This window comes from Somniosus microcephalus, chromosome 1 (assembly GCF_052327205.1).
Source record: "Somniosus microcephalus isolate GS21.2 chromosome 1, FLI_Smic_1.0, whole genome shotgun sequence".
NCBI classification, from domain to species: domain Eukaryota; kingdom Metazoa; phylum Chordata; class Chondrichthyes; order Squaliformes; family Somniosidae; genus Somniosus; species Somniosus microcephalus.
The window spans coordinates 199,128,188-199,272,366 of NC_140987.1; the positions used below are offsets into that span (position 1 = coordinate 199,128,188).

Consider the following 144,179-nt stretch of genomic DNA (forward strand, 5'->3'; position numbering starts at 1 on the left):
CTTGGCTAATGAAGGCAAGTATCCCATATGCCTTTTTAAACACCTTATCTACCTGTCCTGCTGCCTTCAGGGATCTATGTACATGCACACCAAGGTCCCTCTGATCCTCTGTTTTTCCTAGGGTCCTACCATTCATTGTGTATTCCCTTGCCTTATTAGTCCACCCAAAATGCATCACCTCACACTTTTCAGGGTTAAATTCCATTTGCCACTGTTCTGCCCATCTAACCAACCCATCTATATCGTCCTGTAGCCTGAGGCTTCCCTCCTCGCTATTTACCACTCCACCAATTTTCGTGTCATCTACAAACTTACTGAACATACCTCCTACATTCATATCTAAATCATTAATGTACACTACAAACAGCAAAGGACCCAGCACCGATCCCTGCGGTACACCACTAGACACAGGCTTCCAGTCACAAAAACAACCTTCGACCATCACCCTCTGCCTCCTGCCACTAAGCCAATTTTGGATCCAATGTGCCAAATTTCCCTGGATCCCATGGGCTCTTACCTTCTTGACCAGTCTCCCATGCGGGACTTTGTCAAAAACCTTACTGAAGTCAATGTAGACTGCATCAACTGCACTACCCTCATCCACACACCTAGTCACCCCCTCGAAAAATTCAATCAAATTGGTTAGACATGATCTTCCCCTGACAAAGCCATGCTGACTATTCTTGATTAATCCTTGCCTCTCCAAGTGGAGACTAATTCTGTCCCTCAGAATTTTTTCCAATAATTTCCCTACCACTGATGTTAGGCTCACTGGCCTGTAATTCCCTGGTTTATCCCTACTACTCTTCTTGAATAATGGTACTACGTTAGCTGTCCTCCAGTCCTCTGGCACCTCCCCTGTGGCCAGAGAGGTTCTGAAAATTTGTGTCCAAGCCCCTGCAATCTCCTCCCTTGCCTCACATAGTAGCCTGGGATACATCTCGTCTCGGCTCGGGGATTTATCCACTTTTAAGCCCGCTAAAACCGCTAGAAACTCCTCCCTCTCAATACTAATTTGTTCAAGTATATCACAATCCCCCTGCCTGATTTCTATGCCTACGTCGTCCTTCTCCGTAGTGAATACAGATGCAAATTATTCATTTAAAACCTCACCTACATCTTCCGGCTCTACACAAAGATTGCCACTTTGGTCCCTAATGGGCCCTACTCTTTCCCTGGTTATCCTCTTGCCCTTAATATACTTATAAAACACCTTGGGATTTTCCTTTATTTTGCCCGCCAGTTTTTTTTTATGCCCCCTCTTCGCACTCCTAATTTATTTTTTAAGTACCCCCCTGCACTTTCTATACTCCTATGTTTCTATATATGGGGAGAAAGCAGGATTAGGGTACTGAATTTGGATGATCAGCCATGATCTCATTGAATGGCGGGGCAGGCTCGAGGGGCCGAATGGCCTACTCCTGCTCCTATCTTCTATATTTCTATGTTTCTCCTCTAGGGCTTCCACTGTTTTTAGTCCTTTGTATCTGCCAAAAGCCTCCCTTTTTTTCCTAATCTATTCTTGTATATCCCTTGACATCCAGGGTTCCCTGGGATTGTTGGTCCCATTCTTGACCTTTACGGGAACTTGTTGGCATTGTACTCTCTCTATTTCCTTTCTGAAAGACTCCCACTGCTCTGATGTGGATTTTCCTACAAGCATCTGATCCCAGTCCCCCTTGGCCAGATCCTGCCTTATCATATTAAAATCGTCCTTCCCCCAATTTAGCACCTTTATTTCCGGTCCATCTTTGTCCTTTTCCATTGGTTGTCATCTTCCAAAATTCTATAGATTATGGAACAGTTCCTGCAGATTGGAGGGTGGCAAATGTAACCCCACTACTTAAAAAAGGAGGGAGAGAGAAAACAGGGAACAGTTAGCCTAACATCAGTAGTAGTGAAAATGCTAGAGTCTATTATAAAGGATGTGATAACAGGACACTTAGAAAATATCAACGGGATTAGACAAAGTCAACATGGATTTATGAAAGGGAAATCGTGTTTGACAAACCTACTGGAGTTTTTTGAGGATGTAACAGGTAGAATAGACAAGGGAGCACCAGTGGATGTGGTGTATTTGGATTTTCAGAAGGCCTTTGATAAAGTCCCACATAAGAGGTTAGTGTGCAAAATTAAAGCACATGGGATAGGGGGTAATATACTGGCATGGATTGAAAATTGGTTAACAGACAGGAAACAGAGAGTAGGAATAACTGGGTCTTTTTCGGGGTGGCAGGTGATGACTAGTGGGGTACCGCAGGGATCAGTGCTTGGGCCCCAGCTATTCACAATATATATCAATGATTTGGATGAGGGAACCAAATGTAATATTTCCAAGTTTGCTGATGACACAAAACTAAGTGGGATTGTGAGTTGTGAGGAGGATGCAAAGAGGCTTCAAGGCGATTTAGACAAGTTGAGTGAGTGGGCAAATATATGGCAGATGCAGTATAACGTGGATAAATGTGAAGTTATCCACTTCGGTCAGAAAAACAGAAAGGCAGAGTATTATTTAAATGGTGCTAGATTGGGCAATGCTGATGTACAAAGGGACCTGGATGTCCTTGTACGTCAGTCACTGAAAGCAAACATGCAGGTGCAGCAAACAGTTATGAAGGCAAATGGTATGTTGGCCTTCATTGCAAGAGGATTTGAGTACAGGAGCAAGGATGCCTTACTACAGTTGTACAGGGGCTTGGTGAGTCCACACCTGGAGTACTGTGTGCAGTTTTGGTCTCCTTACCTAAGAAAGGATGTACTTGCCATAGAGGGAGTGCAGCGAAGGTTCAACAGACTGATTCCTGGGATGGCAGGACTGTCGTATGAGGAGAGATTAGGTCGACTAGGCCTGTATTCACTAGAGTTTAGAAGAATGAGAGGGGATCTCATTGAAACGTATACAATTCTGACAGGGCTAGACAGACTGGATGCAGGGAGGGTGTTTCCCCTGGCTGGGGGTCTAGAACGAGGGGTCACAGTCTCAGGATACGGCATAGGGCATTTAGTACTGAGATGAGGAGAAATGTTTTCACTCAGAGGGTGGTGAACCTATGGAATTCTCTACCACAGAAGGCTGTGGAGGCCAAGTCACTGAATATATTTAAGAAGGAGATAGATAGATTTCTAGACACAAAAAGCATCAAGGGGTATGGGGAGAGAGCGGGAATATGGTATTGAGATAGAGGATCAGCCATGATCATATTGAATGGCGGAGCAGGCTCGAAGGGCAGAATGGCCTACTCCTGCTCCTATTTTTTTATGTTTCTATGTTTCTAATCCAGGTCTGAACTCTAAGTACTGTTAGACTGGAGTAAAAATTTACACGTCTTATACATGTGATCACTGTCAAATCAAGGTCAACTGTGATCACTTAAACTCATGGTGGTAGAGCCTGAATTAACCATGACATACAATCAGCACAAGATCAAAGTCAGCCATGGTCACTACAAACCATAGTTTATTGAATAGAAGAGTACTCAGATTTTAGCATGTGCTTATAATATACTCAACCCTCTTTTCCCTCTTAAACCATTAGGAACTCATATCACTCCCTAAAGTATTGCACTGCTTGGAAAAAGCTATATGATGGAGTTCATTGCAAGAACTGCTCAATCATTTACGCAGGTAGAGGCTTTAGAAAACTCTCTTTAGTATTTAAAAGTTCAGAATGGTAATACTGAAAAATGAGTCATTCAGACATTTTTAAACAAGTACAAGGACCTCTGTGTTTTGTCCTTGATAACTACAATGTCCTCTCCCCTTCCATCCAATAAGGCCTGGTCCCAAAATGCCAGCTCCGTTTATATTTTTATCACCAGCCTGCGAACTGGCAATTAAACTGTCTCACTTGACATAGTAAAGAAAATATTTGAAATGTATGATATAGTCTTTTTGGACATCAAATAAACACTGTTAATGCAATCATCATGAAGAATAGAGTAAATCTAGATTTCTCTATCAAATAAATGTTCTTGACAACCACCACAAGTCAGCAAGCATCATGCATGTAGCAGCCGAATTATGTAGGTGAGGTAATTTGCTTTCAACAGTTGTTACAGTATCATTAATAATCATGAGCACAATAAATAACAACAATGGAATTTATTCCTAAGAGATATACGACTGCAAATTGCAGCAACAAATCACAGAGTGTGTATAGAACAGTCATTACTCTAGTGTGTACAGCACTGATTTAACACCATTCGACTATAGTCTTCTTAGGGTAGTTCACCCTAATTAGCTTTGTGCATACCTTAGGGATCACCAGTATAAGGTTTGACATTGTGAAGTCTGACTCACATAATATAGACAAGTAAAGTATGAGAATATTCATAGACTATCTGTAATTGTGAAAATATAGATTTAAACAGTTACGTTCTTGTTATTAAATAGTTAGGTCCTGGACAATAAAATATGATTAAAATTCCCATTTGTCCATTAATTAGATTTCATATTTTGAGACTAATTTAATAATGTGTATTAAATGTTGGTAATTTAGATCATGAGGATTCTAGAATATAATTACTTTCTACAGGTAATGATCAAGTATTAAGCATTATTTTGCTTCACTTGCAATTAAGTACAATAATGTTCTTAACTGTCCCTTTTCTCCTTGTACTCATCGTCTTTATCAGAATTGGTGTCCATATTATTGATCAGGTAAAATGTTTTGCTGCTTTTCTTCAATCCCTTACCCACTGGAGCTTTATAAGTTTGAATGTAGGAGGAGAGCTGAGAAAAGTAACAGGAGAACCAGGAGGAAGCACCTTGTGAAAGGTTCGCAAGTGACGCATTAAAAAAAAACCTGGGCCTAACATTTCATGAGATTCACCACTGAGTAACCATCTGTTTGTGTGACAGTAGACAGGGAAATTCTCCTCTGCTTGCTCCCAATGAATAATATCATCCCTTTAATATCATCTTTTAAAAAATGTATATATTCAGTAAAATGCATTTTGGATAGTTAATGAAAATGGTGCTGCAAGTTTATACTGTTCCAGTCTCAAATCTTTGTCAAAAGGTAATGTGGAAACATGCCCTTGAAGCATAACATTACATATGATTTATGCTTTAATAATAATTTTACTTCCATGAAGAAAACTGTACTGTGTAGGATGAATTTACTGCCTGATTCCTCATTGTTAAAAAGGCACTTCAGTCAGCCTGTCTGTAATTGTGCTTAATAAACCCGACTGAGTGACAGTGCAGTGGCGTGTCATGACTGTAGGCGAGTGATTTCTGGGCAACAAACAGCCACTATAATCAACAGGAGATATGAGGGGCTAAATTGGACCGTGTAGCACCTGTTTTTTAGGCACTACGTGATCATCTAATGCTCAAAAATGGAGTCTGAGATGTGCGCGGACACTTCCAATGGGAAGTGCGCTGGACGCCATCTTGGTAAAGGGGTTTACGCACGCGCACCTTACGACCACCGGCAGTATGCAGAGCAGGCAGATTATGATGCGAATCAGTGTGCAATGCTGATTTGATGCCACCGCTACCATTTTCAAACAGCACGCTCCAGCCTACACATTGTCTCCAGAGGAGGCCTGCAGTATTCAGCTAAGCGGGTATCATGATTTGTGGTAGTACGCTGCATGCTGCACAACCTCACCATTATGAGGGAACAACCCTTGCCACCACCTACCAGGTGGCAAATTGAGGAGCAGGATGAGGAAGAAGTGTAGGAAGAGGAGGAGGAAGTGCAACAGAAAGTGAAGGAACTGGAAGAGGAAGGGAGGATACACCATAGACAGCACCTTTTTGCCCGGGCTCTGCATGATCAAATTATTCATGAGTGATATCAGTAACCTCAACCACACCTCCTCATTCATCAACGGACCCACACTCCTTACCTTTCCTCTATCACTGACCATCACATTGTTCTCTTTCGGACAACACAAAAATAAATCATTGCATAATGCAAATAAAATTAAACTAATCACCCTTGTGCATACCCTTAGTGATTGTCTTCCGTGTGCCTTTGCCTATCCTAGTGCTCCTATAAGGTGCTTCCCCAGTGGCTGCAGCATGGGTGGTGGAAGGCTTCTGACCTGCAATTGAGAAGACTAGAAATGGCTTTGGAGGGCGACCTCAAGCAGCTCTGGGCCTAGAGGGCTGAACTTCAGACTGCACCATCTCGGCCTGGGCTGCAGCAGTCTGGCCTGGCTGGCTGACAGGCAACAGCAAGGGCACTGGCAGAGTGGCAGTGGTGGGAGCGGGAAGCCTTTCATCCAGAGAGAGGACAACAGGCTTGTGTTGCATGGAACCACTGCCACTCTCCCGGGGCGGTGCCTCAGCAATCCTACTGATCTGTTGGAGAATAAATTGATGGATTGTTATGTTGCCCTGGAAACCACTTTGAACAGTGGTATCCAGAGCCACGATGGCAGCAGTCTGAGCTTCCACTACAGCACTCAGACCTTTGATGGAAGCTGTTTGTGCTGCAATGGACACTGTTGCAATGGAAGCTATGACATTGGCTATCAGATGCTGCATCATGGTGGGTTCCACAGGTGTGCTGATGGAGGTGACCATCCGTTCCATGTTGGAAGGGATGGACTCCAAGCTCTGTGCCAAGTTAGTGCTGGACTCCTCCATGCTCCTTGACATTGAGCGTTGGTTTTCTGGCAGGCTTTCCAAAGCAGCAAGCATTTGGTAATATACACCTTTCAGCCTTCTTCTGTAACCTGGCCCATCAATGTCCTCATATGACTCCTCTGCAGCAGATCTAGTGTGTGACCTCACCCGCTGGTGAGCTGGCACCTATGTTATCCTTTCCCCCAGCTCTGGCTCCTGCACACTTGTGCCCAGTGTCTCACCAGGTGCAGATCCCTCTTCTATCCTAGCCTCTAAAATACGTGCAGTGTCAGTATCTGAGCTGGTAACTGTGAGTGTAAGATCAAGTGATGGTGTTTCTTCATCGTCACTGTCTTCTTCCTCTTCCTCCACTGACTGGGAAGGTTCCAGTTCTTGGGTATCTGAAATGTAAATGGACAAGGATTGGGTTGTGGCGAAGGGAAAGGAAAATGTAAGAAATGTGCATTTACACCATCTGCAGCTTGTGAGTCAGAAGAGATTGTGGGATGAGGGAGAGGTGGGAAGAGAGAAGGAGGATTAGGTATGCATATACCCTCACCATCGATCCCTCCAGCCCCACCAGTGGCCGCAAACTCAGCGATGCCCTTCTCATGATAGCCAGCACTGTCTCCTCCATGGGGGTTAGAACATGCAAGTGGCTTGTCCTCCTCTAGTTCTTTCCTGTTGCCTACTGTTATGCACCACCTTCTCCTGCAAGAAAGAAGGAAGTGTGTTAGTGAATGTCCTGCAAGGTGTTTGTGTGATATGGCTGTCATGGTTAAATAGCTGCCAGTGTGTGTGAGCTGTGAGTTGTGGGTGTGAGGCTTGCACAGTGATAAGTGTATAAGGGTAAGGTAAAACATATGAATTGAAGTGTTGAGTACTGATTGATAGAGATTGTTGGTAGGTGAGTGATGGAGGCGTAATGAATTGAGCAGTGGATGAGGCTATTGGTGCAGTTGGTAGGTTACGCCATTTGAAGATGAACTCACTCACCTTGACAACTCATCACAAGTTCACAAACACACTCATTCAGTAAATAATTGCAGTAGACTGCGATCATTAAGCTTCTTCCTGCACTGCATCCATGTCCTTGGAGCTACACTCCTGGCATTGACCTCCACCGGTACTTCTTCCCACTGCCTCCTGAGCATATGTCTGAAGGGACTCCTGTCCCCCTATGGATAGAGGATGTCTCTCCTTCTCTCCACGCCTTACACCAAGACCTCCAATATATTTTCGGAAAACCTTGGTGCTCACTCTTTTGCATGTTCAGTAATTCCTCAAAGTATCACAGACCAGATTCACTTTTCACAAACTCCACCACTTCTTGCAGCAACAATGCACCTCCCCTTTAAGAGGTGCAGGCTACCTTTAAGTAGCGCTAGCCACTCATGATATTGGCCCCCCACTGATGTGGCAGCCAATGGACAGCACGGGGAGCACTGGCTGCACACAGTAATCATTTAAAACAGCAGGTAGCACAATACAACGTGCTGCCTGCATCACAATGAACGGGCGTGGATTAATCAAACACCGCGATACTCACACATGTTTTTGAGGGTTTTCTAATTTAACCCAGAATGTGGTAAAGAGTTGACCACCAGGTCACTGGTCTCAGTGGTCATCTCTCATACAGACCAGTAATATACAGTGGTCAGAGCATTTGGAAAAAAGTGCTTCCTTTGCACAACATAGATTCATTTTTAATTGTATTTTTTTACCCAGCTCTTTCCGTGTTTAAATTGTTGTGATCATAACAATGCATAGCAAGAATATCATGTCAGCCAATAAGCCTGTCTGGCTTTGAATAGAGTTTTTCTAAATGGGAACTATGACATAAGTGTTATAATATTTATAGTGTATTGTCTCCCAGTAGGTGAGAACGATATAGTTGGATCTTTTTATTTCAGTTTACGATACATCTTGACAGGATCAGTTGTCACAGGTATAATTTATAGAAAAGTAAATGTAGCTTTTGCCTTTTCAAGTTGAAGCTGGCACCTCAAGTGTTGATTGTATCTAATTATATACATGTTCAAAAATTAATTTACTCCTGCAGAAGTAATGACTGCCGAGTGGCTAATGCTGAACATTCAGCACAGCCATACATTGAAAGGTTGTTTGAGTTTTCTTAGCTTGAAGTTGTGAGTAGAGCTGGCTAACACAACCAGAGCCTGGACCTGGGTGAGAGCAGCATCGAGCGCAGCAGAGCTTAAAACCAGCAGCGAGGCAAGGCCCGACCACAGAGCCTGGACCTGGGTGAGAGCAGCATCGAGCGCACAGAGCTTAAAACCAGCAGCAAGGAGCGAGGCCCGACCACAGAGCCTGGACCTGGGTGACAGCAGCATCGAGCGCGGCAGAGCTTAAAACCAGCAGCGAGGCGAGACCCGACCACAGAGCCTGGATCTGGGTGAGAGCAGCATCGAGCGCGGCAGAGCTTAAAACCGGCAGCGAGGCGAGGCCCGACCACAGAGCCTGGACCTGGGTGAGAGCAGCATCGAGCGCACAGAGCTTAAAACCGGCAGCGAGGCAAGGCCCGACCACAGAGCCTGGACCTGGGTGAGAGCAGCATCGAGCGCGGCAGAGCTTAAAACCAGCAGCGAGGCGAAGCCCGACCACAGAGCCTGGACCTGGGTGAGAGCAGCATCGAGCACGGCAGAGCTTAAAACCGGCAGCGAGGAGCGAGGCCCGACCACAGAGCCTGGACCTGGGTGAGAGCAGCATCGAGCGCACAGAGCTTAAAACCGGCAGCGAGGCGAGACCCGACCACAGGGCCTGGACCTGGGTGAGAGCAGCATCGAGCACGGCAGAGCTTAAAACCGGCAGCAAGGAGCGAGGCCCGACCACAGGGCCTGGACCTGGGTGAGAGCAGCATCGAGCACGGCAGAGCTTAAAACCGGCAGCGAGGAGCGAGGCCCGACCACAGAGCCTGGACCTGGGTGAGAGCAGCATCGAGCACGGCAGAGCTTAAAACCGGCAGCGAGGCGAGACCCGACCACAGAGCCTGGACCTGGGTGAGAGCAGCATCGAGCACACAGAGCTTAAAACCGGCAGCGAGGCAAGGCCCGACCACAGAGCCTGGACCTGGGTGAGAGCAGCATCGAGCGCGGCAGAGCTTAAAACCAGCAGCGAGGCGAAGCCCGACCACAGAGCCTGGACCTGGGTGAGAGCAGCATCGAGCACGGCAGAGCTTAAAACCGGCAGCGAGGAGCGAGGCCCGACCACAGAACCTGGACCTGGGTGAGAGCAGCATCGAGCGCACAGAGCTTAAAACCGGCAGCGAGGCGAGACCCGACCACAGGGCCTGGACCTGGGTGAGAGCAGCATCGAGCACGGCAGAGCTTAAAACCGGCAGCAAGGAGCGAGGCCCGACCACAGGGCCTGGACCTGGGTGAGAGCAGCATCGAGCACGGCAGAGCTTAAAACCGGCAGCGAGGAGCGAGGCCCGACCACAGAGCCTGGACCTGGGTGAGAGCAGCATCGAGCACGGCAGAGCTTAAAACCGGCAGCGAGGCGAGACCCGACCACAGAGCCTGGACCTGGGTGAGAGCAGCATCGAGCACACAGAGCTTAAAACCGGCAGCGAGGCAAGGCCCGACCACAGAGCCTGGACCTGGGTGAGAGTAGCATCGAGCGCGGCAGAGCTTAAAACCGGCAGCGAGGAGCGAGGCCCGACCACAGAGCCTGGACCTGGGTGAGAGCAGCATCGAGCATGGCAGAGCTTAAAACCGGCAGCGAGGCGAGAACCGACCACAGAGCCTGGACCTGGGTGAGAGCAGCAGCGAGCGCGGCAGAGCTTAAAACCGGCAGCAAGGAGCGAGGCCCGACCACAGAGCCTGGACCTGGGTGAGAGCAGCATCGAGCGCACAGAGCTTAAAACCGGCAGCGAGGCGAGACCCGACCACAGAGCCTGGACCTGGGTGAGAGCAGCATCGAGCACGGCAGAGCTTAAAACCGGCAGCGAGGTGAGACCCGACCACAGAACCTGGACCTGGGTGAGAGCAGCATCGAGCGCGGCAGAGCTTAAAACCGGCAGCGAGGCGAGACCCGACCAATTCAGCAGAGGGGGACAGAGGTAAAAAGTAATCAAAGTGTGATGTCAGCAGGAAGCAGGTAAGTGATTGGTTGGTGAGTATTTCACTCTTTTTTAAACTTTAACTCCGGCTTATAGTTTCTAAGGTATCTCTGGTGGAACGGGGACTGTTGGTAAACTATTTAACTGTAGTGTAATTAGTGGGATTGATTGATTTAATTTAAACTCAATTAATTAAAAGGTAAATCATGGCAGGACAGCCTGGCCCCGTGATCTGCTCCTCCTGCAATATGTGGGAACTCAGGGACACTTCCTGTGTCCCTGACAACTACGTGTGCAGGAAGTGCACCCAGCTGCAGCTACTGACAGACCGCATTGCGGCGCTGGAGCTGCGATTGGATGCATACTGGAGCGTTCACGATGCTCGGGACATCGTGAAAAGACCAGTCCTAGTGCAAGCAAGCACTCAGTGCGAGTCATCAAAGAGTTCTGTGAGTTTGGGTAAGTGTGAGAGTTCTTTAATTGTTATTTCTCTTTAAATCATTCTTGATAAGATTACTTAAGCAGTTTAAGTAAAGGGGAAAAGTTAAATATTTGGGATTCTGTTGGTTTAAGAAGAGTAAAACAAGGTAACACTGCAGTAGGAGTAAATTGGCACAGCAGGCAGTGGAAACCAGTTTTCTAACCAATCAGCAGGGGTGACTCATTTAGCTGTAAACAAATAAACAGTATAAAAAGACCAGTCCTAGTGCGAGCAAGCACTGAGTGCGAGTCATCAAAGAGTGCTGTGAGTTTGGGTAAGTGTGAGTTCGAGTAAGTGGGGTGTAGGTGCTCTTTTCAAACATTAACTCTGTGGGTTGCAGTTAATAAGGCCTTTCTGGTGCAGAGTGACTGTTGGTAAACCATTTAACTGGTGTAACTAGAGGGATTGATTTAATTTAAATCCAATTAATTAAAGGGGATACTAGCATCTAAAATCGGGCAGAGGGTGTCCATAACTAACAATAAAAAATTTAATTAATTACATAGAATGGAGCAGGTGATGTGCTACTGTTGCGAGATGTGGGAGCTGGTGAATCCCATTGAGGCTCACGATGATTACATCTGTGACAAGTGTCTGCTGCTACAGGAACTCCAGCTCCATGTTGATGAGCTGGAGTCAGATCTTCAGACACTGTGACACATCAGGGAGGGGGAGAAGTACCTGGACTCCGTGTATCAGGAGGTGGTCACACCTATGAAGTTAATTAATTCAGATGTAGCCCATGGTCAGGGACAGGACGGTGTGACTACAAGTGAGGCAGGTACGGGGATCCAGGAGGTAGAGCTGGAGGAGCTGCAGCCCTTGCTCTTGTCCAACAGGTTCGAGGTTCTTATTCCCTGTGGGGACAGGAGCAGGGACTGCAGGGAGGATGAGCAACCTGGCCACAGCACCGTGGAACAGGGGGCCATTCAAGAGGGGGGAGTAAATAGAAATGTTGTAGTGGTAGGGGATAGTATTATTAGGGGGATAGATAGAGTTCTCTGCAGCCGAGAGCGAGAGTCCCGAAGGCTGTGTTGCCTACCCAGTGCCAGGGTTAAGGACATCTCCTCTGGGCTAGAAAGAAACTTGCAGTGGGAGGGGGTGGATCCAGTTGTCGTGGTCCATGTTGGTACAAACGACGTAGATAGGACTAGGAAGCCGGTTCTGTTAAAGGAGTATGAGCAGCTAGGGGTCAAATTAAAAAACAGAACCTCAAGGGTAATAATCTCTGGATTATTACCTGAGCCACGAGCGAATTTGGCTAGGACAAATAAAATTAGAGAGTTAAATGCGTGGCTCAAAGACTGGTGTGGGAGAAATGGGTTTTGCTTCCTGGGACACTGGCACCAGTACTGGGGCAGGAGGGAGCTGTTCCGTTGGGATGGGCTTCACTTGGCCAGTGCTGGGACTAGAGTCCTGGCGGATCATATAACTAGGGCTGTAGAGAGGGCTTTAAACTAACTAGTGGGGGGGGGGAGATTCCTAGAGAGCAAATAATAAAAATGACAACAGAGAAGGTCATAGACTTAGGTAGCAGTGCAGAAATTAAAAACCAGAGCGTGTCAGGAAGGGGCAGAAGGTATGGAGTAAAAGGTAAAGTAATAAAAAGGGCAAAAGCAGGAACTAAGTGTCACAAAACATATTTGAAAGTTCTCTATCTGAATGCACATAGCATTCATAACAAAATAGACGAGTTAATGGCACAAATAACTTGATATGGGTATGATCTTGTGGCCATTACAGAAACATGGCTGCAGGGTGACAAAGCCTGGGAATTAAACATACCAGGTTATTTAATGATCAGGAAGGACAGGCAGGAAGGAAGGGGAGGTGGGGTGGCTATTTTAATAAGGGAAGGAATCACTGTAATACAGAGAAATGATATAGGGTCAAAAGATCAGGATAATGAAACAGTTTGGGTGGAGGTAAGGAATAATAAGGGGAAAAAAACACTACTGGGCGTAGTCTATAGGCCTCCGAACAGTTGCAACTCTGTTGGATGGAGTATCAATCAGGAAATAGTTGAGGCTTGTAATAAGGGAACATCTATAATTATGGGGGACTTTAACTATCATATTAATTCGACAAATCAAATTGGGCAGGGCTGCCTTGAGGATGAGTTCATTGAGTGTACTAGGGATGGGTTTCTTGAGCAGTATGTAACTGAACCGACCAGGGGGCAAGCAACCTTAGATCTGGTCCTGTGTAACGAGACAGGATTAATTAAAAATGTCCTAGTAAAGGATCCCCTTGGAATGAGTGACCATAACATGGTTGAATTCCATATTCAATTAGAGGGTGAGAAGGTTGGATCTCAAACAAGCGTGCAAAGCTTGAATAAAGGAGACTATGAAGGTATGAGAGCGGAATTGAGTAGAGTGGATTGGGAAAATAGATTAAAGGGTAAGACGATACATGATCAGTGGTGTACATTTAAGGAGTTATTTTACAACTTCCAAAAAATATATATTCCACTGAGAAGAAAAGGGTGTAAAAGAAAAGACAGCCATCCGTGGCTAAGTAAAGAAATTAAGGATAGTATTCGACTAAAAACAAGGGCATATAAGGTAGCCAAATCTAGTGGGAGGATAGAGGATTGGGAAAACTTTAAAAGACAGCAAAAAATAACAAAAAGATTGATTCAGAAAGGGAAGATAGATTATGAAAGTAAATTAGCAAAAAATATAAAAACAGATAGTAAGAGTTTTTATATTTATATAAAAAGAAAAAGGGTGGCTAAAGTAAATGTTGGTCCCTTAGAGGATAAGACCGGGAAATTAATGGTGGGAAATATGGAGATGGCAAAAACACTGAATGAATATTTTGTATCAGTCTTTACAGTAGAAGACACTAAGAATATCCCAACACTGGACAAACAGGGGGCTAAAGGGGGGGAGGAGCTAAACACGATCAAAATCACTAAGGAAGTGGTACTCGGTAAAATAATGGGACTCAAGGCGGATAAATCACCTGGACCTGATGGCTTACATCCTAGGGTCTTGAGGGAAGTGGCAGTAGGGATTGTGGATGCATTGGTAATAATTTTCCAAAACTCCCTGGACTCAGCAAAGGTCCCGGCAGACTGGAAAACTGCTAATGTAACACCCTTACTTAAAAAGGGCAGTAGACAGAAGGCTGGAAACTATAGACTGGTTAGCCTAACATCTGTGGTAGGTAAAATTTTGGAGTCCATTATTAAGGAGACAGTAACAGGACATTTGGATAATCATAATTTAATAGGACAAAGTCAGCATGGTTTTATGAAGGGGAAGTCATGTTTGACAAATTTGCTGGAGTTCTTTGAGGAAGTAACATATAGGGTGTATAAAGGGGAACCAGTGGACGTAGTGTATTTAGACTCCAAAAGGCATTTGACAAGGTGCCACACAGAAGATTATTGCTTAAGTTAAAAAATAACGGGATGGGGGTAATATTCTGGCATGGATAGAGGATTGGCTATCTAACAGAAGGCAGAGAGTTGGGATAAATGGTTCATTCTCAGACTGGCAATCAGTAACTAGTGGTGTTCCGCAGGAGTCAGTGCTGGGTCCCCAACTCTTTACAATCTATATTAATGATTTGGAGGAGGGGACCGAGTGTAACTTATCAAAGTTTGCAGATGATACTAAGATGGGAGGGAAAGTAGTGAGTGAGGAGGACATAAAAAACCTGCAAGGGGACATAGACAGGCTAAGTAAGTGGGCAGAGATTTGGCAGATGGAATACAATACTGGAAAGTGTGAGGTTATGCACTTTGGCAGGAAAAATCGTAGAGCAAGTTATTATCTTAATGGCAAGAAACTGGAAAGTACTGAAGTACAAAGGGATCTGGGGGTCCTGGTGCACGAAACTCAAAAGGTTAGTATGCAGGTGCAGCAAGTGATTAAGAAGGCCAATGGAATGTTGGCTTTCATTGCTAGGGGGATAGAATATAAAAATAGGGCGGTATTGCTTCAGTTGTACAAGGTATTGTTGAGACCGCACCTGGAATACTGTATACAGTTTTGGTGTCCATACTTAAGAAAAGACATACTTGCTCTCGAGTCAGTACAAAGAAGGTTCACTCGGTTAATCCCGGGGATGAGGGGATGGACATATGAGGAGAGGTTGAGTAGATTTGGACTCTACTCATTGGAATTCAGAAGAATGAGAGGCGATCTTATTGAAACATATAAGATTGTGAAGGGGTTGGATCGGGTGGATGCGGGGAGGATGTTCCCGATGATGGGTGTAACTAGGACTAGGGGGCATAGTCTTAGAATAAGGGGCTGCTCTTTCAAAACTGAGATGAGGAGGAACTACTTCACTCAGAGGGTGGTAGGTCCATGGAATATGCTGTCCCAAAAAGCTGTAGAAGCTACATCATTACATAAATTTAAAACAGAAATAGACAGTTTCCTAGAAGTAAAGGGAATTAAGGGTTATGGGGAGCGGGCAGGAATTTGGACATGAGACTAGGTTCGGATCGGACATGGCCCTGTGGGTAGCGGAGCAGGCCCAGGGGCCGTGTAGCCTGATCCTGCTTCTATTTTGTGTGTCTAATTCTGTTAGATTCAGGATTTGGTTCTGTGATAGTAGATTGGCGGTTAGGATCAGATCAGCCATGATCTTATTGAATGGCGGAGCAGGCTCGAGGGGCAGTTTGGCCTACTCCTGCTCCTATTTCTTATGTTCTTATGTTCTTATGTTTAGGGAGTTGGACACACCGCAGGTAGAGGTTGGACAGGAAGAAAGGGAACGGGCGACCAGCAGGCAGAGTACTAGGCGCAGGCAGGTAGTGCTGGGGTCCACTGTGGCCATCCCCCTCTCCAACAGATACACCACTTTGAGTACTGTTGGGGGGGATGGCTTACCAGGCGAAGGCAGCAGCAGCCAACTTCCTGGCACCAGGGGTGGCTCTGCTGCACAGAATGGGAAGAAAAAGAGTGGTAGAGCTATAGTAATAGGGGATTCAATTGTAAGGAGAATAGATAGGCATTTCTGCGGCTGCAAACGAGACTCCAGGATGGTGTGTTGCCTCCCTGGTGCAAGGGTCAAGGATGTCTTCGAGCGGCTGCAGAACATCTTGGAAGGGGAGGGTGAACAGCCAGTTGTCGTGGTGCATATAGGCACCAACGATATAGGTAAAAAGCGGGATGAGGTCCTAAATGCGGAATATAGGGAGTTAGGAGGTAAATTAAAAAACAGGACCTCAAAGGTAGTAATCTCAGGATTGCTACCAGTGCCACGTGCTAGTCAGAGTAGAAATAGAAGGATACTTCAGCTGAATACGTGGCTAGAGGAATGGTGCCAGGGGGAGGGATTCAAGTTCCTGGGACATTGGAACCGGTTCTGGGGGAGGTGGGACCAGTTGAAACCGGACGGTCTGCACCTGGGCAGGGCTGGAACCGATGTCCTGGGGGAGTGTTTGCTAGTGCTGTGGGGGAGGGTTTAAACTAAAATGGAAGGGGGTTGGGAACCTAAGCAGGGAGACAGAGGAAAGGGAAACAAGGATAAAAGCAAAAGATAGGAAGGAGAAAAACAAAAGTGGCAGTCAGAGAAATCAACGGTTTAAATCAAACGTGGCCACTGTAAATAATAATTCTAATAGGTCTAAGAGCATTAATAAAAAAAGTCTGACGGCTTTGTGTCTTAATGTGAGGAGCATTTGTAATAAGGCGGATGAATTGGCTGCGCAAATAGAGGTAAACGAATATGATTTGTTTGGGATTACGGAAACATGGCTCAAGGATGGCCAAGACTGGGAACTCAACATCCAGGGGCATTCGATATTCAGGAAAGATAGGCAAAAAGGAAAGGGAGGAGGGGTAGCATTACTGGTTAAAGAAGGGATTAACACAATTGTAATGAAGGATATTAGCTCTGATGATGTGGAATCTGTATGGGTAGAATTGAGAAATACTAAAGGGAAAAAAACATTTGTGGGAGTGGTATATAGACCTCCAAACAGTAAGGCAAAGGTTGGGGATGGCATTAAAAGGGAAATTAAAGATGCGTGCAATAAGGGCACAGCAGTCATCATGGGTGACTTTAATCGACATATAGATTGGGCTAACCAAATTAGTAACAATACTGTGGAGGAGGAATTCTTGGAATGTATACGGGATGGTTTCCTGGACCAAAATGTCGAGGAACCAACCAGAGATCAGGCCATCTTAGACTGGGTATTATGTAGCGAGAAAGCATTAATTAGCAATCTTGTTGTACGAGGCCCCTTGGGTCGGAGCGATCATAATATGATCGAATTCTTCATTAAGATGGAGAATGAAGTAGTTGACTCAGAAACTAGGGTCCTCAATTTAAATAAAGGAAACTACGATGGTCTGAGGAGCGAGTTGGGTAGGATTGATTGGGGAATGGCACTCAAAGGGTTGACGGTGGATAGGCAATGGCAAACATTCAAAGAGCGAATGGATGAACTACAGAAGTTGTTCATTCCAGTTTGGCATAAAAATAAAACAAAAAAGGTGACTCAACCGTGGCTAACAAGGGAAATTAGGGATAGCATAAGATCCAAGGAGAGGACATACAAATTGGCCAGAAAAAGCAATAATCCTGAGGATTGGGAGCAGTTTAGGATTCAACAAAGGAGGACAAAGGGATTAATTAAGAAAGGGAAAATAGAATATGAGAGTAAGCTTTCAGGGAACATAAAAACTGACTGTAAAAGCTTTTATAGATATGTTAAGAGAAAAAGATTGGTGAAGTCAAGCGTAGGTCCCTTGCAGTCAGAATCGGGGGAATTTATAATGGGGAACAAAGAATTGGCAGACCAACTAAATACATATTTTGGTTCTGTCTTCACAAAGGAGGACACAAATAACCTTCCAGAAATACCGGGGAACATAGGGTCTGATGAAAGGGTGGAACAGAAAGAAATCAGTATTTGTAGGGAAATGGTGTTAGGAAAATTGATGGGACTGAAGGCCGATAAATCCCCAGGGCCTGATAATCTACATCCCAGGGTACTTAAGGAAGAGGCCCTAGAAATAGTAGATGCATTGCTGGTTATCTTCCAGAGCTCAATAGACTCTGGAACAGTACCCATGGATTGGAGGGTAGCTAATGTTACCCCATTATTCAAAAAAGGTGGCAGAGAAAAAGCGGGGAATTATAGACCGGTAAGCCTGACATCAGTAGTGGGGAAAATGCTAGAGTCCATTTTAAAAGATGTAATAGCAGAGCAGTTGGAAAGCAGTGACAGGATCGGACAAAGTCAACATGGATTTACAAAAGGTAAATCATGCTTGACTAATCTACTAGAATTTTTGAGGATGTAACTGGTAAAATAGATAAGGGAGAACCAGTGGATGTGGTGTATTTGGACTTTCAGAAGGCTTTCGATAAGGTTCCGCATAAGAGATTAGCGTGCAAAATTAAGGCACATGGGATTGGGGGCAAGGTATTGACTTGGATAGAGAACTGGTTGGCGGACAGAAAGCAAAGAGTTGGAATAAACGGGTCATTTTCCCAGTGGCAGGCACTGACTAGTGGGGTACCGCAAGGATCGGCCCTAGCACCCCAGCTGTTCACAATATATATTAATGATCTGGACGAGGGAATTGGATGTAATATCTCCAAATTTGCAGACGACAGAAAGCTGGGTGGGAGGGTAAGCTGTGAGGAGGATGTCATGAAACTCCAGTATGATTTGGACAGGTTAGGTGATTGGGCAGAAACATGGCAAATGCACTATAATGTGGATAAATGTGAGGTTATCCACTTTGGTGGCAAAAACAGGAAGGCAGATTATTATTTGAATGGTAATAGATTGGGAGAAGGGGAAGTGCAAAGAGACCTGGGTGTTCTTGTGCACCAGTCTGTGAAGGTAAGCATGCAGGTGCAGCAGGCGGTTAAGAAGGCAAATGGTATGTTGGCCTTCATAGCAAGAGGGTTCGAGTACAGGAACAAGGATGTCTTGCTACAGTTGTACAGGGCCTTGGTGAGACCGCACCTTGAGTATTGCGTGCAGTTTTGGTCGCCTTATCTGAGGAAGGACGTTCTTGCCATGGAAGGAGTGCAGCGAAGATTCACCAGGGTGATACCTGGGATGGCAGGAATGACGTATGAGGAGAGATTGTGTCGATTGGTCTTATACTCACTGGAGTTTAGAAGATTGAGAGGGGATCTCATCGAAACCTATAAAATTCTGTCAGGCCTGGACAGACTAGATGCTGGAAGGATGTTCCCGATGGTCGGGGAGTCCAGAACCAGGGGTCATAGTCTAAGGATAAGGGGTAGGACATTTAGGACTGAAATGAGGAGGAATTTCTTCACCCAGAGAGTGGTGAACCTGTGGAATTCTCTGCCACAGAGGGCGGTGGATGCCAGTTCATTAAATATATTCAAGAAAGAGTTGAATATATTTCTTAAGGCTAAAGGGATCAAGGGATATGGGGAGAAGGCAGCAACAGTGTAGTGTATGTGCTTTAAGTCAGAACTACTTTTTACAGCTCCTGTATACTGTAGTACCAGCAGTGACCACACCGGTATATAAGCTGTGCACATGTCTCTGTACCCCAGTCTAGAGATTACCCTCCTCCAGTAAAGACCTGTTATTTGTTTATGTACAGCATCCGTGTAATTATTTATCCACTGAACCACGAATCTAACAGTGGCGACGAGTGTTGATGCGAATCTACCTGCAACATAAAAAAAAAAAAAAAATAGTCGAGTCCAGGAACACGGGCGTCGACGCGAGCAACCGCCCAGCAGTCAGGCAGAGATCCAACTTCGCTGGGGAGGCTGTGGAGAGCCGGGCTTGGTTCCCCAGCCACAACGAGCAGTAAGAGACCGAAGACAGGTCCAGAGCAGACCCTTCCCGAGCAGCGGTGGCTGGAGCCGACCGACAGCAGAGAGAGAGAGCCGCGCAGCGTCGACGGGGTAAGAAAGAGGGTGAAGAGAGCAGGGCGCAGCCGGGGGTTGATCACCGAGTGGCGTCGAGGAAAAATACTGCAAACCGGAGAGAGAGAGGGGAAGAAACAGACGGGTTCTAGACTGAGCGGCGTCGACAAATATCAAGAGAAGAACGCGCAGAGCACAGCCAGGGATCACGGGCTGATCAGGGTCCACGGGGCGAAGCAAGGGGAGACGCCATTGAGCCGCGGAGAAGCAGGGAGAGCGCAGGAGACGCCATTGAGCCGCGGAGAAGCAGGGAGAGTGCGGGAGGCGCCATTTTGAGAAGCCGCAGCGGAGAAGACGGGCGAGCGCGGGAAGGAAGGAAAGCGCGGGGGATGCCATTTTGTGCCAGCGGAGAAGAAGGGGAAGCGCGGGAGGCGCCATTGGTGATAGTTAACGCACAACCAAGGATGCCGAAGAGTGGCAGTATCTCTACATTCGACAATGAAGTCGAAGATTGGGCGACATATGTGAAACGTATTGCGGTGTACTGCAGGGCAAATGAAATGCCAGATCCTATTAAAGCATTGGTTCTGTTAAATTCCATGGGTGCAAAAAATTATGGGCTACGAGCTAATCGCCACAAGTGCGAGTTTTTCCAGAAACAGATCTCGTATTGCGGCCACGTCATCGATGAAGAGGGGTTACATAAGTCCCCTGACAAGATAGAGGCAGTAGTCAAGGCTCCAGCACCGGAAAATGTGTCACAACTGAGGTCGTTCCTCGGGCTGGTAAACTATTACCACAAGTTGTTACCAAATTTGTCTCCGGTATTACACCCGCTGAACACCCTACTGCAAACAGGGGTACCATGGAAGTGGGATGACGAACGTAGACAAGCTTTCCAAAAGTGTAAAGAATTGATCACATCAAAAGAGGTGTTGGCCCATTTCAACCCAGCATTACCAATTCGTTTGGCATGTGATGTATCACCCTACCGCATTGGAGCGGTGCTGTCGCACAAATTCCCAGACGGGTTGGAGAGGCCAGTAGCCTTTGCGTCTCGGTCAGTAACCTCAGCCGAGCGCAACTATGCCCAGATTGACAGGGAGGCCCTCAGCCTAGCATGGGGAGTAAAAAAATTCAACCACTATCTGCATGGACAGAAGTTCACCTTGCTGACTGACCACCAACCACTTGTCTCCATCTTTAATCCTAAGAACGGCGTGCCAGTAATGACTGCACAGCGGTTACAAAGATGGTCCCTGTTTCTAGGGGTGAATCAATATGAAATAGAATATAAAGGCACGAGACAGCATGGGAAAGCTGATGGGCTATCACGCCTGCCACTGCCTACTGTGGAGGAAGCACCAGCAGTGGACCCTTTCGAGATATTTTATTCGTCGATAATTGAACGATTGCCAGTAACAAACGCGGATATAGAGAAGGAGACCCGCAATGATCCGACGCTGTCACGGGTATATGAATTGACGGTGAGGGGATGGCCAACACATGGTGACTCACTGTTGCCAGCATTCTCATCCAGAAGAGAACAGCTGTCAGTATTCCAGGGGACAGTGATGTGTGGATCCAGAGTGGTGATTCCACCCAAGTTAAGGGAGAGAGTGGCAAATGAGCTACATGAAGGTCACCTGGGGGGAGTGAAAATGTAAAGTCTAGCTAGGGCTTATGTGTGGTGGCCGGGAATCGATCAACAAATCGTAGACCTAACTAAGAGCTGCTCAGAATGCCAGAAGGTCCAAAATGCACCACCACATGCCCCTCTACACCCATGGGAGTGGCCCTCCTCTCCATGGCAACGGGTGCACATTGATTTTGCTGGTCCATTCATGGACTCAATGTTCTTAATAGCAGTGGATGCTCATTCAAAGTGGCCTGAGGTGATAAAGATGTCTTCAACCACTACAGAGAAAACGATTGCAGTCCTTCGGACCATATTTGCCAGAAACGGTTTGCCAGAGCAGATCTGCTCTGATAATGGACCACAGTTTGTGTTTGACGAGTTCCACAAATTCATGAAAAGGAATGGGGTAAGGCATTACATATCCGCCCCGTATCATCCAGCCACCAATGGATTGGCTGAGAGGTTAGTACAAACCTTTAAGAAGGCGATAAAGACCATGTGTGATGAGGAAATTCCACTACAGCATAAGATGGACAATTTCTTATTAGCCTACCGAAACGCGACACATGCAGTTACCAACCAGACCCCGGCCATGATGTTCTTTAACTGAAGGTTGAGATCTTGTCTGGACTTGCTCAGACCAAATGTGTGAAGAAATGTTGAGGACAAACAATTCCAGCACATCAACGAGAAGCCGACAAGGAGCTTCAATGTAGGGCAACCAGTCTTGGCCCGTGTGGTAAACCACTGTTGTTAGTATTGTTGTTCACCACTGTTGTTAGTACTGTTGTTCACTGTTAGTACTGTTGTTCACTCTTGCATATTGTTGTACTTGTCTGTGCATGCCTCAGCTGACTCCGCCCCTGGCTCCACCCTCATGGCTGGGTATAAATGTCGCTGCTCGGCAGCCTCCGGCCCTTTTGGATACCAGGCAACCACAAGAGGCATGCTCTGTTCTTTGGTAATAAAAGCCTGTTTATTACTTTCTCAATCTCCAGTCTTTTGTAGCAATTGATAGTGCATCAATTTTATTACCAAAGTTAAATGTTGGCTGCGGATGCTGATCAACCGATGGCACAAAACGCTGAGCAGCAGGCGCTGCTGCGAGCCCTCAGACCAACATGCCTGGACCTAGACCCCCAAGAAGCGGGTTCGTCGACTACATTCGCACAATGGCTGCGTTGCTTTGCGGCGTATCTGGAAGCCTCGACCGTGACTCTCGATGAAAATAAACTGAAAATCCTGGCCTTGAAGGTGAGCCACCAAGTCTATACTTTAATCCAAGATGCGACGACCTACGCGGCGGCTATCGACCTACTGAAAGGGCAGTATGCACGCCCGGTTAGCACGGTCTATGCCAGGCACCTTTTAAGATCTCGCAGACAGCAGCCCGGGGAATCGGTGGAGGCCTTCCCACGGGCACTGCGGGTACTCGGACGCGGCTGCGACTGCAAGGAAGTATCGGCCGCGGCACATGCGGAGGGACTGATACGAGACGCTTTCGTTGCGGGTCTAAGGTCCGACTACTCCCGGCAGAGGCTGCTGGAGAAGGGTAAAATAGACTTGACAAAGGCAGTGTCCCTCGCGCTCTCGCTCGACGCGGCCCACGGAAATATGGACGCTTTCTCCCCTAATCGCCCCGCGCCGTGGACGCCGCAATCTTGGGCCATGGGACCGCCACCTCCGACTGCTGCAGCGATGTCCAAGGCACAAAAATGCTATTTTTGTGGCCAAGCTAAACACCCTAGAGCACGCTGCCCCGCGAAGAATGCTACCTGCTCCGGCTGCGGGAAGAAAGGTCACTACGTTAGCGCCTGCAAAGGGAAGACCGCTAACGCCAGCAGCGCCGCGTGCGAACCGTGGGCGCAGCCATCTTGCCCGCCATCTTGGGCTCCCCCAGCCGCGTGGGGATCGGGACCGTGGGCGCCGCCATTTTGTCTGCCATCTTGGACGCCTCCGACTTCGGTTACGGGGGACCCGGACTCCACCACCGCCTCATCGGACGACCGCATCGACGCGCTTGAACATACGCTGGCTTCCGTGACGCTGAATCAATCTCTCCCGCATCAACTGTCCAGGTCCATGATGGACATTACGGTAAACGGCCGCGCCACTACCTGCCTTTTTGACAGCGGGAGCACGGAGAGTTTTATACACCCCGACACGGTGCGCAGTTACTCTCTCCCGGTCCTGCCGACGCGTCATCGCATCTCTATGGCTTCCAAAGCCCAGTCAGCGGAAGTCGGTGGCTACTGTATGGTGACTCTTTCAGTGCGGGGTACTGAATACAAAAATTTTAAACTTCTGGTCCTGCCCGATCTCTGCGCTGCCGTCCTACTGGGGTTGGATTTTCAGTGCCACCTTAAGAGTGTCACTTTAGCATACGGTGGACCCCTCCCCCCTCTCACGGTCTGCAGCCAGCAGTTTTTAAATCGCCCGCCGCGCGCCATTTGCAGCCTCTCCACCCTTAAAGTCTCTCCCCCCTCCTTGTTCGCTAACCTCACCCGCGACTGTAAGCCCATCGCTACCAAAAGTAGGCGTTACAGTGCCGGGGATAGGGGTTTCATTAAATCCGAGGTAGCGAGACTCCTGAAGGAAGGGATTATCGAGAGCAGCAATAGCCCATGGCGAGCACAAGTGGTGGTGGTGAAGACTGGCGGAAAACAGCGCCTAGTTATTGACTACAGCCAGACGATCATTCGCTACACCCAGTTGGATGCATACCCACTCCCCCGCATATCTGACATGGTCAATCAGATAGCACAATACCAGGTGTTCTCGATGATTGATCTGAAGTCGGCATATCACCAGCTCCCCATCAGGGCTGAGGACCGCCAGTACACAGCTTTTGAAGCTGACGGTCGGCTCTATCACTTTCTCAGAGTTCCCTTCAGCGTCACCAACGGAGTTTCTGTCTTCCAACGGGAGATGGACCGGATGGTTGACCAGAACGCGCTCCAGGCCACTTTCCCATATCTAGACAACGTCACCATCTGCGGCCACGACCAGCAGGACCACGACGTTAATCTAGGGAAATTCCTCCGGACGGCCCAGCGGCTGAATCTCACATACAACAAAGACAAATGTATGTTTCGTACTAAGCGCCTTGCTATTCTTGGCTGCGTAGTGGAGAACGGAGTCATCGGCCCAGACCCCGATAGAATGCGCCCTCTTATGGAGCTCCCCCTCCCCCACTGCCAGAAAGCACTGAAGAGATGCCTGGGGTTTTTCTCTTACTATGCTCAGTGGGTGCCCAACTATGCGGATAAAGCCCGACCCCTCATCAAGTCCGCCTCCTTCCCCCTGACAGCAGGGGCCTGTGCAGCCTTCACTCTCATAAAAAGCGACATTGCGAAGGCCACAATGCACGCTGTGGATGAGTCCCTCCCTTTTCAAGTGGAGAGCGACGCATCCGACTTTGCCCTAGCTGCAACCCTTAACCAGGCGAGGAGACCCGTGGCCTTTTTCTCAAGGACCCTCCAGGGCCCCGAGATTCGACACTCCTCTGTCGAAAAGGAGGCCCAGGCCATTGTGGAAGCCATGCGACATTGGCGGCATTACCTGGCCGGAAAACGATTTACCCTGCTCACTGACCAGCGTTCAGTAGCTTTTACGTTTCATAATAAGCAGTGGGGCAAAATCAAGAATGACAAGATATTAAGGTGGAGAATCGAACTCTCCACCTACAATTACGATATCTTGTACCGGCCCGGGAAACTCAATGAGCCCCCAGATGCCCTATCACGTGGTACGTGCGCCAACGCGCAGGTTGATAGATTACAGACCCTCCACAATGACCTCTGCCACCCGGGGGTCACCAGGTTCTTCCATTTGATCAAATCCCGTAACCTGCCCTACTCCATCGAGGAGGTCAGGAACATGACCAGGAACTGCCAGATCTGTGCCGAGTGCAAGCCGCATTTTTATAGGCCAGACAGAGCGAGCCTGATCAAAGCCACGCGCCCCTTTGAGCGGCTGAGCATCGATTTTAAAGGGCCCCTCCCCTCCTCTGACCGCAATGTGTACTTCCTCAATATAATTGATGAGTACTCCCGTTTCCCGTTTGCCATCCCTTGCTCGGACATGACCAGTACCACGGTCATTAAATGTCTGAATGACCTCTTTGCATTGTTCGGTTTCCCTAGCTATATCCATAGCGACAGGGGCTCATCTTTTATGAGCGACGAACTTCGGCAGTACCTGCTCGCGAGAGGCATTGCTACAAGCAGGACCACCAGCTATAACCCCCGGGGTAACGGCCAGGTGGAAAGGGAGAATGCGACAGTCTGGAAGGCAGTCCTTTTAAACTTAAAATCTAAGGGCCTTCCGACCTCCCGCTGGCAGGAGGTTCTCCCTGCGGCGCTCCATTCCATTCGGTCGCTGCTCTGTACACCCACCAATGCCACTCCTCACGAGAGAATGTTCTCCTTCCCCAGGAAGTCCACGTCGGGGATTTCGCTACCAACATGGCTGACTTCTCCAGGTCCCGTCCTTCTGCGGAAGCACGTGAGGACCCATAAGGCAGATCCCCTGGTCGAGAGGGTGAGCCTCCTCCACGCCAACCCGCAGTATGCTTAGGTGGTGTACCCGGACGGGCGGGAGGACACAGTCTCCATTCGAGACCTCGCACCTGCGGGTGCTCCTGAAACACTCTCTTCACCACCCACCGCTACTCTTGCCTACCCCCAGGACACAGTCCCCGCACGAGACCTCGCACCTTCGGGTGCCTCTGAGAGACCACCATCGCTACCTCCCATTACCCATGCTCTGACCCCTGTAGATGGCATGCAGCAGCCCCAGGGTCTGCCACCTGCTACACCTCCTCTGAACGAGACACCGGGTTCAACGTTGGATGCTGCACCATCACCGCCGCTGCTGCGACGCTCAGGACGGCTTACAAGGCCTCCTGATAGACTTCAGTACACGAATTTTTAGTGCACTTCACCCCGCCGGACTCAATTCTAAACAAGGGGTGAATGTGGTAAACCACTGTTGTTAGTATTGTTGTTCACCACTGTTGTTAGTACTGTTGTTCACTGTTAGTACTGTTGTTCACTCTTGCATATTGTTGTACTTGTCTGTGCATGCCTCAGCTGACTCCGCCCCTGGCTCCACCCTCATGGCTGGGTATAAAGGTCGCTGCTCGGCAGCCTCCGGCCCTTTTGGATACCAGGCAACCACAAGAGGCATGCTCTGTTCTTTGGTAATTAAAGCCTGTTTATTACTTTCTCAATCTCCAGTCTTTTGTAGCAATTGATAGTGCATCAATCCGGGACTATCGAACAGAGAAGTGGCAACGCGGAACGATATGTACAAGGCAGGGGCCATTAATGTACACAGTGGATGTCGGGGAGAACATTGTGAGACACCACGTCGATCAGATCTTAGCATCACAGGAATGCGTCAACCCCATGTCTCGAGTACCTGGGTGTAAGAGCCATAAAAGCTTAAAGAAGCGCCACTACACTGGGGATGAACCCGACATACCGGTAGCATCTACTTCAGACCCAGTAGCAGTAGAACCCGATGAACTACCCGATGAAAGGGGGTCAGAATCGCCTCTGCACCAAGAACAAGAACCTCCGGAAAGGTGCTATCCCGAAAGGGTCAGGAAGCCGCCCCAAAGACTGAATCTATAAATGGACTTTTGTTACTGAATGTACATGTAAAAATGTAATTGTTATTTGAATATTAAGGGGGTATTATTGATCTAAAAAGGGAGGAATTGTAGTGTATGTGCTTTAAGTCAGAACTACTTTTTACAGCTCCTGTATAGTGTAGTACCGGCAGTGACCACACCGGTATATAAGCTGTGCACAAGCCTCTGTACCCCAGTCTAGAGATTACCCTCCTCCAGTAAAGACCTGTTATTTGTTTATGTACAGCATCCGTGTAATTATTTATCCACTGAACCACGGATCTAACAGACAGGGTACTGAATTTGGATGATCAGCCATGATCTCATTGAATGGCAGAGCAGGCTCGAAGGGCCGAATGACCTACTCCTGCTGCTATCTTCTATGTTTCTATGTTTGAGACTGTAATGGATTTTCAACAGTAGAAAGGTGTGCTGTGTATGTAAAGGTGGTCCAACCATTTTGAGGAGCTAGTTGTTTTTAGAATGATTGACAGGTAGTTGATAAATCAGTAGGAGTAAGAACTGATCTAAATTGAAAACCCAATGAGCTGAATTGGACAGTTCAGGCTAAGTTGGATTTGAATTAGTTCACTGGTCCCTTTGTGATTGAAAATTTCCCTCTGTGGACACAAACCACCATTATCTGTATCGTGCCAAATGTTTCCACACCATAAAAGTCAGTGAAATGTCAATGACTTCTTTCTGTGTCCAGAGCCCTGGCAACAAAGATCGTGAAAGATCTTCTGTGACAAAAACAGAAAATGCTGGAAATACACAGCAAGTCAGTTTGTCTCTGTAAAGAAAGAAAAAACTTGCATTTAAATAGCACTTTTCACATCCTCAGAACATCCCAAAGTGCTTCACAGCCAATGAAGTGTATTTGTAATATATGCACACAGCAAGGTCCAATGAACAGCAATGCGATAAATGTTCAGATAATTTGTTTTTAGTGGTGTTGGTTTAATTGATAAATGTTGGTCAGGACATCGGGAGAGCTCCCTACTCTTCTTTCAATAGTGCCATTGGATCCTTTACGGCCACCAAAGAGGACAGACAGTTTAACATCTCATCCAAAAGAGAAAAAAGAAAGGTTAATGTTTAGGGTGCAGACCTTTCTTCAGAACTGAAAGATTAGCAAAACCCTTTGTGAAGTGGAAGAGAAAAAAATTGAGAGGCAGGGGAGGAAAATAGATGACAGATACTCCAATCATTAAGAGGAAGTTATAAGAGAATTTTGAGTGTAATTCACTGGGGATTTGGGGTGCCTAATCCTCAGTAATTTAGGAGGAGAGCTAATGCCTGCTATCACTGTGCTGTTGGTGGACTAATTATCCAGAAGCTTGGATCCTGCATTCGCTCTTTCCTATTGTGGACGTACATTACTATACATTTTCCTATTGATACACTAGAAAGCGTAACTTAAAGGGAAAACTGCCAGAGACCCACTGCCCAATCACAAATGAACCCTTGTGAAAGTGATTCCCTTTTTTAAGCATCGTGTATAGATTTATTCTAGTTTCTTGGGTCAGTATTGATGACTCCCTTTGTGCTGCTGGCGTTGCGAGACAAGCCAATACAAGAGAAGCTCCCAAGTGCAAAATATGGTCATTGTTCTTCAGGTCTTCCTCAGTCAGCACCTATGCACAGCCATATAAAAAGAATGAGAGGACCTGCACTTGCCCTTGACTCGTTCTCATCTGCATGACATGCCATGCAGTCCAGTGGATTGCTACAGCTGGCGTATGCTCACCACATGTACCTTGCAGATCCACACTGAGCAGTATATATAGAGTTGTCAACCAACTAAGTGAGGAGTCAATTAACACCATCCTTCATACGTCAGGAGTTCAAACTGCAATTCATGCCAGGTAGCCAGTAACAAACCAGAGGTGATTATCATCTGATGGTTTAGAGTCTGCAAGCTTATGACGGCTGCATTGCACCCTCAAAATTATCAGCAGTTATTCGCCAGCTGCCTCGAAATCAGCATCGATCATCTGATGATCAGTAGAGGTTGCAGAAGCCATGTGTTTGAGAAGGCTGAAGATAAAAGCAAAAGCTAGAAGTAATCAAAGTAATATTTCAACTTAATTTGTAATATATTTCATATCTCAAGACATAATAGAGGAAAGAAATATAAAATAATTGAAAAAAGTGAAGGCCTAATTTAGCACTTGCATTGAGAAAGTACTTTAATTTGTTTTGACATTCTATTTATTTACAAATGATATTAATCCTTCTTCAAAGCTGTAACATTCTGGTGTGGAATTATTGTAAAGTGTTTAAATTGTTATTTTTTATTCTACATTTGCAGTAGTAGTCTATCATCAGTCCATGCAATGACTGAATAATTAAAATACACTTATACTGCAGGTAAAACTATTTTGAGCTTTGATGAAGAGTCCCACCTAAAACATTAACCAATCTTTCACTTTCAGATGATGACTAACCTGCTGCACATGTTTGCCATTTTCAGCTATTACTTAAAAATTTTCTGACTATTCACTAAGGGCTCGATTTTGCCATTGGTGCGGGCTGGGGGCGTGTCAGCTACTTTTCGTGTTAGCCACCCGACTGCAATTTGATGTGGGAAAAATATGCGATTTTCCCCTAATTGGGCAATTGATTTCCAGTGTGTGGGAATGCCTGGCCCACTTAGTCTTTCCATCCTGAAAGTAGTCTCGTCATCAATGCTGTTAGATTTAAGGCCTGCAAGCAGCCTTGATTCTTCTGGAGACTGCAAAGGCTCTGCAATTTATATGAAGGAGTTGAATTGTAGAAAATGTCAACGATCAAGCAGAAGTGTGCTCCTCGGTTTGATGAGCCCTCCCTCCAAGCTGTGGTGTACAGAGCCAACTGTAATAAGAAGGTGCTGTTCCCTTCCTCAGAGAGAAAAAAGCCACCCCAGCAGACAAAAGCTGTGTGGCTACAAGTGTACAGGTTGTCAACTCCATTTTAATGAGCCGCAGAACCTGGCTGCAATGCAGGAAGAGGTTTCATGACCTTCTCCGCACCGGAAAAGTGAGTATGACTTTCCCATCACCCTCAATCTGATCCCCATCACCTCTCCTCACCAGCACTCTGCTTTGCCAACCTCTTCCTCCACATCCCACTTGACACTTACATCCCTGCATCATTACCCATTCCCCCTCTCTCTCTGGTCACATTCACTTAACTATTCGACCATGCAGCCCTCACACTTCCTATCACTGTGATGACATGACAACAACTACTTACAACACACAGGGACAGTCCTTTGTATCCTTCTAAGCATCTATGCTATGCATTTACTACACTCACTCCTTCCATGGTCCATGGAGGAGCTTAGTCGCAAGGGTATTGAAAACATGGTCATTGTTCAGAATAGAATGATATCTCTTGAGGAGCGATGGTCAGCTATTGGGCAAACAAAGCAGACCTTCATGCAAGTCCTCTGGAGTAGGACTTCCAGTGCAGAAATGGGTCCTCGTGGCCCCCCTGCAGTGCAGCAAGGTGCTGTCAAGCCACTTGCTAGCTCTGAAGTGGGGCTGACCCATGAGAGGGATGTTGGTGGCAGACAACAAGGAAGTGGGGGCTCCTCTCCAAGTGCTCACGCGACCATGCCACAACAAAGCCCTCGGTCAGAGCCCCACCAGAGTCCTCACCCAAATGAGATGGGCGTCTCAGCCCCTGCACAGTCGTAGGAGCAGCAGACTGTTGGCGAGCCCGCACAGGTTCGCCACCCCAGAGGATGCCCGCCAAAGGTGTTGAGACAGGAGCAGCAAGAGAGCGAGCAAGGGGCCTCCACATTTGCTGAAGCCACAGGGGAAGCACCACGTAGGAGCACGCATAAGAGGAAGATAAAGCACAAGTAGTCACAAGGGTAGTCACTTGGGGGCTGTGTTGTTTTGTTTTTGGACCAGCAATCATTGTGATTGTATCATAAAGTGTTTTGATGGCAAACTGTTGAAGTTGTGGCCTGTATCATTTCGCAAATAGGACTTTCACATTGAGGCCTTGCGATTATCAGAATGGTGGTCAGAGTGACAGGATTCTGCAGGTTCTTCTCCATTGCCGATGATCTGGTAAGAAGGAGCGAGACTAAAGTGTTTGATTGTGCAGGCTAAGCAAATCTGGCCAGGATGAGTGCGTCCCTTGCATCCCGGGCAGCAATATGATGGCACTCTGGCGCCTTCTGGCCTGTGCATCTTCAGGTGGGTGACTAGCAGCTTGGCGCTCCTGTTGATGCTTCTGCTGTTGGTGCTGTTGTTCATGGTTGTGCTGCTGCCGCGGCTGGTCTTCATCCGAATCTGATGCCCAGGAGGAAAGGAATTAAATGGTCACCATGCTTCTGGTATATGCCTCAGTTGAGGAAGTGCTTAGTCAAGGTGGGGAGAGGAGTTTCCAAGGAGGTCACACTGGAGATGGGTGTCAGGCTCCAAACTTCCACAACACTGAGTATGCCTACTAAAAGTTCCCCCAAACCTGAAACAACAAAGTTCTGCCACCTGCAAATGATCATCGGTAAAAACTCCTTTGTAATAGTGGAGCTGCAGCTGTGAGTAAGCAATCCACTAGTGAGGCCATCAGGATTACCTGGCGTGTTCCAGAGAAGGCGTGTAGGATGGGGGAAATGTGTTAAAATCGGAAAGACCTCTCAAAATGGGATTATAGAAGCAATTAAGTGATTGTTAAGGGCCTTAAGGGCGTTAAGGGCCTATCCTGCCTCTTGGAGGCAGGATGGAAAGCAGGTCAGAAAACAACGCACTTGGGAAAATTGCTCGGAGGTGGGATGGAGGCGGGAATGGGCCCGCCCGCCAGTTTTGGCGATTTTAACAACTCGCACGCCTCCAAACCCACTTCCTCGGGGCTGGGAAAATCGAGCCCTAAGACTTTGACTAGCCACTTTTTCCTGTCTTTACTCAATGGGGGTGAAATTCGAGAAGGCCCAAGAATGGGCGGTGACACCGTGGGGTAAGATTTCCTCATGCCCGTTCAGAAATCATAGACAACATATTAATTAGGTGCTGCCTGCTGATTTGAATGATTTTAGTGCAAAGCCCAGTGACGAGTGCGCTGCTTCAGGCTGTCCGCACAGCAGGAGGCTCAAACTAGGCAGTCTTCAGCTCTTAAAGCGGAACTGTCTTCTGCATGTAAAAAAAGATGAAAGTGCTTCAGCACTAACACAAATGGCTCAACAGGCCAGGGAAAGGGCACCCAAGGTCTCGCACGCAGCACTCCAGCTTTGTGCAGGGGTTCAACACGGGTAGACAGGTCCTCTACCCACAGAGGGCTAGGAGGCCCTCCAGAAAGAAGGATGTAGGACCAGATCGCTGAGACCGTCACTGCCAGCAGTGTCACCCCAAGACCTATTTCCAGTTCCCAAAGAAGTTTCATGACCTCAGATGTGTGATCAAGGTCAGTGAATGCATCTTCAAAAGTCAACTCCTACCAACTGCAGCATTAGCTTCACACACGGCTCAATGCATGGACCCCCATCACTCATCCACCACCAGCGTACCGGGGCTGCAGTGCGTACCATCTACAAGATGCACTGCAGCAGCTCGCCAAGGCTTCTTCGGCAGCACCTCCCAAACCCGCGACCTCTTCCACCTAGAAGGACAAGGGCAGCAGGCACATGGGAACACCACCACCTCCAAGTTCCCCTCCAAGTCGCACACCATCCCTTAGAAGTATATTGCCGATCCTTCATCACCGCTGGGTCAAAATCCTGGAACTCCCTACCTAACAGCACTGTGGGAGTACCTTCTTCACATGGACTGCAGTGGTTCAAGAAGGCGGCTCACCACCACCTTCTCAAGGGCAACTGGGGATGGGCAATAAATGCTGGCCTTGCCAGCGATGCCCACATCCCATAAAAACAAATACATTTCTAACTTCACCTCACCCTCTTGGAGGAGAAGGCTCTGGCCATTCTTGGCAGGGGCAAGGCTCAGCCCTTGGCCAGTGATGGGCTGAAAGAATACAAGATGCTGGTATACTCATAAGTTATCCTCCTTCTCACATCCCAGTTCCCCATCATCCCACGATACCTTCTGATGTATAAGCTGCGCATGGTGTAAGCATGCACCTCATGCTTTCCCGCCCTCCCCTCACCACAACCCTACCCTTGTGCCTTCCTCATTTCAGACACCCAAGAAATCCAGCCTTCCCCACCAGTGGTTGACCAAGAAGAGGGAGAGGAGAGGAGGAAGAAGAAGAAGAAGAAGAAACACTGTCACTCGATTTCACACTCCCAGCCACCAGCTCCTCGAGGTTGTCCTGCAAGGCCATCTGCAGTGTCCCCCACTGAATGTCAGCAGCCTTCCACCAGCCATGCTGCAGCCACTGGGATAGCACTGCATGACATCAGTAGGATAGGCAAAGGCACATGCAAGACAGTCATTAAGGGAATGCACAAGAATGATTGGTTGATTTTTTGATGTAATATTGGATTCAAATATGGATAAAGTTGCATTGGAAAGTTTGCTTTGTGGTGGCTTTTATTTCAGCATTTTGGCCAAGAGGACACAGTGATGGTCAGTAACAAAGGGAAGGTAAAGTGTGGGACAAATGTTGAAAAGGAAATTGAGGTTGTGTTCATCGGTACTGCAGGTGGATGATTCAATCTCAGGTATTCCGCCAGAAAGGGGCTGTCTGGGTTACCTCCTTTCTTCTGCTTCCTCCTCTTCTGCTTCCTTCTCTTCTGCTTCCTCCTCTTCCCCTTCTTCCTCATCTCTCTGCGAGCAGCTTGTCCCATTTGCTGCCTCTGCTTCATCTCCATGTGATGTTGCATCCCAAAGGGGGACTGCAACTAGAGCCCCCAGGACTGGGAGCAAGTGGTATTCTCAGAGGCCTTCCTTTAACCTCCAAAGCCTTGCAAACATCCAGCAACACTCCCTGCACACTTTTAACAACTTTTTTAAATGTACTGCACCAAGCCACTACTAAAATAAAATATTAAAAAATCTCCAAAAGCTAAAATCGAAACTTACCTGAAAGATGTGTGTCTCCCTTAAGGAGCGCTGACAGCATCTCTGTACAACTGCTGCACGCACATTCTTCTGTGGTGGTTAGGAGAGGGTGGTATAGAGTGCGGCGACATCCAAAATTGCAGTCGTGCATCAATTCAGGCATTGTACGGCGATTGACATCACAATCTGCATATTTACATGGGAGAGGCGAACGCAGGCAATGTCAGCGCTGCCGACCTCTCCAAAATGGCGGCCGCCATGTTCCGTGCCAGAGGTGGGCAGAAGCAAGGTGACCGCCATTCTTTCAAAAAAAATGGACTGAACAGCCGGCGCTACAACATTGAATTTCGCAGCCAATGTCCGTCATCTGTGCTTGAGCAGAGAAAGCAACCTGGAGTGGATGACAGCAGTGCAGCATGTTCTCACAATGTGCCTGAAAGCATTGACATCATTGAAAAGGGATCATATTCCTCCAAGTCATAGATTTTGTTATTGGACTGACCATGGTTTCTATTACATTGTTTATCTTGCCAGCACAAATTTGTACTTTGGTTTTCTGCTGCTTGACGGTTTTTTCCTTTTATTAATTTTAGCTGCACTGGCACTAATAGCAAGGTTAGCAGAGCATTTAAGGGGGGATGTCACAGATCACAGAGTTCAAATCACAGAAACCCCACAGTGCAGATAGAGGCCATTTCGGCCCATCGAGCCTGCACCGACACATATCCCACCCGATCCCCGTAACCCCTACACCAACACATATCCCACCCTATCCCCGTAACCCCACGTATTTAATCCCCCCTAACACTAAGGGTCAATTTATCATAGCCAATCAACCTAACCCGCACATCTTTGGACTGTGGGAGGAAACCGGAGCGCCCGGAGAAAACCCACGCAAACACGGGGAGAATGTGCAAACTCCACACAGACAGTCACCCGAGGCCGGATTCGAACCCGGGTCCCTGGCGCTGTGAGGCAACAGTACTAACCACTATGCCACCGTGTTGGATAATATCAGCCTCAAAGCACCTAAGTTTGTATTTGGAACATATTTTAGTTAGTGCACAGGCATTCATAGAGTCATAGAGTCATAGAGTAATACAGCATGGATAGAGGCCCTTCGGCCCATCGTGTCCGCACCGGCCATCAAGCCCTGCCTAATCTAATCCCATATTCCAGCATTTGGCCCGTAGCCTTGTATGCTATTGCATTTCAAGTGCACATCCAAATGCTTCTTAAATGTTGTGAGGGTTTCTGCCTCCACAACCCTTTCAGGCAGTGAGTTCCAGACTCCAACCACCCTCTGGGTGAAAAAGTTCTTTCTCAAATCCCCTCTAAACCTCCCGCCCTTTACCTTGAATCTATGCCCCCTAGTTATTGACCCCTCTACTAAGGGAAAAAGCTCCTCAGCATCCATCCTATCTATGCCCCTCATAATTTTGTACACCTCAATCATGTCCCCCCTCAGCCTCCTCTGCTCCAAGGAAAACAAACCCAATCTGCCCAGCCTCTCTTCATAGCCGAATCGCTCCAGCCCTGGTAACATCCTGGTGAACCTCCTCTGCACCCTCTCTAACGCGATCACATCCTTCCTGTAGTGTGGCGACCAGAACTGCACACAATATTCCAGCTGTGGCCTAACCAGTGTTTTATACAGCTCCATCATAACCTCCTTGCTCTTATATTCAATGCCTCGGCTAATGAAGGCAAGTATCCCATATGCCTTTTTTACCACCTTATCCACCTGTTCCGCCGCCTTCAGGGATCTGTGTACTTGCACACCCAGATCCCTCTGACCCTCCGTCTTGCCTAGGGTCTTTCCATTCATTGTGTATTCCTTTGCCTTGTTAGTCCCCCCAAAGTGCATCACCTCGCATTTTTCCGGGTTAAATTCCATTTGCCACTGTTCCGCCCATCTGACCAACCCATCTATATCGTCCTGCAGACTGAGGCTACCCTCCTCGCTATTTACCACCCTACCAATTTTTGTATCATCCGCGAACTTACTGATCATACCCTTTACATTCATATCCAAGTCATTAATGTAGACCACAAACAGCAAGGGACCCAGCACCGATCCCTGTGGTACCCCACTGGCCACAGGCTTCCAGTCACAAAAACAACCTTCGACCATCACCCTCTGCCTTCTGCCACTAAGCCAGTTTTGTATCCAATGTGCCAAGGCACCCTGGATTCCATGGGCTCTTACCTTCTTGACCAGTCTCCTGTGCGGGACTTTATCGAAGGCCTTACTGAAATCCATGTATACCACATCCACTGCGTTACCCTCATCCACACACCTAGTCACCCCCTCAAAAAATTCAATCAAATTAGTCAGACATGATCTTCCCTTGACAAAGCCATGTTGACTATCCCTGATTAATCCTTGCCTCTCCAAGTGGAGACAAATTTTGTCCCTCAGGATTTTTTCCAATAATTTTCCTACCACTGATGTTAGGCTCACTGGCCTGTAGTTCCCCAGTTTTTCCCTACTACCCTTCTTGAATAATGGTACTACATTAGCGGTTCTCCAGTCCTCTGGCACATCCCCTGTGGCCAGAGAGGTCCTGAATATATGTGTTAGAGCCCCCGCAATCTCCTCCTTTGCCTCACACAGCAGCCTGGGATACATTTCATCCGGGCCTGGGGATTTATCCATTTTTAGGCCAGCTAAAACCGCCAATACCTCCTCCCTCTTGATGTTAATATGTTCGAGCATATCACAGTCCCCCCGCCCTATTTCTATGTCTACATCATCCTTCTCCATAGTGAAAACAGATGCAAAAAATTCATTTAGAACCCCTCCTACATCTTCCGGCTCCACACACAGATTGCCACTTTTGTCCCTAATGGGCCCTATTTTTTCCCTAGTTACCCTTAATATACTTATAAAACATCTTCAGATTTTCCTTTATTTTGCTCGCCAGTGTTATTTCATGGCCCCTCCTTGATCTCCTAATTTCTTTTTTAAGTATCCCCCTGCACTTTTTGTACTCCTCTAGGGCTTCCTCCGTCTTTAGCCTTTTGTATCTGCCAAAAGCCCTCCTTTTTTTCCTAATCCATTCTCGTATATCCTCTGACATCCAAGGTTCCCTGTGGTTTTTGGAACCACCCTTGACCTTTACGGGAACATGTTGCCATTGTATGATCTCAATCTCCCTTCTGAAAGCCTCCCATTGCTCCGATGCGGATTTTCCTACAAGTAGCTGATCCCAGTCCATTTTGGCCAGATCCTGCCTTATCCTATTAAAATAGTTCAGTTGGATATATCAACTTTATTAAAATCAGGCAGAAGTTGGCATTGTTCTGGCACAGTGCCCAAACATTAATTGAAACAATTTGTGTTACAAAGTGCAGATACATGTCCTTGATTTGACAAGAATCCAATAACTAGGAATTTTATTTTGAGAAACAATTAATTAATGTGTTTATCCCTCTGAAGAACATAATGGGCCCGATTTTTGGCTTGTGTGGGAAATGGTCGGGTTTCCCCGAATGTGGGGTTTCTGACACACAAAAAAATGTGTCAGCCAGCTCCACGCAATTTTCCCTCAAGTGGCCAATTAATTCCCAGCATGTGGGCAGCCTTGCTAATTGTCCAATTCATGTCAGAAAGCCCCACAGTATGATGCCATCATTCGTGGTGCTTTTAAAGTGTCCAGCAAGCTTCTCCACCTCTGCAGGCTTCTCAACCACTCTTGCACAATGGCAGAGGAGCCTGCACCAGCTGCTGCCAGTGGCAGAGGCCGAGCTGTGGCCAAATTCAACGAGACGTCATTGCAGACCTTGCTGGATGGGGTAAGGGCCCACAGGGAGGTCCTCTACCCTCGCTCAGGGAGGAAGAGGCCTCCCAAAGAGTCCACGGCTGCCTGGATGGAGGTGGCAGCAGAGGTAAACTCTCTGGGTGTCACCCGTCGCCCCTGGCTGCAGTGCAGGAAGCGCTTCCATGACCTTCACCGCACAGGGAAAGCAAGTATGAAGTTTTCATCACCCTCAACCTGATCCCCATTGCCTTTCCCGAACAGCACTCAGCTTCAGCAATCTCTTCTTCCACATCCCACTTCACAGTCACATCCATGCACCCTTGCCCATTCCGTTTCTCTCTATGCTCACATTCACATAACTATTCCACCATCCAGTCTTGTAAATAGTTTTAATGCCATCATTTTCCTGTACATAAAAAATCTGGTGCCAGCTGCTGCAGTTACGGTGTCTGTCATTTGGTGAATGGGGATGTCACATAGAGGCCTTAGGATAACTTGCAGATGACTGCAAGCTGGTCAAAGTTGTTGGAAAGTGCAGGCATGGGCCCTGTCCATGGTCAGTTCAGAAGCAGTGAGGCTGCAGTGTTTGATGTACCAGGCTACGCAAATCTGCCCAGGATGAGTACGTTCCTTGCATTCCGCCCAGCAATGTTCTCGCGCACTGGTGCCGCTGGTTGGCGGGCCTCTGCAGGATGCTCGTTTCTGTCCTCCTCCTCCTCCTCCTCAGCATCATCCTCATCTGAGGCGGCTCTGTGAGGAGCCTCTTGGTCCTGCGGAATCGGCAAGCCACGACGCTGTGCCATGTTGTGAAGCACACAGCATACCACAACGATTTTGGAGACCCTGGCTGATGAGTACTGTAGGGCTCCACCTGATCTATCGAGGCATCTGAAGCGCATCTTCAGCAATCCGATGGTTTGCTCGATAATGCATCTGGTGGTAATGTGGCTGGAGTTGTAGCGCTCCTCAGCTTCGCTGGCTGGTCTCCTCAACAGCATCATTAGCCAAGAGCGCAGGGGATATCCCTTGTCTCCAAGTAGCCATCCTTGAAGTTCGTTTGGCGGACTGAATAGCGGAGGCACAGTAGACTGGCGCAGTATGAAGGAGTCATGGCAGCTGCCAAGGAACCTGGCACAAACATGCAAAATCACCTTCTTGTGGTCACACACCAGCTGACCGTTAAGGGAGTGGAAGCCCTTGCGGTTGACAAAAACTCCTGGTTTGCGGTGGGGTGCCCGAAGGGCCACATGTGTGCAGTCAATGACGCCCTGCACCCTTGGAAAGTCTGCCAGCTGAGCGAATCCACGCGCTCGCGCCCTCACACTTGCGCGATCCCTGGTGAAATGAATGTGATTGTGCGCGATGCCAAAGAGGGCATCGGTTACCTGCGTGATGCAAGTGTGTGCGGCAGCCTGGGAGATGCCGCTGATGTCTGCTGCTGATCCCTGGAAGGAGCCCGAGGCATAAAAGTTGAGTGCGGTGGTGACTTTGATGGCCACTGGCAAGTAGTGTGGACCTGTTGCTCTGGGCTCCAGGTCTTGCCGCAGCATTGCGCAGATGTCAGTCACAACCTCTCGCGAAAGTCGGAGCCGCCTCTGGCACTGCTGCTCAGTCATGTTGACCCTGTCTGTACATCCTGTTTGGGGGGTATCTCCTGCGCCGACGGTCTTCCATGTGCTGACCCCTTCTGGCCTGTGCTGCCTCAGGTGGGTGAGCCGCAGCTTGCCGCTCCTGCTGGTGCTGCTGGTATTGCTGATGATGCTGTTGCTGGAGTTGCTCCAGCCTCCTCTGCTGTTGGATATCCTCTCATGCCAGGAAGGGAAGGTACCAAAGGCCTCCCATGCTTCTGGCAGATGCCTCTGTTGAGGAGGCGCTGAGTTAGGGTGGTGAGAGGGGTTTCCCAGGAGCTCACACTGGAGAAGTGTGTGAGGCTCCAACTTTCTACAGCTGTGCCTAAGCCTTCAAAAAGTTCCCCCAAGCCTTCATCAACAAGATCCTGCAGCCTGCAAATGCTGCCTGTTTAAATCTCTTCAGTCCTCATTGACCTGCAGCTGCAAGCAAGCAAGCCAACTGTTTTCATGCCAGGTCTCATCAGCTGGGTTCCCCGCAGGCGTGTTTCATGTGGGGAAAGCCCTAAAATCGTAACGGCCCCTCAAAATCTACTTAAACAAGGTAATAATTGGTGATTTGTGTTCCGGCGGTCAGTCCCGCCAGTGACGGGCGGGACTGAAGCGGGTCACGGAGAAATAGCGGTCCGAAAGTCGGACGGGGCGGGAAATCAGATGGGGGGGGGGCGTTGCAACCCACTTTTTCGGCAATTTTCGGCCCCCGGCCGCCTGAAAAGCCACCCGACGGCTGGCAGAAAATCGGGGCCAATGTCTCATATGTCTCTGCTTTTGTGAAGCGTGTGGTGTACTGCAAAATGTTCCCCCTACACTATGCCTAACACCACAGCAACAAAGGAAAAGATACTTTTAAAAAACATTTTTAACTTGGCTGCTAATTTTGAAATGTTCCCAGCTAGTGATGTAATGTGAGGCATCCAGTTCCTGACAATCTTTTGAGTGGGAGATTGATTCTTACTGGACTAATGGCAGAGATTGCCTCTGACTCTGGCCCTTTGAAAAAATCAGTTTATTAAGTATCTCACCTCTGAAGAAAGTGAAAAAGAAAAAAGAAAAAAAGCAAGTATCCATATCCTCTGTTGGTCTGCTGGTTGAGTCTGTCAGTACAATGACTGTTTAGCAGTGGCTGTGCAGATTTTGGGTGGTCTGTTTAAATGAATTAAAAGCAATTCATTGGCTATGAAGTGTTTTGAGCATACTGAGGATGTGAAAGACACTATATATATGCATGTCTTTTTTTTTGTCCTTTTCATTGGTTTATAAATAGGAAATATAGAAGATCGAGCTTCATAAGAACTTGAATTTTATTTCCAATTGAAGCATTGTGGATCAGAAGTCAATGTAGGTCAGCGAGTCAGTGATGGGTGAACGGGACTTTGTGTGAGTTAAGATACCAGCAGCAGAGTTTTGGATGAGCTCAAGTTTATGTAGGGTGGAAGATGGGAGGCCGGCCAGGAGTGCATTGGAATAGTCCAGTCTAGAGGTCACAAAAGCATGAATGAGAGTTTCAGCAACAGATGAGCTGAGGCTAGGTGGAGTAAGATGACATAACGGAAGTGGAAGTAGGTGTCTTAGTGATGGCGTGGATATGTGGTTGGAAGCTCATCTCGGGTCAACTATGACACCAAGGTTGTGAATGGTCTGGTTCAACCTCAGACAGTTGCCAGGGATGGAGTTAATTGCTAGGGAATGGAGTTTGTGGCGGGGACCGCAGACAATGGATTTGGTCTTCCCAATATCTAGCTGGGGGAAATTTCTGCCCATCCAGTACTGGATGTTGGACAAGCTGTGTGACAAATCAGAGGTAGTGAAGGGTTCGAGAGAGGTGGTGGTGAGCTGGAGCTGGGTGTGTCATCAGCGTACATGTGGAACCTGACCTTGTGTTTTCAGGTGATGTCGCCAAGGGGATGCGTGTAGATGAGAAATAGGAGGGGGCCAAGGATAGATCCTCGGGGGACTCCAGAGGTAACAGTGCGGGAGCGGGAAGGGAAGCTATTGCAGGTGAATTCCAAGCTTTAGTATTCTCAAATAATAGGCTGCAATTTTAAAATATTGTACAGGTATAGAAACATAGGAACTGGAGTAGGCCAGTCAGTCCCTCGAGCCTGTACCAACATTCAGTTAGATTATAGCTGATCTGTACCTCAACTCCATTTACGGGTCTTTATTCCATATCCATTGATACCCTTACCTAACAAAAGTCTATCAATCTCAGTCTTGAAAATTTCAATTGACCCAGCATCCACAGCATTTTGGGTATTTTTCTCTTCATTATAGAGAAAAAACGAGATGTCCATTTGACACTACTTAAAAAAGATCTTCTGTTTACTGCTATATAGTATCTGCCAAAGCATTGGAAGGATTACACATAAACAATAATAGGCTGGAAATAATAACGAATCCCACTGACCCAGCCACCAATTGCCCTCACCCAGCTACCGATCCTCATGATCTGGCTACTGCTACCTCCCAACCCACTTGCTCCACCCTCTTCACTTACCTGAGGGCCGCTGCTGACGTCACAGTGGCTCGACCTTTAACCACGCTTCACTAGTTGAGTTGCCTCTTACAGTCCAAAGCTCCCTCAGTTTTATTAAAATGAAGCCCCAGTCCGAACATCAGTGGTGCCTCAGGCCTCACCATTCAGGCACAGGGTTTGTACCCATTTTTGACCGCGATCGAATATCTCGGCCATTGAATGCCATGATTAGTAAACCATGCAACTACCAGGATGGCAGAAGGCGAATTAGATAGACTTTGGTCTTTTTCATCTGGCAATTTCGTGTTCCTAGATTTTTAATACTTTTATTGGCAGGCAAGAAATGATTATTACTATTTATCTATTGATATAGAAATTATAGGGTTAAGTACCGTTTTCTTGATTTGATGCATTTTTCATGCACAGCCTTCTGACTGTCAGTCTGGGGAATGGAATGATTAAACGGTGTGGCAAATTTTACTCTAAGCTATTTGTATATTCAATATTCAGGAAGGGTATTCAATATTCAGGAAGGACAGGAAAAAAGGAAAAGGAGGTGGGGTAGCATTGCTGGTTAAAGAGGAGATTAACACAATAGTAAGGAAGGATATTAGCTCTGATGATGTGGAATCTGTATGGGCAGAGCTGAGAAATACCATGGGGCAGAAAACGTTAGTGGGAGTTGTATACAGACCCCCAAACTGTAATGCTGAGGTTGGGGATGGCATTAAATGGGAAATTAGAGATGTGTGCAATAAGGGCACAGCAGTTATCATGGGTGACTTTAATCTACATATAGATTGGGCCAACCAAATTAGTAACAATACTGTGGAGGAGGAATTCCTAGAGTGTATACGGGATGGTTTCCTGGACCAATATGTCGAGGAACCAACCAGAGATCAGGCCATCTTAGACTGGGTATTATGTAATGAGAAAGGATTAATTAGCAATCTTGTTGTGCGAGGCCCCTTGGGGAGGAGCGATCATAATATGATAGAATTCTTCATTAAAATGGAGAGTGAATTAGTTGACTCAGTGACTCGGGTCCTAAATTTAAATAAAGGAAACTATGATGGTTTAAGGCACGAGTTGGCTAGGATGGATTGGGGAAAGTTACTTAAAGGGTTGATGGTGGATAGGCAATGGCAAACATTTAAAGATCGCATGGATGAACTACAGTATTTGTTCATCACTGTTTGGCATAAAAAAAGGTGACTCAACCGTGGTTAACAAGAGAAATTAGGGATAGCATAAGATCCAAGAAGAGGACATATAATTTGGCCAGAAAAAGCAGCAAACCTGAGGATTGGGAGCAGTTTAGGATTCAGCAAAGGAGGACAAAGGGATTAATTAAGAGGGGGAAAATAGATTATGAGAGTAAGCTTGCATGGAACATAAAAACTGGCTGTAAAAGCTTCTAAAGATATGTGAAGAGAAAAAAATTGGTGAAGTCAAGCATAGGTCCCTTGCAGTCAGAATCAGGGGAATTTATAATGGGGAACAAAGAAATGGCAGAACAATTAAATACATACTTTAGTTCTGTCTTCACAAAGAAGGACACAAATAACCTCCCAGAGATGTCGGGGAACATAGGGTCTAATGGGAGGGAGGAATTGAATGACATCAGTATTTGTAGGGAAATGGTGTTAGGGAAATTGACGGGATTGAAGGCCGATAAATCCCCAGGGCCTGATAATCTTCTTCCTAGGGTACTTAAGGAAGTGGCCCTAGAAATAGTAAATGCATTGCTGGTCATCTTCCAAAATTCTGTAGACTCTGGAACAGTTACCATGGATTGGAGGATAGCTAATGTAACCCCACTATTTAAAAAAGGTGGTAGGGAGAAAATGGGGAATTATAGACCGGTAAGTCTGACATCAGTAGTGGGGAAAATGCTAGAGTCCATTATAAAAGATGTAATAGCAGAGCACTTGGAAAACAGTGACAGGAGCGGACAAAGTCAACATGGATTTACAAAAGGTAAATCATGCTTGACTAATCTACTGGAATTTTTTGAGGATGTAATTGGTAGAATAGATAAGGGAGAACCAGTGGATGTGGTGTATTTGGACTTTCAGAAGGCTTTCGATAAAGTCCCGCATAAGAGATTAGCGTGCAAAGTTAAAGCACACGGGACTGGGGGTAAGGTACTGCCTTGGATCGAGAACTGGTTGGCAGACAGGAAGCAAAGGGTTGGAATAAACAGGGCTTTTTCTGAGGGGCAGGCAGTGACTAGTGGGGTACCGCAGGGATCGGTGCTAGGTACCCAGCTATTCACAATATATATAAATGATGATCTAGATGAGGGAAGTAGATGTAATTGCTCCAAGTTTGCAAATGCAGTATAATGTGGATAAATGCAAGGTTATCCACTTCGGTGGAAAAACAGGAAGACAGATTATTTTCTGAACTCAATTGATTGGGAAAAGGGGAAATGCAACGAGACCTGGGTGTCCTTGTGCACCAGTCGCTGAAGATAAGCATGCAGGTGCAGTAGGCAGTTAAGAAGGCAAATGGTATGTTGGCCTTCATAGCGAGAGGATTCGAGTACAGGAGCAAGGATGTCTTGCTGCAGTTGTACAGGGCCTTGGTGAGACCACACCTTGAGTATTGTGTGCAGTTTTGTTCACCTTATTTGAGGAAGGATGTTCTTGCCACGGAGAGAGTGCAGTGAAGATTCACCAGACTGATACCTGGGATTGCAGGAATGACTATGAGGAGAGATTGGCTCAATTAGGCTTATATTCGCTAGAGTTTAGAAGAATGAGAAGGGATCTCATTGAAACTTTTAAAATTCTAACAGGACTAGACAGACTAGATGCAGGAAGGATATTCCCGATGGCGGCGAGTCCAGAACCAAGGGTCACAGTCTAAGGATAAGGGGTCAGCCATTTAGGACTGAAATGAGGAGGAATTTCTTCACCCAGAGAGTGGTGAACATGTGGAATTCTCTACCACACAAGGCAGTTGAGGCCAATTCATTAAATATATTCAAGAAGGAGTTAGATATATTTCTTAAGGCTAAAGGGACCAAGGGATATGGGGAGAAAGCAGGGACAGGGTACTGAATTTGGATGATCAGCCATGATCTCATTACAGGAGACTTTGGTTTATCCGGAGGTTGTATTTCCGGAAACTTCTATCTACCGGCAGAAATCAGGAGCCGTTTTGTTAGTTTTTTTTTCTTCTTGTGGCTTTTTTTCAACAGTCAGGCTCTGGAAAGTCTCTCTGAAGCTGTTGCTAAGCTACAGAGATGCTTCCAAAGGTACCGGCCGACTGTTTAGAAGCTGTTGCTAAGCAACAGTGTTTGTTGTCAGATACGGAGATGAAAACCTCCGTATGCTTCAACATTAACGCTGGTATGTCCAGCAGTTTTGATAGATCGGCAATAGTTCGGTCACGTCGGTGCCGGATATCACAAAGTTTCCTGTAAATGGCGGAATAGGCTTGAGGGGCCGAATGGCCTATTCCTGCTCCTATCTTCTAGGTTTCTATGTCTCTGTCTGTAAAATATGTATGTATTATATTTTCTGATTTTTCTTGTGGTGAATTCTTCTGGAAAACTTTATTATTTTCTGTGTAAAGAAAAATGAACTGATCCTGGCAGGATTTGATTTAGTGAAGCAAAATTGGATTGTTTTTAAGTAAAGGATACTTCAATGAAACATATAGGGAACAAACAGTAACACATTTAACAAGAAGTGTTGGAAGAATATTGGCCAGGCAGTCTCCCTTTTACATTACAAGCCTGACTTCTCTGATGATATTGTAATCTGTAATTTAGTTCAATTTTGCACTCAGTCATCGTGACTTTATGAAGCTCTGTCTGTTTTTTGGCAGTCTTGCAATATATGCTTCAGGAATACAGTATGACCATTTTTACTGGTGTAACAAAGAATTGTTTCATCACGAGTCTTGCTTGTGAACATGAAATTCCTATTTGTAAACAAATAGCTTCAATTGCAGGATCTTTGAAGATGTTTAAAAAAAGGCAAACACACTATGATCTTTAAAATAACCATTCTGGGTTTCAGAAGTGCTATTTTCAAGGAAAAACCTGTCTAGGAAGATTGCACTTTTAAAGTCTCTGTAGTGTTGTTATTGTAAAGAGCGCAGTGAACCGAAACTCTCACCAATATCTTTGTTCATTCTTATAACACCTTAGTACGAATAAGGAAATTGGATTTGGACCTGCTTGACCATTTCAGGTGGTGCACCTGCTTGTACTAATAACTTTGTTTTCTTTTGATTGTAGGTGTAAACTGAGCTTTGGAAGTCTAAAATTGAGATATTCAGATATGAACTCATGGTCTAAATACAAATGGTAGAGGCACTTCTAATGCTACATAGCATGGTGGAACTATAATACCGCTGAAGAACATGGGCCAGAACTACTTGTAACAGTTAAGTCTTTTCGCAACACTTTTGTTTTGCCTCCAGTGCAAAAAGGCAGATTCTATCTGCAGAATGGGTGTAATTTTGACTGCGATAGTGTAAAATGGGCACTAATCACTTCACCCACCCGTTATACTTCACGCCTGATTTTCATTGCAATTGATTTCAATGGAAATGAAAATTAGGAGAGGTGCATGACGGGCGGCTGAATCAATATCGCCCATTTTACACTATCACCCAAAGTCCAAATGACCACCAACCAGTCTCCTGTGATTTAAAACCTGCACTCTTTTACATGCTGTGTATTCCATAGTGTGCTTGCGATCAGCAATGACCTTAATTGTGCTATTGATTACACCAGACACCATGCTCTCCTGTCTACTGAAAAGCAAGCATAAAAATACCACATCATCAGGCTATTAACTACTGGGCCACATTTATCTACAAGTTAACTCGTATACAGAAAAGCAGTCAAACAGAGCAAGATACTGAACCAGCACAATACTTAAAAACAATAACATTGGAATCATCCCACAGGAGATTAAAATAAACTTTTTGGAATGAATTTATTTTATCATTTGATAAACAACAGGACTTCAAATTTACATTTTTGTACACTTTTATGAAGCAGTGTTGTACATGAACAAAGTAAACTTCAGTTCATTCACTGAGTTTAGGTGTCTAGCATGAACTAAAGCTGAGCAACCAGGGTTAGGATTCATGCTGCGGGGAATCATTCTTGTTATAACCATTTAATGTTGAAGTAAATAAATGACCTGAGAAGTTGACTGATCTTACACGTTGGAGTAAATTTTCATCTTTAGGATTCCCAGTGCAGAGCTTCATGTGTTGGAATTCATACCGGACATTCAGGTGCACGCCCAATTAGGAGGCTCATGACAAATCATGGATGGAAAATGATAAGCCTATGAATCAGGCACATGCCTGTGTAAGATTCGCAAAATTCAGCAGATCCCCCAAACCAAGAAGATTACCCTAAAGAAGGGATTTTTGGACTGTTAATAAACCATGTCAGAATGGTATAAGAATATTGGGCTTAAGGAAGATTTAAAATCAAAGACTCCAGGATTTTGGTTTTATTTTAAAAGCATGTTTGAGCCTGTGGAAGGAAAAGGGCTGCAACAAAAGAATTGTGATTGGCCTCTGTAAATGGACAGTTTGGGTATTAGCATTAACCAAGCTGTCTGGGGACTATCTAAACTGTCTCAGTCATTTTACATACTGACAATAGACCAACGGAAAAGCAGTTCCTGCCAAAATTACGGAACCATCCAAAATCTTGCATAATGCAAAACATGCCACCAACCAACAAAAGAACCTTGGCCCCCACAGGAAAAGACAACTTTACTGCAATTAAACAGGAGGTTAAACAATCGATGGGACCATCCCAAAACCACTTCACACATTCTTAAAACAACTTAAGATCAATGGGACCGCCCCGAAACCAATTAAACAATTCACACCAATCAATATTAACGAGCCAGCCAAAACTAACAATAAGCCAGAACTGATTTAGCGCGTAGATTAACAGGCCTCAATCAGTATAATTGAAGGCCTGTTTCTCACAGAAAGCAGTTGGAGTTCATTCGAGTTCAGCAGAGGGCAAGAAAGGAGTTCAGTTCATTCGAGTTCAAGTTCGAGTAAGAAGATTCGTCGACCCAGAAGAGATCCACCAACATCGGGATCAAGAAGTCTATCTCGAAGGAGTTCTCCCTCTCGAAGAGGTAATGCACCATCGCGGCAGATCAGGGCCCCACGAAACAAACAACCAAAAATATTACCAGCAACCGGGTAATATTGGGCCACCACGACCAACAAGAAGCCAACTTGGAAGAAACCGAAGATCCGCAAGTTTTCCACTCTACAATCTATCCTGACTTACCCCTGGTTAAGATTTTATCGAAAAGACTCTAAACCCTACTTCTAGCCAAAAGAAATTGGGTACTCACCTGATAGATCCAATACGCACCCTACCGCATCAGCGGACTCGCGAAGACTGACCAGCTACGCAGGTGAAGCCCTCTACCGCATCTGGGGTATGGCAGGCCCCAACTGACACATCTAGAGAACCCCAAAATCGGGAACCTCTACAACTGCCAAAAGAAGTTGTTTTGGTGAGCATTATCCCTGATCCTCTGGAGCCCAACTTAGCTAGTGAAGTGGGATTGGGAGGGGTGAAGTATTCTGTCTATTGTTATTTTCCCTCGTATATTCCGAAGTGTTCCCCCAATTTAGAGTGTTAAGATTATTGTGTTGTGTATTTTCTTTCTCAAATAAAGATCAAAGTTCTTTCACCAAAATTCAGTTGTCTGCTGCAATTTCATCACAACCCCCAAATAAGACCCAGGTCCAGAACCAAGGGAGTGGGAGCGATTCGAGCCGCTCATAAGTCAGAGGTGAAGCTGACCCAAACACCACCCCTTACAGAAATGGTGGCCATGGCAGGACCTTGGCAAAAGGGATGTGATGCAGTAGACACTGTTTTTGAGGAAAGAAATAAGATGGAAGAGAGGATTTCCTCTTATGTGTTTGAGAAGGTGAATATCACCAAGGAATGGGTGACCAGTCTGTTGCACGCTGAGCGTCCCATGGAAGCTGCAGCCAAATGGACTGAGAGCAAGGATCATAAAAGTTCTGTGGAAAAGGCCATCTGGTTGGTCTGCTCCCAGCGACAGGTCCAGCTTTTAGATAAGAGAATTGAGGCACTGACAGAACAGCTGCGGGAATCAGCTCAGCTGTCTCTAGCAAGGGCTCTAGCAGGGAAACGATTATTGGTGAAATTAAACACCCAAAATCAGGAAAGACTACAGATAGTAGAGAAACATAGAAACAAACAGGAATACTTTCGGTACCAAGTCACCGAGGCAAAAGGTAATGAGTTAGTGTTACGAGAGGAGAACGCCCGCCTTACCAGGCAAATAAAAGAACAAGAAGAGAGGTTAAGAGATGTACAGGCAGCTTATAAGGTAGCAAGCACTAGGGGTTTTGAAGCGGGAGATCACGGCCCCTGCCAAAAGCAGATCGATAGTTTAAACCTTGCTCTGTCCAGGGCAAAAAGCATGGTATGCCTAGTGAGCCTGGGTGTGGAAATAGAAGGGGAAACTGTTCAGACGTCACCTGTGGCGCCAGGGAATGACTCGGTTGGGCAGCAGGAAGGACAGGCAATCTGTAAGGAAGACAGGGAAGAGACCACACCACCACCACCTGTGCCGCCGGGTTTTGATTCGGTTTGGCAGCAGGGAGAAGGGGGCAAGCCAATGCAGGAAAGGTCGGAGCCGGGGCCGATGTGCCCGGCTCGGCAGCAAAAGTTTAGCCCGCCCGGCGGTGGTGGGGGTCAGGGACCCTTGAAAGCCAATTCGTGATTCCCCATGGTACCCAAAAGCTTAGGGCTATGGTAAGACACCTGAACAAACTCACCCAAAAGGGAGGCCCCTCGGTCCACTTCATGGAAGTGGACCAGGCAGCAGGCATCAACGAGTGCGATGACTCTGAGATGGCCAAAATGCTCCTGTTCTCTCTGGATGGCAAGCTGTACCAGTCCCTCTCTGCAGAGAGCAAGAAAGGGCAAGGGGGGTACACTGCCATCCGGGAGGAAGTTCTGGAGGCCATGGGTATGAACGATGGTAGTCCTTTCTCCCGGGTGGAGAAGACAACACAGCTAGCAGGGGAGACCCCACAGGCTTTTGCAGACCAACTGTGGCCTGTGTACAGGAGTGCCTGTAATGGAGTTCTCAACCGGGCTCACCTGAACCAGAACGAGCTGGCCCACTGGCTCCGAAGCCTGGTGGCAAACAGCTTGCCGCGGATCAGAGCTAAGGCAGAGCTTTGGTTTGACCCGAAAGACCCCTGGGTCACCGAGGAGACAGTGGTCAGACAACTGACCCTGGCTTACCAGATCGATAGAGGGACAGAAGAGCACCCACCAAAAGGAGAAGTATATGAAATAAAAACTAGCCCCCCACAGCTACCTGGACTACACTTCCTCCCACCCCGCTTCCTGTAAGGACTCTATTCCATTCTCCCAGTTTCTCCGTCTCCCCCGTATCTGCCCCGATGATGCCACCTTCCACACCAGTGCTTCAGACGTGTCTTCCGTTTTCCGCAACCGAGGATTCCCCTCTACCGTGATTGACACTGCCCTCGACCGTGTCAGTACTATCTCCCGCACTTCTGCCCTCACCCCTGCCCCTCCCTCCCGGAACCACGATAGGGTTCCCCTTGTCCTCGCCTTTCACCCCACCAGCCTCCACATTCAACGGATCATCCTCCGGCATTTCCGCTACCTCCAAAGTGATCCCACCGCTAAACGTATCTTCCCCTCCCCTCCCCTTTCAGCATTCCGCAGGGACCGCTACCTCCGAGACACCCTAGTCCACTCCTCTATCACCCCAAACAGCCATTCCCCTTCGCCTGGCACCTTTCCGTGCAAGCGGAGGAGATGTAACACCTGCCCCTATACCTCCCCCCTTCCCACTGTCCAGGGCCCCAAACACCCCTTCCAGGTGAAACAGCGATTTACTTGTACTTCTCGCAATCTAGTATACTGTATTCGCTGCTCACAATGCGGTCTCCTCTACATTGGGGAGACCAAACGAAGATTGGGTGATCGCTTTGCGGAGCACATCCGTTCAGTCCGTAAGGGTGACCCCGAGCTTCCGGTCGCCTGTCATTTTAATTCAACGCTCCATTCCCACTCGGACCTCACCGTCCTTGGCCTCTTGTATTGTTCCATGGAAGCTCAACGTAAACTCGAGGAACAGCACCTCTGTAGTGTATGTGCTTTAAGCCAGAACTACTTTTTACAGCTCCTGTATACTGTAGTACCGGCAGTGACCACACCGGTATATAAGCTGTGCGCATGCCTCTGTACCCCAGTCTAGAGATCACCCTCCTCCAGTAAAGGCCTGTTATTTGTTTATGTACAGCATCCGTGTAATTATTTATCCACTGAACCACGGATCTAACAGTGGCGACGAGTGTTGATGCGAGTCTACCTGCAACACAAAAAAATAAATAAAAATAGTCACGTCCAGGAACACGGGCGTCGACCGCGGGCAAGCGCCCAGCAGTCAGGCAGAGATCCAACTTCACTGGGGAGGCTGTGGAGAGCCGGGCTTGGATCCCCAGCCACAACGAGCAGTAAGAGACCGACGACAGGCCCAGAGCAGACCCTTCCCGAGCAGCGGCAGCTGGAGCCCACCAACGGCGGAGAGAGAGAGCCGGGCAGCATCGACGGGGTAAGAAAGAGGGTGAAGAGAGCAGGGCGCAGCCGGGGGTTGATCACCGAGCAGCATCGAGGAAAAATACTGCAAACCGGAGAGAGAGAGGGTAAGAAACAGTCGGGTTCTAGACTGAGCGGCGTCGACAAATATCAAGAGAAGAACGCGCAGAGCACAGCCAGGGATCACGGGCTGATCAGGGTCCGTGGAGCGAAGCAAGGGGAGACGCCATTGAGCCGCGGAGAAGCAGGGAGAGCGCGGGAGGCGCCATTGAGCCGCGGAGAAGAAGGAAGCGCGCGGGAGACGCCATTTTGCGAAGCCGCAGCAGAGAAGACAGGCGAGCGCGGGAAGGAAGGAAAGTGCGGGAGACGCCATTTTGTGCAAGCGGAGAAGAAGGGGAAGCACGGGAGGCGCCATTGGGCATAGTTAACACACAACCAAGGGTGCCGAAGAGTGGCAGTATCTCTACATTCGAAAATGAAGTCGAAGATTGGGCGACATATGTGGAACATATTGAGGTGTACTGCAGGGCGAATGAAGTGCCAGATGCTAATAAAGCACTGGTTCTGTTAAATTCCATGGGTGCAAAAACTTATGGGTTACTGCAAAATCTAATAACCCCAGAGAAGCCGGTAAACAAGAATTTTGAGAGCATAGTAGAAATCCTACAGGACCACTTAAACCCCACACCGCTGCTGATAGCAGAATGATTTAAGTTCCATAAAGGGAACCAACACAAAGACGAAAGCAATGCTGAGTACCTAACGGAACTGCGCAAGCTATCGAAATACTGCCAGTTTGCAGCGGGACTAGCAGACACGTTAAGGGACAAGTTTGTGTGTGGGCTACAAAGTGAAGGAACCCAGAAACAGCTTCTATCAGAAAAGGACCTTACGCTGGACAAAGCTTTCAGTATGGCAGTATCACACAAAGCAGCCGCAAGGGGCGCTGCAGAGATACAACGGAGACCGCAAGAATATGGCACCAATGAAATGACCTATGGAACAGGGAAGTGCTATCGCTGCGGCAGAACAACACATGACCAGAAAGATTGTTGGTTCAAGGACCAAGTGTGCAGACAGTGTGGGAAAGCAGGACACATAGCAAGAGTCTGCAGGTCTGGGAAGAAAACCAACAGTAAGAAATCTCCAGAGGAGAAGTACAAAAAGGTACACCAGGTGATGGACAGTGTTTCAGACGAACAGAAAAGTGACACAGACTCTGGAAGCAAGGAGCTGGGTTGTCTGAAACTACATAATGTAACCGAAATGGAGGATCGCCAGACTATCTGGGTTACACTCAAGATAGACGGAGTGCAAATGGAAATGGAATTGGACACAGGGTCAGCTCTAACGGTCATAAATCAAAGAGACTACAAGCGGCTATTTTCACACATACCCTTGATAGCTACAGAGATTGTCTTGAAGACGTATACGGGGCAAAAAGTCTACCCCAAAGGAAAAATAAGGGTGAAATACCTAAAATGGATATATATGTATTGCCAAATGGAGGACCACCACTGCTAGGACGTGAATGGATCCGGAAGATACATTTAGATTGGCATTCCATACAGGCACTGAAGGTTGAGGCCAAAAAGGATGACGATGTCACACCTGGACGACTGTCAAAAATGCTAACTGGTGCAAAAGAAGTGTTCCAGGGGGGACTAGGAACACTAAAAGGAATAACAGCAACAATTAAAATAGAGGATAATGCAAGCCCAAAGTTTCTGAAGGCCAGACCAGTGCCTTATGCGATCAGACCAGCGGTTGAAGCAGAGCTGGAAGGGTTGGAACGTTCAGGAGTACTGTCCAAAGTGGACTGGAGTGAGTGGGCTACACCCATCGTTCCTGTAATGAAGAGGTCGTTGAGAAATACGCCTGGGGAACCAAAGAAGGTCCGCATCTGTGGGGATTTTAAGGTGACAGTGAACCCAGTCCTTCACACAGTGCAATATCCGCTTCCACGAATTGAGAATATTTTCGGCTCGCAATCTGGTGGTAAACGCTTCACCAAAATTGATCTAGCCCAGGCGTACTTGTAAATGGAGGTAGAAGAAGCTTCGAAACATTACCTTACGATCAACACCCATAAAGGTCTCTATCAATACAACGGGCTGGTGTTTGGAGTAGCCTCAGCTCCGGCTATCTGGCAAAGGGCGATGGATCAGGTCCTGCAAGGGATTCCAGGGTCCCAGTGTTATTTGGATGACATCTTGATCACGGGCAAAAATGACGGTGATCACCTCGCTAACTTGGAGAAGGTGCTCGCCAGATTAAAGGAATATGGGCTACGAGCTAATCGCCACAAGTGCGAGTTTTTCCAGAAACAGATCTCGTAATGCGGCCACGTCATCGATGAAGAGGGGTTACATAAGACCCCTGACAAGATTGAGGCAGTAGTCAAGGCTCCAGCACCGGAAAATGTGTCACAACTGAGGTTGTTCCTCGGGCTGGTAAATTATTACCACAAGTTCTTACCAAATTTGTCTACGTTATTACACCCGCTGAACACCCTACTGCAAACAGGGGTACCATGGAAGTGGGATGACAAACGTAGACGAGCTTTCCAGAAGTGTAAAGAATTGATCACATCAAAAGAGGTGTTGGCCCATTTCAACCCAGCACTACCAATTCGTTTGGCATGTGATGCATCACCCTACGGCCTTGGAGCGGTGCTCTCGCACAAATTCCCAGACAGGTTGGAGAGGCCAGTAGCCTATGCATCTCGGTCACTAACCTCAGCCGAGCGCAACTACGCCCAGATTGACAGGGAGGCCCTCAGCCTAGTATGGGGAGTAAAAAAATTCAACCATTATCTGCATGGGCAGAAGTTCACCTTGCTGACTGACCACCAACACTTGTCTCCATCTTTAATCCTAGGAAGGGCGTGCCAGTAATGACTGCACAGCTGTTACAAAGATGGTCCCTGTTTCTAGGGGCAAATCAATATGAAATAGAATATAATGGCACGAAACAGCATGGGAACGCTGATGGGCTATCGCGCCTGCCACTGCCTACGGTGGAGGAAGCACCAGCAATGGACCCTATCGAGATATTTTATTCGTCGATAATTGAACGATTGCCAGTAACAAACGCGGATATAGAGAAGGAGACCCGCAATGATCCGACGCTGTCACGGGTATATGAATTGACGGTGAGGGGATGTCCAACACATGGCGACTCACTGTTGCCAGCATTCTCATCCAGAAGAGAACAGCTGTCAGTATGCCAGGGGACAGTGATGTGTGGATCCAGAGTGGTGATTCCACCCAAGTTAAGGGAGAGAGTGCTAAAGGAGCTACATGAAGGTCATCTGGGGGGAGTGAAAATGAAAAGCCTTGCTAGGGCTTATGTGTGGTGGCCGGGAATCGATCAACAAATCGAAGATCTAACTAAGAGCTGCTTAGGATGCCAGAAGGTCCAAAATGCACCACCACATGCCCCTCTACACCCATGGGAGTGGCCCTCCTCTCCATGGCAACGGGTGCACATTGATTTCGCTGGTCCATTCATGGACTCAATGTTCTTAATAGCAGTGGATGCTCATTCAAAGTGGCCTGAGGTGATAAAGATGTCTTCAACCACTACAGAGAATACGATTGCAGTCCTTCGGACCATATTTGCCAGAAACGGTTTGCCAGAGCAGATCTGCTTTGATAATGGACCACGGTTTGTGTCCGACGAGTTCCAAAAATTCATGAAAAGGAATGGGTAAGGCATTACACATCCGCCCCGTATCATCCAGCCACCAATGGATTGGCTGAGAGGTTCGGACAAACCTTTAAGAAGGCGATAAAGGCCATGTGCGACGAGGAAATTCCACTACAGCATAAGATGGACAATTTCTTATTAGCTTACTGAAACGCGACACATGCAGTTACCAACCAGACCCCGGCCATGATGTTCTTTAACTGAAGGTTGAGATCTCGTCTGGACTTGCTCAGACCAAATGTGCGAAGAAATGTTGAGGACAAACAATTCCAGCACATCAACGAGAAGCCGACAAGGAGCTTCAATGTAGGGCAACCAGTCTTGGCCTGTGACTATCGAACAGAGAAGTGGCAACCCGGAACGATATGTACAAGGCAGGGGCCATTAATGTACACAGTGGATGTCGGGGAGAACATTGTGAGACGCCACGTCGATCAGATCTTAGCGTCACAGGAAGGCGTCAGCCCCATGTCTCGAGTACCTGGGGATGAACCCGACATACCGGTAGCATCTACTTCAGACCCAGTAGCAGTGGAACCCGATGAACTACCCGATGAAAAGGGGTCAGAATCGCCTCTGCACCAAGAACAAGAACCTCCGGAAAGGCGCTATCCCGAAAGGGTCAGGAAGCCGCCCCAAAGACTGAATCTATAAATGGACTTTTGTTATTGAATGTGCATGTAAAAATGTAATTGTTATTTGAATATTAAGGGGGTATTATTAATCTAAAAAGGGAGGAATTGTAGTGTATGTGCTTTAAGTCAGAACTACTTTTTACAGCTGCTGTATACTGTAGTACCGGCAGTGACCACACCGGTATATAAGCTGTGCGCATGCCTCTGTACCCCAGTCTAGAGATCACCCTCCTCCAGTAAAGACCTGTTATTTGTTTATGTACAGCATCCGTGTAATTATTTATCCACTGAACCACGGATCTAACAACCTCATCTTTCGATTCGGCACTCTGCAGCCATCCGGACTCAATATTGAGTTCAACAATTTCAGATCATAACCTCGGCCCCTATTTCATTCTTTCTTGTAATTTTTCCACTCCTTTCCCCCCCCCCTTTCCTTTTGTTTCGCTCTCACACCTGGCAGCTATCCCTTGCCCTGCCAGTACACTTTACACCCAATCTCAGCCTATTACCATCTCATCTAGCTTCTAATACCTTTTATTGTCTCTTTTTTACTTCTTTTGTTTCTTTTATTCTTTTGTCCGATCGCAGCCCTGCCTCTGATCTATCTTTTCTTTCCAGTTTTGAAGAAGGGTTCGACCTGAAACGTCAAGTTAAATTTCTCTCCACGGATGTTGCCTGACCTGCTGAGTTTTTCCAGCATTTTCTGTTGTTATTTTGGATTTCCAACATCCGCAGTATTTTGCTATCGTATGAAAGAGTGGCACCAGGAAGGGGGTAACCCTTCCGATACGAAGCGTAACTGCTTCGGGTGCGGGAAGAATGGGCACTGGAGCAGGGACTGTAGGAATCCATGGAAGGATAACATAGGAAAGAACTCCCCAGCTCCTGCCCCAAAAACAGAGACAATGATCTCTCCCCCCGCACTTGATTCAATAGCAGCTGCGATCCGAGTTTTATTAACTGGCCCAGGGAAGGTAGCCACTGCCACTGGTGCTTTAACCCCATCTGCCCCATACAACCCAGACCTATGACTAGAACCAGCACAGCCGGTCGACTTGTGTCCCTTGAATACGATGAGGGGGGCAGGCCCTGTGTTAAGATGGGGGTGGAGACGGTGCAGGGGAGAGATTTGGTGGACACTGCAGCTTCCAGCATGGTGGTCCATTCGGAAGACCCAACCAATTCACCCAGGTCTAACAAGGTCCCATTTAGCCTAATGGGATTCACAGGGAACGAGCAGGCTGGGGAAATGTCCAAACCTTTGGCCATAGATTTAGGATCCCTCCATACCACGTGGGAGAGTAACCAAAAGACCGACGAGGTGGCCAAGCAGGGGGCCAGGGAAGGAGAGTTCTGGGATCCCTGTAGAGCAGGTCCGGTAGCCGCAATCCTGGACAGGGGAGGCACACAGGGGGTAGCTTTAGCCCTGGACTTAAAGCAGGTCCAAGCCCAGGATTCCATCCTTACGGCCGTCCTGGTAAAGAGAGAATGGGGAGTCCATAGAAGGCCCGTTCGGGGCAGCAGACGAGACTTTAAAACAGGTTCACTGGCAGGCTGCTAGTTACATTAACCAGTGTAAACTGTTTAAACCCGAGAAAGTGGAGCGGCCAGCAAGGGTGAACCGCCCTAAAGATAGAGATCCTCAGCCAGCAGCTGTGGTAGACTCACAGGCCGCACCGGTGGGGGCAGTGGCTTGTGTCACTGGAGGGGCCCTCCCACCAATTATTTGGGACACGCCCCCAGTAACCGGAGCCCTAAGGAGGTCTCCTCGCATACCACAGCCTAAACTACCGTGGTCACCTGTGTACCAGTTTAAACGGTCTAGCCCCGAGAGGGCCACAACCCAAAAGGGAATGCCCAAGATAAGGGATCAGCCTAAAAATAGGGATCCCCAGCCGGCCGCCTCCAACGGTGAGGGACTCACAGGAAAGGTAGCTTTGGGCAGAGAGAGAGAGAAGGGTCCACATCCTGCGGCATCAGGCTGCGTGGAACCCACAGGACAGGACAGGGAGCCAACAGCCACACTGAAGGGGGTGTGCTGCAGTACAGGAGGGCACATTCCCCCGATCATCTGGGATTCAGAGAAACTCCCAGTTCGTTTAAGGAGGACTCTCCGGTCCGGTGGCACAGGCCACCTTACGCCCAGGCGTACAAGCTGCCCAGAAGCCACAAAAGACGGAGACCAAACAGGAATTAGCCTGGCCGTCCGGAGGCGGGCGGCGAATGTACATAGCTTGCTGGTAAATTTTTAAGTGTGTTTTACAGTTGGTAGTTTTAGGATTATTATTATTTAATTTAGTTTATGAAAGGTTTAAGTTATCGAAACTCGGTAACTGTGTCAAGCCAGAGAACCTTCTCGGGACATGGCCATCTGTTTTGTGTGTCCCTACAGAGAGGAAATCGGCATGAGGAGGGTGCTGCTCCTGCTTGTCCTGGTGGGGGGGAGTATCAGTGAGTGGGGAGACGTGGAGGACTCCCACATCTATGGGTGCTCGGGAAAGAGAGCACCAATCGTTACTGCTGAGGGTGGCGAACCGGGTGTGGAGGAGCTCGCCATCTACTTCCATGAGGGAAGGTGGCCAGGGTGGCTGGGGTCTAACTCGACAATATACTCCAACCAGACTGGGTACACTTATGGGGAGGTCTCCATCCCGTGCCCCAGGGTACAGGTCATTGCTACAAGGGTCAGTGTCACTGAGGGGAAACGTGTGTGTCTTACATGTAAGGGACAGATTCCCCTGGATAGGTGGTGGTGGCTCAGAAAGCTGAGCAGGGACATAGGGGACCGTACAGTCGACTGGGAACGACACCCACCGTACGATCACAGGGACCCAAGGGGGAGTGAGTGTGTGTTGGGATAAGTGGTGGAAGTCAGAACAGGGAGTTTACATTTGTATGTGGGGGTGAGAGAAAGTCTGCCTCACAAGCATATCCATCATCTTCCACAGACAATGGCAAGATGCCGGGGAGGGGATGGGGTGGGATTCTAGCCTGCATGCGTGCGCAATCCCACACTCCCCAATCCCAGTCAACGCCACCGAACTCATAGCACGCCCCTGAAGGCCCCTGCCCACGACCACGACATCACGGACCATAGTACAGAGGTGTCCTACCACCACCAAGGGACCAGGGAATGAGTTAGTCCTAGTGCCAACCGACAAGTTGCTGTACCAGGGGGTACACTATGCAGTGGCCTCAGTGATCCTGAACCTGACCGAGGTACACTTACCTGAATGGTGCCCTAAGGAGGCAGAACAGCTATACCAGGCCCTGCTGAAAGAAATGTTTAGGAAGTTTTATGAATTCAACTTTGCCAACGTAGACAAAGCGAAACTGTACACACTACACCCTGGACATACTATGGGCACGGGGAGACAAAGAAGGAGAACCTGGAATGATATTTTCACTGCCTATAATACAGGATCCTCAATAATAAATAGCCTGGATGATATAGAGTTACAAGCACAGAAAAATGGTTTAAAGACCCAATTACGGAAAATCCTAACAGAGGAGAACACAGTGGTAGGCTCAGAGCTACATGAGGACCAAACTATGATGGTCCATTTAAAGGAGATCATTGCTGAGCTGGCGAGACATGCCAAAACATTAAATGCACTCATACGGGAGGACAGGAATGCTTCGGATCAGGCTGCACAGAATGAGGTGTGCGTGCTATACGGGGCATGGTTGCTGGGCAAGGGCCGCAGCAACCTGGAGGATTTAAAACAGGGTTTAGTCCCCTCCTGGATTAGCAACAAGCACCTCGCAGCCCTCCACCCATTTAGTAATTCGCTGAGCCCGCGTCAGCTCCGCCTAGCCTCTGAAGCCTACCCTGTCCCAGTGGACTGTGGACATTCCAACCATACTATCATGGGGATAGTAGTGAGGATGCTGGTCATGGGTGGGACAGCCCAACCCGCGGCGATATACAGGGTGGAGAACATTGGGATCATTCAAGGGGGTGCACACGTCCGTTTCGCAGCGGTCCCACCTTATGTCATAAAGTGGGAGCACGCTATGACAGGTACAGACCTCTCTGGGTGCTGGAGCCGGGGTGCACCCATAATACTGTGTCCCCAGCACTTGACCGCCTATTCTAGACCACAGTGCGGGTTTAAAGCTGCTGGCGCACAACCTGTGAACTGTACCATGGAGGTAATGGCACAAGACCCTGTTCCCCCACAGGTAGCATTCATAGGAGGTGGCACATATTGTGTCACCACAAGTGCGGCCCACTACCAGCATGGACAGCACATCTGGTGTCCAGTGAGTGACAGCAGTTTCTGCTTTAAACCTGAGGCAGAAGTTCAAGTGGCCCAGGAATTGATTGTCCCCATTCCTGAACCCTCCACTGTTCACCTCACTGTAACTGAAAACATCACCAACCTGCAAAACTATGTCGCACATTTCGGCTATGAAATTCCCCCTCTATCCGAACATCTTACCACCCTATTAAAAGCGGTTGTTATATCACAAAAGCATTTCTACACATTTTAGTGGTCTGCCAGCTCGGTATAGTTTTCTACTTACTGTGCACAAAGTGCAAGGGGAGGGACAGAATGCTCCGATCTCAACATGAGAGAGCATGGGACCAGCATCAAAATAAAGTCTATGACCAAGTATAAAATCAAACTTAACCGTTATTAAAAATAAAGTTTTTGTGACTACGCGTTGTTATTTTGTTTTTTTCTATGTGTGTGCTATATTTTTCCAAGTGGTGCAGGGGTGTTGGACCCCTTCCGTGCTTGGATGTGAATATAACCAAATTTTCGTACCTTGTATATATTTTGAACGCTACACCAAAAAGGGGAATGTATGTGTTTTTGGGTTTTAGATAGATAAAAACAGGGGAAGGTTGACTCTCAGGGTTCAGAAATTTTGCTCACCCAGTGTGATACTCTAGTGAATAGAGTATCACAGGAGGGACTGTAAGATTCACAAAATTCAGCAGATCCCCCAAACCAAGAAGATTACCCTAAAGAAGGGATTTTTGGACTGTTAATAAACCATGTCAGAATGGACTTAAGGGAGGTTTAAAATCAAAGACCCCAGGATTTTGGTTTTATTTTAAAAGCATGTTCGAGCCTGTGGAAGGAAAAGGGCTGCAACAAAAGAATTGTGGTTGGCCTCTGTAAATGGACAGTTTTGGGTATTGGCATTAACAAGCTGTCTGGGGACTATCTAGACTGTCTCAGTCATTTTACATACTGACAATAGACCAATGGAAAAGCAGTTCCCACCAAAATTACAGAACCATCCAAAACCTTGCATAATGCAAAACATGCCACCAACTAACAAAAGAACCTTGGCCCCCACAGGAAAAGACAACTTTACTGCAATTAAACAGGAGGTTAAACAATCGATGGGACCATCCCGAAACCACTTCACACATTCTTAAAACAACTTAAGATCAATGGGACCATCCTGAAACCAATTAAACAATTCACACCAATCAATATTAACGAGCCCGCCAAAACTAACAATAAGCCAGAACTGACTTAGCGCATAGATAAGCAGGCCTCAATCAGTATAATTGAAGGCCTGTTTCTCACAGAAAGCAGTTGGAGTTCAGTCGAGTTCAGCAGAGGGCTAGAAAACAGTTCAGTTGGTTCGAATTCAAGTTCGAGTAAGAAGATTCGTCGACCCAGAAGAGATCCATCAACATCAGGATCAAGAAGTCTATCTCAAAGCAGTTCTCCCTCTCGAAGAGGTAATGCACCATCGCGGCAGACCAGGGCCCCACGAAACAAACAACCAAAAATATTACCAGCAACTGGGTAATATTGGGCCACCGCGACCAACAAGAAGCCAACTTGGAAGAAACCGAAGATCCGCAAGTTTTCCACTCTACAATCTATCCTGACTTACCCCTGGATAAGATTTTATCGAAAAGACTCTAAACCCTACTTCTAACCAAAAGAAATTGGGTACTCACCTGATAGATCCAATATGCACCCTACCGCATCAGCGGACTCGCGAAGGCTGACCAGCTACGCAGGTGAAGTCCTCTACCACGTCTGGGGTACAGCAGGCCCCAACCGACACATCTAGAGAACCCCAAAATCGCGAACATCCACAACTGTCAAAAGAAGTTGTTTTGGTGAGCATTATCCCTGATCCTCTGGAGCCCAACTTAGCTAGTGAAGTGGGATTGGGAGGGGTGAAGTATTCTGTCTATTGTTATTTTCCCTCGTATATTCCGAAGTGTTCCCCCAATTTAGAGTGTTAAGATTATTGTGTTGTGTATTTTCTTTCTCAAATAAAGATCAAAGTTCTTTCACCAAAATTCAGTTGTCTGCTGCAATTTCATCACAACCCCCAAATAAGTCCCAGGTCTAGAACCAAGGGAGTGGGAGCGATTCAAACTGCTCATGAGTCAGAGGTGAAGCTGATCCAAACACCACCCCTACCACCTGCACTCCTGATATGTGCTCCCAGTACACAAGCCTTTGCGCTGGGAATGATAAAGATGAAAGTTTAGACCCTTGTGAGTTGTTAATTTTGGGTAACTGCCATGTCCCACATATATTCCCCATGGAAAAAGGTTCACACTTTGTGGTGATTATTCTTTATGTTCAGTAAGAAGTATTGTGATTGGTTGTTTGTTTCCTGCCTTGGGATATATGCTGTAATCTCATTGGTAGTTGATGTCATGTGATTTGTGGTGGCCATCTTAAATTCAGTTCTTTCCAGCCTTTAGTTGGGACTGGGTGTTGAAAGATGTACTACAGGATTTTTAAGTTAATAAAGCCTAGATTAGAAAGGCAAATCTATTCTTCATTTCAATTTATTAACTTAGTGTCAGAATGGAGCGATATCTTCAACCAGAACGATTCAATGCTGACCCTAATTCTGCAGGAGTGGATGATAAATGGAAACACTGGTATTGTACATTTAAAAACTTTTTGGGCGTGTTGGATCAAGAGTCTCTAAATAAGCTGAATATGCTGATCAACTACATTGCTCCGGATGTGTATAAGTATATTTTGGACTGTAAAACTTACGAAGTGGCTATTCCTACATTGGAAAAGATTTTTGTTAAACCAAAGAATGAGGTATTTGCACGTCACCTTCTATCTGCCCGTAGGCAGCAGGTGGGAGAATCTTTGGATACTTATTTACAAGCACTTCGGTGCCTTAGTGTTAACTGTAATTATAAGGCTGTGACGGCTGAAGAATATAAGGAAGAATCGGTACAGGATGCTTTTATTAATGGACTACTGTCTAGGTCAATTCGTCAGCGGTTGTTAGAAAATAAGACTTTGGATCTTAAGAGTGCTTTTGAGCAAGCTTCTACATTGGATGTGGCTCAGAGAAGTTCGGATTCTTATGCTCTTTTTAATCGGCCTGTGACTGTGGTTTTGGCAGTTCCGGATGAAAAGGAATTATGTGGACTTAATAGGAGTGGTTTACTAGATTCTGAAACAGTTTCTACTTCAGCGGCTGTTGCCTCTAGGATTCAGAAGTGTTATTTTTGTGGGAACGTCCGGCACCCTCGTCTGAAGTGTCCTGCTCAGGAGGCTGTGTGTAGTAAATGCGGCAAGAGAGGTCATTACGCATGTGTGTGTAAATCATCAGGTTCAATTACCTCCTCTGTGACTATTCAGCCTTTAGATAGGGCGTTTATTGCATCAATTTCTGCTGCATTTGCTTATGGCCTAAACAAAGCTATAGTTACGGCCCAAGTTAATGGGTTGGAAGTGAAGGCCCTTATAGATACGGGCAGTACCGAGAGTTTTATAAGTCTTCAGTTTGCAAAGGAGAAGCATTTGAAAATTTCGCCTGTTTCCTATCAGGTGTGTATGGCTCAGACGACTCTCACTTCACAAGTAGCTGGTTGTTGCCTTGTGAAATTGATTCTTCTAGATAATACGTATACTGATATACGCCTATCTGTTTTGCCTAATCTCTGTGCGGATATTTTGATTGGATCATGATGTGCTTCAGTTACACGAGTCTCTCAGTCTCTCATTTGGAGGGACTAAGCCACCTTTATCTATTTGTGGATTAACCTCTTTATCCATTTCTCCATTATCACTTTTTTCCAATTTGATGCCGGATTGTAAGCCAATTGCTACCAAGTCAAGAAGGTATAGCAATCAGGATAGAGAATTTATTAATTCTGAAGTTCAACGTCTCTTATTGGAAGGAATCATTGAACCTAGTTGTTCGCCTTGGCGGGCACAGGTAGTTGTCACGACTAACGAGAGACATAAGAAACGAATGGTGATAGACTATTCCCAAACTATTAATAGGTATACTCAGTTAGATGCGTACCCTTTGCCTAAGATTGATGAGCTTATCAATAAAGTATCTCAGTATAAGGTTTTTAGCACTATTGACCTAAAGAGTGCTTATCATCAGATTCCTATTGTTAAGAAGGATCAACCATATACGGCCTTTGAGGCTGGTGGAAAGCTGTATCAGTTTTGCCGAATACCATTTGGTGTTACTAATGGTGTTGCTTGTTTTCAACGGGCAATGGATGCTTTTATAAGTGATAACTCTCTCTCTGACACCTTTTCATACTTAGATGACATCACGGTGTGTGGCAAATCAAGGGTGGAGCATGATTCTAATTTAGAAAGATTCCTTCAAGCTGCGGAAAAAGTTGGTTTAACTTTCAATAAAGAGAAGTGTACCTTTTCGACCACTGAGGTAAATCTACTGGGGTACATTATCTCGGGAAACAAGATTAAACCAGACCCAGAACGTCTGCGACCATTGATTGATTTACCTTGTCCTACTAATTCTAAGGCTTTGCAACGAGTTGTTCGACTGTTTTCTTACTATTCTAATTGGATTGCAAATTTTTCACAGAAGACCCAGCCTCTTATTTGGGTTACAACATATCCTCTATCATGGGAGGCCAGGACGTGTTTTGATAATTTTAAAAAGGGTATCCTTGGAGCAGTTGTGCATTCTATTGATGAGCAGGTTCCTTTTGTGATTGAGACGGACGCTTCTGATTTTGCAATTGGGGCTACTCTGAACCAAAATGGAAGACCTGTGGCCTTTTTCTCACGTACCTTGAACAATAGTGAAAAAAGGCATTCTTCAATAGAGAAAGAGGCGTATGCAATAGTAGAAGCACTGCGTAAATGGAGACATTATTTATCGGGGCGACATTTTACGTTGGTAACTGATCAAAAGTCTGTGTCCTTTATGTTTGATGTCAAACATTTTGGAAAGATTAAGAATGATAAAATAATGAGGTGGAGGATTGAGTTGGCATGTTACCATTTTGATATAGTTTATCGTCCGGGGAAGGATAATGTTGCTGCTGATGCGCTGTCGAGGGCTTATTGTTCTGTGATTCACGGAGATACACTTATTAATCTTCACAATGCCTTATGCCATCCTGGGGTTACGAGGATGATACACTTCGTACGCAGTAAGAATTTGCCCTTTTCAGTTGAAGATGTCAAGCGGATGACTTCATCATGTCCTATCTGTGCTCGGTGTAAACCGAATTTCTTTAAGCCTCAACGAGCTCATCTTATAAAGGCTACTTCTCCTTTTGAAAGTTTGAGCATCGATTTTAAGGGGCCTCTTCCTTCAACTACTTAAAACCAATATATATTTACTGTTGTGGATGAGTTTTCAAGGTTCCCTTTTGCTTTTCCTTGCGCAGATGTATCAGCTGCTACAGTTATCAAATGTCTGACTCAACTTTTTGTCATCTTTGGGATGCCTGCGTATATCCATTCGGATCAGGGAAGTTCTTTTATGTCTTCCCAGTTGAAGAAATACCTTCAGAGTCGGGGAATTTCTACTAGCAGAACTACCCCGTATAATCCTCAGGGTAATGGACAGTGCGAACGATACAATGGGGTGATCTGGAAGGCAGTTATGTTGGCTTTGACATCCCGGAACCTTAAGAATACACAGTGGGAAATGGTACTGCCTGATGCCCTGCATTCCATTAGATCATTGCTTTCAACGGCTACTAATGTGACCCCCCATGAAAGGCTCTTTAACTATCCGTGGAGATCTACTACGGGATATTCGGTACCTTCATGGCTTACTATGCAGGGACCTGTGCTGCTTCGACGTCATGTTAGATTGTCAAAATATGATCCTTTAGTGGAGGAGGTGGAGCTGTTGGAGGCAAATTCCCAATATGCTCATATTCGATTCCAAGATGGGAAAGAAAGTACCGTTTCAATTAAAGACTTGGCTCCTTGTGGTGGCCAGCCCTCTTCTGAGGATATTAACAATAGTCATGATTCAGATAATGTGGATGCTGTTACAGATACTACGAATATTTCCAATCCGACTGCAGATAATTATACTTCTATTAGTCAGCCCTCGATGGATGTTCATGACCGTCCCAGTTTACCTCCTGATGGGACTTCTAATCCGGAAACCATTGAAAATCGGGATATGGATAGCCTTCCTGCAGAAGATACTTCTGTGTCTCCTGGTGTGGGATGGCAAGGAATTTCACCAAGGTTAAGAAGGTCGACACGAACAAGATATCCGGTCGACCGATTGAAAATGGACTTTTAAATTGATAGTAATGTTTTAAAATTGTTGAAATATTATATTATATTGTTTTAGTTGAGAGATACTTAATACTTATGTGCAATGTTACTATTTGTTGTTGCTCATTTAGTATTGTGTCATGTTGAATAGTTTTATTTTGTCTGTGCATAGTTTTAGTTGTAAATAATTAATTATAAATTGTAAAGGTTATTTAGGTTGGAGTATATTTTAAAAAGAGGGGTGAATGTGGTGATTATTCTTTATGTTCAGTAAGACGTATTGTGATTGGTTGTTTGTTTCCTGCCTTGGGATATATGCTGTAATCTCATTGGTAGTTGATGTCATGTGATTTGTGGTGGCCATCTTAAATTCAGTTCTTTCCAGCCTTTAGTTGGGACTGGGTGTTGAAAGATGTGCTACAGGATTTTTAAGTTAATAAAGCCTAGATTAGAAAGGCAAACCTATTCTTCATTTCACACTTATAATGGGTTTTCCTAATGTTTTAGCTTTCAGAGAGAATAAGGTCAACTGTGCCACAGTCTGTCAATTCACATGATAACAATACAATTAAGCTGTTCCAGCACTATACAACTTTTGATAGACTCAATGAAGGGAAGTCTATTTAGGACACATATTTCTACTGACTGTGCTGATTGGTCTTGCCAGTTACATGTATTAGTTATCACTGCCGCAGAAAGATAGGGTTCCCCCAGATATATAACTGGTTGCAGACATGCTTAAATTATTTACCCTTACCATCTAAAATCATATAAAATAAAATACAGAAATCTCCTATTTTGCCACACTTCTGCCATTCAGAATTGTATTTGCGGCAGAATTACTCTCCCCTACCTCCCTACCCCCCTCCAATAGACTACTGGGGAATAGATACATACATTAGGAGCACAGAAATTCTGCACACCTATCCAGAGTTTTCCCCGGTGCAGTTCTAATAACTCAACATCCCACTTATTGTCAAGAACCTGTCTAGTTCCATCTTGAAACAGATAATTGCAGGAAGTTTGGGCTGCTGCTCGCACACAGATAAGTGATGGCCTCAGGGGCGGGGGATCTTGGGTCTTGAGGAATTGTGTGTCTCAGGGGGAATCGTGAGGCTCAGGAAGGATCAGGGGTCTCGGGGTGGGATCATGGGTCTCGGGGTGGGATCAGGTCTCAGGGTAATCGCGGGTCTTATGGGGGAGATCGAGAGGGTGGTTTATAGGTAAGTAACTTACCTTTTTTCTGCAGGCAATCTGTAGGGTTACTTTTGCTGAGTGCAGCCAGCGATGGACCTCGCTGCCTCAGGGCAAACCAATGTTACAGCGGGGACCTCAAGCCGACATTAGGCCCCTTATTTGCATATGCAAAAGACCTAATGCCTGCTTCAGGCATGGGTAAAGGACACCTGTTGTTTGTCCTTATCTAATATGGCGGGTGGTGCACATCCGGTCAGAAGTATGTGTGTGTTTCCTGCCCACCATTATGGGGACGTAGGAGACTGCATAGCACCTGAGAAATGGGCGCTGTGCAACCCAATTTCTAACACATTATTTTTCTTGTTCCAACATTCATGTCGGTAATCTGTTCCTCATACTTAGCACCACTTAACTAAAAAAGTTCTTCCTCCATTTCGTATTTCTTTTGTTGTCTTTCATTATTAAATAAGACCCTTGCGCTTAAATTCTTTACATGGCAGAAAATCTTACCTTGGATCCAATCCTTTCAGAGGTTTAAACACTTCTATCATATCCCTTTTTAGTTTTCTCTTTTTAAGAAGGAAAAGACCCAGTGTGGTTAATGTTTCCTCACACGTCATTTCCTTAAGTACTGGGATCAACAATGTATCACCTCTGCCTGCTCGTCTAGCTTCGCTGTGATGTTGTCCTAAATCCCAGGGATAGGGTCATTTAAATATTGGGGCAGGCACCCATACCATGCTAATGTGGCACCTACTGTAGTCCTGGTGAGATTTCAGAGCAGCATCTAGCCACTCCATGGAGAGGGGGCTGCAGACCTGTCTGGCTGAAGATTAACCTGGATCCATTGGCCTTTTTCTGATGTTTCCTCAGGGATGGGCCCCATATTTGAATGGAAATCGATCTCACTGAGATCGAATGCCATTTGAATATGGTATTGTAGGCCCAACATATGACCCTTGAAGGCAAGCATGGCTGCTTCATGCAGGTGTACTTATCACTGGCTATAAAAGAAATGTACTGACGGGATTTCCAGACACCCAACAGACATGTCCACAAAGGTGATGTTGGGATGGAGTGGGGTGAGTGGAAGAATCACCCACCCCCTCCCGCGCCCCCCACCTCACTCTGTTGGAAAGGCTTTCTGGAGCAATTAAGTGGTAGAAACCCAGTGGAATCAGGATCAGCCCCAATTTCATTCCTGACTGCTCCAAGCTCGCTGAATTTCCATCCTGCTTATTAATCCCCAATTTTGCTGTCTCTAGTTGCATGTGTAAATTGTGTAAACTCTTGACAACATAGTGGATGACCAGTGGCTGCCAGAAATTATCATCATGTAGAGCCATAGTTAAGTGAGTGAAGCAAGCATTTAGGGGCATATTTTCCAATCAGCAAAGTTCAGGTCCGAATGTGCTCATACTATGTTCCTTTGTGCAATATTTTTAGGCAGTCTTTGAACCATTGAACCCCTTGTGCAAGGCAAAGAAATTCAGGGTTTTTCCCCCCAATAATTTTCCTATACAATGGAGGCTGGGAAAGTGAAAGCAAAATGTAATGATCAAACAAAAAGCAAAGAAAAACTTCAAATGCTGGAAATCTGAAAGAAAAACAGAAATTGCTGAAAATGCTCAGCAGTCAGTCAACATTTATGGGGAGAACAGAGGAATTGACGTTTCAGGCTACATCCCTTCCTCATGGAAACATGAAAGATGTTTTGTGGTACGAGGAAGCAGACAGAGATCACAGCCAGTGTGCTTGAGCAAAGCAACCCTTCCCAGCACTCTCCCGACTTTTGCCAAGTGCCACAACAGCTACTCATACCCAGGACGATGTACATATTCCGCTTGAGTAGGTTGGACCATGGTTCACAGGTGACGGGGAGGAAGTGATGGGGGCAAATGAAGAGCAGGCAGCTGCTGCCTAGAGGACCAGTGTGGTTTCTGTCTCTGCTGCAGGGCCTAGGGATTCTCACTCTGCGGTGTAGTGTATGTACCCGTCTATCTTTAAGGGAACTATTGAATGTAACCGTTCACCTTTAAGGGAACTACTTTAGGTGTGGCACTATTTGTTTGGCTTCTGTATACTGTAATACCGATAGTGACCACACCAGTATATAAGTGTTGTGCCAGGAGTTATTGGGCAGATTCGCCCGGACCTTCGAATAGTAAAGACCTGTTTTGTTTGTTACTTCTGAAGTCTGTGTATTTATTAACTGCACAACCCACAGACTTTACAGTGGCGACGAGTCCGATCGTACCCTGTGGCAAGATTACCAAAAGCAACGAAGAGCGTCGAAGAGAGACAACCGCCCTCGTCGTGCTACCAAAAGAAAACACGAGGCTGCAACAACAGAAAGCAGGAAGACTAACAACAAAAGCTGTATCAGCAACAGGCACTGACTACCCTTCTGCCACGGTGCGGAGTGAGCCGACCAGCAAGAAACAAGGCGGCCGAAGAGACTGTGAGTAGGGGAAGGGGTAGAAGTATCCGGAGGATAAGGGCAGAGCACTCGACCTCGGTCGAGGGGGAGCTGTGCCGGCCAAAAGTCGGGTCCAACGGCGTCGGGTGACAGCCGGACCGCGATCGGCGGGAACAATCCGGGCAGCGACCGCAGCCATGAAGCGCTGAGCCTGCGAGTAGGCGCGGGAAGAGAAACCCAGCCGCAGCCGGGGAGGGAAACACCGGTCTGCGAGAGGGCTGGGGAGGCGAACGGGAACCGTGCGGGTGAGAGCCGGGTACGGAGAGAGAGACTGCAAGGAGCCAGTCCAGCGGCTGAGCTGTTCTCCACCAACGGGGTACTCAGAGCCGGCAAAACCGAACGTGCGGGAGTGGGTGAGAGACACAGCCGAAAACGGGGTGAGAGACTGCGCGAGAGCCAGTCCAGCGGCTGAACTGTTCTCCACCAACGGGGTACCCAGGGCCGGTAGCACCGAACGTGCGGGTGAGAGAGCGACAGAGCCGGGTACGGAGAGAGAGACTGCGCGAGAGCCAGTCCAGTGGCTGAACTGTCCTCCGTTAACGGGCTGTACCCAGCGCCGGTTGGGCCGTGCGGGCGGGAGGAACAGACATAGCCGAGTAAGGGGAGCTGTGCGGAAGCCAGCCAGCGGCTGAACCTGTCCACTGTGGGGGAAGCGTACCCCTTCCACCGGGAAGAAACGCGGGAAGCCGCCATTAGGCGGAGAAGACGCCAGAAGCGGGAAACCGCCATTGAAGTGGGCAGGGCGAGAAAGGAAGAGCGGGAAACCGCCATTTTCGCGGGAAAACCGCCATCTTGATTGACATACCGCCATTGAAGTGGGCGGGGAGAGAAGGAAAGAGCGGGAAACCGCCGATTTCGTGGGAAAACCGCCATCTTAGAAACAAACAAATAAATAAGAATACTTAAAGAAATACTGGTGCTGCTCCCAAGGGAAGAAAAATGCCTAAGCGAGGGAATATTAACGACTTTAATTCGGAAATAGAAGACTGGGCCACGTACGTGGAATGCATAGAGATCTATTGCGAAGCCAACAAAATAGAGGAAGACGACAAGGCGATAACATTGCTAAACTCGATGGGGGCAAAAACATACGGGCTCTTGAAGCATCTAATAGCACCAAATAAACCAGCGGATCAGACCTTCGAAGAGATTGTGGCTGTGCTGAAGGACCATTTGAACCCCACACTGCTGATGCTGGCTGAACGATTCAAATTCTACGCAAGAACGCAGAAGAAAGACGAAAGCAATGCGGAATACTTGGTCGAACTGTGTAGGCTAGCGAAATACTGCCAGTTCGGAGGGAATCTGACAGAAGCGCTGCGGGACAAGTTCGTATGCGGATTGTCCAAAGAAGGGACGCAGAAGCGACTACTGGAAGAGAACGACCTCACACTGGACAGGGCTGTCCTTATAGCTGCATCGCATGAAGCCGCAGCGAAAGGAACGGCGGAAATGCAACTAAAGGCGGCGGCACTCGGGGTGGACCAAATTACTTCAAGCACAACAAAATGCTACCGTTGTGGGAAGACCACGCATGACCAGAATCAATGCTGGTTTAAGAACCAAGAGTGTAGGAAATGTGGCAAACTGGGTCACATCGCGAAGGTATGCCGGTCCGGGAAAAAGACCAATAATCAAAGGAAGCCACCACAAGAAAAGTACAACAAGGTACACAAGGTGGCTGAGAAGAGTTCAGACAAACAGAATTCAGACTCAGACCCAAACAACCAGGAGCTGGGTAGGCTGAGAATCCACAATGTGGGTAAAGAAACGGATCTACAGGCCATCTGGGTCATACTAAAAATAGCTGGAGTCCAAGTAAGAATGGAGCTGGACACTGGATCAGCTCTATCAGTCATCAACCGAAGGGACTACCACCGGCTATTCTCTCACACACCTTTAAGAAATACCAAGTTCGTATTACAGACATACACGGGGCATAACGTATACCCCGTGGGGAAAATAAGAGTCAAGGTGAGAGATAGGGGTAAAGAACACCCAAGAATGAACTTGTACGTATTACCTGAGGGAGGACCACCACTTCTAGGATGGGAGTGGATTAAGAAAATAGACATGGAATGGCATTACCTAAAAGCCATAATGAGGGAGGACTCGGTGCAAGCTATTAGCTCAGATTCTGAAATGGATGATGATAAGACCAAGTCAAATATGGAAGACAAGGCTAAAAGGGACTTGCCGACGATGGGAAACAAAACGAAGACATGCAGAAGGACTTATGGTACCAAGAAGAATAAAGCTGCAGAGCAGAACTCCAGGTTGACAGAGAATTCTGAGCCTGTTCAAGCAAAGGATTCATCCATGATGGAAGAACACCGAGCTCGGATGCAAACTTATGTCAAAGTACGACAACAATTAGAACAGTTGAGTGACCGTCTCGTACAAGAGATGAAAAATATGGAAAGGTTCTGGGACACCGAATGGGAGAACCTGGAAAGACTACAGAGACAGCTAGCTCAAGCAGAGAGCGACCATAGAGCCATCGTGGTCAAATACCAATCACATTCCCCTGATGCTGTTCAGGAACTAGAATATTTACAGAATGAACCAAAGGAAGAGGAATCTTCAGGGAGCCAGGATTTTATTCCAGTTCTTCTCTACGACTCCTTACAAGCAGAGTGTGAGAAGTTGAAAGAACAGTATGAACAGGCCCAGGCTACAATTCTGGAGGGGGTTAACTCGGCAGCCTCCGAAAAGCTAGTTTCAGTAGAAGCATATGAACAACTAAAGGTTGAACATGAGCAAGAAGTCCAAAGGCTGCAGGAAATTCTTGATGAGCTCAAGGCCAAGACAGACTCATTGGTAGGAGATCCATCCATAGATGAGAAATTAGAGGTGAAAATCATGGCAGAGCATGAAAGACAGGATGTCCAAGAACTTATAAAAACATTGAAGGACACCCAAGACAAATATGAGGCAGAAATGACCGAGGTTCAACAACTTGAAGAACAGATTCAACTGGGAATCCTTTCAGTGGAAGAACAGGACACTGTAAGAATGGTCCCTGAACATGAACTAGAGAGCATCAGGGCGCAACTTTTCCGAGCGCTGAAAGCCAAAGTTCAAGAGGAACGTAAGGTGGAAGTATTGGAGAAAGAGGTGGAGGAAATGGAGAAGACTCTGATCCACCGTGTTCCCAGGGAAGAGTTAACGGTCAGCCAACTCCTTCATATGCTGAAGGACAAGACTCTGCAAGGGGAACAATCTGAACACGAGCTTCAATCTTCAGGGGGAACGAGTTCGGAGCTCTCAAAAGTCACGGAGATAGCTGAGGTGGCAACACAAATTTTACAAGGATGCCAAAAGTACGTTGAATCATGTCAAGGTGAACAGAAGAATGTGGAAACCGTTACTTCAGTAGAAGGGTTAAATAGCCTGATAATGCAATTACCGATGGAAAGGAAGGTATTGAACTCACAAATGAGGTCCGTCGTGAAGGAATGGCAGATAACCCAGGAAGAGCGGGATGAATATGAATGCATGAAGAAGGCTTTTCAAGAAAGATGTTTAGGGAAGGAACCACCGTCAGCTAACGTCCAGACGGGTGAGGAGGAAGAAGAAGTCTCTCTCGCTGGCCTAACTCAGGACGAACCCGAATATTACCATGACCTGTTGAGTGACACTGAATATTACGAGGATGTGGTCTGCCCAGCTTGTGATGAAAACTCTCAAAGTGCTGAAATCCGGAGGAAGCACTTAAGGTCTAAGGAACATAGAGAGTTGGTGGCGCTACAGCTGGCAGCCGAGAAAGGAGCTCCGAGAGTTTCAAAAAGGCAGAAAAGAAAAAGAAGAAGCAGAAGATAATAACTGTCTAAAATATTAGCACTTCTACCATTCCAGGCGGGACATTACGAAAGGAGCTGAATTAGTTGAAAAACTGGAAAATGTCAAGACAGCCAGTTGGTTGTAAAAGTCCACACTGCTGGTTCAACAGGACGAAGGTTCAAGCTGTTACATCAAGAAAAAGGCTATGGAGGAGTCACGCTAGCCAGGTAATCCGGCTACACCAAAGAAATGTTGTTCGGAACGAGTCAAGATCAGAGACTGAATCTATGAACTGTTTCCGCAGAGACTGAACCTGTGAACTGTTTCCACCGAGATTATATTTGTAAATTGTTTTATATGACATTGACTCCACCGAGATTATATCTGTAATTTGTTTTATAGGAAGTTGAAGATATGTATGTTTAACGGGGACTCTGTAAGTAATAAGCTAAAAAGGGAGGATTGTATTGTATGTACCCGTCTATCTTTAAGGGAACTATTGAATGTAACCGTTCACCTTTAAGGGAACTACTTTAGGTGTGGCACTATTTGTTTGGCTTCTGTATACTGTAATACCGATAGTGACCACACCAGTATATAAGTGTTGTGCCAGGAGTTATTGGGCAGATTCGCCCGGACCTTCGAATAGTAAAGACCTGTTTTGTTTGTTCCTTCTGAAGTCTGTGTATTTATTAACTGCACAACCCACAGACTTTACATGCGGGACTTGCTTTTAAATGGAGATTGCTATTTGAGAAGGATCAGCTACACAAGTCACTTGACTGGATGGGAAATACCCCGCAGTACTTTGCAAAGTCTGTCTTGCAGTATGGAGGAGTCCACTAGCCAGATCGATGTAGTTATGGGTGAACAGTTGTCTACACTGTAGTCTTCCATGAAACAGATGGCAACTTCAGGGACCTCTACGCAGAGCCTTCAGTAGCACCTGGGAGTATCTCTCACAGAATCACAGAAACCCCATAGTGCAGATAGAAGCCATTTCGGCCCATCGAGCCTGCACCGACACATATCCCACCCGATCCCCGTAACCCCTACACCAACACATATCCCACCCTATCCCCGTAACCCCACGTATTTAATCCCCCTAACACTAAGGGTCAATTTATCATAGCCAATCATCCTAACCCACACATCTTTGGACTGTGGGAGGAAACCGGAGCACCCGGAGGAAACCCACGCAAACACGGGGAGAATGTGCAAACTCCACACAGACAGTCACCCGAGGCTGGATTCGAACCCGGGTCCCTGGTGCTGTATGTTCAGACTGCTGTTAAAGAGGACTTTAGCTCAAAGCTTAAAAAAAAGTCTCTCTTGTCTGGCTTGAACGTGCTGAATGATTAGGTTGAGAGAATTTTGAGGCAAGGATTCAGTCGCAGATCTATGGACACTCTGAGGGAATGTCCAGCAGTAGTGGTACGGCTGGAATAGCCACAAATGAGAATGTTGTTTTCCAGGATAATGCTACATCCAGTCTATCAGCATCCCTGTGAGAGTGATGATAGATGTGCCCAAAAGTTGGCAGAATCAGCTAGCCACAGCAACAGTGGCTGTAGCAGCAGCTGCCGGACCATCTGATGAACCAGCACAAGGAGATACAGGATCACTTGATTCCCAACTGATTATCACTGAAACCCTGTAGCCAGCCAGCATGCTTACTCCATCCACAGGAAAGTCATTTAGAAGGATCCAGAGGTTCAAGGTTATATGATGCACACAATTGGCCCAGAAATTAAGGTCGGGGGCTTCCCGCGGGTGCAAGCCCCCAACCTGCACTTACCTACCGCGCCGGCCGTTGAGCTGTGGGCCCGCGTGGGATTCCGATCCTGGGCCTCCTCCAACTGCCGGCGCACAGTGCTTGTGTATCCCAGGGGCTCAGTTAGTTCGATGCATCCCCTGGGATCACGTGGGCCATGGAGAGTCAATGGTAGCAGGGAATGCTTCATTCATAAGTTTGACAGGAAGACCTTGCGCCTGCTTTTTAAAAGTGTAACTCCTGGAGACTTACCCTCCCGGAGAAACCTGCAAAAAAAACGTAAGTTCGATGTGCACGCGCTGCCTCTCCTGCGCATGCATTCCACCTCTCAACCCCTTCTTTCAGGGGAACGGAAGTGCCGGTTTCCCGCGCATGTGCAGTGCATGCACAAAACCGGCACTTCCATTGGGCTTACGGGTGAGTACCCCATGCGTACTCACGCGTTGGGACCCGAATTTCTGGGCCAATACTAAGGGGAAGCTGGGTGTGAAAATGCCCACATTTCTCACACATCATACAAAGTAAGGTAATAAATTAATTGCACTATATTTGGATTTTGTCCATAGATTTTGTTTCTGCTTGTTTAGAATAAGGTAGAACAACAAAGGATGGTGGCTGATGAAGTGCGGATCAGTGTTTTTGAAAGTGCTTTGGGCTGTTTTGTTATATATATGTAGACAGGAGAGTTCTTTAATGGGGCAGCTCAGGCATTTAATTGACGGTATCTTGGATGAGTGCCTGGTGCACCAGTTTCCTGGCTATATTGATGCTTCAGGAACTACATCCTTATGATCAGTGTCTGCTTCCTGATCTGGCCTTGATCCAGATTGCTCTCCCCCTGTTGCATGTTGAGACTCTTTTTACATAGCAAAGTTATGCAGCATAGAGCAGACAATGATAATCTTGCAGAACGTAATGGTAGTGGGGGGATGTCCATGACTCTGAAGCACTGCTTCCAAATATCAATGGTATCTTCAATAATGATCAGCCTCATTGTATCTGCATTCTGTTTCTGTCCATGGTTGCTCCAGGGGCGTCAATAGCCAGGAGTAAATTGGATAGCTGTAGTGTCTGAGAAGTCATCCTTCCAGTAAACTTGGGATAGATGATTGATGTAACTTGAAAGCATCATGAATGCTCCAGCGGAAGCGAACATTGATCTGCATAATACCTTACTGGTATTCACCGACCTTAACATCATAGAATAATAGAATATTACAGCACAGAAACAGGTCGTTTGGCCCATCAGGTCAATGCTGGTGTTTTTCTCCACATAAGCCACCTGGTCTAATCCCACGGTACTGCTCATTCTCCATCACCTTTAATATTCCTCTATTCAAGCAATTATTTAATTCTCTTTCAAGAGTACTTATAGATTCTGCTTTGTTGCAAAAAATGCCACATTCTAACCATCTTTTTTTTCCTACTTCTACACATTGATAAAATGGGACCACTTTCTGCTAATTGAAGCCATTGCATTATGGTTAAGGGCTCTATGGTTACATGGGTGGCATCCACCACATTCAGTACTTTACAAAAGCCAGCAGTCTGTTGGAATTGGACTACCCTGGCATGTTGCTTTTGCTAGTCATAGGAAAGGAGATGAGGGTTTGGCTCTCCCAAATAAAACATCAGCCACCTGTTTGTTGTACCTAACAAACAGAAAATTGGCTGATACTTCCGATGTTCCCTGTGCTAGCTGGAAGGAGCCAGAGGCATAACAAGTGAGGACTTTGGTCACCTTGACAACCGGAGATGCTGCCATCGCTCTGGTTCTGGTTGTCTGCAGGTCTTCCTGAAGCAATTGGCACAGCGCTGTAACTGTGCCCTGTGAGACAGTGCTCTTCAGTCATTGCCAGGTAGCTGTGTCTGGGTCGGATACTGGCAGATCTAGTATACCATTGGTGCCATCTGCCCCTGCTTGTACTCCTTAAAGACAGGATCAAATCTAGTGACAGCAGACCACTGATAGCAATCCCGTGCAATAAACTTTCTTTCAGCACAAATTCTGTGAAATTTCAGCAATTCCCTTCTGAATCCCAACAGGCGAGAAGAAGTGCATCACATGTGAAGAATGGAATTTTGTGGGCGCCACTTTAACAAGTAATATGCCTAGAAATAATGAGCACAACAAGGCTCATTACAGTTTAGGTGCAACAACAATTTCAGGACGTCATGAATTGTGGAAAACAACTGATGCACCATGTTGCTGGCCAGTGTCAGTGCAAACCTTCATGCTGACAGCAATTTTTTTAAATCATTCACGGGATGTGGGTCGCAAAGCCAGCATTTATTGCCCAGCCTATCCAAACTTTTCTCATAGCTAAGATTCTCCATTCCTGGCAACATCCTTGTAAATCTCCTCTGTACCCTCTCTAGTGTAATCACATTGTTCCTGTAATGTGGTGACCAGAGCTGTATGCAGTACTCTAGCTGTGGCCTAGCACAGTTCAAGCATAACCTCCCAGGCTTATATTCTATGCCTCGGCTAATAAAGGAAAGTATCCCGTATGCCTTCTTAACCACCTTATCTACCTGTCCTGCTACCTTCAGGGATCTGTGGACATGCACTCCAAGGTCTCTCTGTTCCTCTACTCTTCTCAGTATTCTACCATTTATTGTGTATTCCCTTGCCTTATTAGACCTCCCCAAATGCATTACCTCACACTTCTCTGGATTAAATTCCATTTGCCTCTTTTCTGCCCACCTAACCAGTCCATTGATATCCTCCTGCAGTCTACAGCTTTCTTCCTCACAATAGAATCATAGAATGGTCACAGCACAGAAGGAGGCCATTCGGCTTGTCGAGCCCGTGCCGGCTCTCTGCAAGAGCACTTCAGCTAGTCCCACTCTCCTGCCCTTTCCCTGTAGCCCTACAATTTTTTTTCCATCAGGTACTTAACCAATTCCCTTTTGAAAGCCATGATTGTGTCTGCCTCCACCACCCTTTCAGGCAGTACATTCCAGATCCTAACCACGCATTACATGAAAGAGTTTTTCCTCATGTCGCCTTTGGTTCTTTTGCCAATCACCTTAAATCTGTGTTCTCCGCCAGTGGGAACAGTTTCTCTCTATCTGCTCTGTCTAGACTCATCATGATTTTGAACACCTCTTTCAAATCTTCTCTCAACTTTCTCTGCTCTAAGGAGAACAACCCCAGCTTCTCTAGTCTATCCATGTAACTGAAGTCCCTCATGCATGGAATCATTCTCGTAAATCTTTTCTGCACACACTCTAAGGCCTTCACCTCATTCCTAACATACTGTGCTCAGAATTGGAAACAATACTCCAGTTGAGGCCGAAACAGTGATTTATATATTCATAACTTCCTTGCCTTTATATAGGGCCCTGGTGAGACCACACCTGGAGCATTGTGTACAGTTTTGGTCTCCTTACCTAAGGAAGGATATACTTGCCATAGAGGGAGTGCAACAAAGGTTCACCAGACTGGTTCCTGGGATGGGGGGATTGTCCTATGAGGAGACATTGAGTAGACTAGGCCTATATTCTCTAGAGTTTAGAAGAATGAGAGGTGATCTAATTGAAACATACAAAATTCTTACAGGGCTTGACAGGGTAGATGCAAGGAGGATGTTTCCCCTGGCTAGGGAGTCTAGAACCAGGGGTCACAGTCTCAGAGTAAGGGTCAGCTATTTAGGACTGAGATGAGGAGAAATCTCTTCACTCAGAGGGTGGTGAATCTTTGGAATTCTCTACCCCAGAGGGCTGTGGAGGCTCAGTCGTTGAGTATATTCAAGACAGAGTTTGATAGATTTTTGAATATTAAGGGTATCAAGGGATATGGGAATAGTGCAGGAAAGTGGAGATGAGGTAGAAGATCAGCCATGATCTTATTGAATGGCGGAGCAGGCTCGAAGGGCCAAATGGCCTACTATTTCTTATGTTCTTATGTACTCTATGGGCTGGATATTAATTCAGGGGCGGGCTGGGGTCGTGTAATCTGCATTTCATGTTATCCACCCGAATCTAAATCGATGTGGGAGATTGATGCGATTTTAACTTAATTGGCCAATTGAGTTCCAACGTGTGGGAACCCATGGCAAATGAGTTTTTCCAGTCTGAAAGTCACCTCCGATGATGTCATCATTGCTGCTGCATTTAAGGTCTGCAACAAGCCTTGCTTCTTCTGCAGACTGCCAACCTTTTGGCCTTTCATGCTATAGGGACCTGGAGGCAGAATGGCTAGTGAAAGACCTGGGTCTGCTCCAAGATTTGATGACGTTGCCCTGCAGGCTTTAGTTGAGGGAGCAAGAGCTCATAAAAAGGTGCTCTTCCCTTCTTCTGGGAGGAAGAAGCCTCCCCAGCAGACCAAGGCTGTGTAGCTGCAAGTGGCAGAGGAGGTCAACTCATTATCAGTAACCTGCAGAACGTGGATTCAGTGCAGGAAGAGATTTCATGACCTTCTGCGCACTGGAAAAGTGAGTATGAATTTCTCATCACTCTCAATCTGATCCCCATTGCCTTTCCTCACCAGCACTCAGCTTTAGCAATCTCTCCCTCCACATCCCACTTGACACTGACATCCATGCACCCTTACCCATTCCCTCTCTCTATGGTCACATTCACCTAACTATTCAACTATGCAGCCCTCACACTCCCTATCACTGTGGTGCTATGAAAACAACTGACAACACACAGGGAGGGCCCTTGGTCTTGCAACCTCACTCCATCTTTTTCTCCTTCTAAGTATCTATGTTATGGAATCTCTACACTCACTCCTTCATTCTCACTCAACCTCCACTTGTCTCCCTCATTGCAGGAAAAGAGAGCTCACAATAAGCGAGAAAGAACGAGGACAGGAGGAGGCCCATCCTCTGTAGCCCACCTCACCCCCTGGGAGGAGGCGGTCCTGGAGATCATAGGAGTGGAGGAAGATGCCCAAGTGGGGGACGGACAGATGGGTGCATCACAGCAAGCTGGTGACAGAATAGTTTTCCATCTCTCTCATTGATATTGCATGAGTCACTGATAATGATTCAGAAGCTCTAACAGATGGACTAATGATCATCTGCTATATGGAATGTGCATGTAACCTTGGCATCACATCTCTGACTCTTTCCTTTACTCCCCCACAGGACCATCACAAGCACCCATCCCCACTAGCCAGGAGGAACAGCATGAGCCTCAATACTCCTCAGAGGAAGCTGCAACCACTGAGGGCGCAGCGTCAGCAGAATTCAGCGCACCCAGCACCAGCGCAGTCGCTCACACCTCGGTGGGACCTTCGGGACATCGAGTAGTGTTGTCACCTGGTGTATCACAGCTCACAAGTGAGCATCAGCAGATTGTGGAGACAGGGACAGCAATGGAGAGTCCTAGTCGGAGGGCGCAGGACTCTGCCAGCTCGGCTCAGCTGCATATCGACCCTCTGCCTCTGGGTCCATCCATAAGATCAGCGGTACTGGAACTCCAGGAACAGATGCAGGAGTCTCTGGCAGGTTTTGTCTCCAGGGTTGCTGCGAGTGTGGAGCAAATGGAGGAGTCCATAGCGAACATGAGCAGAGCCTTTGTGGAGTCATTGGCGCATGAACGCATCACCATGGAAAGGATGGCAACCTCCATGGAGGTGGTAAGTCGCCAGAGTGCAGGAAACATGGTGAGTGTTCAGAATAGAATGACATCTCTGGAGGAGCGATGGTCATCTATTGAACAGAAAAACCAGACCTTCATGGAAGTCCTTCTGAATAGGACTGCCAGTGCAGATATGGGTCCCCATGGCCCCCCTGATGTGCAGCAAGGTGCTCTCAAGCCACTTGCAAGCGCTGAGGGGGACCGGAGAGGGAAGTTGATGGCAGACATAAAGGAAGTGGGGGCTCCTCTCCAAGTGCTCACACTTCCATGCCACTGCAGAGCCCGCGGTCAGAGCCCCACCAGAGTGCACACCCAACTGAGATCGGCGTCTCAACCCCTGCACAGCCGCAGGAGCAGCAGACTGTTGCCAAGCCCTCACAGGTTCGCCACCCCAGAGGACGCCCGCCAAAGGTGTCGAGACAGGAGCAGCAGGAAAGTGAGCAAGGGGCCTCCACATCTGCGGTAGCCACAGGGGAAGCACCACGTAGGAGCACGCGTAAGAGAAAGATACTGCATAAATCGTCACAAGGGTAGTCACTTGGGTGAAATTTGATGTTTTCTGTGAAAAAGCCATCAGATGAATAATGTAAATAAAAAATCTGATGGCTACTGCTGTAGTTGTGGCGTGTGTCATTTCACGAATGGGACTTTCACATTGAGGGCTTAGGGTTACTTGCAATTGTCAGTATGGTGGTCAAATTGCTAGGAATCCACTGGTCCTTGGCCATTGTCGATGCTCAGGTAAGAAGCTGCGAGGCAAAAGTTCTTGATTGGCTAGGCTAAGCAAATCTGGCCAAGATGAATGCATTCCTTGCATCCCGGGCAACAATGTGGTTGCGCGCTGGCAACTTCTGGCCTGTGCAGCTTCAGGTGGGTGAGCAGCAGTTTGGCGCTCCTACTGTTGCTGCTGCTGTTGGTGTTGCTGCTGTTCCTGGTTCTGCTGTAGCCACGGCTGGTTTTCGTCCTCATCTGATGTCCAGGAGGAAAGGAAATAAATGGTTCCCATGCTTCTGGTATATGCCTCAATTGAGGAAGCGTTCAGTGAAGTTGGCGAGAGGGGTTTCCCAGAAGGTCACACTGGAGATGGGTGTCAGGCTCCAAACTTCCGCAGCTGTGGTTATGCCTTCTAAAGGTTCCCCCAGACCTGAGACTACAAAGTCCTGCCACCTGTAAATGATGGCTGATCCAATCTCCTCTTTAATGGTTGACCTGCTGCTGATAGTCAGCAATCCAATTGTGCTCCCGTCTGGTTTCACCGTTGTGTTTCAGAACAGGCGTGTTTCACGTGGGAAAAGGGTTAAAATCGCAAAGGTCTTTCAAAATGGCATTATAGAGGCCATTTAGTGCTTGTTAAGGGCCTTAACGGCCTATCCCGCCTCTTGGCGGCAGGACGGAGATGGGACCATTAGACACAGAATCACAGAATCACAGAAACCCCACAGTGCAGATAGAGGCCATTTCGGCCCATCGAGCCTGCACCGACACATATCCCACCCGATCCCCATAACCCCTACACCAACACATATCCCACCCTATCCCCGTAACCCCACATATTTAATCCCCCTAACACTAAGGGTCAATTTATCATAGCCAATCAACCTAACCCGCACATCTTTGGACTGTGGGAGGAAACCGGAGCACCCGGAGGAAACCCACGCAAACACGGGGAGAATGTGCAAATTATTTTAAATTGCTTGGAGGCGGGATGGAGGCGGGGTTGCCAGTTTTTGCAATTTTAATCCCCCCCTCCAATCCCGCCTCCACGGCCCAATGAAAATCCTGCCCTATGCCTCTTTTTATGAAGCCCAGGATCCCGTATGCTTTTTCAGCCACGTTCTCAACTTGTCACTTTCCCTGGGATTCTATGGGCTTTTACTTTTCTGACCAGTCTGCCATGCCATGCTAAAATCCATGTAGGCTACATGAAACGCCCTACCCTCATTGACCCTCCTTGTTACCTCCTCCAAAATGTCAATCAAGTTAGTCAGACACGACCTTCCCTTAACAAATGCATGCTGACTTTCCTTGATTAATCCGTGCCTTTCTAAATGATGATTAATACAGTTCCTTAGAATTTTTCCACCACCAAGGTTAGGCTAACTGGCCTGTAATTACTCTGTCTATCCCTTTCTCTCTTCTTAAACAATGATACACCATTATCAGTCCTCCAATCCTCCGGTACCACATCTGTAGCCAGAGTGGATTGGAAAATGATGGTCAGCACCTCCACTATTTCCTCCCTTGCTTCTTAACAGCCTGGGATACATTTCATCCAGGCCTGATGATTTATCTACTTTCAAAGATGCTAAGCCACTTAATATTTCCTCTCTCGCTATGCTTATCTCATCTAATATGTCATACTCCTCCTCCTTAACTACCATTTCTGCATTGTTCCCCTCTATTGTGAAGACATAAAGTATTCATTAAGAACCATACCCACATCTTCCACCTCCAGTCAAAATCAGGGGAATTCATAATGGGGAAAAAAGAAATGGCAGACCAATTAAATACATACTTTCGTTCTGTCTTCACAAAGGAGGACACAAATAACCTCCCAGAGATGTCGGGGAACATAGGGTCTAATGAGAGGGAGGAACTGAATGAAATCAGCATTTGTGGGGAAATGTTGTTAGGGAAGTTGAAGGGATTGTAGGCCAATAAATCCCCAGGGGCTGATAATCTACTTCCTAGGATACTTAAGGAAGTGGCCCTAGAAATAGTAGATGCATTGCTGGTCATCTTCCAAAATTCTATAGACACTGAAACAGTTCCCATGGATTGGAGGGTAGCTAATGTTACCCCACTATTCAAAAAAGGTGGTAGAGAGAAAACGCGGAATTATGGACCGGTAAGCCTGACATCGGTAGTGGGGAAAATGCTAGAGTCCATTATAAAAGATGTAATAGCACAGCACTTGGAAAACAGTGACAGGATTGGACAAAGTCAACATGGATTTAAAAAAGGTAAATCATGCTTGACTAATCTACTGGAATTTTTTGAGGATGTAACTGGTAGAATAGTTAAGGGAGAACCAGTGGATGTGGTGTATTTGGACTTTCTGAAGGCTGTCGATAAGGTCCCGCATAAGAGATTAGCATGTAAAGTTAAAGCACAAGGAATTGGGGGCAAGGTATTGACTTGGATAGAGAACTGGTTGGCAGACAGGAAGCAAAGAGTTGGACTAAACGGGTCTTTTTCCAAGTGGCAGGCAGTGACTAGTTGGGTACCGCAGGGATTGGTGCTACGACCCCAACTATTCACAATATATATTAATGATTTAGATGAGGGAACTAGATGTAATATCGCCAAGTTTGCAGATGACACAAAGCTGGGTGGGCGTGTGTGCTGTGAGGAGGATTTGGATTTGATTTGGACTGGTTGGGTGATTGGGCAGATGCATGGCAGATGCAGTATAATGTGAATAAATGCGAGGTTATCCAGTTTGGTGGCAAAAACAGGAAGGCAGATTATTATCTGAACGGCAATAGATTGGGAGAAGGGGAAGTGCAACGAGACCTGGGTGTCCTTGTGCACCAGTCGCTGAAGGTGCAGCAGGCTGTTAAGAAGGCAAATGGTATGTTGGCCTTCATAGCGAGAAGATTCGAGTACAGGAACAAGGATGTCTTGCTGCAGTTGTACAGGGCCTTGGTGAGACCACACCTTGAGTATTGTGTGCAGTTTTGGTCGCCTTATCAGAGGAAGGATGTTCTTGCCATGGAGGGAGTGCAGTGAAGATTCACCAGACTGATTCCTGGGATGGCAGGAATGACATATGAGGAGCGATTGGGTTGATTGGACTTATACTCGCTGGAGTTTAGAAGAATGAGAATGGGTCTGATTGAACCTTATAAAATTCTAACAGGACTAGACAGACTAGATGCAGGAAGGATGTTCCCGATGGCAGGGGAGTCCAGAACCATGGGTGACAGTCTATAGATAAAATGAGGAGGAATTTCTTCACCCAGAGAGTGGTGAACCTATGGAAATCTTTACCACAGACGGCAGTTGAGGCCAGTTCATTAAATATATTCAAGAAGGAGTTAGATATATTTCTTAAGGCTAAAGGGATCAAGGGATATGGGGAGAAGGCAGGGACAGGGTACTGAGTTTGGATGATCAGCCATGATCTGATTGAATGGCGGAGCAGGCTCGAGGGGCCGAATGGCCTACTCCTGCTCCTATCTTCTATGTTTCTATGTTTCACACACAGGTTACCTTTTTGGTATCTAATAGACCCTACTCATTCCTTTGTTATCCTCTTGCTCTTTATGTATTTAGAAAAGATCTTTGGGTTTTCCTTGATTTTACTTGCCAATATTTTTTCATGCCCTCTCTTTGCTTTCCTAATTTCCTTTTTAATTTCCCCCCTGCACTTTCTATACTCCTCTACGCTTTCTGTAGTGTTGAGCTCTCGGTATCTAACAAAAGCTTCCCTTTTTTTTTATCCTACCCTGTATGCTCCTCGACATCCAGGGGCCTCTAGATTTGGGAGTCCCACCCTTTTTCTTTGTGGGAACATATTTGCTCTAAACCCTTACCATCTCCTCCTTGAGTGTTTCCCACCGCTCTGACGACACTGATTTACTTTCAAGTAGCTGGTTCCAGTCCACTTTTGCTAAATTGCATCTCAGCTTAGTAAAATTGGCCTTGCCCCAATTGAGAATTTTTACTCCTGGTCTATCTTTGTCCTTTTACATAAATATACTAAATCTAACTGAATTATGAGCAGTACCACCAAAATGTTCCCCCACTGACACCCCTTCTACCTGCCCAGCTTCATTCCTAAAACTACATCCAGAACCATCCCCTCTCTTGTTGGGCTTGCTATGTACTGGCTAAAAAAGCGCTCCTGAATGCAATTTAAGAATTCTGCACTGTCTATACCTTTTACATTGATTCTATCCCAGTTAATATTAGGGTAGTTGAAATCCCCTAATATTATTGCCCTATTTTTTTGCACTCCTCAGAAATGTGCCTACATATTTGCTCTTCTATCTCCCTCTGACTATTTGGGGGTCTATGTTACACTCCCAGCAGTGTGATTGCCCATTTTTTTATTCTTCAGTTCAACCCATATGGCCTCATTTGATGATCCTTCTAACATATCATCCCTCCTCACAGCTGTAATTATTTCCTTAACCAATATTGTGACCCCCTCCTTTTTTATTCCCCTCTCTATCTCGTCTGAAAACCCTGTAACCTGGAGCGTTGAGCTGCCATTCCTGCCCTTCTTTCAGCCATGTTTCAGTAATAGCTATGATATCATACTTCCACGTGCCTATCGGTGCCCTCAGCTCATCTGCCTTATTCACTAGACTCCTTGCATTGAAGTATATACCATTAAGAACTGCCAAACCCCTTTGTTGTCTATTTTCTAGCCTTTGTTGTCTGTTTTCTGGCCTTTGTTTCCTCTGCCTTCCAAACTCACTGACTAATTTTCTGCCTTCCATTTCCAGCTTTACTGCTCTCCCTTCTGAATCTATGCTCAGGTTCCCATCCCCCTGCCAAGCTATTTTAAACCCTCCCCAAAAGCACTAGCAACCCCCCCCCCCCAGCAAAGATATTGGCCCAGAAACTCAGGTCGGAGGCTTCCTGAAAGTGCAAGCCTCCGACCTGCACTTACCTAGCGCGCCGGCCATTGTGCTGTGGGCCCGCATGGGATTCCGATCCTGGGCCTGCTCCAACTGCCGGCACGCAGTGCTTGCGTATCCCAGGGGCGCAATTAGTTCAAAGCGTCCCCTGGGATCACGTGGGCCATTGAGAGCCAATGGTAGCAGGGAATCTGTATTCATAGATTTGACAGGAAGACCTGTCAAATCTATGAATACAATTCAGCCCCAAAACATCACTAAAACTTCAAATATTTTTTTTTTAATCACATTTTTAAATTAACTATAAATTACATAAAATAACTATTTTAAACAATAATTAAAATTTAAAAAAATGAATTACAGTTTTTAATGGGGCTAAAAATAAACTTACCTTTCTTTAAAGTATTTAAAAATAATAAACCAGTGGAAAAAATGTTTTAATTTAACTTAATTCACCACTTACCTTGTTAAAAGCAGGCCTTGCGACTACTTTTTACAAGCATAGCTCCTGGAGACTTACCCCCCTGGAGAAACCTGCAAAAAAAAAACGGAAGTTCCAGGCGTAGGCACTGCCTCTCCGGCGCACGCGTTCGACCTGTGAACCCCTTCCTTTAAGGGAATGGAAGTTCCGGTTTCCCGCGCATGCGCAGTGCATGCACAAAACTGGCACTTTCATTGGGCCTACACGTGAGTACCCAGCGCGTACTCACCTGTGGGGACCCGAATTTCTGGCCCATTGGTCCCAGCCCTGTTGAGGTGCAACCCATCTGGCTTGTACAGGTTCCACCTCCCCAGAACCGGTCCCAATGCCTCAGAATCTAAAGTCCTCCCTCCTGTACCATTTTTCCAGCCACGCGTTCATCTGCTCTACTGTTTTATTTCTGTACTCACTGGCGCATGGCACCGGCGGTAATCCAGAGATTACTGCCTTTGAGGTCCCTGCTCATTATTTTTTTTCCTAGCTCCCTAAAATCTGCCTACAGGACCTTATCCCTCTTTCTGCCTTTGTCGTTGGTACCAATATGGACCACAACCTCTGGCTGTTCACCCTTCCCCCTCAGAATGTCCTGCAGCTGCTCTGTAACATCCTTGACCCAGGCACCAGGGAGGTATCATACCATCCAGGAGTCATGGCTGTGGCTGCAGAAATGCCTGTCTGCCCTCCTAACTGTCTCTATTGTTTTCTGACCTTCCTTCTTCCCCCCTGTATAGCTGAGCCACTCGTGGTGTCATGGACTTGGCTCTGGCTGTACTACCCAGAGGAACCATTGCCCTCACCAGTATTCAGAGCTGAATACCAGTTAGAGAGCAAGATGCACTCAGGGGTCTCCTGCACTAACTGCCTGGTCCTCCTTGTCTGGTGGTCACCCATTCCCTCTCTGCCTGCAAACTCTTAAGCTGTGGGGTTACCACCTCCTGAAGCATGCTATCCATGTAGCTCTCAGTCTCGCAGATGCGCTTCAGTGACGCCAGCTATTGCTCAAGCTCCAAAACCCAGAGCTCGAGCTTCTCCAGCTGATGACACTTCCTGCAGATGTGGTTGTCCAGGACACAAGAAGCATCCTGGACTTCCCACATGGTATAGGATGTGCATCCGATGGGACTGAGGTGCCCTGCCCTGCCACTATTTATTAGGCTACTAACTAAACTTCTTTTTTAACCCATTGCCCTAACTTAGAGAGAAAAATAACAAAATAATTTACTCAAGTTTAACAAGAACCACTGAGATACTAAACACAAAGGGGGAGAAATTCGGTATTGCCCCGGTTGAGATGCAATTATCGTGCCGGGTGCAAAGTTTAACACCTGGCGCCAAATATCGCCTCCGACTGCAAACTTGGCTTCTATTGCCCCTGGAGATGATTGGAGCACTAAATCAGGCGCTACACACCTCTATTAAGGTGCTAACGCCAAGAAGTGAGGCGCTACCTCAGAGCGCTGGCAAAGCTCAGGTCATGTCAGTCAGCAATGGAACACAGACACAATGGCGCCGGCCAGTTCTTAAAGGGGAGGGTCGATCCTGCTCTCCATCCACACCCTGCTCATTGCAGCCTTGAATCTCGGCCTGGAGAGACCTGTACATCAAATCTGCTGGAAAGAACAATGGAGAGGTCCAGGGAAAGAGCTAAGAGTGCAGCCCCCACAGTCTCTTCTAAATCGATGCAAGGAAGGTCAAATCAAAATGAACCTGCAAAGTGCTGCTTAGAAACCCAAATCTCCTTCACACAGCGTTGAATCTCTCTAGAAGTCTCTCTCTCTCTCTCTCTCTCTCTCTCTCAGAATGCGTGGTGCAAAAAATGTCGCCGACAAAAAAGGCAGGAAGCGGTCGCCTTTAAATAATGCTCCCCGAGTCCCTTCCTGACTGCAAAACGCTCCCCTCCACCTGTTGTTGCTAGCAGCAGGCAATAAGGCAGGGGGCGCCACTCAATATCTGGTCCGGGGCGCTACCGGGGCGTTGCACGCTCGACTGACGTCACGATCTGTGGGCGCAGGAGATCGTGGCGGTAGTGTTTAGTGCCGCCACAAAATGTCTGGTCAATCTCGCGAGCGGCGCAAACATCACCGGGCGCTAGTTGCTTTGCGCCCCATTAGTGCCCTCTTAGGGTGTTAACGGGAGGTGCAAAGCAACCAATTTTTTCCCCCAAAGAACCTAAATATTAGATATCACGATACTTAACTTAGAGTCGATAGGTTCTGTGGTGGTTCCACTCCTCCTTTTAAGTTAGACATGAGAAACCGCCTTCCTCCTCTCCACCGAATTCCTACTATCAACAAATTCTTCCACTCTGCGATCCACTCCAATTGCGATTCACCCAGCTCTGTCTCCAAGCTCTGTGCTCAAGCTCTGTGCTTTTGCAAACTAGTGCCTAAAATGTATGCGGCAGATGAATCTGTTCCTGTGCTTGGGTGCAATGGGTCACCTGCGATCAGAGAATAGATAAAATTGAGTAAGAAGGACTGCACACCCATAAGGGAACCTGCCTGATTTTCCATCCTTACAAGCATGCAATCCTCCCCTGCCCATTTTTTCTCTATTTTTTGCACACAGGTGATCCACTGCAGCCAGGCACAGGAATAGAAAAATCTTCCCCTGATGATTCTTCTGGATCTGTGTATTCTTTTGACTTTTGCTGTGATGTGGTCATTACATCGACTCCCATTTCCACCCAGGCAGGTTCGTTAGTCATCAATGCTTGCTGTTTTCTGTAGCTCTATTTTTTTTATGAGTTAGGGTTGGCAGCTCTAAACACAACCCCCAGCCCAATGGCCCAGGAGACTACTCTTTATCTGACAATAGCAAAATACTGCAGATGCTGGAAATCCAAAATAACAACAGAAAATGCTGGAAAAACTCAGCAGGCCAGGCAACATCCGTGGAGAGAAATTAGAATCGACATTTCGGGTCTCACCCTTTTTCAAAACTGGAAAGGAAATGAAATAGATCGAAAGGCAGGACTGGGGAGGGAACAAAAGAAGTGAAGAGACATTAAGAGGTATTCAAAATGAGACGAGATGGTGATAGGGCTAGTAAAGAGACAAAAGACGGCTCAGATTAGGTGTGAAATGTACTGGCAGAATGAGAGACAGCTGCCATGTAAAAAAAAGAGGGGGGCGGGGAGGGAAAACCCAAAACAAAGGGGTGGTAAAAAAATTAAGTAAAAATGTGATAGGGGCCGAGGTTATGATCTGAAATTGTTGAACTCAATATTGAGTCCGGAAGGCTGCAAAGTGCCTAATCGGAAGATGAGGTGCTGTTCCTCGAGTTTACGTTGAGCTTCTGTGGAACAATGCAAGAGGCCAAGGACGGTGAGGTCCGAGTGGGAATGGAGCGGTGAATTAAAATGACAGGCGACCGGAAGCTCGGGGTCACCCTTATGGACTGAACGGAGGTATTCCGCAAAGCGGTCACCCAATCTGCGTTTGGTCTCCCCAGTGTAGAGGAGACCGCATCGTGAACAGCGAATACAGTATACTAGATTGCAAGAAGTACAAGTAAATCGCTGTTATACCTGGAAGGGGTGTTTGGGGCCCTGGACAGTGGGAAGGGGGGAGGTATAGGGGCAGAAGTTACATCTCCTGCGCTTGCACGGGAAGGTGCCAGGCGAAGGGGAAGGGGTGCCGGGGGTGATAGAGGAGTGGACTAGGGTGTCTCGGAGGGAGTGGTCCCTACGGAATGCTGAAAGGGGAGGGGAGGGAAAGATGCCTTTGGTGGTGGGTTTACTCTTTATCTGATCTCTACCCTTTGACCTGTCTACCTTGAGTGAACCTACCCAAGCCTGAAACTTCTGATAGCATAACTTTCATAGTCACAGAAAACCTATTAAGGTGACAGTGGCATGAAGAATAAATATAACCAAAATCCTTGTATAATCCAAACTTCTTGTGTACTTTTCCTCCATTCACCCTGTCCAAAAAAAAACCTTGGACTTAGCATCTCTCTTCCGATGCATTTTTAACTTTATGCAAAGTACATAGTATCAAATGGCACTTTGAAAGTTGCAGCAAATGTTCCCACGATCATATGACTTTTGTGCTAATTCCTCCGCTACTCGAGTTGTCACCAGTAATAATAAAAGCAAGACTTGCATTTTTATAGTGCCTTTCATGACCTCAGGACACCCCGGATTACTTTACAGCCAATTAAGTACTTTTGAAGTGTAAACACTGTTGTAATGTAGAAAGCTCATCAGCCAATTTATGCACGGCTAGCTACCACAAACAGCAATGATGTAATGACCAGATAATCTGTTTTAGTGCTGTTGGTTGAGGGATAAATCTTCAAAATAGTACCATGGGATCTTTTACGTCCACCTGAGAGGGCAGACAGAGCCTCAGTAACAATACAATTAGTTAGTGTTTCCCGCAAAGCCCAAATGCAGTCCAAGGGCTGGATTTTGATACTGGAGGCATGTAGGAGGCGGAACTACAGCTTTCGGGGTTGTAGTTCTGCCTCCATCGAGTTGTGGCCAACCTACGCGATTTTCACTTGATTGACCTTGTTGAGCCCACCCAACGGGCTCGGCAGGCCAATTAAGGGCCACCCAGCAACAGGTGATGTCACAGATTGACATTTCATCTGACAGCTCTTTGAAGCTGTCAAACACTGACAATCTGTACACTAAGTTAATTCCTTCCTCTCAGGCTGATTTAGAGATCACTCTGGAACAGAAAGCTGAATGCTGCAACTTTTGACAGCTTGCGGCCATTCTGCTTTCTGTGCCAGTGAGATGAGGGACTCCCGAGACCTGAAGGAAGGAAGGCTGTAAAGGTAAGTAACGGTAAGTAAAACTTCTTTAAACACTTTACACACACCAAACACACTTACCTCTGCACTCATGCACCCATCACTCACCTGAACAACGGACATCTGGAACCCTCCAAGCCCTTCAGCCCGACGGTCCGCCTCGCTAAGTTGACATGGTTTAGAGCCATCGGGAATCCCACACTTCAGGAATAAAAATAGGGATTAGGCTAAAAACTGCCTGTTAACTACCTGATAACAGGCAGTTAATTGGCACTAATCCCCTTCCTGCCTCGGGGAGGCGGCTCCCAGCACAGGTCAGGTATCCGCCTCCTTTGAAACTGGCATGGAGGCGGGTTGGGGGCGGGATGGGTTCGTGCCCCCCGATTTCGAGATTTTAACCCCCCACACGCCTCCAATCCCGCCTCCACGGCCCAATGAAAATCCTGCCCCAAGTCTTCAGCTGGTCATTAATTTACCTCCCATTGCCAGAAAAAAACCCACAAATGTGGGAGCCATTTGATAACTATTAAGTGCCTTAACAGCTCCAATAATTGAGATAAAGATGGCTATGGCTGCTGAAACAGCTGTGGAGAGTCAGGAGAGATTATGACTGCTACTGTACTGGAAAAGCACATTTTACTGACCATGCTGTATCTGCACTTGTAGCTGAAGTGCTGTTTCACCAGCATTACGTATTTGGATCAATAAGTTACATAACACCTAAGGCCGACTAACTTTGTGTGTGAGAGGAAGTAACACAGACTCAATCTTGCAAATCAGACAAAATGGTGATGTGTTGTCCCATAACACAGCCTGTGCCAGCAGTTCAGCAAACAGGCTATAATGAGTTTTGCATTGGGAGTCCATGCCCCTAAACATTTCCTATGCCAATATCTTATTTAAATAATGATTCTTAATTTCGATAGCAAAATACTGCGGATGCTGCAAATCCGAAATAACAACAGAAAATGCTGGGCAACATCCGTGGAGAGAGAAATAGATTCAACGTTTTGGGTCGAAACCCTTCTACAGAACTGAGAGAAAAGGCAGGAAATGAAACAAAAGGCAGTTTGGGGGGCTGGGAAATGGGGGAGGGGATGAAAGAAGAGACATTGAGAGATATTCAAGGTGAGACGAGATAGTAATAGGACAGGTAAAGAAACAGACAATGGCTCTAGATGAAGCGTGAAATGCGCTGGCAGAGTGAAAGACAGCTGTCATGTGGGAGAGAGAGAGAAAAAAGGAAAAGTCACAAACCAAAAGTGTGGATAAAAAATATAAAAGTATAATAGGGGCCGAGGTTATGATCTGATGCTGTTCCTCGAGTTTACGGTGAGCTTCCGTGGAACAATGCAAGAGGCCGCGGACAGTGAGGTCCGAGTAGGAATGGAGCGGTGAATTAAAATGACAGGCGACCGGAAGCTCGGGGTCACCCTTACGGACCAAACGGAGGTGTTCCACAAAGCGGTCACCCAATCTGCGTTTGGTCTCCCCAATGTAGAGGAGACCGCATCGTGAGCAGCGAATACAGTATACTAGATTGCAAGAAGTACAAGTAAATCGCTGTTTCACCTGGAAGGGGTGTTTGGGGCCCTGGACAGTGGGAAGTGGGGAGGTATAAGGGCAGGTGTTACATCTCCTGCGCTTGCACGGGAAGGTACTGGGCGAAGGGGAAGGGGTGCTGGGGGTGATAGAGGAGTGGACTAGGGTGTCTCGGAGGGAGCGGTCCCTACGGAATGCTGAAAGGGGCGGGGAGGGGAAGATGCGTTTGGTGGTGGGATCACTTTGGAGGTGGAGGAAATGGCGGAGGATGATCCGTTGAATGTGGAGGCTGGTGGGGTGAAAGGTGAGGACAAGGGGAACCCTATCGTGGTTCCGGGAGGGAGGGGCAGGGGTGAGGGCTGAAGTGCGGGAGATAGAATGGACCTGGTCGAGGGCCGTGTCAACCACGGTAGAGGGGAATCCTCGGTTGAGGAGAAAGGAAGACATGTCGGAAGCACTGGTGTGGAAGGTGGCATCGTCGGAGTAGATGCGGCGGAGACGGAGAAACTGGGAGAATGGAATAGAGTCCTTACAGGAGGCGGGGTGGGAGGAAGTGTAGTCCAGATAGCTGTGGGAGTCAGTGGGCTTGTAGTGAATGTTGGTCAATAACCTATCCCCAGAGATGGAGACAGAGAAGTTGAGGAAGGGAAGGGAAGAGTCGGAGATGGACCATGTGAAGGTGAGGGAAGGGTGGAAATTGGAGGCAAAGTGAATGAAATTGTTTAGTTCAGGGCGAGAGCAGGAAACGGCACTGATACAGTCATTGTGATAATAATAATAACTTCCGGGAAGTTATGTGTCACTTCCTGTGAACTGTGAACTGTGAACTTTGTACATACATCACTTCCTGTCATACGTCACTTCCTGTTGGACTGGTATAAATACTGAACTGCTCAGTATTGTAAAGGGGCTTCTACCAGAGGCATGGTGAAGACCTCTCTTGTATATCGTGTGATTATAAGTTGCTTAAAGCTTACTTTAAAGTTACTTGATGTGTGAGACTCCTTTTTCTTACATCAATTTAAGCAACTTAGCATTCACACTCACAAATACTAGACCTTCGGACAAACTCGGAGTTAAGGATCCAGAGAACTACCCATCATGGAAAACACCCTTAAACCTACTCGTCTGGACTTGGACCCAAACACACCAGCAGCTGGCAGGGTATGGAAGCATTGGTATCGTACTTTTGAGAATTTTCTTGATGAATGTAAAGCGAATGCTCCAACTAAACTGAGGATACTTATCAACTATGTGACCCCAACAGTGTTTGAATATGTTGATGAATGGGATAATTACGATGAGGTGATTCAGGCACTTAAAAAACTGTATGCCAAGACTCCAAATGAGGTCTATGCTAGACATCTACTGGCCACAGCCCGACAAGGGCCAGGGGAATCGATTAACAAATTCCTTCAAGAACTTCGCAGGCTCAGCGTAGATTGTAACTTTCAGGCAGCCTCGGCTGAGCTGTACCGCGAAGAAATGATTCGTGATGCTTTCATCTGCGGGATTGCCTCTCCATTTATACGCCAGCGTCTACTAGAAAGTAAAACACTTGAGCTACAAAAGGCTTTTGACCTAGCTTGTTCTCTGGATTTGGCAAAGAAAAATGCAGACCTCTATCAGTTGCCCAGACCTCGATCTGTTGATGTAACTGCAACCAGGCAATGCAACTGGTCTCAGGTGAACCCTATCATGGAGGAATCTAATCCTGATAATTCTGATGAAGAGGAGGATGACCCCACTTTAGCAGCCTCTTGACAATCTAGGAAGGAATGCTTCTTTTGTGGAGATTCTTTTCACCCTAGGAAATTCTGCCCTGCTCGCAATGCGACCTGCAGTCATTGCAAAAAAAAAGGACACTTTGCTAAAGTTTGCCAATCAAGAGCCTCTACGAGGGCCTATCCAGCTAAGGCCTACCGAACTGCCCCAATTAGGGCCTATCAAGATGCTCCAGCTAGGACCTATCAAGCTTCCCCTCGAGCTCTCTCCCGAAGAAGCACACCGAGAGTTTCAGCCACTCTCTGTGCAACGACACCAATTGCAGCTGCTTGCCCACAGAACCTGTTTCATGCAGCTACAAAAGTTTCAATTAAAGGGCATATCTTAGATGCCTTAATTGACTCAGGAAGTACTGATAGTTTCATTACAGAACAGATTGTTGCAAAATTGAAACTACATGTCTTCCCATCGGACCAGGCAATTGCGATGGCTCAGTCATCACTTAATACCAGAACCTTCGGCTTTTGTGTTGTTGATATGACACTTAATGGTCACCTGTATCCCTCCACCCGACTTTCGGTGCTCAAGGACTTATGTAGTGATCTCATCTTAGGGCTGGATTTTCAAAAACAGCATAAGAAACTCACCATTGAGTTCGGCGGATCCAAACCTGGACTTACTATTTCTAATATACTGTCTAAATTACCGTTTTGTGCATTATCAGCAGCTTCACTTGATGAACCCTCATTATTTGCCAGTATTCCTCCTCGATGCAAACCAATAATAACGAAATCGCGGCGCTTTAGTCAGGAAGACCAATCTTTTATTGAGGCTGAAATCTCTCGACTTTTAGCAGAGGGTATCATCGAGCCATGTTCGTCGCCCTGGCGGGCTCAAATCGTCATCGTCAAGAACCCTCTAAAACCTCACAAACAACGACTATGCATTGATTATTCGCAAACCATCAATCAATATACTGACTTGGACGCCTACCCATTGCCACGCATTGATGATATGGTTAATAAACTGGCCGAATACAAAGTGTTCTCAACTTACGATTTAAAAAGTGCCTATCATCAGGTACCCTTGAAGGTCTCAGATAAGCAGTACACGGCCTTTGAGGCTAATGGATGGCTGTACCAATTTTGTCGCCTCCCATTCGGGGTTACTAATGGAGTGGCTGTCTTCCAACGGGCAATGGATGGCCTGGTTAAACAGGAAAACCTAAGGGACACTTCTCCCTATCTTGATAACATTACTATTGCAGGTCACGATCAACAGGAACATGACGCCAACCTCCAAAAATTTTGGGATGCCCTCCATCACCGTAACTTAACCTTGAATGAATCTAAGTCTGTTGAGTCGCAACCGACCATCAACATCCTTGGCTACTGCGTAGGCAATGGTATCATTAAGCCAGACCCAGAAAGACTTCGCCCGCTCCAAGAGCTCCCGTCACCTAAGAATCCGGCTTCTTTACGTCAGGCTCTCGGTCTGTTTGCATACTACGCTAAATGGATTCCTCATTTTTCAGACAAAATCCAACCCTTGCTGCATGCTAGATCATTTCCATTGGAAACAGCGGCTGTTGCAGCCTTTAACCTTCTCAAAAAACAGTTGGAGAAAGTGGCTCTTCACTCCATCGATGAGAATCTCCCTTTCATAGTCGAATGTGATGCCTCGGAGGTGGCAATCTCGGCTACTCTAAATCAGGAAGGTCGTCCTGTAGCATTTATGTCCAGGACCTTACAAGGTGCCGAGCTACATTATCCTCCGGTTGAGAAGGAAGCCACAGCCATCATAGAGGCAGTACGGAAGTGGAACCATTTTCTAGCTCGCCAGCACTTTACATTAATCACGGACCAGCGATCAGTCGCCTTCATGCTCGATAATCGAAAACGAACCAAAATTAAGAATAATAAAATACAACTTTGGCGGATGGAACTGGCCTCTTTTGGTTATACCATTCACTATCGACCTGGCAAGGAGAATGTGGCCCCGGACACCCTCACACGGGCATTCTGCTCCGCTATGTCGTCCTCTACTCTCATAGATGTCCATAATGGATTGTGTCATCCTGGCGTTACGCGCATGCTACATTTCGTACGATCACAGAATCTCCCTTTTTCTACTGGAGATGTAAAGAAAATATGCTCAGAATGCCGGCTTTGTGCGGAATTAAAACCTCAGTTCTTCCGCCCCTCAGATGGTATGCTCATACATGCAACCCAACCGATGCAACGACTTAGCACCGATTTTAAGGGCCCAGTGCCCTCTTCCACTTGGAACACATATTTGCTCACCATGATTGATGAATATTCACGTTTTCCGTTTGCCTTCCCCTGCTCCAATATGCTGGCGTGCACAGTAATCTGCTGCCTTGAGCAGGTATTTTCTCTCTGTGGCATGCCAGCTTATATTCACTCAGATTGGGGTCCATCCTTTATGTCACGGGAACTCAAGGACTACCTCTCAGAACAGGGAGTTGCTACAAGCAAAACTACACCATACCATCCCATCGGAAATGGGCAGGTAGAGAGGTATAACGGTATCATCTGGAATTCCGTACGTCTTGCTTTAAGATCTCGGGGCCTACCAGACCAGCAATGGGAAGCAGTGCTTCTGGATGCATTGCACTCTATACGATTCCTTTTTTCTACAGCCACAAATACTACACCTCATGAGCGGTTCTTTGGATTCCAGCGTCGCTCATCTCATGGGACATCACTCCCGTCATGGCTAACTACTCCTGGACCTGTACTACTCCGAAGATACGTTCGGACGTCTAAAAATGACCCTCTCGTAGACGAGGTCAAACTAACCGATGCCAACCCCACCTATGCAAACATACGATATCCCGACGGCCGAGAATCTATCGTATCATTACGGGATCTGGCTCCTTGCCCACCAGGACCTAGTGGGACATCGGGTGATGGTATTTTACCAGGAAACTCTTGGAACCTATCGGGTACCCCTCTCCAGGATCCTGATCGGACACCAACTAGCTTGGTGCCGGTAGAACCCCGTACTCAAAGTTGCGACCCTCCCAGTACCGCGCACGAAAGTACTGATCCGCCACAGACCAGCTCTGCACCTCCCTCTGAACAGAGGCAGACCGACTTTGAACCTATTGGGGCTCGTACACGAAGCCATGATCTCCCCGACCCTTCACAGGGTAATCCAGGCCACACAGACTCTGACCAATGGCCAACCGCATGTAAGCGGACCAGCGACCCTCTACGACGGGAACCCAAACGGGTGCGACTCTTCCTCGTTCGGCGGCTGCGGAACAAAAGGAAGACCACAGCCTTCTAATCCTGCAGGAGGGAAGAATGTGATAATACTAATAACTTCCGGGAAGTTATGTGTCACTTCCTGTGAACTGTGAACTGTGAACTGTGAACTTTGTACATACATCACTTCCTGTCATACGTCACTTCCTGTTGGACTGGTATAAATACTGAACTGCTCAGTATTGTAAAGGGGCTTCTACCAGAGGCATGGTGAAGACCTCTCTTGCATATAGTGTGATTATAAGTTGCTTAAAGCTTACTTTAAAGTTACTTGATGTGTGAGACTCCTTTTTCTTACATCAGTCATCAATGTACCAGAAAAAGAGGTGAGGGAGGGGACCCGAGTAGGACTGGAACAAAGTGTGTTCCACATATCCCACGAAAAGGCAGGCATAGCTAGGACCTGTGCGGGTACCCATAGCAACACCTTTAATTTGGAGGAAATGAGTGGAGTCAAAGGAGAAGTTGTTCAATGTGAGAACAAGTTCAGCCAGGCGGAGGAGGGTGGTAGTGGATGGGGACTGGTCGGGCCTCTGTTCAAGGAAGAAGCGGAGTGCCCTCAGGCCATCCTGGTGGGGGATGGAGGTGTAGAGGGATTGTACGTCCATGGTGAAACGGAGGCGGTTGGGGCCAGGAAACTGGAAACTGTTAAAGTGGCGGAGGGCGTCCGAAGAGTCGTAGATGTAGGTGGGAAGAGACTGGACAAGGGGAGAAAAGATAGAGTCGAGATAGGAAGAGATAAGTTCTGTGGGGCTTAATTTCTTAATTCTTAATTTCAATCGGTTACTAGCACAAGAGAAGCTTGTCCGGCAATCATGGCCTGTAGCTTGCTTGGCTGGAAGTGAAAAATCACATCAAGGCAGCAGCTCTTAAAGTGCTGCAGCTTGCCACAAAACAGGAAGTAGTGGCGGCAGAAAAGTGGCCTAATTGTTCACAATGGTGCAGCAGAGACATATGACCAACACTGCTGCCTTTTGTATTGATTTCTTTGTGGGTTCAATGACGACACAATCATGAAAGAGAATGTCTTTTTATCTAAAGCTTGTTCAACAAGTTAACAGCCTTAGAGGAGACACCGTGCTAGAAATCCATCTAAAACGAAAGTAAAACTAAACTGCTTGTCTCTGTCACATGCCCTCTGCTGGTCAGGCATAAGTAATCAATCAGGCAACTGTGCTGGTAAGGCATCATAATCAAACAGGCAAATACCATCACTATTTGCTGATATCATTACACCTTTGATGCTGAAATTTGGAGGACCTGCTGCAGGAGGTGGATCAAAGCAAAGGGCCCTACTTGGGGCTGAAGACCATCCTAAAATAAAAGCTAACTCAATGCAATGAGGCCACTGACTGAGCAATGCAATTGCCCAGGTGCACCATACCTGTCTGCAAATAAAAACAAGTGTGCTGGTATTCGAAGGAAGTGTGCTGCTGTCATTTGTACACAATTCTTGTGGACCCATCAGACATGGCATTAACCTAAGTTGGGAGCTCCCGCACCCACTGGGAGGTACCATTTGAAGCACTTTGAACAACCAATACCTCTTTGTATGCACTCTTCCATTGGGTCTAAATTCCATGGCAAGCCTTTCTGGTGTGAGATGCTTGCTAAGAAACCACAAAGAGACGCTGAGGCGTCCAGCCTAGTATGCTAATCTGCTGTTAGGGGATTTTTCAATGGGGGCATGCAGAGGACAGCACTGTTTTAAGAATCATTTATTCAGTGTTTCTTTTCCATCAAATAATGCAGGAACCTTGAAATATTGCACAGTGAAGTCATCATGGCTGCTTCTTTGATGTTCCTATGGTCAAAGAGCACCTGAACAGTAATTGATTACAAACCCTTTCTGTTCACAAAAGCTTTGAGGTTCATATGAAGACCACTGATCCCTGCATGAGTGAAATCTATGATGCCTTGCCTGTGAAGTAAGACTGTCAGCCAGGGAAAGCTTTACATCCTGTCCAGCTGATGCCTCCTTTCCATAGAAGAGATGAAAGTGCTGCCCCTTCTAAACATGGCGTTTGTTATTGGCTTGATAAATATGTGCACTGCAAGCTGCCTGAAGTGACAAATACCTCCTGGGTGGCTTGGAAGGATCCTAGTAGCATGAAAGCTTCATGCTGTGATAACCTTCACGTCTACAGGAAGAGGTGTCCCTGATCTAAATGTTTGTGCATGTCATTGTTCAGCAGGTAGAACAATTCTTGTGGCTGCCTGCACAAATATTTGCTTTAAATACATTAGGGGTTAGAGATTCAATAAGGCCCAAAAACTGGCACAGGGCTCACGATGCACGATCTGCCCCCACCCATTGAAAGTAATGCAGGCAGCATGCAACATTTGTGCTGCCTGATAATTAACATGATGGAAGCGCAGAGCCCAGTGCTGAGCGTGCTGCTGAGTGGCTGAGAGTTCAGCAGGGGGCCAAAGTTTGTGGGAAGTGATCTCTATTTAAACCTGGGCTCCAGTTTGAAACACAGATCCTGCACAGCTGGCTCACCGGCTTTTAAATGGAAAAACCGCGCACCTGCGAAATTTTGGATGGTCCAGATAGGCCATTAAAGGGACTGCGTGGCCCCCCAAAAAGTTAGAGGGAACATTGGACCCAACATCTGAATGTTGCAGTGGAAGCTCAGGCTTCTGTCATGCAAGCTCAGTGTGCTGCCACGCAAGCTCTCACACAGGCTCAACTTCTTGCCACCATTGTGGCTGCATTTACCAGTGTGGAAAGGGGCTTGCTGGGTCTCACAGCAGTCCAACAATCTGTCCTTCAACAGATTACTAGAATTGCTGAGGTTCCACCCTGGGGGAGTGACAGTGGCTCTGTGGAGCATGAACCTGCTGTCCTCTCTCAGGATGACAGCATTCATACTTCCACCACTGCCACTCCACCAGTGCCCTTGCTGTTGCCTGTCAGCCAGCCAGCCCAGACTGCTGCTGCCCATGCAGATGTGGTGCAGTCTACAGCCGGGCATTCTAGGCCCAGAGCTGCTTGAGGTCCTCCTGCAAGGCCATCTGCAGTGTCCCCGACAGAAAGTCAGCAGCCTTCTACCAGCCATGCTGCAGCCACTGCGTAGGAGCATAGGACAGACAAAGGCACATGGAAGACAGGCGCTAAGGGAATGCACAAGGGTGATTAGTTGACTTTGTTATGTAGTATTGGATTGAATCATTTCTAAATTATGTTTGTATAGTAATCTGGGATGTTATGATTAAGGTTATTCACCAGGTGGTGCTGTAGCCAATGCTGTTGCTAAGGTCAGAGGTTTGCTTCCTGTTAAGGTCAGAGGTTTGCTTCCTGCCAAGGTCAGCAAAAGGTGCAATGCCTGGATGCAAGCCTGCCTGGTTGTTTCGCAGTCGTTTAATAAAGTACTCTTATTAATCCTAATACCTCGCCTCTACGAGTCCTTGTCTCACTACATGGATTTATCACATTTGGCGACAAGGTAAAACAGGACCCTGAATAAGAGAAGTCTGCCAGGATGTTTAAACAACAAAATCAAGAGCTGCAGTTAGCTACCAGTTGGAAGAGAGCATGGCTGCCACGGTAGGAACGGCCTCCGCTTTTGATATTCAAGCACAAACTTGGGAGGAATACTGTGAAGTGTTGGGTTATTTTTTCGAAGCAAATTAAATAAATGATGCCGGAAAAAGGAAAGCCATTCTGCTTAGTTCAGTGGGAAGCCAAACCTACAGTTTGATGAAGAACCTGCTCAGTCCTGAAAAGCCTGGAGACAAATCAATTTTTGAATTAGTGTCTGTGCTAAAAGAACATTTCAAACCTAAGCCTAGTGAGATTGTACAGCGGTTCAAGTTTAATTCAAGGAACAGGAAAGAGGAAGAGAGTGTAATGGACTATGTAGCGGTGTTGCGTAAATTGGCACAAGATTGCAATTATGGGAACAACCTGAAGGAAATGCTGAGAGATAGGCTAATTTGCGGAATAATGGACGACCGAATGCAGCGCAGATTATTATCCGAGACTGGGCTTACTTATGAAAAAGCATTGGAACTTGCTCAAGCCATAGAGACAGCGAACCGAGATGTAAAAGAAATACAGGGTTCAGACAGGGCTAATGCTACGCAAGTTGCAGGTCAGGTTGTTGTGCACAAGTTGAACATGCATCAGAAACCACAACGTGAGCATGTGAAGGCATGTTATAGATGCAAGGGCGATCACCTGGCGAGTGAATGCCGGTTTCTAGAGGAAAAGTGCCACAAGTGTGGGAAACAAGGACACATAAAATGAGCTTGCAGGGTGAAATCACCTGTGGAGGAATCCAAACCAAAAGGGGGAGGACAGCAAAACCAAGGGAGAGAAGTGAAAAAACATGGAGCACACCACATCAGTGGGGAAACTGAGGAAGAAGAGGACATGTTCATAATGTATGGTATGTTAGAGAACATTCCAAAAGTGGCTCCTATCACATTGCAACTGACAGTAAATGACTCTAAGGTGAACTTTGAAGTGGATACAGGGTGCGGCGTGACCATAATGAACAAGGCAGAGTACTCAAAATTGTGGAACCGTGCAAAAGTTCCAGAGTTAAAGCCTTGCTCCCTGCATCTTAAAACATATACAGGTGAACGAGTAGCGACATTAGGTACAGCTAATGTAACTGTGCAACACAGGGACACAGTGGAACAGCTACCTGTAGTTATAGTATCGGGTACCGGACCAAACCTGTTAGGTCGGGGCTGGATAAAAGAACTTAAATTAGACTGGGGAGCAGTACAACAAATAGATGCGGGCAAACAGTTGACTTTGCAAGAAGTGTTGAGTGAACATGAGAATGTGTTCAAGGAGGAACTTGGCACATTTAATGGCCCCCCAGCTAAGATTTATGTAGACAAGGAGGCACCGCCAAGGTTTTTTAAACAACGACCTGTGCCTTATGCCATGAAGCCAAAAGTAGAGGCTGAGCTTGACCGTCTATTGAGAGAGAACATACTGGAGCCAGTGAAATGTTCGGAATGGGCAGCTCCCATAGTACCTGTTTTAAAACCGGACAATTCGGTAAGACTCTGTGGAGGCTATAAATTGACAGTCAATCGGGTGTCCAAACTAGAGCAGTATCCTATTCCCAAAACAAAGGATCTCTTTGCAAACCTGGCTGGAGGAAAGAAATTCACAAAGTTGGATATGAGTCATGCCTACTTGCAGATTACACTGGATGACGAATCAAAGAAGTATGTCACCATAAATACACACAAGGGCTTGTTTACACATAACCGCTTACCGTTTGGTGTCTCATCTAGTCCAGCTATCTTCCAGAGGACAATCGAAGGTGTACTGCAAGGGATTCCACATGTTTCCATCTATCTGGATGACATTCTGGTGACGGGAAGAACCGACCAGGAGCATCTGAGCACTCTGAGAGAGGTACTACAGGGATTGGAGAGGGCAGGGTTCCGACTCAAGAGGAGTAAGTGCACTTTCCTGGGGAATGAGGCAGTGTTCCTGGGACACAGAGTGGACGCCACCGGGCTCCATCCACTCAAGGAGAAGGTACAAGCACTGCAGGATGCCCCTGCTCCTACAAATGTGGCTGAGTTAAAAGCTTACCTGGGACTGCCAAACTTGTCAACTGTGTTAGCACCTCTTCACAAACTACTGTGCAAGGAGACAGAGTGGCAGTGGGGAGAGGAGCAGGGGGTTTCATTTGAACAGTCCAAGAAACTGATGCTGTCATCGGATGTGCTGGTTCACTACAATGCAGAGAAAGACATAATTCTCTCTTGTGCCACTTCACCTTATGGGGTGGGGGCAGTTCCTTCACACTGCATGGAAGATTGAACTGAAAGACCAATAGGGTTTATGTCCCGAACTCTAACACCAGCGGAAAAAAACTATTCCCAGTTAGACAAAGGGGTGTTAGCAGTAATGTTTGGGTTACAGAGGTTCCACAAGTACATATATGGCAGGAAGTTCACCATATGCACTGATCATAAACCTCTTCTCTCTCTTTTCAATGAAATGAAAGCAGTTCCACAGATGGTGTCACCCCGGATCCAGAGGTGGGCAGTGATGTTGAGGGCATATGAGTATGTCATCGTCTACAAGGCGGGCAAGTACCATGGGAACGCAGATGCCTTGAGCCGTCTTCCACTGCCAGGTACACCTATCCGTGCAGCTCCAGAGGACAGAGTTTTGATGTTGGAGGACACTGCCACGGCACTTGTGACTGCAGAGCAAGTAAGAACATGGACAGGTAAAGATCCAGTACTGTCTAGAGTTCAAGAATATGTGGTGAGGGGATGGCCACAGCATCCGGAAGGGGCTGACTTCACACCCTACAGTGTCAGGAAAACAGAGCTGAGTGTGCAGGATGGTTGCATGTTGTGGGGAGCACGAGTGATTATTCCACAGCCAGCATGACAGTCTATCCTAGAGCAACTGCATCAGTGTCATCCTGGGGTCTCGCGTATGAAAGCCTTGGCTAGGAGTTACTTGTGGTGGCCAAAGCTAGATGAGGAGATAGAAAATCTAGTCAAGACATGCAGCACTTGTCAGGAACACCGGAAGGCACCAGCAGTGGCTCCTCTCCGCCCCTGGGAGTGGCCGGATAAACCATGGAGAAGATTGCACTTAGATTATGCGGGTCCATTCATGGGGAAGATGTTCCTCATAATCATTGATGCACATTCAAATGGATGGATGTTTATCCTGTAAATTCTGCTTCCGCCACTACTACTATAGACTGCCTGCATCGGAGCTTCAGCAATCAAGGGCTACCGGAGATTGTGGTGAGTGACAATGCCACTTGTTTATTGAGTACAGAGACAAAAGAGCTCTTGAGAAAAAATGGCATAGTGCAGGTGACCTCGGCTTCATATCATCCATCCTTGAATGGACTTGCGGAGAGAGCCATACAAACATTTAAGGAGATGATGAAAAAAAGTGCAGAAGAGAGTTTAGCAGCCAAAGTGTCACGGGTTCTGTTCAGCTACAGAATAACACCTCAATTCGCCACAGGTCTCTCTCCTGCTGAGATGTTATTAGGTCGTAGACTAAACTCCACTCTTGACCTTGTCCACCCAGACCTAAAAAGGGAAATGTAAAACAGACAAAACAAACAAAAAGAGAACCATGACAAAAGAACAAAGAGCTGAAGTTTTGGAGAAGGAGATGCAGTCCTTACCAGGAATTTCAGTTATGGACCAAAGTGGATTCCTGGCTTCATCGACTCAATGACAGATCCAGTATTGTAGTGTATGTACCTTTAAGAGGAACTATGTTTTTGAAGCCCCTGTATGCTGTAGTACCAGTAGTGACCACTCGGGTATATAAGCCTGTGTAGCGTCTTGTGTAGTTAGGTCACCTCCAGACTTTGTTCAGTAAACACTTGTTAAATCAACTCCTGCATTCCGTGTCTCCATTAACACATGGATCTAACAGTGGCGACGAGTTAGAAACGAACCTACCTGCAATTCGGCAGCACCTCAAGGGGATCGATTCCTCAGACGAAGGTCGAAGCCAGAAGCAAGAAAAATAAAACTGTGGTTTCACCAGCTAAACGGGCTGGTGGCAGGTAGTGCACTGATCCTTCCTGGGCTGCGGCGGGCTAGAGCTCGATCGGGTGGCTCTGCAACGGGGCCGGGCAGCGAGTCGGGAAGCAGAAGCAAAGAGAGAGAGAGGGTGGAGCACTCAGGGTGCGGCCGGTGCTGCAAAGCAGGTCGGCGTTCGGACCGAGCAGAGGGAAGGGAAAGTCCCAGAGGGTCTGCTCCACGACGGGAACAGTTCTCCAAGTAACGGAGAAACTATTGAAGCGATATATAAAAAAAAAAATAAGAAATACTGCGAAAAGCTGCAGGTCGCAACGGGAACCGTGGAGAACAGCGTTGGCAGCAGCGGCAGCGGAGGAAAAGTGCGGGAAACGCCATTTTAGATTTTCAAGATGCCGAAGACTGGCAATATTACTGCTTTCGATAGTGATATAGAAGATTGGACCACATATGTGGAAAGAGTGGAGGTATATTGCAAGGCGAATGAAGTAGCGGATGATAAAAAGGCAGCGGTACTTCTAAATCTGATGGGCGCAAGGACATACGGGCTGTTACGAAACTTGATCACTCCAGCCAAACAGATGGACAAGAATTTTAAGGAGATTGTTGATACCTTACAGGAGCACTTAAACCCAACACCGCTGCTGATAGCGGAATGATTCAAATTCTTCAGGAGGAATCAGCACAAGAATGAAAGTAACGCTGATTACCTCACCAAATTACGAAAGCTGTCAAAGCACTGCCAATTTGGGGCAGGACTGGCAGATTCTCTACGAGACAAATTCGTCTGCGGTCTCCTAAGCGAAGGAACACAGAATAGACTACTTTCTGAGAAAGATTTGACGCTGGACAAGGCTTTCAGTGTGGCTGTATCATACGAAGCAGCAGCAAGAGGAGCTGCAGAGATACAGCAAAAGCCACAGGACTTCGGCACCCATGAAATGACACGGGGTTTCAAGAGATGTTATCGCTGCGGCAGATCCACCCATGACCAGAAGGACTGCTGGTTCAAGGACAAAGCATGCAGGCAATGCAGAAAGATGGGACACATTGCACGTGTATGCAGATCTGGAAAGAAATCCGCTGACAGTAAAAAGGTCAATAAGGAAAAGTACAGAAAGGTACAAATGATGACGGACAGTAGCTCCGAAGACCAGAAGAGCGATAGCGACTCCGGAAACAAGAGACTAAGCTGTCTCAAATTACATAATGTAATTGCCAAAGAAGATTACCAGACCATTTGGGTTACCCTCACGATAGCGGGGTCCCCAGTCAAAATGGAGCTAGATACAGGATCAGCTCTGACCGTCATGAGTCGACGGGATTACGAGCGACTATTTCCGCATATACCTTTGAAAGACACTTCCATTATCTTGAAGCCATATACGGGGCAGAAAGTATACCCCAGAGGGAAAATAAGGGTGCCTGTTGTATACAATGGCAAGGAAATACAGAAGTTGTATTTATACGTTCTGCAAGATGGTGGTCCACCGTTGTTGGGACATGAATGGATCAGAAAGATACGTTTAGACTGGCACTCCATTCAGGCACTGACGGTGACCAGTAAGAAAAAAAACGATGATGACGTCATACCTGGACGATTAAAAGAAATCTTGGCTAACGTCAAAGAAGTGTTTCAACAGGAACTAGGAACCCTGAAAGGCGCCACCACCTCAATAAAAGTGGAAGATGCGGCAATTCCCAAGTTTTTTAAGGCAAGGCCGGTGCCATATGCAATTTGTCCAGCCGTCGAGGCAGAGCTGGAGAATTTGGAAAAAGCAGGCGTGTTATCCAAGGTAGATTGGAGCGACTGGGCAACACCCATCGTCCCGATCATGAAGAAAACGTTGAATAATGATAAATCTGAAGAACAGAGAAAAGTTCGCATCTGTGGGGACTTCAAGGTGACTGTAAACCCGGTTCTTCACACGGTACAGTATCCTCTTCCGAGGATAGAAGATATTTTCGCCTCACTATCCAGAGGGAAACGTTTCACCAAAATTGACTTAGCACAGGCATATCTACAGATGGAGGTTGAGGAGGCCTCTAAAAAGTATCTCACGATAAACACACACAAAGGCCTGTACCAGTACAATCGACTGGTTTTCGGAGTGGCATCAGCTCCGGCTATCTGGCAAAGAGCTATGGAGCAAGTCCTGCAAGGGATTCCGGGGACTCAATGCTACCAAGACGACATCCTTGTAACAGGAGAAAACAACAACGAGCACCTTGCCAACTTGGAGCAGGTGCTCACGAGGCTGAGAGAACGGGGCCTACGAGCAAATCGCCCCAAGTGCAAATTTTTCCAGAAACAAATATCATATTGTGGCCACATCATTAACGAAGAAGGGTTGCATAAGTCACCTGAAAAAATTGAAGCAGTCGTAAAGGCCCCAGCGCCTGAAAATGTCTCACAATTAAGGTCGTTCCTGGGATTAGTAAATTACTATCATAAATTTATACCAAACTTGTCGACGGTTCTGCACCCGCTTAACGCACTGCTACAAACGGGAGTAGTTTGGAAATGGAGCGAAGACTGTAAACGTGCCTTCCATAAATGCAAAGGCTTGATCACGTCCAGGGAAGTGTTGGCTCATTACAACCCATCACTGCCAATCAGACTGGCGTGCGATGCATCCCCTTACGGCGTGGGAGCGGTATTATCGCATAGATTCCCTGATGGCTCGGAGCGGCCGATAGCTTTTGCGTCACGCTCATTGAACTCAGCTGAGTGTAACTATGCCCAGATCGACAGGGAGGCACTCAGCCTGGTGTGGGGGGTGAAGAAATTCAACCATTACCTACACGGACAAAAATTTACATTGTTGACTGACCATCAGCGCCTCGTCTCCATATTCAACCCTAAAAAGGACGTTCCCATTATGACAGCACAAAGGCTACAGAGATGGTCCCTTTTCCTAGGGGCACACCAATATGACATAGAATACAAAGGAACAAAACAGCATGGGAATGCTGACGGGTTATCGCGCCTACCGTTGCCAACGGTGGAAGAGGCGCCTACAGTGGACCCAGTGGAGATGTTCCACTTGACCATAGTGGAATGTCTACCGGTGACAAATTCTACCATTGAAAAGGAAACGCGAAATGACCCGACTCTCTCACGAGTCTACGATTTAACGGTGAAGGGATGGCCAGCACATGGCGAACCACTGTTGCCAGCATTCTCGCAAAGAAGAGAACAGCTGTCAGTGTGCCGAGGAACCTTGATGTGTGGATCACACCCAAACTCAAGGATAAAGTGCTAAAGGAGCTTCACGAGGGGCATCTGGGTGGAGTGAAAATGAAGAACTTAGCCAGAGCATTTGTGTGGTGGCCAGGTATCGATGGAGACATCGAAGAAATGACCAAGAGCTGTCTAGGATGCCAGAAGGTCCAAAACGCCCCACCACAAGCCCCTCTACATCCATGGGAGTGGCCCTCATCTCCATGGCAAAGGGTACATATCGACTTTGCTGGTCCATTTATGGACTCAATGTTCTTAATCGCGGTGGATGCACACTCCAAGTGGCCGGAGGTAATAACGATGTCCTCCACCACCACGGAAAAATCCATCACAGTATTAAGGACCATATTCGCCAGGAATGGGCTGCCTGAATAGATCTGTTCTGATAATGGACTGCAATTTGTATCCGAAGAATTCAGGAAGTTCTTAAAAAACAATGGGGTTAAGCACTACACGTCCGCCCCATACCATCCCGCCACCAATGGATTGGCTGAAAGGTTTGTCCAGACCTTCAAGAAGGCCATAAAGGCCATGGGTAATGAAGACATAAATCTACAACATAAGGTAGATAACTTCTTGTTTGCGTACAGGAATGCAACACATGTGGTTACAAACCAAACCCCCGCCATGATGTTTTTCAATAGAAGCCTAAGATGCCGGCCGGATTTGGTCAAGCCAAACGTCAGATGGGACGTAGAGAACCGGCAATTTCAAAGCATGAATGAAAGGCCAACTAGAACCTTCCAGATAGGTCAACCAGTTTTGGCCCAGGACTACCGTACCGAGTAATGACAGCCTGGAACTATTTGCACACGACTAGGACCGCTGATGTATACCGTGGACATTGGAGAAAGCATAATAAGGCGCCATGCTGACCAGATCATAGAGTCATCCGAAAAAGGACAACCTACACCACAACTCTATACGCCTAGTGATGAAGCAGAGATACCCATAGTATCTACCTCTGATCCGGTGATACTGGAACCAGATGAACCCGACACTGGCATTGAAGCCGAATCGACCTTGCCAAAAGAACCTACTACACCACCGAGGCATTATCCGGACCGAGTCAGGAAGCCTCCAGAGAGACTGAATTTGTAATTGATTAACTTCAGCAAATGTGTATATTATTGTTCTTGTAAAAATGTTATTTAATGATTACTTAAAATGTTATGTACTATTTATCTAAAAGGGGAGGAATTGTAGTGTATGTACCTTTAAGAGGAACTATGTTTTTGAAGCCCCTGTATACTGTAGTACCAGTAGTGACCACTCAGGTATATAAGCCTGTGTAGCGTCTTGTGTAGTTAGTTCACCTCCAGACTTTGTTCAGTAAACACTTGTTAAATCAACTCCTGCATTCCGTGTCTCCATTAACACACGGATCTAACAAGTATCATACAAGGTCATGTTGGGAGATGGTAGGGTAGTACGCAGACATGTGGATCAGATACTTCCCAGACAAGGGGAAATTGAAATGAAGGTTCCAGATGCAATGACTGAAGACAGGGTTGCCCCCAGTTATCCAAGTGCATCTGTGGTGCCACCACCAGGGACAGAGACAATTCCACAGGAACCTATTCGTCAAGAGGAAACTATCGTTGCAGAGTCAGATACTCTGAGCACTGCTCAGGAGCAGCTGGTGGCTTCACTACAAACAATCAGGGACTTTACTGTTAGACATTCACAAAGGGCTCACAAGCCACCAGAGAGATTGATACTGAACTGTTAGATTCGTCAAGTATGGAACATGATGAATGGAGACTCCTTATGTGACCCTGAGGAATGGTTGTTTGTTAAGAAATTCATACTGAAATCTTAAGGGAGGAGGGATATAGTAATCTGGGATGTTATGATTAAGGTTATCCACCAGGTGGTGCTGTAGCCAATGCTGCTGCTAAGGTCAGAGGTTTGCTTCCTGTTAAGGTCAGAGGTTTGCTTCCTGCCAAGGTCAGCAAAAGGTGCAATGCCTGGATGCAAGCCTGCCTGGTTGTTTCGCAGTCTTTTAATAAAGTACTCTTATTAATCCTAATACCTCACCTCTTCGAGTCCTTGTCTCACTGCATGGATTTATCACAGTTTGTTTTTGTGGTGGCTTTCATTTCAGCATTGTGGCCAAGAGGACACCGTGATGTTCCATGACAGAGGGATGGTAAGGTGGGGAAGTGATGAACAATGAGGATCTGGGGTTTCACTCAGGGGAAATAGAGTCTGATGACATGCTCACAGATAGCCTGTCCAGAATGTGGATTTGCAGGCTGCCTCCTCCCTTTCTCCTCCTCTTCCTCTTCCTTCTCCTCTCCCTCCTCCTCTTCCTCCTGAGGTGGTCGTAGAACCTGTGGTGGAAAGGGCTGTGCCCTCATGATGGCCAAGTTGTGGAGGATGCAGCAGACCACCATGAATTGGGACACCTGCTCTGGTGAGTACTGAAGGGCTCCTCCCGAGTGGTCAAGGCAGCGGACTATTGCTTGAGCACACTGTTGGTCTGCTCGATAATGTTCCTCGTGGCAACATGGCTCTCATTATGCATGCTGGCCACAAGGGGTGGGGTTGTGGAGGGGAGTCATAAGCCAAGTGTAGAGCGGATAGCCCTTGTCGCCCAGTAGCCACCCTCGGGTTCGATGTGGTGGCTGGAAGATTGCTGGCACAGCGGACTGGTGCAGGATGAAAGCATCATGACTGCTGCCAGGATAGCGGGCATTCACCAGCATGATATGCTGGGTGTTGTTGCATACCAACTGCACATTAAGTAAGTGGTAGTAGCCTTTGTGGTTAAGGAACTTCTCACCACTGAGATGCAGTGCCCGCAAAGCCACATGTTTGCAGTTGATGGCACCCTGCACCATGGGGAAGCCCGATATCCTGGCAAAGCCACGTGCGCGCTCCTCCTGCTTCTCTCTGTTCAGAGAGAAGACAATGAAGTCCCTTCTCCTAGAGTACAGAGCCTCTGTGACTTCCCGGAGTGATGGACAGTGAACTGCAATATGTTTGCTACGTTGCCTGTTCCAGCCTGGAAGGATCCGGTGGTGAAAAAATTCAGGGCCACGGTCACCTTGAGGGCCACTGGCAGCACTGTCATCGTCCTGCTCTGAGGCTGCAGGGCTGGTTCCAAGAGGTGGCAGAGTTCTGTGACCATCTCCTTGGTGAAGGGGAGCCGGCAAACACACTGGCCCAGATATTCTGATCCCTACGGGTGAGTACGCGCTGTGTACCCACCCGTAGGGACATCGGAAATGCCGGTTTCAGGCATGCACAGCGCATGCGCTGAAAACCGGCATTTCCGATCTGTCAAGAATGCCCTGGAAAAGGGCCTCTGCCGGCAGATAGTTCTGCTTTTTGGAGACCCTTTGCCCGCAGATAACCCTTACAATTCTTACGCCTGCTTTTACCAGGATAAGAGTTGAAAAAAAGTTTTTTTTTAAATTTCACTGATTTATCATTTAAATACTTTTTAAAAAAGTAAGTTTATTTTTAGCCCCGTAAAAAACTTTAATTATTTTTTCAAAAAATTAATTTTTTGTTTAAAATACTTAATTTATTGTAATTTCAAGTCATTTTAAAAATGTGATTTAAAAAAAAAAATTATTTAAAGTTTTACTATGTTTTTGGGGTGATCTCCATTCATATATTTGACAGGTCTTCCTGTCAAGTGTATGAAGGGAGATTCACTTCTGTGATTGGCTCCCCATGGCCCACGTGATCCCAGGGACGCTGCGAACTGCCTGCGCCTCTGGGATACATGGGCCCTGTGCACTTGCAGTTTGGAGAGGCCCAGGAGCGGAAGCGTGTGCGTCCCGGGAGCCCTCAGGTAAGGGCATAGATTTTTCCAGATCGCAGGCCTCCGCCCGTGGGAGGCCTGTGATTGGAAAATACGGGCCCCTGTTCCTGGCTTAGGTGCAGGTAGGAGAAATGCGCCCTGAAGACCCTAGCTGGGTAAGGCCTTCTGCTGAGAGTCCTCCTTCCTCTGTGAGCAGCTTGCCTTCTTTGCTGCCTCTGCTCCATCTCCCTGTCATGCTGCAGTGTGAGGGGGACTGTAACTAGACTGGGAGCAAGTGGTGTACTCAGAGGCCTTTCAGTAGCAACCAACACCTTCCCAATGTCCAGCAGCACTTCCTGCACACTTTAACAACTTTTCAATTCTCTTCCAGCAACCCAGTACTCCTACAAACTCTGCAAGAGCCAGTATAAAAGTAATAATCAACTTGCCTGCAAGTTGGATGTATTCCTTTAAATAGTACAGGTGGGGAGTGGGGGGGTGGGGGGGTGGGGGGCGGTGTGGTCCCACACGTTCAGCTGTGCATGTTTAGGAGAGGGCGCTGAATGGCGCGGCGACATCCAAAATGGCAGGTTGTTTGTCAAATCAGCGTTACACACTGACTGACGTCATGATCTGCCGACTATGCATACTGCTGGCCCACGCATGTACAGGAAACTTCGCGATATCCGGCACCGACGGGACCGAGCTGCTGCTGATCTATCAAAACTTCCGGATAGACCAGCGCTAATGTTGAAGGATATGGAGGTTTTCATCTTCGTGTCTGACAACAAACACTGTTGCTTAGCAACAGCTTGTAAACACTCGGCCCATACCTTGGAAGCGTCTCTGAAGCTGTTGCTAAGCTATTGAGAAGCTTTCCAGAATCTGACTGTTAAAAAAATGCTAGGAGAAGAAAAAAAACCTAACCAAAACGGCTGCTGATTGCTGCCGTTAGATCGAGGTTTCCGGACATACAACCTCCGGATAAACCAAAGTTTCCTGTACTACCCGTGCTATCGCCCTCACCAAAATGACGAACAGCGCAGGGGCGTCGGAAGTGGGTAGAAGCGAGGCGGGTGACATTTTTTTCAAAAACCAAACACAACTACCGGCGTTAAGGTGCCAAATTTTGCGGTCACCGTGTCTTCTGCATGGAACTATTTAGGCTAACGTTGACTCTTTGATAGGAAAGAGTGGGAAACCTAGGAGAGTGAATGCAGGATTCTGTGAAAATACAAAGATGGTGGCTAACATCGATCCTTTTACTGCTTGTTGTCTGAGCAACACACACGGGATGTCATGATTGGTACTCCTACTGGTATGTCTCCTGTGCAGCCATTGTCTCCAGCTCTAAACTCTTAGAGAGAGGAAGTAGCATCACACCAGCCCTGGGACTGGTGCAGGTTGTTTGCACATAGAGGCTGCAGACCTTTCTCATCCAGAAGCTCTCAGCTTGCAACAAATATGGCAGTGTCTGCAGATACACCTTTGTGTTAAGAAGTAGCTTAACATGTCAGTCAAAGACAGCACTTCCTACAATGCAACACTCCCTTGGTAGTGCACTGAAGTGTTAGTCTAGATTATATGCTTGAATCATAGAATCAGAGGCCTGTAATTTGCAGTCAGTGGTGAAGCAAAGGCGTTTGCCACTAGCCCCCGAAGAAAGCTGCCCACAAAGATCTCGCGATCTCTGCGGCAAGAAGTTTGACTTTTTTGACATTCAATTGAGATCAGTGCATTGTAGTGGGGATCCCCTTGTGCGAACTGCTGTGACTTCAACAAGCTGTCTAAGCAGCCAATCAGAATGTAGAATTCTCACAGACAGCGAACTAGGAAGTGAAGAAGCTCCTTTTATTTGGACTTTTTAAAAATGTTAGAGAGAGCAAAACGAAGATTGGGGCTCTCACATATGGAAAAGGTCAACTTGAAATAAATATGAGCAAACTTTTATAATAACTATAATTTAAAGTTTCTTAAATTGTAATTTTTGTAAAAATTGAAAAAAGTTTTTCAGGACCATAATGTTTGTTTAGCAGTTAATACGCTGTTAAAACCACAGTTGCATCTAATCCAACAAGGCCTAACTTTTAATGGGGTATTTAACAGCCCTATTACCGCGGAAAAGTCGAAGTTTTCGCCAGTTTCACTGATTTCCTTGATTACACTGATTGCTGGCTGAGGGGGGGGGGGGTGCGCTGCGCGGTCAGGGTACCACAGTGCAGCTAGTTTCAGAAAAGTGAATGACTGACCGCAACTTCGGGATTTCCGCATTTAGATGCACATGCGCTAAATCCTGAAGTTGCAGTCAGTTTCAAAGGGGCAATAACAGCAAATACTGCTTGTTCGCTGCTATTACCCACCTCAAATTCCAGGCCATAGAATCATAGAATAGTACAACACAGAAGGAGGCCATTCAGCCCACCGAGTCTGTGCTGGCTCTTTCGAAGGCCTAAAAGGCAGTGCATTCCAAATCCTCTGGTTATTTTGCCAATTTTGCCAATTTGAGTCAGGCTTGTACCCACTACTTTTGACTTAGAGACAAGACTGTTACCATGAAGCCAAGGTGCCAATTCTTGAGTGGTAATCTGCTTACAGAACAGTTGACATCCATTTAAATGACAGAAAGGCTTTGAGACAAGCCAGGGTAATAACATTAGGTTCTGGAGCTGTTTGCCCAGGCTGCCTATTTCCCATCAACTCTCACCTTGTTCCTCAATTATTTTGGGACCTTGAGGCTCTATGTCCAGGAATGTTGTTCGTTAACAATCTAAGGTTATCACTAAAATAAAAACAGAAAATGCTGGAAATTCTCAGGAGATCAGGCAGCATCTGTGGAGAGAGAAACAAAGTTAATGGGCTGGATTTTGATACTGAAGGCGTGTAGGAGGCGGGACTACAACTTTTGGGGTTGTAGTCCCGCCTCCATCGAGTTGTGGCCAACCCACATGATTTTCACTTGATTGACCTTGTTGAGCCCGCCCAGCGGTCTCAGCAGGCCAATTAAGGGCCACCCTGCAACAGGTGATGTCACAGATTGACATTTCATCTGTCAAGAGCTTTTGACAGATGAAATATCAGCGTTTGACAGCTCTTTGAAGCTGTCAAACATTAACAATCTATACACTAAGTCAATTCCTTCCTCTCAGGCTGATTTAGAGATCTCTCCGGAACAGAAAGCTGAATGCTGCAACTTTTGACAGCTCGCGGTCATTCTACTTTCTGTGCCGGTGAGATGAGGGACTCCTGAGGCCTGAAGGAAGGAAGGCTGTAAAGGTAAGTAAAGGTAATTAAACTTCTTTAAACACTTTACACACACCAAACACACCTACCTCTGCACTCATGCACACATCACTCACCTGAACACCGGACATCTCGAACCCTCTAAGCCCTTCAGCCCGACGGTCCGCCTTGCTAACTTGGCGTGGTTTGGAGCCATCGGGAATCCCACACTTCTGGAATAAAAATAGGGATTTGGCTAAAAACTGCCTGTTAACTGCCTGTTAACAGGCAGTTAATTGGCACTAATTCCCTTCCCGCCTCAGGGAGGCAGGTCCCAGCACAGGTCGGGTATCCGCCTCCTTTGAAACTGGCATGGAGGCAGGTTGGGGGCAGGATGGGTTCGTGCCCCCCGATTTCGAGATTTTAACCCCCCACACACCTCCAATCCCGCCTCCACGGCCCAATGAAAATCCTGCCCAATGTTTCATGTACATGACCTTTCATCAGAACTGGAAACATTTAGAGATGTAACAGGTTTTAAGCAAGTATAGAGACAGGGAAAGGGGAGGGAGAGGAAAGAACAAAAGGGAAGATCTGTGATAGGGTGGGAGGCAGGAGAGATTAAATGACAAAAGGGGTGATGGATCAAGGCAAAAGTGGATGGTAATGGAACAAGCAAAGAAACAAAAGATGGGTCTAGAGGAGGTATAAATGGGAATAGCAGAATCATTACCAACATCTGTTATCCAAAAATCACCTAATCGCCTAGCCATCATTTCTAAGTTTTCCTTCAAGTCACACACCATCCTGACTTGGACATATATCACTCATTCCTTCCTCCTCAGTGGTTCAAAATCCTGGAATGCCTTACCACATGAACTGCAATGATTCAAGGAGAAGACCCACCACCATCCTCTCAGGATAGCTAGGGCTGGGCAAGTGTCACCCACATCCTGTGAACAACTTTTTTTTTAATTCTTAACTATTTAGTATGGTTATACATTTGAATCCTCGGGGTTCCTAAAATACTAGCACACCATTATTTTTTTTAACAGATCTGGGATTCTAATGATTTTAGGGACTGATTCTAAAATTCTAAATTATGCAAATGCTGTCTAGCATAAAACATGATAATGGGTTCCAGTGGACCTCTAATCTGCAATTTCTAATCCTCAATTTTATTAAGGATACAGGAAATCTGGAACATAAAATAGAGAATGCTGGAAATACACAAAAGGTTGCTCAACATCTGAAGAGAAAGAAAGTTAAAGATTTGGGTGGAACCTTCCATCAGAACTGGCACAGTTAGGCTGGAGAAGCCTTTCATGACTCCAAAATGAAAGGAAATCTTGTTCTACAGGCCATAAAAATGTTCATTCAAATAAAGAAAAATGACCTGCTTACTACATGGAAATATTTGCCACTCTTCTCTGTGCTCTCCAGGGTAGCAGGCAAATAATTTATCCATCATGTTGGATTAAGTTCAGTCAGCAGACATTTTAATATTTGCACACTTTTTCAAACTTTGAAAGAAAAAAAATAACTGCAGTCTTTATTATTATTTCAGTGAGAAGGCATCCAACACAGGCTCTCCAAACAGCAATTTATTTTCCTGACTTCTAAACTGGCTCATCCTCATGTGAACACCTCGGACACAAAACCTGCTTCTAAAGGAGACTGTAAGGAGCTTAAATGTAGTTCAGCTCTCTCCCGCCCTGTGCCCACAGCCACAAGTACATTTTTTAATTAACTACTCTTTTTAACAGAAAACACACCATCAGTTGTAAATCTACTATTACCAGCCACAGGGAATATGGAGCCGATAGTCATTAAAGAAATTTGCAGCTTGAATAACATTCAGAACTTTCACTGGATTGTAACTAACACATATTATAATGGTTGTGGCTGTGTAGTGAATTGTTAATGAGTTAAAATTAAATTAAAGGCCTATGTGTAATTTGTTTGAAACTCTGAAATTCCTTGATGACATGTTTCATGTTAACTTGTTTTTTTTTACTTTTTAAAAATCTCTTGTAAACATTGTTCTCCTTACATATTCTCTATATTTTTTTAGTAAATACTGTCTAAAAACAAGGTTCTAAAATAAATTATACAGGTGGAAGAATTCCAACTGAGAAAATAGTGTAAAACTAGCATCAAGTATTTTATTTTTAAAAATTTGCGCCAACCACTTGCTTAAAATATTCTGTTAAAATATGAATTTCTTAAAAATAAGTTGATCAGTACCTTTTTATATTCGTGCAACTCAAAATATATTGCATGGTTTGGTGACTAGGAGATGTTGCTCACTAAAGCACTTGCAAAACTAAACTCCCCTGTTTTGCAGTAACATGACATTTTCTGGATATAATTGTATTCAGCAATTTAATGTTGTCATATTATGGCACAAAAAAAAAAGAATTCTGTCAACTTCTGCTATAATGTCATGTTGTTTTGTATATAAATAGCTGGGTGATCAGCCTTCTCAGGAGAACAAAGAACGTGACATGTCTAAACTCACTGTCAGAATCCTGTTTTTGAAATTATGTCACGGCAAATTGGGAACAACTTCAGCATGTACAGAGAAGCAAAAGGAGAACCCGCGTGCAACCTTGGCCGACAACTGGGAAGAATGTGCACCCTATGTGCTCTGCCCAGTTTTACTGGGTAAGCACAGCAGAAAAGGCACCAAAATAATAAGTTTAAAATTATTTTTGAGGGGCCAGGAGAATCAGGAGAGCTCTTCTGGGCTCCAGATGAATAATCTGGGCTATCCCCCTTGGACCTACCTTCCTGCTGCTTGGTCGGCCTTCAGGCCGCCCCATATTGTGCACTGGCCTGGAGCTGGCGAGCTGCAACCCCTGGGGTAGCTGTCTGGCACCCACAGCTCATAAGTGGAATGGTAATGAAGCCTGTCCCTCAAAATGGTCAGAGCCTTCCATTAGCAGGATCAGGTGCTCCACTGGTTGGCCACCCGTTAGTTAAAATCAACCCCACTTCTGCCACCACTTCACCAAAATGCTTTTCCCTCACCCCAGTTTATCGTAGTGCTCTTCCCTCAGCCTTCAGTACACAGAGGCACTCTCCCTTCCTGATGTGCTCCTAACTGTTAGTTCTAGCTCTAGTTCTATTCCAGGAATTGACTCTGTGGGGTCAATGTTCCCCAGAGACGAGATCCGTGTGGGGCGGGCGGTGGATTCGAACACCATCGTGAGGCCCAGCCAATTTTAAATGCTGGGCCTCATTATCGTGTGTCTGGCGGCTGGCCGACAGATCGCATCGACAGCAGGCCATCTGCCCACCTGACCTGTGTAATTTCCAGCGGAAGCCCCGGACCATCATATTTAAAGGGAGAATGCACCTCTTAAAGGGAGGTTGCATTCACTTACTTTCAAGGCTTTGACAACTTTTAATTGTGAATCTGCTGGAGCTTTCAGGTAGCTGTAAGGAGGGGAAAGGTAGCCCCCAGGTTTTCCCTGGAGGTGTTATTGTCTGAAGTTAGGGCCAGGAAGAAGATGCCCAACAGTTTGGTGGAGAAAGCATGGCTAGAGGTGGCAGATCACCTCCGCAGCAGGAGCATCACCATAAGGACCTGGACCTGGATCCAGTGCCACAAGAGATTAAATTACCTCACAAGAACAGCAAGGATAGTATGGCCAATCCTTTCCCCATCTTTTACATTGTACCTGATCACAGACCCTCTCCTCCTTCCTCCAGTATTCAAAGCTGTGATTACCACTGCATCACATTCCTCACTACCAATCCCAAGGGCACACTGCACCACTTCTCATGCTCACTCCTATCACACACTCATCTGCTGCTTGCTGCATTTGCTGCTTCTACTGATGACATGCTCTTCTCACCAGGTGTCAATGACACAACCTGCAACTCCGCTCATGACTCTGTCCTCAATTCACACTCAAGACAGTTACTTCTCACTCATTGTCCTAGCATTTTGCTTCTTGTCCCTCTCAGCTTATGGAATTTGCAGAAGCCCCACACATGTGCACTTGCCTTCTCAGTAGCTACTCATAACTTTCTTCTTCTCGTTATCCAGTTTGAAGACAGTGCACAACAGAAGGGAGAGAGATAAGACCAGATGGAGCAGGAGGTAATGGAAATCTGTGGCACAGCAAGAGCTGGCAGCATTGGAGGTGGTAAGGCTGGATGCTCCTCTGAACACGGTGTCTACACCTTCAGACAACTTCAGTAAGTGTGGTCAACCCTTGCATGTCCAGCTCTCAATGCCATCCTAATTCTTGTCCCTCTCTTCTTTCCTTTAGGTCCCTCTCAGCAGCAAGGTGAGTACAGCCAATCCTTTCCCCTTCTTTTACATTGTACCTGATCACAGACCCTCTGTGGAGTTTTTGCGCATGGCATTTCCTAGCTGGTTCTGCAGTACCCTGATGGCAACTTGAGTGCAATTAATTGTACACTGCACTCTAGGGTTGCCAACCATTGTTGTGAACCCCAAGAATCTCTCATTTTTATTGTTTTCATCAATTGGGAACGAGATGTAATGGCTCGCTTTGGCAAATAGTGCATTTCTCACCTGCTTGAGGCACTTGTAGACCGCCAACTGTGAAATGCGAGCAATAGCCCCATTAGCAGCCTGGAAGGATCCTGACCCCCATAAATTCATGATGGTGGTCACCTTCACAGCCATTAGCACAGCATGATTCCCTGGGGTGGCTGGCTGGAGCTCATTGCTGCCCAGGCCAACAACTACCTGCCTCGATAAGCACAGCCTCCTCATACACGGCTCCTCAGAGATGTTGATAAAGGTGACCTTTGGGCAATATACTGTTGGGAGGGTATGGCCTTCTGTAAGCAGGCCACCTTACCTACTGTACTCTCAGAGGTCATCCTGCTGCATCTGTTGGATGCTGAGGCCTCTGGTGCAGCTGTTGTTGTTGCTCCTCTTCCTGAACCCATTATAAGGCAGCCAGAGCAGCATCTATTATAAGGTTTTATAGCCTCTTCAGGGTCGGTAAACCAAAGAGACTATGAGAACTAAGCAATATTGTAACTCGCAATTCCCTCCGAGTACAAAAACCTCACCAGAAAACAAAAACCAATGATCTGAGTGCCTGGAGGTGCTTAGCCTGGGACTTCAACGCTTCAGTGGCAAAATTGCGATGGGGTCCTAATTGCATCCCAGGACCCTGATTTGCATCACATTCATGAGGTTGCCACACATGTTGAGAAAGCCGACTATGAAGTACGCCCCAGTAAAATGGCTGTGGCAACAAAGAAAGCAGGAATAGGACGGTAATTTCACTTTCCCAATTTGTATCAGGTTCTCTCCTGGAGTGAACCAACAGCATCAGGTAGAGACCTGGCAAGTTCCTTGGGGCAGCAATCAGCTGTTTGCAGCTAACTTTGAGCATCAATGGGGAAACATTTGCAGCATTTTGTACCGTGAGTATGCCAATGGCTGGAAATGCATATGCACGGATGTCACCTGAGAACAGGACTGGGCATGGCTATGATGTTCCTGAAGTCCAGTAGCCTGCCGACATTCATTGTCAATGCTCACGTGAGTAATGGGCACTTGAGTGAAGTACCAGAGGACAACTGATGCCAATGAAACTGTGCCAAAGCAAGGAGTCAATGCCTCAACAGAGGAGAATAAAGAAAAAAAATAGCAAGAAGAATAAAATAAAGGGGTGTATGGCCTTGTGAAAATGCACATGAGGCTAATCTAACCCACTCGTATTCAAGTTATCAAGTTTGCCATATCCTTCCCAATGGCTTCTTTTATGAACAGCTGGAAAAATCCAATACTTTTCCTGTGTGATATAATGGCCCAGAAATTCGGGTCGGGGGCTTCCCGCGGGTGTAAGCCCCCGATCTGCACTTACCTTGCGCGCCAGCCGTTGTGCTGTGGGCCCACGTGGAATTCCAATCCTGGGCCTGCTGCTCCAGCTGCCGGCGCGCAGTGCTTGCGTATCCCAGGGGCGCAGCTAGTTCGAAGCGTCCCCTGGGACCACGTGGGCCATGGGGAGCCAATCGGAGCAGGGAATGCTCCATTCATAAGCTTGACAGGAAGTGCTGTCAAAACTTAGAAATACTACGGCCCAAAACATTACTACACCTTCAAATAAATTTTTTTAAAACATCACATTTTTTAAATAAACTATAAATTACATGAAATAACTATTTTAAACAATAATTTAAATTTTTGAAAAAAATAATTTTATTTTCTAACGGGGCTAAAAATAAACTTACCTTTCTTTAAAGTATTTAAAAATAATAAACCTGTGGAAAAAATGTTTTAATTTTAATTAATTCATCACTTACCTTGTGAAAAGCAGGCCTTACGCCTGCTTTTTAAATGTCTAACTTCTGGAGACTTACCCTCCCGGGAAAACCTGTAAAAAAACCTAAGTTCGATGCGCACGCGCTGCCTCTCCCGCGCACGCGTTCGACCTCTGAGCCCCTGCTTTCAGGGGAACGGAAGTGCCGGTTTCCCGCGCATGCGCAGTGCATGCAGGAAACCGGCACTTCCATTGGGCCTACGGGTGAGTACCTTGTGCGTACTCACCCGTGGAGACCCGAATTTCTGCCCCATGTTCTTTAAAACAATCCTTTTAAAACAAGTAGCTTGAAAAGTTGCTTGATCACAGGTTTAGCTATCTGGATTTTGTATAGGATGTAATAAGCTGGAAGAGTTGTAATTAGACTAATAGCATAGGCTGTGCTTTAACTGTTGGATCACCACTCCTGAAAAATGACAAAGCATTTCTGTTGCCTTATGTATTTGATTATTAATGGTAAAAAGGGATTTTGTTTTTGCTTTTATTCTTGTCATAATATTTTTAATAATAATGAGCAATATAGGTGTCTCTTGCTAGTCCTTTGGCCCTTTAAATCTCTTTACACAAACTAACAGGGGATTGAAATTGGGCTTGGCCAATAGCACAAAACAAACTTTAATGGAATGGGAAATTGGACGGTGTGTAAAACGGGCCGCTGATTCGCTGTCGTACGTCATGCGCTACCTCTGAAGACCAATTTCATTCCCCACAGTGTTTTCATCAGGTTCATTTTAAACGTTAATTGAGAACTTGCTTTTACACAAAAAAACAACAAATCAGATGGAAAAACTAGAATAATTGAAGTGGTCCAGTAACTTTATACTGCTCAGAATTGGAGCAAAGTGCAATCCAGCCTCCATAGAGGCATAAAAAAATTCCAGCATAATTCTTTCTTAACTGAAGAAGTTAAATTTAAAATAAAAACAGAAAATGCTGGAAATGCACAACAGGTCAGTCAGCATCTAAAAGACACGGTCTGCAGAGCTAATGTTTTGGGTGGGGATCTTTGACAGAACTGTGGAGGCGAAATTTAATCTGCTTTGAGTTTCGCAAATATTCCAGAGTGAAAAAAGTGGAAAATTGCTGGTTGAGGACACTTAGAGGTAACATTAGCTACAAAGGAGCCAGGAGGTACCAGTATGAAAGACCCTGAAGACAAATGAGGATCATCTGAAGTAATATAGGAAACATAGAAGATAGGAGCAGGAGTAGGCCATTCGGCCCTGCTCCACCATTCAACGAGATGATGGCTGATCATCCAAACCCTAGCACCTGGTCCCTACACCGACAGCCATCCCACCCAATCCCTATCCCCGTAACCCCACGTATTTAATCCCCCCTAACACTAAGGGTCAATTTTTATCATGGCCAATCAACCTAACCCGCACATCTTTGGACTGTGGGAGGAAACCGGAGCACCCGGAGGAAACCCACGCAAACACAAGGAGAATGTGCAAACTCCACACAGACAGTCACCCGAGGCCGGATTTGAACCCGGGTCCCTGGCGCTGTGAGGCAACAGTGCTAACCACTATGCCACCGTGCTGCCCTCTTGTACTCTTCAAATTGTACTCTTCAATGGCAACATTTTCAGGGATGGCAATTTTTTTTTGCAGTTTATTCATCTCCGAGTAATCAGATGAGGAGGCAAATGAATTAATAGCACTATTAGTCTATTCAACTGGAACTCCATCCCATATAATCAGTAGTTTGAACATAGCATTAGCTATAATTTAACAAGCCGTTTTTATAGCATACATTAGGTTGGGGAAATCTGCTGCCTATTGATTCTGCAGTGCCTCCCTTGCCACATCTCTAAGATCTCTCCACTCTTACCAGATCTCTAAGATGCTTGACATCATCACTGAGGTCATTACTCTGTACCTCCAAGAGGCCTGCTCTGTATGCCCTTTACTTTCTTTGCTTTTCCAAGATCTTCATTGTACTTCTCAGATCAATCACTCTTTCTCTGTCTGAGAATTCTTTTACTTCTTTTGCACTCAAAGAATTCTCCCAGTCTTATGTCTTTGATATCCTTCTTCCCCTCCATGTCCCATGTAAGATTTGCAAAATTTCTACATTTCCCCGAAGGTTGTTATTGTTGCGTCGGTACCTTTCTACCTAGACACAATTTAGGACTCAGAACTCAGATATTCAAATATGAAGTGCTTTATTGGAAGGAAAGGAAGTTCTGGCAAGTTCCGAACAAAGAGAGCTAAACTTAACAGAGAACACCCAACCATTTATCTCCTGTGACAGCGCCACCACAGGTGGGAGGAGAACACAAAATACATAACATTTCCTCCCCTCTTAAATGGAAGGCCCACATTATTCCTCAACAGGTAAGTTACTTTCAATGCACTCAACAAACCTAGGGTAGAGGTAGACTGCCTCAACCCCTGACTTTACCCTGGGGTTTATTCTGCCCCAGTCTTGTGGGTAAGTCACTAAGCCTGCAGATCCAAGCGTCTTGGAGGCCACCGCTCTCTGACAGGATACCGGCGGTCATCGCTGGCTTCCACAGCAGTAGGCATTGACACAGGCCTGGATGGAGAAGGTGCCTGTGTCAGTCGAAAGTCAGGAGTTTGCACAAGTGGAACAGTCTCTTTGACTTCCTGTGTTGGAGAAGAGCACTGTGGCAAAGGATGCTGGTTTGCGGTATCATCCGGAAACAGTTCAGGACAACCAGCCGTTGGAGCCTCTGTGGCTGTCTCTGCTCCTAGCAACAGTTGATCTGTGTGTCTTCTCCAGACGACGTCCTCAGCAGTCTCAACCGTGTAAGACACAGGGCCCATCTGCGCGATCACCGTAGCAGGAACCCATTTCGGTCCAGTGTTGTAGTTTCAAGCTAGGACGTGCTCTCCCGGATGAAACCGTCTCTCCTTGGCTCTTTTCTCTTTCTTTTCAACTTGAGCTTGTTGTTGACGATGGACAACCTGCTCTGCCTTTGGAGGTTTGAGTAATTCAAAACTTGTCCGCAACTGCCTCTTCATCATGAGCGAAGCGGGGGAATTTTGGTTGTGGCATGCGGCTCGTTCCTGTAGGACAACAGGAAGCTGTTCAGACGTTGGTGGATTGAGCCCTGACCTTACGATGCCTTCAAGGCGTGCTTCAAAGTTTGCACGAACCTTTCTGCCTGGCTGTTAGTAGAGGGATGATAGGGTGCAGACCTGATGTGTTGGACACCATTCACATGCAGGAAGGTTGCAAACTCCTGTGATACAAATTGTGGACCGTTATCACTTACGAGTTGTTCCGGTGAGCCATAACGGCTGAACATCTCACCAAGTTTCTCAATTGTTTTCTCTGCCGTGGTAGACCACATCACAGCGACCTCCGGCCACTTGCTACGAGCATCTACAACCACCATAAACATCTTCTCTTCGAAAGGACCGGCGAAGTCCACATGTACTCGCTGCCACACTTCTGCAGGCCAATCCCAGGGGTATAGGGTTGCCAGCTGTGGAACATTCCGGACCCTTTGACATAGGGAACATGTTTTGGCTTTCTCCTCAATATTCCCATCGAGACCTGGCCACCAGAAGTAGCTTCTTGCCATTTCCTTCATCCGAACCATCCCACTGTGGCCTGTATGAAGTTGTTGCAGTATAGGTTCCCTCAGAGGTGGCGGAATGATGACATGGCGTCCCCAAAGAAGACAACCTGCCTGGATGGAGAGCTCATTTCTTTTTGAAATGTAAGGTTTCAAACTAGGAGAATCTCCTATAGCTCTCCCTCGAATGACATCGTCCATTACCTCAGACAGGACTGGATCGTTGCGGGTGTACCTTCACACCTGAACTGCAGTGACAGGTGCTCCCTCCACTTGTCTAAAGTAGAAGATGTCTATCTGACGAGGCTCTGGGGGAGTAACAGGCAAGGGTAGCCTTGAGAGACCATCTGCGTTGCCGTGCAAGTCTGATTTGCGATATTTGATGTCGTATGTGTGTCCTGACAACAGTAAAGCCCACCTTTGCATCCTGCTTGCAGCGAGAGATGGAATTCCGGTGTGGGGCCCGAAGATTGAAGTCATTGGACGGTGGTCCGTCAGGAGTGTGAACCTTCTCCCAAACAGGTACTGATGAAATTTTCGAATTCCAAAAACGATTCCCAAGGCCTCGCGCTCGATCTGCGCATAGTTACTCTCGGCCTTGTTCAAGGTGCGTGATGCGAAGGCGATAGGTTTCTCTTCACCCGAAGGCATGATGTGGGATATGACTGCTCCCACACCATATGGTGATGCATCACATGCTAGCTGCACGGGTAGCTTTGGGTCGAAGTGTGTCAGGACCTCCGATTTTAGCAATGCTTTCTTTGCTTGGGCGAAAGCTTCGTTGCACAGTTCAGTCCATTTCCATGTTTTGCCTTGACATAGCAACTGATGTAATGGCTTCAGCAATGTTGCTAAGTCTGGAATAAACTTCCCATAGTAGTTAAGTAGCCCCAGAAATGAACGTAACTGGCTCACATTCTGGGGTGCTGGGGCCTCCACGATCGCCTTGACCTTTGACGGCGCCTGATGCAGGCCAGTAGCGTCAATCACATGCCCCAGGTACTCAACTGAAGACTGAAAGAATTCACATTTGTCTTTACGAACTCTGAGTCCGTACTCTTTCAGTCGTTGTAGTGTCGCATCCAAGTTCAGAAGATGATCCTCCTCATTTGTCCCAGTGACAAGGATGTCGTCCAGGTAGCACTGGATTCCTGGTAGTCCACTCAAAATCTGATCCATTGTCCTTTGGAATAGAGCAGGGGCTGACGTAATTCCAAACGGAAGGCGGCAGTACCTGTATAGCCCCTTGTGTGTCACAATTGTCAGCAGCTCCTTTGATTTGTCATCGACATGCATTTGTAGATAAGCCTGGCATAAGTCTATTTTGCTGAACTTTTGCCCTCCGGCCAGGCCCGTAAAAAGATCATCAATGAGGGAAAGAGAGTACTGTTCCGCAGACAGCACCGGGTTAATAGTCACTTTAAAATCCCCGCAGATTCGAACAGATCCATCCTTTTTCAGGACAGGAACAATGGGTGTGGCCCATTTGCTCACGCTCACAGGCTCCAGGACTCCATTCTCGACTAAGGCCTCCAAGTTAGCCTCAACTTTTGGCCTAATTGCATAGGGTACAGGTCGGGCTTTGTGAAACTTCGGCTTGCTGTCAGGTTTAATGTCCAGTCTCACGCTGATCTTTTTCATGCTCCCAAGTTCCCCATTGAAGAGTTCTCCATGTTTGTTTAACACTGCAGTCAGACCTGACTCCCCTTTTGACATCATGCGGCCTGCAGGCCAGTCCAGCGTGATTTTCTCTAGCCACGCACGTCCCAGTAGCGATGGGTAATTTCCCTTTACCACATATAATGGCAGTTTTGCAGTCTGTCCGTTCAATTTAACTGTCACCTCAATGACGCCTCTTATGGCCACAGGTTCGCCGGTATGCGTCTTTAGCACAATGTTTGTTGGCTGAAGGGTAAGATGCTTTAGCATTTTGTTGTAGACAGTGTCTGAAACAAGGGACACAGCCGCGCCTGTGTCCACCTCCATCCGCACTGATTGTCCCTCCACCAGTGGTGACACCCAGTAGCCATTTGAATCACCTGCAACCGTCAGTATGTGCACCTCTTCCTCCTCAGCGGTGTCGCTCCCCTCTATTTTGCTTGTTCCATCATACTGCACTGAATGAGCACTCTTTTTCCTCTCTTGTCCAAATACAGACATTTTGCTTCCATGCTTCCCAGCTCTGTCTGTTCTTTTTTAACCTCTACAGGCGCGTTCAATATGACCCTTTTTGCCACAATTTTGGCATTCCAGCTCCGTACACCAGCAGTCATTAGCGTGATGGCCCGTTTTCCCACAACGGTAACATGTGCCGTTCCGTGCACCTTTAGGCTCAGATGACACCTTGTGAACTCTCCCTGTTGAACTCAACTGGTGAGCCTCCTTTTCCGCCATCTCCATGGAGACACTAACTTCAATGGCCTTTTCAAGAGTAAGGTTGTCCTCAGTAAGAAGGCGCTTCTGTGTGGCTGCATTTTGCAGACCACACACGAGTCTGTCTCTAATGGTGTCCTTCAGCACCTCCTTGAACTCGCAGCATTCTGATAACCTTTTTAAAGCAGCAATAAACATCGTCACTGATTCCCCCTCCTCTTGATTCCATTTGTGAAATCTAAATCTCTCAGCAATAACCAGAGGTTTTGGTGAAAAATGTGCTCCAAGAATTTCCACTAGTTGCTTATATGTTTTAGTTCCTGGCTTATCTGGCTGCACGAGGCTGCGAAGTAAATTGAATGTCTTCGGCCCGATTACACTCAAAAAGGTAGGCATGACCTTTTCATTTGCCACCGCATTCGCCAATACAAAATAGTCAAAACGTTCCGTATATGCGCTCCATTGCTCCACATTTTCATCAAAATCACCGATGTTTCCTAATATAGTAGCCATCTCACGTTTCAAATTAAAATTTCTCTTTACTCACTGCACCTGTAACGTACACAGATTCATCCGCTCCTCGTTGCCACTTGTTGTGTCGGTACCTTTCTACCTAGACACAAATTAGTACTCATAACTCAGAGATTCAAACATGAAGTGCTTTATTGTAAGGAAAGGAAGTTCTGGCAAGTTCCGAACAAAGAGAGCTAAACTTAACAGAGAACACCCAACCATTTATCTCCTGTGACAGCGCCACCACAGGTGGGAGGAGAACACAAAATACATAACAGTTATTAATAAACGGGACCCTGCGTGGACATTTTAAATCAAAAAGGGTACCCAAGATGGCGTCCATGCCTCGTGGCAGAAAGCCTGTGAGATTTTTAAATGGACTCTGCAAAGCAGACAGCTTGTGTATTGAAACCAAAGCTGCAGTTCCTGTGAAGAGAGACTTTGGGCCCGATTTTGTGGATTGTGTGGGAAATGGTCAGATTCCCCCGACTGTGGGGTTCTGACCCACAAAAAAATGTGCCAGCCAGCTGCATGCAATTTTCCCTCAAGTGGCCAATTAATTTCCAGCGTGTGCTAATTGTCCATTTCCAGTCAGGAAGCCCCACAGTATGATGTCATCATTCGTGGTGCTTTCAAGGTCCACAGCAAGCATTGCTTCCTCTGTTGGCTTCCAAACGAACCATACAGAATGGCAGAGGAGCCTTCAGCAGCTCTGGCCAGTGCCAGACCCCTAGCTGCCTCCAAATTCGACGAAGCTTCACTGCAGGCATTATTGGATGGGGTTAGGGCCCACAGGGAGGTCCTCTTCCCTAGGTCAGGCAGGAAAAGGCCTCCCACTGAGACCAAGGCTGCATGGATGCAGGTGTCAGCAGATGGCAACTCGAATGTGCATGTAACTTTGGCATCACATCTCTAACTCCTTCCTCTACTCCCCCACAGGACCATCCAGAGCCCCCGTCCCCACTGTGGAGGAGGAAGAGGCTGTGCAGCCAGACTCCTCAGAGGAAGCTCCAACCTCTGAGGGTGCAGCATCAGCAGAAGTAAGCGCACCCAGCACCAGCGCAGACACTCACACCTCAGGGGGACTTTGGGACATAGAATAGTGTTGTCACCTAGTGTTTCACAGCCCACAAGTGAGCCTCAGCAGATTCTGGAGACAGGAACAGCAGTGGAGAGTCCTCCTCGGAGGGCGCAGGACTCTGCCAGCTCAGCTCAGCTGTGCTGCATGTCGACCCTCTGCCTCTGGGTCCATCCGCAAGAGAAGAGGTGATGGATCTCCATGCACAGATGCAGGAGTCTCTGGCAGGTTTTGTCTCCAGGGTCGCTGCGAGTATGGAGCGAATGGAGGAGTCCATAGCGACCATGAGCAAAGCCTTTGTGGAGTCATTGGCGCATGAACGCATCACTATGGAAAGGTTGGCAACCTCCATGGAGGAGATAACTCGTCAGGGTACAAAAAACATGGTGAGTGCTCATAAGAGAATGACATCTCTTGAGGAGCGTTGGCCATCTATTGAACAGAGAAACCAGACCTTCATGGAAGTCCTTCTGAGTAGGACTGCCAGTGCAGATACGGGTCCCCATGGCCCCCTAAAGCACAGCAAGCTGCTCTCAAGCCACTTCCAAGCACTGGCCCCTTCTGGCCTGTGCAGCTTCAGGTGAGTGAGCAGCAGCCTGGTGCTCCTGGTGCTCATCCTACTGTTCCTGGTTCTGCTGCTGCCGCCTCTGCTGCTGGAGATCCTTTAATGGCAAGAAGGGAAGGAAAAAAAGGCGTCCCATGCTTCTGGTAGACGCCTCCGCTGAGGAAGCGCTGAGTGAGAGCGGCGAGAGGGGCTTTGTGGTAAACCACGTTCACTATCGTATCACTGTTAGTAGTTAGCACTGTTCACCACTGTTCGTTATAACTGTATCACTGACCACTATTGTATCACGGTACGAGGTCGCCTCTTGCCACACTGCTATACCTGGGATGACCACTGCCGACTCCGCCTTGGCTCCACCCACCAGGCCAGGTATAAAGGTGAGCGACTGGCTGGTATTCCTCCTGCTTGGATCGGATCACCCACGAGAGTGGGCTCTGTTATTTAGTCAATAAAAACCTTTAGTCTCCTTCGTAACTCTTCGCCTTTTATTGGAGGAATTGATAAGTATATCAATTTTATTGACTAAATTTAATGATGTCCGACAACGAGTCACAACCGGCGGAGGAGCCACCAGCGCAGCTCCCAGGAGCACAGCCACACCAGCCAGCTTGGCTGCGAGCCCTCAGACCGCCGTACCTGGACCTGAACCCACGAGCAGCAAACTCAGCCGCAGACTTTAAACACTGGCTGGTCTGCTTCGAATCATACCTGAGAGAATCCAGCGTCCCTCAGGCATCCAAACTAAGTGTCCTGCAGGCACAACTGAGCCCGAGAGTATACACTCTCATCGAGGACATGACTACCTACGAGACCGCCATCAACCTGCTGAAACAGAAGTACCGGACCCCGGTAAACTACATGTACGCTAGGCACCTCCTAAGATCACGGCCGCAACAGCCAGGAGAATCAGTAGCCGAATTCTCACAGGCGCTATATGCACTCGCCAGGAACTGTGACTTTAAATCGGTGTCGGCAGCCGAAAATACTGAAGATAATATCCGCGACGCATTCCTGAAAGGCCTACGGTCCGAGTACTCACGGCAAAGACTGCTGGAAGCTAAAGACCTCAGCATGGAAAAAGCTGAAGCCCTCGCTATCTCCCTGGAAGTGGCCCACCAAGATCAGGAAGCATTCACCAGGTACTGCTCGCGACCCTGGGACTCGGGCCCGACCCCTACCACAGCACCCTTCCCAGCGCCGCCCCCGGGACCTACCTCTGCGTCGGCGTCCCGGACCCGACCGGCCCCGCCACCCCCGGCACCGACCCCGACATCGGGCATCCGCGATCGGGCCGCCGGCTGTTTTTTTTGTGGCCAGGAGAAGCACCCGAGGTCGCGCTGCCCAGCCAAGAACTCCATATGCAAAACCTGCCTGAAGAAAGGCCACTTCTCCAAGGCCTGCAGGAGCGGATCCTCAGAGGCCAGCAGTGCCGCATGCGAACTATGGGGGCGGCCATCTTCGTTTAGGGCAACTGAGGCCAGCATCCCCACACATGAGTCATGGGGGCGGCCATCTTTGTTTAGGGCAACTGAGGCCAGCATCCCCACACATGAGTCATGGGGGCGGCCATCTTTGATTAAGGCAACCGACCCCAATAGTGCCTCATGGGGCCCTACCTCGTGGGAGACGCCATTTTACTCACCACGCCCGACCGCCTCGCCCGCAGATGACAACGACTCGCTCAGCTACACACTAGCTTCCGTCACCCTGGACCAAGCCCGCCCGCACCATCTGTCCAAGTCAATGATGGACCTCAAAGTGAACGGCCACGCCACGACCTGCCTGTTCGACAGCGGAAGCACGGAGAGCTTCATCCACCCAGACACGGTGAGCCACTACTCCCTCTCTGTCCTACCAACGCGCAGCCGAATCTCGATGGCATCGAGGTCCCACGCCACGGACATCAGCGGCTACTGTGTCGTGACCCTGTCGGTTAAGGGCACGGAGTATAAAAACTTTAAACTCCTCGTCCTCCCCCATCTCTGCGCTGCCGTCCTACTAGGGCTGGACTTCCAATCCCACCTCCAAAGCGTAACCCTAGCATATGGTGGACCCCTCCCCCCACTCACAGTCAACAACCAGCAAACGTTAAACCGCCCACCGCGTAACACCTGCAGCCTCTCCACCCTCAAGGTCCCGCCACCCTCTCTGTTTGCTAACCTTACCCCTGACTGCAAACCCGTCGCTACCAAGAGCAGGCGGTATAGCGCCGGGGACAGAGCCTTCATTAGCTCTGAGGTGCGGCGCCTCCTGAAAGAGGGCATTATCGAGGGGAGCAGCAGCCCCTGGCGTGCCCAGGTCGTAGTCGTAAAGACCGGCGATAAAAACCGCCTGGTCATCGACTACAGCCAGACCATAAACAGATATACCCAGCTGGACGCATACCCCCTCCCCCGCATATCTGACATGGTCAATCAGATTGCACAGTATAAAGTATTCTCGACCATCGACCTGAAGTCGGCCTACCACCAACTCCCTATCCACCCTGAGGACCGCCAGTATACCGCCTTCGAGGCGAATGGGCGCCTATACCACTTCCTTAGGGTCCCCTTCGGTGTCACTAATGGGGTCTCGGTCTTCCAAAGGGAGATGGACCAGATGGTTGACCAGAACGAACTGCAGGCTACATTCCCCTACCTAGATAACGTCACTATCTGCGGCCGCGACCAGCAGGAACATGACGCGAATCTGGAGAAATTCCTCCGTACGGCCCAACGGCTGAACCTCACCTACAATAAGGAGAAATGCGTGTTTAACACCACGCGCCTTGCCATCCTCGGCTGCGTAGTGGAGAACGGAATCATCGGCCCCGACCCAGAAAGAATGCGCCCCCTCATGGAGCTACCCCTCCCCCACTGCCCTAAAGCACTTAGGAGAACCCTGGGGCTTTTCGCCTACTATGCCCAATGGGTACCCAATTACGCGGACAAAGCCAGACCCCTCCTGAAAGCCACTTCCTTCCCCCTCACGGAGGAGGCGTGCGCGGCCTTCTCCCTCATTAAGGGAGACATAGCCAAGGCCACGATGCACGCAGTGGATGAGTCCATCCCCTTCCAGGTGGAGAGCGACGCATCCGACTTCGCCTTTGTTAAATCTGTGAGTTGTTCAAGTAATTAATACTCAGACTTAATCAGTAACAATAAAACAGGTCTTTACTGGTTGGAGGTAGGGACTATACGTAGGTCTTTACTTCATGCCCACAGGCGGGAACTGAGGGGGATCAGTACGCACAGTACTATTTATACCCCTATGGCCAGGAGTGGTACTGCGTATCACTACGCCCAACAAGTAGTGCAGTCCTGTCCATAGGTTCAAAGTAGCACACATATTACATACACAACATTCCTCCCTTCCTAGCTTTACAGTCATCTCCCCATTTAACATAACGTAATAACATATATACATATATAACTTCAGGTTTACATAACAGAATAACATAGATACATAGATAACTTCATGTCAAAACAGATCACAGATTCAGTCTCTGCGGAAAACAGTTCACAGATTCAATCTCTGTGGTGGAGTCAGTTCACGTTGCTGGAGTGACTCATTCAATAGTCCTTCCATGGATTTAACAGTTTGAACTTCCGAACTGAATTGGCTCCGTTCGGAGGGACCACGTGTGTGATCTGGTAGAGGTAATAATGGTTCAGATGGGTCATCTTCTGTTTTTACTTTTCCTTTTCTGCTTCTTGGAGACTCTCTGGGCTCCATTGTCAGCTGCCACAGCTGCCAGCTGCATGCGCAGTTCCTCCTTCTCTTCCTCCTGTTTCCGTCGTAGAGCCACCTTCTCCCGATGTTCCGTAGACTTTCGGTGCTCCTCCATGATTTCTGTATGGTGGGAGTCGAAGTTACAAGTTGGGCAGGACAGGACATAGTAATATTCGGTGTCGTCCTGATCTAGGCCAGCGAGAGGGTCTTCTATTTCCTCCATACCCAGCTGGGCGTTAGCCAGCTTTTGTTCCAAGTCCAGGCATCTTTCCTGAAGAGACTTCTTCATGCGTACCTCTTCATCCAGCTTTTTCTGGGCTTTCAGCAAGTCGTTTACTAATGACCTCATTTGAGATTTTACTACTTCAACTTCTTTTGGAGATTGATTGATCGGACTATTCAATCCCTCTACCGGAGCAGCTGTTTCAGCGGTCTGTTGTTCTACGTTGACGTGAGTCAGCGTACTTTTGGCATCCAAGGGCTGCTCTGTTGCAGTCATCTCAGTCTGTGTTGCCACCTCAGCTCTTCCAATAACCTTTGAGAGCTCCGAACCCCTTTCGTTTGAATATTGAAGTTCGTGTTCAAGTTTTTCCCATTTCAGAGTCCTGTCCGTCAGCATATGCAGGAGTTGGCTGACCGTTAACTCCTCTGACATCAGACGTTTTGTGTGCTCCTGCTCCATTTTCTCCATCAGCTGCTTCTGTTGTCTTTCCAGATTCTCCAACTCTATATCAAAGAACTCTTTCGTTGCATTCAACTCTTGCTCACAACGGCGAAGCATTTGTTCTAATTGCTGTTGTAGTTTGAAATGGAGTTGAGTTCGAGCCCGGTGTCCCTCAGAAATGGGCACATCAGTAGACTTGCCAGACTCAGAATCCACAGTTAAACTATGTTGTTGTTGCTCAGTGGAATTCTGTGCTGAAACTTTGTCTTTTGCACCTGAGTTGGGCTTACCATCATCCGTTCCAGAGTCTGGGCCGACTATCTTCACCGAGTTCTCACTCGTTATTGTTTGTAGGAAATGCCAGTCCATATTCATTTTCCTAATCCACTCCCGTCCTAGTAGTGGAGAACCTCCTTCAGATATCACATATAAGTCCATTATTTGACTGTCTTCGCCCTTGTGGACCACTGCAACCTCTATTTTCCCGATGGGGTACACTCTTTGCCCCGTGTATGTTTTCAATATAATCCCCGTATCCTGTAGGGGAATATGTTGGAATAACTTTCCGTAATCTTTCTTATTTATGACCGTCAATGCCGATCCAGTGTCCAATTCCAGTTTTACTTGGACTCCTTCTATCTGAAGAGTGACCCAAATTGTCTGGAGGTCTGCACCCTTACCAGCGTTGAGTACTCTTAAGCTAGCCAGTTCATTACTGCTAGCGTCTGAACCGGACTCCTGTTCGGTCACCTTGTGTACCTTTGCGTATTTTCCTTGCGGTGACTTCTTGTTGCTGGTCTTCTTCCCTGACCTGCATACTCTAGCTATATGTCCAAGCCTACCACAAGTTCTACATTCTTGGTTTTTAAACCAACACTGGTTCTGATCATGCGTTGTCTTTCCACAACGATAACATTTGCCAGAACTCACACCCAATTTGTGTGCACTGAGCTCCGGTGACCGTAGCTGCATTACTGCCGTGCCTCTCGCTGCGGCTTCGTGTGCTGCTGCCATAGTGACCGCCTTCTCAAGCGTCAGCTCATTCTCCTCGAGCAGTCGCTTTTGTGTATCCTATTTAAATAAACCACACACAAATTTGTCTCGAAGTGCCTCTGTCAGTCCCGTTCCAAACTGGCAATATTTCGCTAATTTACGCAATTCCAGCAAATAATCAGCATTGCTTTCATGCTGTAGCTGCCTTCTGTCGTAAAATTTAAATCGTTCCGCTAGCATCAGCGGCGTGGGGTTTAGATGATCTTTCAGGACAGTAACAATCTCATCGAACGTCTTATCCGCCGGTTCATCTGGTGATAACAGGTGTTTCAATTGCCCGTATGTCTTCGCACCCATTAAATTTAATAATGTTAGAGCTTTATCTTGGTCATGAATTTTATTGGCCTTACAATAATTTTTTACTCTTTCAACATATATGGCCCAATCTTCGAGGTCACTATCAAAGGTGCTAATATTCCCGTGTTTAGGCATTGTAGATTTGCAATTTCTCAGATTTTATTTTGTTTACTTGTTATCAAAGATGGCGGCTTCCCGCTCTTGCCGTCGTCCTCCGCCCACAAAATGGCGGTTTTCCCGCTTCTGCCTTCTTCCCCAGCGGTTTTCCCGCGAAAAATGGCGGCTTTCCCGCGCTTCTCGCTCTCCCCGCCCACTTCAATGGCGGTTTTCCTGCGCTTCTCGTCGCTGACTTTCAGCCCGACTGCGGCTCTTATCTCCTGTGCGATCGCTGGTGCGCCGCCCGCCCGAAACGGTTCTCAGCCCTTATCACCGGTGCGATCGCTGGCCCGCTAAGCGCCTCCCGCTTGAAGCGGCTCCCGGCCTCTGGCTCACCCGCTCGGCGGCTCTTGCTCGCTCCCTCCCGGGCTCTGGCTTACCCGCTCGCGCCCTCCCGGGCTCTGGCTTACCCACGAGGTTATGGAGGCTTCAGGGTCCTAATGCCTGTCGCTTCCAGTCGCTGGAAGCTGTCAGGATTTCTGCTGCCCTTCAGTTTTCAGTGGGGTGTTGAGGATTGGAACCTCTCTTCAACGTCCTGTCTTTGGACGAAGCCGCTGTGGAATAACTGCCGCAGGGTTCGAACCGACTCGTCGCCAGTGTTAAATCTGTGAGTTGTTCAAGTAATTAATACTCAGACTTAATCAGTAACAATAAAACAGGTCTTTACTGGTTGGAGGTAGGGACTATACATAGGTCTTTACTTCATGCCCACAGGCGGGAACTGAGGGGGCTCAGTACCCACAGTACTATTTATACCCCTATGGCCAGGAGTGGTACTGCGTATCACTACGCCCAACAAGTAGTGCAGTCCTGTCCATAGGTTCAAAGTAGCACACATATTACATACACAACAGCCTTAGCCGCCACCCTAAACCAGGAGGGGAGGCCAGTGGCCTTCTTCTCAAGGACCCTACAGGGCCCCGAGATCCGACATTCGTCGGTCGAGAAAGAGGCCCAGGCGATCGTGGAGGCAGTACGGCGCTGGAGGCACTACCTGGCAGGCAAACGATTTACCCTTCTCACCGACCAGCGTTCGGTGGCTTTCATGTTTAATAACAAGCTGAAGGGCAAAATCAAGAATGACAAGATTTTGAGATGGAGAATCGAGCTCTCCACCTACGATTATGAGATCTTGTACCGGCCAGGCAAGCTGAACGAATCCCCTGATGCCCTTTCATGAATGACATGCGCCAGCGCGCATATCGATAGGCTTCAGACCCTCCACGACCAGCTCTGCCACCCCGGAGTCACCAGACTCTACCATTTCATTAAGGCCCGCAACCTGGCCTACTCCATCGAGGAGGTCAGGACCATGACCAGGAACTGCCAGACCTGTGCGGAGTGCAAACCGCACTTCTATAGGCCGGACCGAGCAAGCCTGATCAAGGCCACCCGCCCCTTCGAGCGCCTGAGCATCGACTTTAAGGGGCCCCTCCCGTCCTCTGACCGTAATGTGTACTTCCTCAACATCGTTGATGAGTACTCCCGTTTCCCCTTTGCCTTCCCCTGCCCCGACATGACCAGTAGCACGGTCATTAAGTGCCTGAATGCCCTCTTCGCCTTGTTCGGGTTCCCGAACTATATACACAGCGACCGGGGCTCCTCCTTCATGAGCGAGGAACTCCGGCAATTCCTCCTAGAGAGAGGTATTGCAGCAAGCAGGACCACCAGCTACAACCCCAGAGGTAACGGTCAGGTGGAAAGAGAGAACGCGACGGTATGGAAGGCCGTCCTCTTAGCCTTAAAGTCTAAGGGCCTCCCAACCTCCCGCTGGCAAGAAGTCCTCCCGACAGCGCTGCACTCCATCCGGTCATTACTTTGCACGGCCACTAACACCACCCCCCATGAACGAATGTTCGTTTTCCCCAGGAATTCGACTACGGGAACCACTCTACCAACCTGGCTGACCGCCCCGGGGCCGGTCTGGCTGCGGAAACACGTGAGGGCCCATAAAACGGACCCCCTGGTCGAGAGGCTGAACCTCCTGCACGCCAACCCCCAGTACGCCTACGTGGCGTACCCAGACGGGCGGGAGGACACTGTCTCCCTACGAGACCTCGCACCCTCAGCCGATCCGGAAACACCGCCACCACCCCCCCCAACCTCAGCCAAGGTAGACGGCATGCCGGAACCCCACGAGCCCTCGCCGACCACGCAAACACCAGCATCAACACCGGATAAGGCACCAGCACCGGATAAGGCAACACCACCGCTGCGGCGATCGGAGAGGCTTACGAAGCCTCCGGACAGACTGACCTACCAGAATTGGTAGTACACTTCACCCCGCCGGACTTAATTCTAAACAAGGGGTGAATGTGGTAAACCACGTTCACTATCGTATCACTGTTAGTAGTTAGCACTGTTCACCACTGTTTGTTATAACTGTATCACTGACCACTATTGTATCACGGTACGAGGTCGCCTCTTGCCACACTGCTATACCTGGGATGACCACTGCCGACTCCGCCTTGGCTCCACCCACCAGGCCAGGTATAAAGGTGAGCGACTGGCTGGTATTCCTCCTGCTTGGATCAGATCACCCACGAGAGTGGGCTCTGTTATTTAGTCAATAAAAACCTTTAGTCTCCTTCGTAACTCTTCGCCTTTTATTGGAGGAATTGATAGGTATATCAGGCTTCCCAGGAGATCACATTTGAGAAGTGTGTGAGGCTCCAACCTTCCACAGCTGTGCCTAAGCCTTGAAGAAGTAGCCCCAAGCCTGCAACAACAAGGTCCTTCAACATACAAATGCTGTCCCTTGAAATCGCAGCTTTCCCGAATGACCAGCAGCTGAGAGCAAGCCGGCAAGCTTCATGCCAGGTTTCATCAGCGGGGTTCCCCGCAGGCGTGCTTAGCGTGGGGAACCCCTGAAAATCGCAAGGGCACCTTAAAATGGCATTAAACATGCCAATAATTTGTGATCAGGGTCCCGACGGCCAGTCCTGCCAGTGGCGGGCGGGACTGAATCGGCTCGCGGAGAAACAGCGGTCCGAAAGTCGGATGGGGCGGGGAATCAGGCGGGGGGGGGGAGTCGCTGTTGTGTATGTACCTTTAAGAGAATAACTGGTCTCAGGCTGCAGTACCGGCGGTGACCACCCCTGTATAAAAGGGGCTAGTAAGCCTCTGTAGTTTCAGTTTCCCGATTGACTTCATTCAGCAAAGACTTGTTTTGTTCAACTCCTGCTGTCCGTGCCTCAATCATACATGGACATAATACTGGCGACGAGCAGATACGAACTTACCTACAGTCTGCACCACCTCCTGGGATCCATTCCTGCAGCGAAGTGAGCAGAGGTTGAGGCCAGAAGGAAGAAAGAAGCAGTAGAAACGGGCGTCGACCTGGGCATCCGCCCCTGTGTTAGCGGAGTTGAAGATTGCTGGAGAAGTTGTCGAAAGCGGGGCCTGGTTCCTGTCGACGGTGCTTCAGCTAATCGGGCTGGTGGCAGGTAGTACACTGATCCTTCCTCGGCTGCGGCGGTCGCGAACTCGAGCGGGTGGTTTGCAACAGGGCCAAGCAGCGTTGTCGGGAAGAGGAGAGAGAGAGGGTGGAGCACACAGGGCGTGGCCGGTGCTACGAAGCCGGGCTGCGTATAAACCCGAGAAGAGGGAGGCAAGAGTCCCTCAGGGTTGTTCCACGACGGGAAAAAAATAAAAAATAAATATTAAACGCGCAGGAAACCGCGAGGAGCTGCAGGTTACAATGGAAACTGCGGAAAGCAGCGCTAGCAACAGTAAGGAAGAAGGCAAAGCGCGGGAGGCACCATCTTAATCAGCGGGGAAGAAGGCAAAGCGTGGGAGGCACCATTTTGTTAAATCGGGGAGGAAGGCAAAGCGTGGGAGGCGCCATTTTAGATTTTCAAGATGCCGAAGACTGGCTGTATCACTGCCTTTGATAATACAATAGAGGACTGGACCACGTATGTGGAAACAGTCGAGGTATACTGAGAGTCAAACGAAATAGCCGATGAGAAAAAGGCATCGGTATTGCTAAACTTAATGGGCGCTAGAATGTACGGCCTATTGCAGGACCTGATTACTCCAGCCAAACCGAAGGCGAAGAGTTTTAACGAAATTGTTGCTGTCCTACAGGAACACCTAAACCCTGCACCGCTGCTGATAGCAGAAAGATTTAAATTCCACAGGAGAACTCAGCATAAAGATGAGAGCAATGCTGAGTACCTTACGGAACTACGCAAGCTATCAAAGCACTGCCAGTTCGGAGCAGGACTGGCAGATACCCTACGGGACAAATTTGTCTGTGGACTCCTGAGTGAAGGAACACAGAAGAAGTTACTCTCAGAGAAAGAGCTGACGCTGGATAAGGCTTTCAGCATGGCAGTAGCGTACGAAGCAGCAGCCAGGGGAGCTGCGGAAATACAACAAAAGCCACAGGAATACGGCACCCACGCAATGACACGGGGATTTGCAAAATGTTATCGCTGCGGTAGAATTAACCATGACCAGAAGGACTGCTGGTCCAAGGACAAAATATGCAGGCAATGCGGAAAGATGGGACACATTGCACGAGTTTGCAGGTCTGGGAAGAAGACCAGCGACAACAAAAAGGCTACTAAGGAACCGTACAAGAAAGTACAAAAGATGACGGACTGTAGTTCCGAAGACCAGATGAGCGATAGTGAATCCGGGAACAAGAGACTAAGCTGTCTCAAACTTCACAATGTAATCGCAAAAGAGGATCACCAAACCATTTGGATCACCCTCACGATAGCAGGGTCCCAAGTTAAAATGGAATTGGATACAGGATCAGCGCTAGCCGTCATGAATTGATGAGACTACGAGCGGCTATTCTCACACATACCCTTGAGGGAGACATCCATCGTCTTGACGACGTATACGGGGCAAAAAGTATACCCCAGAGGAAAAATAAGGGTGCCTGTCGAATACAACGGCAAGAAAATATGGAAATTATATCTGTACATACTGCCAAATGGTGGACCACCGTTATTGGGACGTGAATGGATCAGGAAGATAAACTTAGATTGGCACTCCATTCATGCAATGATGGTGGACGATAAAAAAGATGAAGACGTCACTCCTGGACGATTGTCAACAATCTTAGCTAACGCCAAAGAGGTATTTCAACAAGAACTGGGCACTGTTAAAGGCCGCCTCGATAAAAATAGAAGAGAATGCAATTCCCAAGTTTTTCAAAGCAAGACCGGTACCATATGCAATTCGCCCAGCCGTCGAGGCAGAGCTGGAGAATCTGGAGAAGGCAGAGCGTTTGTGTGGTGGCCGGGAATCGATAGAGAAATCGAAGAGATGACCAAGAGCTGTGCAGGATGCCAGAAGGTCCAAAACGCCCCACCACAAGCTCCTCTACATCCATGGGAGTGGCCCTCATCTCCATGGCAAAGGGTGCACATTGATTTTGCTGGTCCCTTCATGGACTCGATGTTTTTAATTGCGGTGGATGCAAATTCAAAGTGGCCAGAGGTAATAAAAATGTCCTCAACCACCACAGAAAAAACTATCACAGTTTTACGAACCATATTCGCCAGGAATGGGCTGCCTGAACAGATTTGCTCTGACAATGGACCACAGTTTGTGTCTGAAGCGTTCCGGAGGTTCTTAAAGAACAATGGTGTTAAGCATTACACATCTGCCCCATACCATCCAGCCACTAATGGATTGGCCGAGAGGTTTGTTCAAACATTCAAGAAGACTATCAAGGCAATGTGTAATGAAGATTTACCCCTACAACACAAGGTGGACAACTTCTTGTTTGCCTACCGGAATGCGACACATGCGGTTACCAACCAAACTCCAGCCATGATGTTCTTCAATCGAAGACTACGATGCCGCTTGGATTTGGTTAAGCCAAACGTCAGAAGAGATGTGGAGAACAGGCAGTTTCAGAATATGAATGAAAGGCCGACCAGGAGTTTTAAGATCGGTCAACCAGTTTTGGCCCGGGACTACCGCACTGAGAAATGGCAGCCAGGAACGATTTGTACACGGCAAGGACCTCTCATGTATACCGTGGACGTTGGAGAGAGTATTGTAAGACGCCATGCTGACCAGATTCTAGAGTCACTGGAAAACGTCAACTCCACACCACGATCTGATACACCTGACAATGAAATCGACGTACCAATTGCAGCTAGCGCAGAATCGGTGATATTGGAAGCAGATGAACCAAACAACGACATTGATCCCGACTCAACCTTGCCAGAAGAACCTGATACCCCAAAGAGGCGTTATCCAGACAGAATCAGGAAGCCTCCTCAAAGACTGAACTTATAATTGCTTAAACTTAACCACTGTATCTAGCAACCGTAATTGTGATTGTAATTAGTTATCATTTAGTTGTTAAATGAATGTTATGTACTGTTTATCTAAAAGGGGAGGAATTGTTGTGTATGTACCTTTAAGAGAATAACTGGTCTCAGAGTGCAGTACCGGCGGTGACCACCCCTGTATAAAAGGGGCTAGTAAGCCTCTGTAGTTTCAGTTTCCCGATTGACTTCATTCAGTAAAGACTTGTTTTGTTCAACTCCTGCTGTCCGTGTCTCAATCATACACGGACATAATCGTCGCGACCCCCTATTTCGGTGATTTTCGGCCCCCACCCGCCTGAAAAGCCGCCCGATGGCTGGCAGAAAATCGGGGCCTTTGTATTTTGAAACCAGACAGGACTTTGAACTATGTATTAAACCGAATTGGAGACAAATCTGAATTCAGTTAAGCCTATAGTTAAGGCCATCAAGCAGTTTACATATATAATCGGAAACAGATTAAGAGAGCCATCGAGGCTGGACAGGCCCATCAAGGAACATGCCTGACAAAACAAGTCAATTATTGGGCCGGTAGATGTGATTACCGGCCATCTAAAAACAGTTAGTATGGATTGCTACCATTATTTAAAAATAGCCCGCTAAGATTAAGGCAAAGAACTAACCTGATTTGGCGCGCAGATAAGCATTTTTGAAAAGAGTATAATTGAAGGCCCTGGGTAGCAATCGCTCTCTTCTCTTCTCTCTCTGCTCTGCTCGGCTCTTCGGCACCTCGCCCTTGTGGCTGCCACTCTTTCCCCGTCCCACGCTTACCCCCTGGCCTTTGCCCGTGCCTTTTGCCACTCCATCGCCCCGGCATTGCATCGGGCGGACACGGACAATTCAGGCCAGGCCAGGCGGGATGCGAGGAGGGGAGGAGGGAAGACCAACTGAGGAGACGAACTGAGGATAGGCTTCGAATCATCCGGCCTTTAGTCTCAGCCAACCTGTGGCTATCTTCGTATAAACTCAAACTGTCGGCTGAAGAAGAAGAATCATCCCTGCAAGCAAAAGTACCCAAATAGAGACTTTAACTTTGGGGTACTCGAACCTGGACAACGCCCTTGCAGCGCCCGGAGACCACGTGATGATGG

The 144,179-nt window shown here is 47.2% G+C and overlaps 1 pseudogene; it reads right to left on the reverse strand.

The window, feature by feature from the left end:
• Positions 1-6,096: 6,096 nt before the first annotated feature.
• LOC147124547 (uncharacterized) lies at positions 6,097-121,172 on the reverse strand (annotated as a pseudogene).
• Positions 121,173-144,179: the final 23,007 nt, after the last annotated feature.